We start from the raw sequence: 124,278 nt of genomic DNA on the forward strand, positions 1-124,278 counted from the left end.
GACTCAAGATTCCTTCCAAATAGATAACCGGTGCAGAATGCACTTTCTTCCTTGTAATGGTCTATTTTTGGGTCTAAACAAGCATCTCAGACATATGCTCTTTTAAAAACTAATTGGATGTTGGTGCTCGTAAAGGAGCAATTTTCAGCACACTGTTCAGGAGAATAACATCGGGGCGGGGGGGGGGTTTAAACAACAACAAAAAAACACTTGAAGATAAAAAAAAACATCTTCCTGAGCATCCGTCCAAGTACCGTAAAACATTATCCTCTAATGAACTGCATGATAAATCCCAAGTAAATGTAACCAGACTGGTCAGTACAGTTCCAACATTGTTTATCAAAAGGGTCAACCCTGACGGTGCCTTGATTTCTTCCAAAGTGGCTCCTGTTCAATGCCAATTCTCTTTTTTAAAATAACAAATAAACAAAGGAACCACGCCGACTGAATGCATGTGTAGTTTGATGGAGCCTACAGGAGATGATTGGTTCAGTAATTCTTCAACAGAAGCACATTGACACTTCATAAGTCCCTGAACATTCAAGGTCTTCACTGCTGAAACTCTACATTAGTCCTTTTGCACCAGCTAGGATAGCGAAATAGCTCCACTGAACCATTGGGTTATTCAAACATCAAATTAAATAGCTGGCCTTGCGATTCTCAGCAGTAAGAATAACTTTAAAAATGAATGGAAATTGCATTTAACAAAACATAATGACACTTGTATGGGCTATTGAGTTTGATATTTGAATGTCTGGGCAGTGGCTTATTTTCAACAATGAGGCAGGATAAAGTGTTTTCTAAAAGGATGTTTTAACACTGCCCAAACTGAATAATAGAAGAACTTGGCAAGGATTAATAATCAGTTTCTGTAATTGACCGTGAATGAAAAAAGTAATTAAAATTCATCCATGCTGAATTTTGGCACATATCTGTTTCAAGTTAACATGCAGAGTTGATGTAGTTTTTTCCATTTAATATCTGAATAGAGAGAATTTTGTCTAGTTGGATGTACAGATTACTGCAATAACCAACCTCTGCTTTGACAAAAAGAAATAATAATAATAAAAAAGGCCCAAAGAAATCAAAGAAAAGAAATCAAAAGCCCAAATTTTAAATTTAAAAGCTCAAAAAGTCCTGCCATATGAAATGTTTTCTATAGTTTTTGAGAAGCAAATTTAAAGAACTTGGACATAGAGGACTTTTAAAGGATTAGTTCACTTCAGAATTAAAAACTTCCCGATAATTTACTCAGCTCTTTCTTCAGGTTTTGAAAAACATCTCATTTTCTCCTCCAACTTCTAAATCATCCGTCATCGTCTTGCCTTTTTTTGTAAAGGGCGTTTGACTTAGTCTTTGCACGTTCCCTTTGTAGACAATGGAACGGTACTTTCGCCTACGTCACCTTTACGTCACCTGACCTTTCCAACATGATTATGTAATGCGTGGCGCAGAGCAGTGCAAGATGAGCATTTTTTGGTTAAAAAGTATATAATTTTTTATTTTTTTTTAGAAAATGTCTGATCGTTTCACTAGATAAGACCCTTATTCCTCATCTGGGATCGTGTAGAGCCCTTTGAAGCTGCACTGAAACTGCAGTTTTGACCTTCAACCTGTTGTTCCCCAGTGAAGTCCACTATATGGAGAAAAATCCTGGAATGTTTTCCTCAAAAACCTTAATTTCTTTTCGACTGAAGAAAAAAAAAGACATAAACATCTTGGATGACATGGGGCTTGAAAAAATTATCAGGAAATTTTAATCCTTTAAGGGTTGTGTTTCGTCTGTGTGCATGTTTCTTCTTTTTTTATATACAAATTTCAGCATAATGTACATCATATTTAGAATTCAATATAGCGGAAATATAATTTACTGGCCAAGGGCCTGTTTAACAATGTGACCTGTGAGAGTCATGAAGAGCGTGTCTAAAGCAAAGCTTTATGGAAGGGATGACTGAATGGAGACAGTGTGTGTGGATCTGTATCTACTGACACTCTAATGGCACTGGGAGCCAAATTCACAGCTGACGCTGTGGTGTGAAGAGTTGATCCAGTCAGCGTGGATTTCCACATTTCCTCCCCAGTTTGGGTCACCACTTCATCACTGCCCAAAAGCAGCAACAGTTGTGTCACACGCTTCTACTTAGACGACTGCAATTCATCCTAAAAACATTATTTGTATGAATTTGTTTGTCCCTGGATATCATAATCATTAAATATACTTGGTAGTTTAATACATGCTCCGAACCACTGATTTGAAACAAAAGATTCATAAAGCTTCAAAGCTTCATGAAGCAGTGTTTTGAAATTGCCCATCACTAGATATTGTTGAATAAAGTCACAAAAAGTATTCTCGTCGCTTCATAACATTAAGGTTGAACCACTGCAGTCACATGAACTGTTTTAAATATGTCTTTAGTACCTTTCTGAGCTGAACAAAGGTGCAACACTCACTCTTTAAAGTTCAAGCTTTATTAATTTAAACAACATGATGTTTTAATTAATAAAGCTCAAAGAAAAAAAATTAAATTTTTTTTCCAAAAAACAAAACAAACAAAAAAGCTCAATGAAACAAACTTGTCATTTTTCAAAAAAAAAAAAAAAAAACTTAAGATAATAGTTAATTATCTTGCTGGCAATAGAAGCCTCACTGAGCCATCGGATTTCATCAAAAATATCTTAATTTGTGTTCTGAAGATGAACGAAGGTCTTACGAGTGTGGAATGACATGAGAGTGAGTAATAAATGACAGAACTGTCATTTTTGGGTGAACTAACCCTAATAAGACCAATTTGGTCTTATTAAAGGATTAGTGCACTTTTAAATACACTTTTCCTGATAAATTTACTCACCCCCATGTCATCCAAGATGTTAATGTCTTTCTTTCGTCAGTCGAAAAGAAATGAAGGTTTTTGAGGCAAACATTCCAGGATTTTTCTTCTTACAGTGGATTTCAATGGCTACCAACAGATTGAAGGTCAAAATTACAGTTTCAGTGCAGCTTCAAGGGCTTTAAACGATATCAGATGAGTAATGAGGGTCTTATCTAGCGAATCGATCGGTCATTTTCGAAAAAAATACAACCGTTTATGCTTTATAAACAAAATATCGCCTTCAACGTACTTTCCGCTTCCGCATTCTTCATAACGCTTACGCTGAATGTTCTACGCCTTCCCTATTCAAGTTACGGAAAAAAACGAAACTGGCGCCGCGTTCGTTCCGTAAGTAGAATAGGGAAGGCGTAGAACATTCAGCGTAAGCGTTATGAAGAATGCGGAAGCGTAAACGCTTGTATTTTTTTCGAAAATGACCGATCGATTCGCTAGATAAGACCCTTATTACTCATCTGGTATCGTTTAAAGCCCTTGAAGCTGCACTGAAACTGTAATTTTGACCTTCAATCTGTTGGTAGCCATTGAAATCCACTGTAAGAAGAAAAATCCTGGAATGTTTGCCTCAAAAACCTTCATTTCTTTTCGACTGACGAAAGAAAGACATGAACATCTTGGATGACATGGGGGTGAATAAATTTATCAGGAAAAGTCTATTTAAAAGTGGACTAATCCTTTAACTCTTGTTCCGGAGCAAATCGAATTGGACTAGCTTATGTTGAATTTAAAATTTTAATAGGGACTTTTTAAATGATACTGTTGTAAACAAAAAAATTAGTTTTAGCACTGGTATGGAAAATTACCTTAACTGTAAAAAAGACAAATACAAAGATCGCTTTCCTTAGCGTACATTCAAACGGATTTTTATAATGAATAAAAAATTATGGACATCGACCTGAGGAATGAATGTTATATCAGACACAGGTAAAGCTCATTCAGGTGATCTCTCTCTCTCAGTAATACTGTACAAAATACAATGAGTTTCAATGGAGGGACTCAACATTCCTTTGTTACTAATTAAAGTGACGTTTTAAGACCTTTACACACTGAGTCCGAAATTTTCGCATGCGTTTTTTCGTATTCGTAATCCTAAAAATTCGTCACGCACAGAGACCTTGCACACTGAGCCCGATGCGTATTAATGAATGCATTGCGAAAAAAAATCGCAAAACAATACTAAATGAACTCTTCAAGCAGTGAGCACGATTTAGTTGTCCTCTCTCTCCTTAAAAAGAGGAAATATTGGGTCCATCCAATTTCGAGATTGCATAGAGAGAAAGGAGAGTTCACCTCATCAAGCTGTGTGATTATCCTGAGCGTTTCAGAGTTTACTTCAGGATGTCAGTGCCTCAGTTTGATGCTTTGGCAATCTGTGTTTATATTTGGTCTCTTTGTATTCCTCACGTTGCTGCTGTTTTGTGCTGTAGGCAACGTGGATCAACTTGTCAGATGGCATTCTGGATTTTTGCGTTCGCGTACGGTGGCTCTGAATTGTCAAAACCTCTCTCAAAATGCGTGCCACGGATGCGAAAAACGCAGAAAATCGAACCTGATTTCGGAGGCAGTGTGCAAACGTGATTGACATAACGTGAGGTCGAATTTATTTTTTAACGTGCGAAAATTTCGCATGCGAATTTCTCAAACTGTCAGTTGGTCAAACTGTCAACTTGAGATTCGAGTCCATGGCGGAAGGAAGTAGTTCTGCACAAAAGAGGGTTTTAAAGACACTTTGTTGTTATTTCTTATTTATTTACACACTTGTGCAGTCAAACTGTTGTATAAATGCAATATCTCACACGTAGCCGTGCGATATGGCTGTATATTAGCACGCCGTGATCAGGGACGGACTGGGACTAAAAAACGGCCCTGGACTTTGACTAGGCCCGGCCCAAAGCAGTCGGCACGCGGAAGCTCAACCTGAATAAACAAATGATGGAATGGATATAAAAAAAAAAAAACAGGTTTTATTCCAAGATAGCATGGAATAGATTATATAATATGTATATATATATTATACAATATGTATATATATTATGCAATCTATTCCATGCTGTTTTAAAATGAATTTATTACTTAATAATCTTAATTAATTTATGCAGTAATTAATCTTAGTGCACAAATAATAATACCACATCTAAATAAAAATACACCATTACAAATGTAGCTTCTGTATTCAAAATGTTCAATATTTCTTAATATTAGCTACTGCATGTGGTCAGTTATTTTGCGACATTTAGCGGCTTCAGTATCTAAATTCCGCAATTTTTTTCTCTCACCTTCTCAGCCCCACCCTTTTCTTTCCGTTTTTTACCCGCGGCCGCGTTATGCATATTGTTTGTTTGTTTCTATGCTTCTTCTATCTAACGTCTTTGCTGTTGGTTTCTTCCTACTCTTCCACTTCTTCTTCTCCTTACTTGGCGGCCACGGCCAGTGCAGCTGACATCCAACCAACTTAAAGGTGCATTTCTGCCACCTACAGTACTGGAGTGTGAAACAGATTAGTGGGGGGAAAAAACATGTGATGACTGCGTGCGTGGCGGGTGGTGGTCCGGCTCGCCGGCCGTCCTGGAGTACCGGCCGTTCTGTGATTCTCCAGATCACACAGATGGCCAGTCCGCCCCTGGCCGTGATTACCCACAGCATATATTTATAATTTTCATGATAATTGCAATATATTTGAACAATGTCTTATAGTGTCAAAGTATAGGCTATATAATTTATACTTTTAATTTTAGTTAATAAATACAATATATAATTTTGTAGCAAACAATTGTTAGCTGTCTTTTATCCAAAATGTCATCTGCAATTTATAAAGAAAATATCGTAAGTTCCTAATATCACCTGCAATTTCTAAATCTGACCTTTGACCCCACAACAACCATTAAACAGTAAAACAACAAGTTCTGGTGGTCTCCATGAGGGATCTAAAGCCCATCAATGGACTGAAATGGTTTGTCCATACGTCGTCCTCTCTCTGCGGCTGGGACAGGTGCCACTACAGCTCTCCTAAAACAGACACTCTCTGTTTCGTGTTCCACAGCAGACCCCCCTCTTCCCTCAACAGTTGCTGTGGTCACATTGAGTGCAGTGGTTCACTTCCATGTCACAAACCCACAATTCACCAGGGCTTCTGTTGCCACATCAGCAACACATGGAGCTCAACTGTTCGCCTGACCACAGTCCAACTAAAATCACGTCTGTCTTGACATGGTTGTGGACACTTTTTTTTTTTTAAGTAAGTCCAAAATGAAAATTCTGTCATCATTTACTCACCCTCATGTCGTTCCAAATGACTTTCATTTAACATTTTTGCGTCAAGCATGAACAAGACATTCACTGAATCAATAAATGTGCTTATGGAGTGCAATCCCATGAGGGCTTAACATTTCACTGTGTGTCACTATTTTGTTAAAACATTTCTACATCCTTTAGTCAAGTACATGTTTACATTCCATTCTCTCTTCAACTTGCCTTGACAATGTCTTTGCGCTCTCTTTCTCTCATCTCCTACCCCCCTTCTCCCTCGTTTTTGAACGCACCCAGGCAGATTACCTGCAAATGGATGACTGGGGGCCAAGAGTCCCCTCTGTCAGCAGAGGCACAAAGCCAGGAGGCTCCTTTATTCTCACATATTAGAGAAAAGAGCCCATGTTGAAAACTGTGGGCCGGTTAAAGCTGTAAGTGATGTGCCCTGATCTTCCCTGATTCATTAGATGTGTTGAATGCACTGCTGTTTCAGCAGGTTAGGTCCTATTAGCTGGGTGTTAGCACTCAACATTTCCTTGTCCTTAAGCTATTTGGGTAGAAATAGAAACCTTGTCAGGTTACACAGTCTAAAACCCCCATTGTTTGAGAGCTGTCACATCAGAAATGGAGAGTTATTGCACGCTGTAACTCTATCTGTGAACAGGTGTGAAAGCGCTAAACTTGAAGCGGGAACAATGAATTTGAGTTGAATGAGAAGCAATTAGTATCTTTTTATCGCCAATTTGCCATATTTAATTCCATATTCAACCTGAAATAAAACGTATAAAAAAGAATTTATTGAAAAATATATTTTATTAAAAATTATTTTATAATAAAATATTTATTTTAAAATTTATTTTTAATTTATTATTATTTTATTTTAAAATTATTATTTCTTACAAATTAAAAACAATGCTTTTTTCCACACTGTATTTTCTGTTGATTGTATGCACAAAAAAATAGTATTAGCATTTGTGTATATTTTAGCTGTTCAAACTTAGCCTTTTTTAAAGATTTTAGCTGTGTTGTAGTTCTTACATTAAAAATTGTATATGTAATTTAATAATAATGCTGTATTTTAAAGTATTTGCATAATTTTTGTGATAATTGCAATATATATAATATATAAATATATTGTAAAATATATGTATATAATATATAATAATATATAAATAATTATTTATAAATTATTATACATTATAAATTATATATATATATATATATATATATATGTCACACACATGCACATTTCAATTTTTTTTTTTTTTTTTTTTTTTGCTTTGATGCCATTGCACATGCCATTTCATTGTGGAATTATTGTCATTTGACAATGTATTTTGTATGTGGACAAGATGTTGATTGCACAAAAAAAAAAAAAAAAAAAATTCTTCATATCAATGAATCAAGGATTTCCTTGGTTATGTTTGTACAACAGCCAACATGACAAGCGTAGTACATAGATGTACTATTCTCTATTCATAGATGTCTCTATTCATTTTTACAGGCTCATGTGAGTGTTTTGTTGTTGAATAGAAAACCATTTGTCTCATTGTTTGGGCCCTTAGAAAATATATGCGAATGCCTAGTACAAGAATGTACAAATCCTGAGAAACTCCATCTATAGTAAATACAGAAGTTAAAACCGTAAGGATCACTTTGCATCTCAGATGCTGGTATTAGTGTTTGCTGAGAAATAACCAGAATATTTCACCTCCAGCACTCTGGACAGCGCTAGTTTACCTTAATTTGTGAAAGACTCCATGAAGTGGGTTATATAGTGCCGGAATACCAAACATTCCTGTGAAATTCCCAGTAAAATGACGATGAGCTTTAATCACCACTTCAGCTGCTCTTCTGAAGTGTATTGGTTACTACAGCAGCAGTGTCTTTGTCTCAGACTGACCAGTGTATCAGTGTTTTCTCAGTTGCAGCATATTGTTGATTTTAAGGGTCCCAATGACAGAAAAATGCCCCTTGACCCCATGCACCAATTGCGCGAAAACTATTTGCCCTTCGACCTGGAAATCTAAAGAGCCCAGGGCAACTGGGCACAGAAAACCATGGCATTTTAAATAAACTGATGGCACTTATTTAACAATAATTTATCTCTTTAGTTTGTACAAGCGATCAGACTGTAAAATGACACTTTTTCTATTCAACAGCAAAACATGTAGGCCTATTCAAATCCAAAATTATATACAGGCCTGTAATAGCAGAACATGTTGATGGTAAAAGGGAATTAAGCTACCTGTAAGGACGATTCATAAGGGAGCTATTGATCTCTGGTGTAAAGATACGTCAAAACGCATCGTCTCATGGAAGTCCGATTCGCGGAGGAGTCGTTTATTTGAACCGATTCACGAAACGATTCGCAGTGTTTCTAATCACGCGAACTTTCAACACGATGAGGTAACATACACTTTTAATCAAAATATCAAACAAGACAGCATTGTACTACAGAGGTTATGTTTATTGCCACGTTTAATATCTCAGAATGACGTCGTGAAACTGGAAGACATCTAAAATTAGTAAAAAACTGACTAAATTTACAACTCTTGTTATTTAACGTTAGTAACATGGTCGCTTGTCTAGCTAATAACCAGGCTAACATGTTACAAAACACATTTTACTGCAAGCAAGAACCTGCATAGGCTACAGTGCACAAGGACTTCTGGAAACACTTTGAGCGATGATTCAGACGAGTCGACTCATTAAACCATTCATAATTTGAATGAACCGAATCTCTTAAATGAATCAGACTCGTGCGTAAAGACAGAGTACAGAACATAAAAGGTGCTCAGTGCGCTTCAGCCGCAATCGACGCGGAGCTTCATTTTCTGTCTGTAGACACTGAACCAGCGCTTTATTTCAAATGAAGCGTCCTCTCATTCCACTAATAAGTTTTTATACGTGATATAACAGCTGTCTTCGCCATGAGCTGCTTGGATGTCATGTATCAAGTTTATGGTCCACCTCAGCCTTATTTTGCCGCAGCATACACACCTTATCACCATCAGGTATGTTCATATAGAAGTTCAGTTTGTTATTATTATTTTATGTGAAAAGAAAACTTATTTTAATTTTATTTTAAAGCAGTTAGATTTGTGAGTAAAACTTTCTCTCCTCGACTTGTTGCGCCTCCATTTGATTTGTCTACAAAATAGTTTTAAAATGAGTCACGTTGTTAGATGTTGATGAGGGTAAATGTAACTTGATTGATAGAATTTTAAGCGTTATTTAAAATTATTAAAAACAAAACGTACGAACATATTTCTGTTTCCTGACAATGTTGTGGTATATCACTTGTATATGATATGACAAAGGCTATTTTATAAATTTATATATATTAATTTCTTTTTTTTTTAAAAAAGCTTATAGGAAATAGGAGATGGAATTGGAAACAGATTTTTCTGTATTTTACGGATATGTTATCTTAAATGCATATTTAGCTTAGGCTAAATTTATATACAGCAATATATATACAGGTTTATTTACAGCTTTGTATGTGTGTGTGTATATATATATATATATATATATAACACAAATTGTGCAACAAAACAAATTGTGCAACACTGGTGGAATACACAACTATATTGTTTCTCCCTATATCTCACACACACTCTATATGAATAGAGTGTGTGTGAGTGTATTTCTATATCATGTAAAGACCAGAGTTGAATGTAAACTGACTTTTCTTCATGTTTTCAGAAATTGGCATTTTATTCGAAAATGCAAGAATCACCAGAAACAGTCAGTGGAAGCAGCTCTTCCTTTTCCAACCTCTCCGGGCCACCCATAAAAGAGGAGGACTGCACCCGAGAGAAAGATCACCCACCGGAGGCGGAGTACATCAGCTCCAGATGTGTTCTTTTCACGTATTTCCAAGGGGACATCAGTTCGGTGGTGGATGAACATTTCAGTCGAGCTTTGAGTCAGTCTAATAGTTACGCACCTGGATCCACCAACAGCAAGACCGCGAGAGGTACATCGTCCTGGAGAGGTGGGAGTCTGATGCAATCTGCATTTTGAATTGAATTAAAACAACTTTATTGGCCAAGTTTGCCTGAGTGTACATTTACACATACATGCAATCCATTATAGTAATTACAGTTACCAAATATAGTGCTTGACAAATTAACATATTAAAGTACAACTAATAACAGGACACATTACCATGCCTAACATACCCAATTTGAGTAACTCTGCATACAATAGCAAAGAAATTTTAATTGATTTAATTAATTTAATTTCAATTTTAAGCAATGATAATCCTGTTACTTAAATAAGTATTGCAGTTAAATATGATATTACACAAAAAGAAAAGGAAACAGATTTAAATAGGAATACATTTTCATTTATACTACAAGTAATATGTCTTTTAATTGCATACTTTATGATTGTACATCTATTAATCATGACAATAGGTAAAATTTCAAGGTCAGATTTTTAAAAGCTAATGTAAATTAATTAAATTAGTACAAATAATTAGGACATGATTTATTTTATAATCAGTTTAATTAATGTATATTTTCTTTGCATCCTCTATATGATTGCACAGGCATGATTTTATTTTATTTATTGCATTGTTTTTAGATTTTTCTAAAGCTAATGCAAAATAATTCAATTAGAATGTGGAGATAATTAACACAATTTTTTTTACAACCAGTTGCATTTGTTTTGTTAATCCAAATGTGTGAGCATCCATTTTAAATCTCAAACAGAATATTAAAGGTTCATTTTTAATTGTTGTATATTTGAATTATCACACTTTTGTGCATATTAACATGCAAAACATCTAAATGTGTTCCTCCCCAGAAGGCTCATTCCCTATGAGCCAGAGAAGCTTCCCTCCCTCGTTCTGGAACAGCGCGTATCAGCCGTCGGTCTCAGCATCTCTCAGCAGCGCCCTGGGTTCCTCCCACACAGACCTCCCCTTCTCAGCGGACCCTTATTCCACCGCGTCTCTACACAGCCACCTCCACCAAGCCACCCCGGAGCCCTGGCACCCCTCTCACCACCATCACCCTTACTCACTCAGCGGAGCCATCGGCACCCAGGGATCCGCTTACCCCCGGCCCTCCATGCACGACATGTACGGAACGCACTTTGACCCCCGTTACAGCTCTCTGCTTGTCCCCTCGGTCCGGCCGCATAGACTTCCCCCAGCCACGGTGCCCGCACCTGGAGCCTCGCCGTGCGATATCAGCAAGAGCGAGCCGGGCAGCTCGGCGTGGACCGGAGCTTTCACGGCGGCGAGCTCTGATATGAGTCTGAACATGGATACAGGTGTGAACATTCAATTCGCATACAGCAGCCCCGCTATGTATTTATGCACATAAGCAAACATATGGATGTCATTGCATTTGAAAACAAAACAAAAAGAAGCAAGCAAAACATTTCATTAAAAAGAAGTTTGGTTTGAAATGATAAAAAATGGACACTTTCTAGTTGTTTCAGGTCATTCAAAGGCTTTTTTTTTTAATGTTTTTGAAAGAAGTCTCTTCTGCTCACCAAGGCTGCATGTGTTTGAACAAAAATACAGTAATATTGAATACAGAATTATTATTAGAATTTAAAATGACTGATTTCTATTTGAATATATTGTAAAATGTAATTTATTCCTGTGATGCAAAGCTGAATTTTCAGCATCGTTACTCCAGTCTTCAGTGTCACATGATCCTTCAGAAATCATTCTAATATGCTAAATATTTTTTGTGACAACCGTGATGCATTTTTTCATGAATCTTTGATGGATAGAAAGTTATAAGAACAGCATTTATTTGCAATAGAAATTTGTAACATGGTAAATGTCTTTACTGTTGCTGAATAAAAGTATTAATTTTGATCAAAAGGAGGGAAAAACAAACCTTACTGAACCTAAATTTTGAATGGTAGTGTAGTTAATGTGAGAAACTACACCTGTGGTTACTCTGCTTGGGTGCCCGTGTGAATTTGAGGGGAATTGACATCATACATATAAAGGAAAAGAAAAAAAATTCACCTTGACATCAGTTTATTAAGACTGAGTGCGTAAATTGTGCACGGAATTGAAGTGAGTTCTGAGAAAAGCTCTAGCATGATTTGTCTGCAAACGGCACTTAATTTTTTGTTATCTAATGCAATGACATTTAGACTTCTTTTCAAAAAGTGTGAATTAAAGTGTACTTTTTTAGGTTTCAAGTAAGGGCCACCAAGGGTTAAACTCACATAATAAAAGTCAGAGAAAAAAATGCAGTCATACTGTATTAATGTAAAAATAATACTAATAGCTTCTTGAAGTACTGTATATGATCAATTTGTGAATTCATCCTGAGTTTAAGATCTAGTTATCTTCAAGGTTTTTGACTTTGACCATTGCTCTGCTGACAGTTTTTCTCATCTTTAAGACTTTGATGCTTTCTTGTCTTCATTTTACTTCTCATTCTGTATTTGCTTCTTATTTTCCCTCTCTTCATATCTTTATCCTTTTTTTCTTTTTCCTTCTTCCTCTCAGGTCTACAGAGCCAGGATAAGAGCAAGGACTTGTACTGGTTTTAGTGCCCTGCGGCCACTTCTTTCTCCACTGGCTTGTCTTTCTCTGGCTTTTCTGTAACAGATTCTCATCTCACTTGCAGCTCGGCGCTACACCCTCTGCAGCGGGACCATCCTAAGCTGAAAGTGGATAAGAACCCTTCGGATGAGTGCAAAAATCTCTCGGTAAAGTGGAGCAAACATACTGTAGTGGTGTGACTAGCAGCTGCTCTCGCCCCTTCCCTCCCCCGACCCTGAACGCTCTCGGCAGAACGGACCCAAAATGAGATTTAAAAAAAGACAAATGTTACTTTAAGGGGACATTTGAGAGCCAAACTTGGAGAAAAGACGGACTGGCTACGTGAAGACTTTTCTTTTGACCAGAAATGAGAGTTTCTGATGAGAGAGAGCAGCATTCCCTATCATCGCTGAAGACAGAGAAGGGCTATTTGAAGCCACTTGACTCTATCTATATTGCTTTCAGCACCTGTCATCGACAACTGTTGTGGAACTTAGCAGACGCACAGACAACGGCGCTATGTGTCGTTTGACCGAGCGAGCGCCCTGGATTTCATAAAAGAGGCGTTTTGTTGAATCTGGACACACGGCGGAAGGGAACAACTGGTTTGGCTTTTCATTTTTTTTGAGGCGTGGTGTGGGTTCGGCTGGAAGTAGATACAAACACTATTAAGCCGTACTGTATATACTTTATGTGTCTTAGTGTGTCCAGTGCTACATGTAGGATCAAACAGCATGATGATATGCATCAGAAATATTGATTCTTTCATTTGTACTTTTTTAAGAACCACTTTTAGTCGCCGTCAGCTTTGGTTGACGTCTCACCACGATGTATTTGAATGTATAACATGTAATATATTACCTTTGAAAGTATTTTTCCAGTGCATTGAGGAAAATGAGGTATTATGTTTTTATCAGTTGTGTATCTTCATCCTTTGAAGCAAAAATGGAAATAAAACCGGGTGATACACTTTTTTTGTTTGCCCTTAAAGGGATAGTTCACCCAAAAATTTAAATTCTGTCATCATTTACTCACCCTCATGTCGTTCTAAACCCGTAAGACTTTAGTTCATCTTCGAAAATCAAATGAAGATCTTTTTAATGGAATTTGAGAGCTTTCTGTCCCTCTGTTAACAGCTACAACACTTTGATGCTTCAAAAAGAGATCGTAAAATTATTCCATATGAATTGAGAGGTTTAGTCCAAATTTTCTGAAGAGACTCGATCGCTTTATATGATGAACAGATTGAATTTAGGCTTTTATTCACATAAACATTCATCAAAACCAGTGGCGGCTACTGGTCTGTCAGAGAGGGGAAGCTCATTTTCGGCCTACATCATAAAATTGTCTATTTATTTAAAAGTAAATTCTGCCCTACGTTCCTTTTCAAGAAAATGGTCTGTGACCCTGTCGTACCAACTAGGAGTCTTTTCAAGTGACTTGACCAGTGTCCTCTCAATGGCCAGCAGAGCTAGGCTGCTTAAACGGCCTTGGCCCATTGTGTTTCGGGTGTAGGACTTGAGTCGCTTTAAACAGGAGAAGCTCCTTTCTACACCTGCAGATGAAGCTCCAATTGTTGCCACTAATGAGAACAGTTTGGATGACTTCCATTAAACAGACTTTGTCATACCAGGAGAGCTGAAAAGACCTGTTATTTTTCCCTATCTTTTGCACTAAATCAATCTTAGGTGTTGATCTGCCCTGCTGTTTAATTCTAAGTTTTTCCTCGTAAGGAACACTTTCAAATGGCTTCGCCAAAATCAGGTCGACAATATTAGCACCGTCTGCCATCGTGCGCAGTTTCACCCACGACGCTAGCCTAGCCTACTAACGTTATATGAATGAATGAATGAATGAAGGAATGAATGAATGAACGATCTAAAAAAAATATTAAACTCTGTAAAACTGAAACAAGGAATGTGGTGTATAATTGTGTGAAATGTATGATGAAAATCAAGCAATTTCGCCAAGCAAATATCAAAGAAATAGGTTGCAGCAGTTTTTATTTCGACTGAACTTGAGAAATCCGCGATGGGACTGAGCGCGAATAGCTTCAGTGATTCCTTAAGCCGAGTTCAGACTGCACGATTTTAGCCCCGATTTTGGCTCGCCGACAGGTTTTGAGAAATCGCCGACAAATGCACGAAATCACAGGCAAATCGGTGCTCGTTCACGCGAGTGACAATCACGCAGTGTGAATGAGCAAAGACGCGATCTGAGAGAATCGCCGACGAGTCGCCGACGCCCGTGAGATATTTGGCATGCTAAATATCTGGACCTGTCGGCGATTCAAAATCCTGCTGTGTGAAAAGTGTTCTGACTGAAAACTACATCGGCGATGACCGACAGCCAATGAGAGAGCAAGATACAGAGCAGCGGGGAGTTCGGGGAGGAGTTATAGACCACAATATCAGCAAGCATGGCTTCGTTTCAGATAAACATTACAATTATACAAAACAAAAACAAAGCACAAACATTTGCTTGACCATCCGCAACAGCAGCACATTGAAAAGTTATGTATTTAGTTCCAACTCTCGTTGCAGAACACACAATCCACAGTCTCCCCAACCATATCCTCCTCCATATTTTTCTGTTATTTATGTTGTTTTCGCTGCAAATCAGCGCACAGGCAATTCATATTTCAAGCTTCTTGCGGACTACTATTTTTAATAATAATCCCACCGTGTGTCTCAATCAGCTCCCTAGTTCAGCAGTCAGGGCACTGATCAGGGTATCAGCCGCATTCACTTTCATGATATACTGATTCACGACCTAGGGAGCTAGGGAGCTGATTGAAACGCAGGACCAGTCTCACGTGAGAACTCCGGTCTTGAACGCGTGATATCGCGTTGTTTCCTTGTCATGTCTCGCGTGTGTTTGGTTGTGAAACGTAGTTTGCGTGCCAGACAGAGTTGTCGGCGATTCTTCCTATTGTAAAGTCATGCAGTTTGAAACCCTCTGTCGCCGATCCATCGTGCAATTTGAACACAGCAGCGACTGAATGCTGGCCAAGATAGTCATGCAGTGTGAAAAGAACAGTGACCCGACTACTTTGAAAATCGTGCAGTCTGAACTCGGCTTTATAGTACTACAGAATCGCTGTCAGTCAAAAGGAGATGCAGTCTTTCGACAGACCCTCCAATCATCACGCAGAAGCTCGGAGTCCGGGCCAGCCCACTCCCCATTCACCCCCAGAGACGCTGAGCGTCCGTGGGCGGGACATAATCGCAGCGTTTATCCAATGACCGTCTAGTTTCGAAGCGCTGAAAAAAAACCACTGATCAAAACACCCATCAGTTATGGTAAACGGAAGCTCAAGCATGTTCACTTGACAATGAGGTTCATTTTCGTGTGTTATGCAGCACTTTTGAGATTCTGCAAGAGTCTCGCGCGTCAAGCAGTTTCGGTTGAGCTCCTATGTTTGCTGATCAATGTTTATATGTGAATTAAAGTCCAAATTCAATCTGTTTGTTATATAAATTGATAGTGTCTCTTCAGAAAATTTGGACTAAACCACTCAATTCATATGGATTACGATTACGTTTTACGATCTCAAATTTACTTTTTGAAGCGTCAAAGTGGTAGTTGCGCAGCTGTCAATGGAGGGACAGAAATATCTTCATTTGTGTTCCGAAAAGTCTTACGGATTTGGAACGACATGAGGGTGAATAAATGACAGAATTTTCATTTTTGGGTGAACTATCACTTTAAGTGTTTTAGAGGCAACTTGCGAATGCAATCGATTATACAAACTTGAGTATAGTGACATCTTTTTATACCAAACACATCTACATCTTGACATTTATTCAAGCTTGCTTTGGGCTCTTAAGAAGGAAACAAAAGACTATTATAAACTTGCTGCAACCTTCAAAACCTCAAAATCGACACCATCAGAGATCAAATTGATTTATTTCAGCATGTAGGATCAAACAGCATGACTAAATGCATCAAAAACATTGATTCTTTTATATGTACTGTTTTAAGAACCACTTTTAGTCATTGTCAGTTTAGGTTGACATCACACCACGATGTATGTGAATGTATCACATGTAATATATTACCTTTGAAAGTATTTTTCCAGTGCATTGAGGAAAATGAGGTGTTATCTGTTTTTATCAGTTGTGTATCTTCATCCTATGAAGCAAAAATGGAAATAAAACCAGGCGATACACATTTTTTGTTGCCCTTAAGTGTTTTAGAGGCTGCTTGTGAATTGCGATTGATTATACAAACTTGAGTATAGTGACATCTTTTTATACCAAACACATCTTGACATTTATTCAAGCTTGCTTTGGGCTCTTAAGACGGAAACAATTATAAACTTGCTGCAAACTTTGAAACCTCAAAAGTGCCACCATCAGAGTTTAAATTATTTATTTCAATATAAATGTTTTTTTTCTGTCAGTATGTTCGACATGTTAAAGAAAGAATGTAAACATGGTCTACTTTTAATCAGTGTGATGTTATGTCCACTCAGACATAGATTCAGACAATGAAAAGGAAATGGGAAGCGAGAAAGAAAGCGGGAGACTGAATATTATCACGCTGACATGTGATCCTTTGCCTTTTGGTTGTGTTCACAGTGAATACCAGACAGCTGTTGATTAATATTGGCTTATGACAACAGCAATGATGGACAAGAGATGTGTGGCCAGGAGTTTCTCTTGCTTAAGTGGGTAAAACAAAGGCCTCTTTTTAAAAGTAGCTCCATCCTAAAGTGCTGGGGGGTGCATGAGAAACTAATGTAGTTCATGTGGCAGATTAAACAGTCACATTTCAAAATGTATAAGCTAGGCCAACTTGTGTTTTTTTGTGACTACAGTTCTGCAAAGTATGTGTATTTTATAAATAATGACTATTGAAACTCTTTACTCCGGTTGTAGCCTGTTTGTCTCCCTTGAATTCAAAGTTGAGTTAATTTTATTTGTCATATACAACAGCATATTTGCTAGCTGACAATGAAATGTGTCAGTCAAGCTTGCTATTTTGAACTAAAATAGAAATAAATTATATAGAAAAAACAAAGTAACACAGGTAGAAGTGCAGAGGAGAGCGGGGCTTGATGTCACACATCTCAAGAGTTTATTTTTGAATGTCAGTTTCAGTATAAACATTTCTGTATCGACATTAGTTTCTACATAGATGTTGAACTTTAGCAGAGCATGTTGTCATTCAGTGGGCTCTGCCAGTTATAGACTTTAAAGGGTTAGATCACCCAAAAATGAAAATTCTGTCATTTATTACTTACCCTCATGCCGTTCCACACCCGTAAGACCTTCGTTAATCTTCAGAACACAAATTAAGATATTTTAGTTGAAATCCGATGGCTCCGTGAGGCACCATAGGGAGCAATGACACTTCCTCTCTCAAGATACATAAAGGTACTAAAAACATATTTAAATCGGTTCATGTGAGTACAGTGGTTCAATATTAATATTATAAAGTGACGAGAAGCGCCCAAAAAAAACTAAATAAAAACTTATTTAGTGATGGCCGATTTCAAAACAATGCTTCAGGAAGCATCGGAGCACAGATTAATCAGTGTATCGAATCTGCTGTTCGGAGCGCCAAAGTCACGTGATTTCAGCCGTTGGCAGTTTGACACGCGATCTGAATCATGATTCGATCAATAAGTCGTTATTTTGTTTTTTGGCGCTCCAAAAATATTCTCGTCACTTTATAAAATTAATATTGAACCACTGTACTCACATGAACTGATTTAAATATGTTTTTGGTACCTTTATTGATCTTGAGAGAGGAAATATCCATTATTGCTCCCTATGGAGGTCTCACGGAGCTATCGGATTTCAACTAAAATATCTTAATTTGTGTTCTGAAGATTAACGAAGATCATACGGGTGTGGAACGGCATGAGGGTAACAGTTAAGTGATAAATAACATAATTTTTGGGTGAACTAACCCTTTAAATGAAACTGCTTCTCAAATAAAACAATTAGAAAAATTATAGCCTACAAGATTTTTACTCACACATTTTTACTCAAAACATTGTACACATCCCAGCGTGACAGAGTAGGCTACATCAGTAGCATTAATAAATAGCGATAGGAAAATACAACAATAGACCTACAATAAATTAGGTATAGCCAATACAACCGCTAATGTGCTCATAAATCTATAAACATATGATTACGCAAAGCTGTCACATTATCCCTGCCCAGTAACTCCGTGCCAATATTAGCATGACTGGACTATTTAGAGCCGACCAGCACTGGCTGCGCGCGCAATTACTCGCAGAGCGACACTCGATATCCGCCATTTCAGTGACTGGAGGATTTGTGATGTTGAGGCATAATCTCGCAGCAGTAGCTCATAAATTGCCGAGCACTAATTAGGGGCAAGAGGCCGAGCTGTCAGTCACATTATCCCAAAAATTCAAACACACTCCCATGTACTTTTTTGGAGTGGCGTCGAGGAATCCGCAGCCAGTTGTCACTTTGCCCACCGTTTGCCGAAAGGACAGACATCAGCCATGTGAAAGGTCAGCTCCCCACACTTTAAAAAGCAGATCAACAGTCCGCTGGCATTTTAATCAGCTTGAGTATAATGTTCTCTATCAATCAAGGAGTTAAGTTAAACGACCATGTGATAACTGTTATGCTTTGCCTGGTAAAATTATTATGGGCGCTGGGTTTTTAATACATTTACAATGGGCTACAAACCTGAATTGTGCTAAAAAGAAATGTATCCTTCTCAGTCACCCCCAAAATCATTTAAAAATGCATTAGATAAACCGTGCCTAAATGCATTGAGTTGCTGCCATATGATTGGCTGATTAGATATTTGTGTTGACAAGCAGTTGAAGAGGTGTACCTAATAAAGTGGCCAGTGAGTGTAGGCATATATAAGATTAATTTTTCTTTGGAAAATACATTTAAAATCCACTTGGCTCAAACATCTGAGAAGGCAAATGTAGTCTGAATGAGCATGAAACTTCTGAATGCTGTCATGCTCTCCTTTATTTGTCCGAATGAATGCGCTCAACTACAAAGCATTACATCTTCCAGCTATCATTTATTCTATAATAAGCAACCATGTCATGAGAATTCTGCCACACATAATCTCTGTGTATCGCCTGTGGCGATCCAACCTCAATAATCAAGATGCTAATGTAAACATGTGTTGGCCAAATCACAGTGGGAATCGATTTTTATTTAGCCTCTGAATAAACTCACACACTTTGAGCTGCACAAACACAAGACTGAATATCCGACAAGCTTGACTATACAGGCATTGCGCCACAACTCGGCGTACTGTTAATAAAAGAACTTGCTTCTAATGGTAATTTATTATTGAGAGATCAGTGAGTATAGTAAAAGACATCTTGTAGTTTTGCTAACTTTGGCCACCTTTGGTTCCGATTTTCTCAAAAAATAACTTTTTTTTTCTTGCATAGTTCAGAAAAGAGTTAGACAGTATGTTAATGCTGCTCTTTTGTATATAATGAGTGAATGATGATCAGGTCCGTCAATCTCCAAAAATGACAAACAAAAAGCACCATAAAAGTACAGGCCATATTTTAAGTTATATTCTTCCTCTCGAGCATAGTTTTTTAAATCTCATGCTCAAAAATTTAGGGTCGATAAGGTTTTGTAATGTTTATGAAAGAAGTCTCTTATACTCATCAAGGATGCATTTATTTGATCAAAATACAGTAAAAACAGTAATACTGTGAAATATTATTACAATTTAAAATAACTTTTCTATTTGAATATATTTTAAAATGTAATTTAAAAATATATATAATTTAAGCTGCTACTCAGTCTTCAGTGTCACATGATCCTACAGAAATCATTCTAATATGCTTATTTGCTGTTCAAGAAACATTTCTTATTATCATTGTTAAAATAATGAGAATATTTTTAAATATTTTTGATGAAACTGTAACACATTTTAAGGATTCTTTGATTGAATAGAAAGTTCAAAAGAACAACATTTGTTTGAAACAATGTTTTTTGTAACATTATAAATGTCTTTACTGTCACTTTAGATCCATTTAATGCATCCTTGCTTAATAAAACTGTTAATTTCATTTTAAAAAATATCTCTGACCTCAGACTTTTGAATGGTAGCATATGCTATTTAAATATGTGCATAACTAAAATTGTATCAGTTATAAGACACACAATAACAAATGGTGTAAGACTTATGCCCTGTTTACACCTGGTATGTATTTTGGTTGATTGGATCACAAGTGGACGACGGTAGGTGTAAATGGGTCTAAAATGCTTTGAGCTTGTCCACTTTAGACTAATTCCAGAGGAAGTCGAAAACGCATTTGACGGGATTGCTTTCATAGTATAAACGCTCATGTGGTTGAATGTGTTCAAACAGCCACTAAAGACCGCCTACTGACGTGTCCTAATGTGTAAAGATTATGGGAAGCGCACTACCCAGATGGGATATAAACTTTGCCGGCTGAAGATCCAAGTTTGATTTGAAGACAAAAAATGTACCAAGCACAATGTTCTCTCACTGTTCCTGATTTCTAACACACACTCACAGCATTTGGCGTGGTCTTGCGGCTATCAGAGCAGAAACAAAAGCTGCTGCGCTCCATATATTTTTACGTTGTTTTTCCTTTCGCGTTCATATGTAAATGGCGCAAGCTTATTTTGTCCATTAGATCGAAAGGTCTGAAAAAACCCAAAGTCGACAAAAAAGACAGATTAAAACACCAGGTGTAAACGGATATCTGCCTTGTCAACTTGTGATCCGATGGACCAAAACACATCTCAATACCAGGTGTAAACAGGGCCTATATGTAAATATATTTGAAGATGAATTAGATTTGAACACTTACATTTTGTCTCTTCCTCATACAAAGCTATAATATAGCTTTAGAAGTCTTTGAATATTGTGCCTGAGTCATGTTATAGGACTTTTATAGTGCTTTTGGTCATTTTTTTGATCCTGACACTTTCAATATATGATGAAAATTCCACAGAAAGAAATTCATTGGATTTGAATGACATAAGGGTGAATAAATGATGACAGAAGTTTCATTTTTAGTTGAACTGTTCCTTTAAAATCTCATGTTGTACCCTGATGACAACCAATTGAGCATGTCACCTCTTTCTTGTGTGGTCTTTTTTGAAACCGTTACAAACACAAGTAAGTGATCAGGGTTGTGGTTTTCGTCTCTCAGAAGTGTTCTGAGAGAACTCTCTCTTTGCGGGCGGAAGAGGCAGATGTGTGATAACATCTCGTCCTAGTGGATGAGGAATGTGAACCTCGCTAATGCCAGAGCTGAAGGCCAAGCTCTATATGACATGACATTCAGAACATCCACAAGTGCCACATGGCTGTCAATTTTCACACCAATCCTGGCAGTATTATTAACATTAGTCACCATAAGCAGTAAGTATTTGAATACGGACATCTGGAAACATATTGTTAATTTGACATTTTTATTAGGCAGGCTAAACTCAAATCCGTGTCCTGTATCAAGGGCACTACCACTGCACAACAGCACCATGATGTAATATTGTTTATCTAGCTAAACAGCACAAAACCATGCTGAAACCATTTTGAGCATGTCACAGGATTGATATTACAATTTTAATTACGAGGGTAATGACTTCTTTAAGGATGGAGAGCTGCAGAGATGCTTTAATGGATGGAGAATGTTGCTGATCCCACATCTAAGAGCAGCAGGTTTGTGAAACCTTTATCTTTGGCTCATATCCCAAAGCCTGGAGCTGTCACTCATCAGCAGAGGGCGGCCAACACAATGCTCCTGAACAAACATCACACCTTCGGCTTTAAACACAGGTCTTTTGTAAGGTTAAATGTTGCCCTGTTTAATGTCACATAAATGGTGAAGCAGTCATTCTTTACTTTGATTTCCTGGATTTTTTTTAAAATGCTAAAATATATTTTATATTATATTATAAAATATTTTATTAATATACTTAATATTATATACTAAATAAAGTATCATTGATATACCAACAAAAATAAATCAGAATAAAGCAATTCAATTTAATTGTGTGACCTTTAATATGATCTATACAAAGTGGTTTAAAAAACTAACTTATTTCACATATAAATTCATAAATTAAAGTTTTTTAAAAAATAGAAAATGATATTATATAACACAATTTAGTATAACTACAGAAATAATTAAATAAGCTAATATTGAATTTTGAGGCTATGTTACATGAAATGCTTTCCACAAAATATGTATAAGTTTTAAAGAAATAAAAGAAAAAACAAATGAAGGAATCATTCTTTACTTCGAATTCCAATTTAAATTATATTATCATATTTTAGATGATTTTATCTTCTATATATCCTAATTATTGTTAATATGTAACTTATTATTTCCAGGAGCTCATTACTTCTACCTTCAATTAAACTGCTAACAGTGATTGTAAATTAAATTGCCTAAATTATTACATTATTAGCTAACTGCATTCTCTAAATTTTAATGTTGACATGCATTCTCTGTAAAGCTGCTTTGAAACGATATGTATCGTGAAAAGCGCTATACAAATAAATGTGAATTGAATTATAAATACATTAAAGGTAGGGTAGGCAATTTTGGAGAGTCCAGCAATAGCAAGCTAGTTTTGAAAGCATGAGATCCCACCCTCCCTTCAGAGTGTCTCCAAAGCCACGCCTCCTCCAAAACACATGAACGTGCACAGCAGAGTCTGCAAAGCGTCACGAAACAAGAGACGCCGTTAAATTACCTCATGTTTCAAAGCACATAACATTACAATAATAATGGATGTAAAGAGCGTACAGAGCTTGGACTACTTGACTGCTGCTGATTGATTTCGGCATTGATAGCGTTTATATAGAAATGCATAAATCTGAGTCTGAGGATGTGAACAGCTCCGGGTAGAACATCACAGATTGTAATTATGGTTACGGCATGACGTGAACGCAGCATAAGCTTGTTGTTTCGGTTCAGGAGGAAGTGTAAAACGTGGCGCTCGGTGCGCGAGCAGGGTGCACGGAGGTATGAAAATACACGTTGACAGGCAGGTAGGACATCGGACCGAATGCAATGATTGGACGAACATTTATTTTTCCTGAGACTTCCACAGAAGATTTATGTACATGTTTTAATATTTAGACCATTTCTATTATTATTGCTATCAGGATGTGAAGAGAGTTTCAACCTGTATAACAAAAAGTGTTTAGAAAAAAAAATGGCCTACCCTACCTTTAAATTACCACAGAAATAATCAGAATTTTGTGGCCTTAATGTGCTTTCAACAAAATTAACTTGTATATAAAATGATACATGAATGTATAAATTCAAGTTTTTTTTTAAAGTACAGTATAAACATTTTTATGAAAACACTTTTACTTGCAAAACATTTTCAAGTTTTGGTTCAGTGGTAAAATTTCCTTATAATACCATAAAAATACTATAGTATGGTAGGGACATTTTTTTTAGTACCATTGTATATATCAGGAGTGGCGAATGTCAGTCCTGGAGAGCCACAGTCCTGCAGTGTTTTGCTTCAACCCTAATCAAATACCTGAACTTGATATCAAATGCATTAATTTCTGCACTATGTTCGAACAATACCTAGGCTAAAGGGTTTTAGTCAAATTCCACTCAACCGGCATTTAATGTGCAGAGATGAAGCGTCACTTTTACTTTTAAGCATCGTGCCGATCTGGGAGATGATGTTGTGTCTGAAGTGTTAAGCCTAGATATCACATTTCACTCCAGTGAGCAGTGTTTGGCTTTTCACTGAAGCTGAACACACCTTACAGCAGCAAATGAATCCAAAGGTCTTGAGCTGGGAATTCCTCACATAACTCTTGCTTACTACAGTGTTTCTGATGAAGGACACAAAGCCTTCGGATTCAAAAAAGGACTTTGTTCTGTTAATGGCAGGTGTTTGTTAAAGGGCATATAAAGGATTTTAAAAGCATGGTAAATGGGACAAATAATCATAATCTGGCTTGAAAATGGTCAGTCTGTGATTTCAGCTGTTTATAGGTTTGCTAACATTTCCTGCTCCATAAATTCACGTCATCCCCTGGCAGTGCGTGCGCCGCAATAGACTTTAAATGAATGTGAGAACACATGTAAACACAGGACATTTGGTCAGACCCAAAGCTCAGTGCTGAAATACAAGCATCAACAAATCCATTGCCAGCTTACATTAACTAATTCGAGAATGTGCGATTGTTTTGTCACTTCTACAGCTACTGATTGGAAATATGGACCTTTTTAGCGAAACGGTCAAGTTTCTGCTGCCAAAACCATCTACCACCGCATGAAAGCAAAACATACAGTAGATTGACTTTTACTGAGTGTTGTTTATGGCTCTCTGGGGCTAATTCAATGTCATGTCATTTAAACAGTGGAAATGTTAACAAAGCACAGAATGATATGCCTATTTACAGTTAACGTTTTTCACCATACCAGGATCACACGTATCAAATAACCTCGAGTCCCAAATACCCGCTTTTACCTGCAGATGACGACAGGCAAATGGACAGAACATGTCTGTGTGTGAATGAAGAGTCAATCATTGAACAATTACTTCCCATCAGCGAGACATTTTCTCATAAAATAAGCAAAATAGTTTGTGTGAATCACCTCATATATTCGCACTAATATGTTGCACTAATCTAAAGTAGTGTGTTGCACACAGATTAAAGGAACAAAACATTCCAGAACATTAAAAAATAGATGCGTAAATAGTGCTCATGTGGTTATTCCTATTTCAGGATCACCCCCTGTGTGTTCATACACAGATCCTTGGGTCTTTTTACGGATCAAGGCTGCTCATATCACGGTTGGGCAGTTGCCATCTCACACGTCAGGTTCTCTGTGTTAATTGCAGTGACTTCATGGAGTAGCTAAAGTTGGGGGAAGCGATGCTGTTACCGACTGCCATGAAGCAGGCCGGACACTTGGCTTCTGGAGGAACATGCTGCACTTTTAGTGGTAGGCTATATATCAAGAGGTTGTTGATTGTGTTCCTATAAGACTGAAAAAAACAATATAAAATCATTGAAAAATTAATTTGTCTTTCAAAACATGCTTTGGCAATCATGTTGACATCATGTTTCAGGTTTGAAGATTATTGCGAAATATATTTCCAGCAAAATATTAAGCAGCGCAACTGTTTTCAACATTGATAATAATAAGAAATGATTACTGAGCAGCAAATCAGCATATTAGGATCATTTCTGAAGGATCATGTGACACTGAAGACTGGAGAAATGATGCTGAAAATTCAGCTTTGCTATCACAGGAATAAATTACATTTTAAAATATATTAAAATAGAAAAGTTATTTTTCATTGTAATAATATTTGTTACGGAAGAGGATTAGTGCCAAGCAATAATAAAAAAATAAAACCATCTCGAGATTAAAGTTGTTCAATTTCGAGAAAAAATGTGTTAAATTTCGAGAAAAAAGTTGAAATAAAATGTTGAGAATAAAGTTGTTAAATTTCGAGAAAAAACTCGTTAAATTTCGAGAAAAAGGTTGAGATAAAATGTTGAGAATAAACTCATTAAATTACGAGAAAAAACTCGTTAAATTTCGAGAAAAAAGTCAAGATAAAATGTTGAGAATAAACTCACTAAATTTTGAGAAAAAAGTCATTAAATTACGAGAAAAAACTTGTTAAATTTCGAGAAAAAAGTCGAGATAAAATGTTGAGAATAAAGTCATTAAATTACAAGAAAAAACTCGTTAAATTTCAAGAAAAAAGTCGAGATAAAATGTTGAGAATAAACTCGTTAAATTACGAGAAAAAAGGCGTTAAATTTCGAGAAAAAAAGTTGAATTTGTTCTCATAATTTAACGACTTTTTTCTCATAATTTATTGACTTTATTCTCAACATTTTATCTCGACTTTTTTCTCGAAATTTAACAACTTTAATCTCGAGATGGTTTTATTTTTTTATTACTGCTTGGCCCTAATCCTCTTCCGTAATTTGACAATATTACTCTTTATACTGTATTTTTTATGGTAATCTACAGTATGTATTGCACTATATGTACATATTTGTGTTTTGTAAAATTGTTAGCAAAAGTCATATGTACTAAATATATGATGATCCACTTCAGCTTCCCACCATTGTGACCGGTATCCTGATGATTAATGAAAAAGAAAAACAGAGTGTCTTTCAACATCTTCATGGTCCTCATTCACTTTTGTTCAGAGAATTATCACCTTTGGTTTGCCATCACAGACATACATGTTTGTTTAGGTTGTGAGAAGATCAGAGGATCTAATATATAGCTGCACAGCCCATGCAGAACCACTGTCAGTCCAGATATATGACTGCTTTCGGAAATGTGTTTGCCTCAGTGTCCTAAACTCTGGATCTCAGGATTGAGTGTCAGTCTTTTCAACATCAACAAGCCTCCACCTTCTAACGCTTCAGCATGTCTTCATGTCCCATGACCTCCGGACTTGAAGTGATAAAAGTAAACAAACATCGTCTTACCTGGCCAGGTAACATGAGAGCCGCTGACTTCCTGCCGTGGATCTGTTAAGAGCTCACTTCCAACCACCCCTGCCATTAGGGCTGTGCCTTAAGGGTGCAGGGGCTTTACGGGATGGGAAAGGTGGAGAGGTCTGGGGGGCTACTAATGGACCTCAGATACATTAAGTTGAAAGCAGCAAATGAAGGGGAAAGGGATGGGGGAAAGAGATCTAAGATGAGGGGTGATTTGTAGAGTGTGAAACCGGTTCATCAACACAGATTGTGAATCGATAACTTTTGACTACATGTGAATTATAGGATTTTGATTATAAATTATTATTGAATATATTTGGTTATATGATTTTGACACCTGTTTAATGGTGTGTTTCACTCATTATTATTATTGTTAACTAAACCTAAAATTATTAAAAACATTTCTGTAAACTGAAACAAAACTGAAATAAAATAAAATATAAATACTGTTGAAAAACAAACAAAACAAAAATTACAAATTTTGCCTTAATAAAATGAAATGAGTTTAAGCTGAAGCACTAAAATAACTGACTGGAACTAAATAAAAACTTAAATTAACTAAAACTGAAATAAAAATAAATGAAACCTAAATAGCTATATTTACAGAGCCCCAAAAGGGACATGGTGATGGAAAAAAGCATGAGATGGGAGGAAAAAATATATTTGAACAATGCTTTTTGCATTCCCTCGCAAAACTTCTGCATTCCCGATAAACTTTGCGTTCCCCCAATAAACTGTTCCCACACAAAATTTTTCCATTCCACAGATAAACATTGTGCTCCCCCGATAAACTTTGCGTCCCCTCACAAAACTTTTGTGTTTCCTTGATAAACATTGCAATCCCTTGCAAAATTTTTGCATTCCTCCGATAAACATTGCATTCCCTCACAAAACTTTTGCGTTCCCCGATAACCTTTTCGATCCCTCACAAAACTTTTGCATTCCCCCAATAAACTCTGTTCCCACATGAAATTTTTGTGTTCAACCGATTAATTTTATGTTCCCTCGCAAAACGTTTGCGTTCCCCCCGGTAAACTTTGCGTTCCCTATGCAAAACTTTTGTGTTCCCCCAATAAACTCTGTTCTCACACAAAATTATTGCGTTCCACCGATTAATTTTGCATTCCCCATGCAAAAATTTGCGTTCCTCCGATAAACTTTGCGTTCCCCACGCAAAACGTTTGCGATCCCCCGATAAACTTTGCGTTCCCCACACAAAACGCTTGTGTTCCCCCCATAAACTTTGCATACCCTATGCAAAACATTTGCGTTCCCCCGATAGACTTTGTTCCCCATGCAAAACTTTTGCATTCCCCCAATAAACTTTGCATTCCCCATGCAAAACCTTTGCTTTCCCCCGATAAACTTTGTGTTCCCCACACAAAACGTTTGCGTTCCCCCGATAAACTTTGCGTTCCCCACGCAAAACGTTTGCGTTCCCCCGATAAACTTTGTGTTCCCCACGCAAAACGTTTGCGTTCCCCCGATAAACTTTGTGTTCCCCACACACAAAAGGTTTGCGTTCCCCCGATAAACTTTGCGTTCCCCACTCAAAACCTTTGCGTTCCCCCGATAAACTTTGTGTTCCCCACGCAAAACGTTTGCGTTCCCCCGATAAACTTTGTGTTCCCCACACACAAAAGGTTTGCGTTCCCCCGATAAACTTTGCGTTCCCCACTCAAAACCTTTGCGTTCCCCCGATAAACTTTGTGTTCCCCACGCAAAACGTTTGCGTTCCCCCGATAAACTTTGCATTCCCCATGCAAAACGTTTGCGTTCCCCCAATAAACTTTGTGTTCCCCACACAAAACTTTTGCGTTCCATCGATAAACGTTGCTTTCCCCACACAAAACGTTTGCGTTAATGTTAATGTTTGCGTTTTGAATAAAACCATTTTTTGTCATGATTCAAGCTTTTAGAAACAAAATTTATGAGACAGTTGTTGTCAGATTTCATTGGTGATTTCAAATATGAAATTTAATTGAAAGCTTGGCAAACAGCTTTGGAGAATTTGATGTTTCCCCATTCAAAAAGATAGAAGCTGCACTTGCATGCCCGAGAGGCGTTTCAAAGATGGCCACCGAGTGAAATGACTTGTCTTAAAGGGATTTTGTGTTCACCAAGGCTGCATTTATCTGGTCAAAAATACAGCAAAAAAAAAGAAATATTATTACAATTTAAATAACTGTTTTCTATTTGAAAATATTTTAAAAAGTCATTTATTCCAGTGATGTAAAGCTGAATTTTCAGCATCGTTACTCCAGTCTTCAGTGTCACATGATCCTTCAGAAATATTCAATTCTGTATTCCAAGATTATATAATATTTATATATTTCTAGCCTACCTTACATCATATAGAGCATAATGACAATAAACACAATTTAATTGAGTATAGCAGTTTAACGAACTGTTTAACTGTTGACTGTGAATATATTGAGGCAAGTCTGTATTGTTGATTGCATGTCAACTAAGGGTGTTTTCACACCTATGGATCGCTTGTTTTGTTCCGAAACAGGGACTAAATTTGTTACAATGTTGCATTTTCTTCTTGGTTCGGTTCGCTTTCACATGGCAACATTTCAAAGCGTACCAAAATGCATTCAGGCAAGTCACATGAGAGTACAACTGTCCTCTTATTGGTCAGAGTTTTCGCTGCGTCATCCATCAAAATAATGATTGACAAGCTAGCTCCATGAGCTTATTGTGGCTTTATTTGTAACTGTCGAGACACACACAAACACTTTATAAATGTAGCCGTCTCTCCCGCAGTTAATTCATATTTGCTGCGGCAAATTCAAACCAGCGCTCTTTCTCTCTCTCTCCATCTCTGGATTTCCCAGCGCTGTCTAGTAGGCGACCTGTTGTCCGTGTGTCTGTCGAGAGAGACCATTTGAATTTTATAATGAAGCAGAGCGGGAACTGAGACTTCGTCGGGACAGCATTCTCGCACGGAGAAGTGTAATTACACACCAGAGGCGCTCGTTGGCTTTCAGATATTGTAAATAATGTGCTCACTCACAGAATCAGACATTACTGATTTGTATATCATATTTTCCGTTATGAAAATGATATTATTTGGTTCGTTGGTCCGTTAACTGGGTCGATTGCTTTCACATCTCAAGCGAACCGCTCCAGAGTTCGTTTGAAAGCGTACCGAGACCACCTCTTCAAGCAGGTCTCGGTACGCTTGTTTGGTCTGCTTTTGGTGCGCACCCGAGTGCGATTGCTGCTTTCACACCTGCCCAAACGAACCGCACCAAAGGGGCAAACGAACTCTGGTACGATTCAACCGAACTAAATGAGGCAGGTGTGAAAGCACCCTTTGTTCATGATCAGGTCAGGGTGACAAAGTGCGTGCGATCTGTCAGACTGATCCCAGTCATGCAGACGATCACACTTCCACAGCAGTTGTTGCATGCTTTATTTATACGTCCAGTCTTGATGACTAATATTACTATATTAGCATAGAATTCAAAGATATTTCATCAGATCTGTGCTGAATGCGCATTAAAATCTGATTTGTTGGGGTGATTATGAAGAGATGATGCAAGTAAATCAAATGATTTAGCTTAAAACCCATCATACTAAGTGATGCAAGATCTATTTCACATCTTGATTATGTGTACTTTGCATTCAGTGAGATAATAAAACATGCATGTCAGAAAGTAAAATACAGTCAATAATTTTATCTATTAAATCTCATCTTTGATAATTAAAATGACATATTTTAACATTTTTTCCTGTGAAACTAATTTCATCATGCCTTAAAACAGCTTGAATGTAACTCTTCCTTCATTTAGTATATGTTTATCAATGAATATGCAAATTAGCCCCGCCTCCACTCATTCACAGCAGCTCAGAATACCTGTTCCGCTCGGTCAGCTGTAGTAAAAGCTGTACAATGGCAAGAGGAAATATTGGTTTAATTCAGATTCAGAAGTGGAAGAGTGAATTATACAGGCTCGTCTACAAGTTGATGTATCAGAATGGTCATGTTTTTATGTATTGCTCTCTAGAATATTGGATATTAAATATAAAAGATTGTGACATAAACAGTAGCATATGTCATAAAAGTGTACATACATAATCTGAGGCTTGAAAGCACAAGCAGCCAGACCACTGACTGTCACACACGTAGCCCCAAGCTGTGGCCAGGAAAGTAGTGCCCATGAACAGGTGGGCATAGCTCCTGTCAAACGGGCAGAGATTGATGTGACGGGTTACAGTGCTGCTGGGTATTCTCTTTCCGCGCAGACAGCTGTGCTGCACTGGAGGGAGATGTGTTGTCTCTTTCAGGGACGGGACACACTGGTGCTCTCCAAATTCTCTAGTCAATTTGAGTCCAAGAATGGTCATTCTATAGGCCATCATTTTCACCTTAAAGGGATAGTTCACCCAGAAATTACACTATCTATCTATCTATCTATCTATCTATCTATCTATCTATCTATCTATCTATCTATCTATCTATCTATCTATCTATCTATCTATCTACACTGTAAAACCGAACAGTGAAATTAATTAAATTAAATGAGTTTGTTTCACTCAAATAATAATGAAAGTTCATTGTACTTAATAGAAAAAAGTTGCATGAACTCAAAATTTCATTATAGTAAGCTGAACTTAATATGATTGAGTTGAGCTGCAGCAGATTTCTAATTCCCAGCATGCTTTGCGTCAGACCATATAAATAACTGTTGAAATGAAGTGTTATTTTGTGTCTTTTTGCACAAGATTAACATATGGAGATATAAGTTAATGTTTAATGTTGTGTTATGTTGGGATTCAGGGGGGTTCTGTTATGTTAGTTTTGTAGGGTTACCACTGTGGTGAAGAGTAGAGCCTGTGGTTAGGTTGAGGATGAGCTGCAAACCATTTAAGACCACATATGTTGTTTGATTACATATATTCAAGTATGTAATGACAGTATCTCTGATAGTTATAATATATAGTTATATCTATCTATCTATCTATCTATCTATCTATCTATCTATCAAGACTGCACTTTGTCTGTATGGTATATAACAATTTTAACACTACAAATGGACACATTACTGTATATGGGAGATTGATTGCAAAAGACTGGACAGGATTCACAGGATACACACCTAAAATAGGTCCAGGTGAAATTGCAAGCACAACAAACCTCACAAGTATCGAAAATGGGATACTTTCCCATAGACTGGAGTGAGACCATAGACGTCTCGCGAGCTGTCGCGATCATTCGTGGCTCTCTGTGGCTTGTAGCGCTAAGCGCTTCAGTTCATGCAGAGCGGGCGTGAACGGACCAACTCTTCCACATGTAATAAACATGAATGAACATCCAAAGGTATGTTGAAAGATATAGTAGAACTTACCAAAATCCGTATCATGTCATCTTTCATGTTCATGTTTCAACTGTGGAAAGGTGTCATTAAAACATATTGTAATAATGTCAAATTTACCGTCACATTTACCTCAGAAAAGCCCTTCAATGTCCAAAAACGCATCAGTCAGCTACAAAAATGAACTTCGAGAGGAGCATTTTGCTAAATATATGCACTATTGCATATTCATTGTATTTGTGCTTAACATGTACTTCAATATTGAATGTATAAATCTGTTTTATGACAGCCACCATTTAAATTTTTAGGTCTATATAAAAATGAGTAGAAATAGCCTATAATTGTCATAATTTTTTTTATTATAACGTTATTATAAAAACTGTGTAATTTATATGTAAGTAGCTTACAAATAAATTAATTTTTAATATTATAGTGATGTAGGCTACCAGCTGTGGTTCCCTGTATAGTTTACAGTGTTGAGAGAGATTTTTTTCTTTGAGGAAATTTGCTGTACCTGACGGGCACTTCGGTAAAGTTGGTTTTATATTCGCACATTCGGACTTCTGGTAAATTCAGACTTTCCAATAAATGTGCAATAAATTAATGTTTGCGAATTTTAAGCAGCGACATGATATTGACAACCAACGATTGTCAACTTACAACATTTTTCACATTCGATCAAAATAGGCAAGTATTGTTTTAATGGCATATTTACTTGTGAATGTCCACTGAATGTCCAATGTAGTTTGATTAACAAGGCTATTGAATACGGATGTCCGAATGTGCGAATATAAAACCAACTTTACCCTGACGGGCCCCAAATTAGTCAATAATGAATCAAGGAAATCAAATCGAAATCAAACCACAAGCTTCAGAATCAAAATCAAATCCAATGGTGAAATTTGTGTCAGTGCCCAGCCGTCAATCATTTTTTTGTTTGTTTTGTTTTTATTTAAAGCAAATGTTGTTTTTTCCAATTATTTTCTTGTCAGAGTGCACCAGAATGCGTCGTTAAAATCCCGAAAATGGGGGAGGATGCTCCCAGACCCCCCTACAACAATTTCAATTACAATATTTTGTCCGGTTGCACATTAATCGGACAATAAATATGGCACACCCAGTTTTTCTGATGCACACCCAGAGTCACTTTTCTGGCTACGCTGCTTATTCACAGTTTTGTATTTACTGTTGGTCTGTCAACAAATCACTGTAAAATGTCCTTGTGTAAAAAAGACAAGACTATATACATACACTGTATATATGTATTCATGTGTATAGTATGTATAAAGTTAATTTAGCCTACTATACTCTAAGTGTAAAGCAAGTGTAATATGCTACTATAAGCGTAAAAATGCTACTGTAATATTAAGATTATAGCATGCATACCATATTAGAGTGCAGTGCACATTGCTGAAATACATACCTGATATGTCTATGAAATGCTTGAATGACTGAGGAAAAGGTTTTTCTCCAAACGTTCAGCTGCACCTTTAGACCCGCATAAGCATTGTAAGGTCATGATTGAGAACATTGTTTACAATAGTGGTCCTTATTTCACTAGAAACGTGTAGGGCTGTCAAACGATTAATCGCAATTAATCACATACAAAATAAAAGTTTGAGTTTGCCTAATATATGTGGGTGTACTGTGTGTAATTATTACGTATATATAAATGCAAACACATTCATGTATATATTTGAGAAATATTTACAAGTATTTATATTTATATATATTTTATATAATTTATATTATATATAAATAAAAATATTTTGTACATAAATAGCATATTTCTCTTACAGTTTTTCTCAGTCGCTTTGGTGCATTTCTCACATCACTATTCACATTTGCACAACAGTTAATGCAGTTCTCAAAACAATTAGTACAAACTGCAAAATCTAGTTGATAACCTGCAAAAGCGTGTCACTTGCTCAAAATGGATAAGTCATTCCTCAAAAGCAAGTATTTATGTCAATGAAAGTGTCAGTGTCATCAAGATGAAAAGTCCAGACACCATTGTTTATGAACAAGATAGTCAAATGGCTTTGTCATGTTTTCATTATGACAGTTTACTCTGTCAATGTTTTCCAATGCAAAAAAGTCAGATCTTGGTAACACTACCTGAAAATGCTCAAGACAGCACTATATACTATTTGCACAGCCATTTGAAAAATACAGTAAAGTTACACATTACTGTATTTAGTGAGGTAACTGAGTACAAGACACTGAATATGTATGTTTCACATTTTTACTGCATATGCTCTTTTGCTGCAATTCTAATTTGTTCACAGCATTGTGCAAAAGAAAAAATACACCCTTATTTTCAACAAACATAAACTCCCTTTGGGTAGAGCTGTGCACAACTGTAAACAATATTGCAGTACATATGGCAAATCTTTACTGTAACACTACTGTACACTACAATACACTACAGTTTTTCTCAGTCGCTTTGGTGCATTTCTCACATCACTATTTACATTTGCACAACAGTTAGTTCAATCTCCACAACATTTAGTCATTTGTGCACATCATAGTAGCAGTTTCTCATTCCTTCGAACAAATTGCAAATGCTTTTGGACATGCATCAATTGCTTTCATACAACTCTCTGCTGTTTTATAACATTATCATTTGCTTATGTCATGTCAGTCAAAATTAACTATACTTGTGAATGCTGAATAGTCATTCCATATAAAACTAATAGTCCTCATTTCATTGCTTGAGTCATTACATACAAAAATGTTGAACTAGTTGTCAAAATCTGTCAAGCAAATTTTACACATTTTTTTTTTTAAATCTTTTTTTTCCTGAAAATGTCTCCTAAATTGAACAATTTCTCTCAAGTGAATCTCAACTTTCACTGATGAGAAGGTGTGTGTGAAGCATTAGTTGCAACCAATGATAAGCCACTTCTCCACAATCACTGTCAGAGGTGAATCCCATAAACCCCCATTTTACAAGCATATACGAACCAAGCAGGACATAGTGTGTACCATTTCTACAATACTGTGACACAGAAGTGGAAGGTCAGCCTCATGGAAGAGGGGTAAGGGTGCGGGGAGGAAGGGGAAGGGGACAGAACAGGGGAAGAGGATGAAGAGGCCAATAGGCAGATCCCTGATGAAATCAGGGCTACAATTGTGGATCATGTTGTCAATCACGGCCTCACAATGGCTGAGGCTGGTCGAAGGGTGCAGCCAAATGTTGGGAGAACCACTGTAAATTCAGTTATTCAAACATTTCGTCATGAGAACAGGTGTGTATAAATGGACAGTAATTCAGCACTAAACAATCTGCACTGCACTACTGTCATCGTGTCATACATGAAGCTTGCAGTGGGACAAGAACTTACAGTTTACATTTAGACGTACAGCTTTACTGCATCACACATTTAGTGTATTGTAGTGTACAGTAGTGTTACAGTAAAGATTTGCCATATGTACTGCAATATTGTTTACAGTTGTGCACAGCTCTACCCAAAGGGAGTTTATGTTTGTTGCAAATAAGGGTGTATTTTTTCTATTGCACAATGCTGTGAACAAATTAGAATTGCAAAGAGCATATGCAGTAAAAATGTGAAACATACATATTCAGTGTCTTGTACTCAGTTACCTCACTAAATACAGTAATGTGTAACTTTACTGTATTTTTCAAATGGCTGTGCAAATAGTATATAGTGCTGTCTTGAGCATTTTCAGGTAGTGTCACCAAGATCTGACTTTTTTGCATTGGAAAACATTGACATTGAGTAAACTGTCATAATGAAAACATGATAAAGCCATTTGACTATCTTGTTCATAAACAATGGCGTCAGGACTTTCATCTTGATGACACTGACACTTTCATTGACATGAATACTTGCTTTTGAGGAATGACCTATCCATTTTGAGCAAGTGACACGCTTTTGCAGGTTATCAACTAGGTTTTGCAGTTTGTACTAATTGTTTTGAGAACTGCATTAACTGTTGTGCAAATGTAAATATTGATGTGAGAAATGCACCAAAGCAACTGAGAAAAACTGTAATGTGTGATGCAGTAAAGCTGTACATCTAAATGTAAATTGTACAGTGACAAGTTCTTGTCCCACTGCAAGCTTCATGTATGACACGATGACAGTAGTGCAGTGCAGATTGTTTAGTGCTGAATTACTGTCCATTTATACACACATGTTCTTCCAACGAAATGTTTGAATAATTGAATTTACAGTGGTTCTCCCAACATTTGGCTGCACCCTTCGACCAGCCTCAGCCATTGTGAGGCCGTGATTGACAACATGATCCACAATTGTAGCCCTGATTTCATCAGGGATCTGCCTATTGGCCTCTTCTTCCTCTTCCCCTGTTTTGTCCCCTTCCCCTTCTTCCCCGCACCCTTACCCCTCTTCCACGAGGCTGACCTTCCACTTCTGTGTCACAGTATTGTAGAAATGGTACACACTATGTCCTGCTTGGTTCGTATATGCTTGTAAAGTGGGGGTTTATGGGATTCAGCTCTGACAGTGATTGTAGAGAAGTGGCTTATCATTGGTTGCAACTAATGCTTCACACACCCCTTCTCATCAGTGAAAGTTGAGATTCACTTGAGAGAAATTGTTCAATTTAGGAGACATTTTCAGGAAAAAAAGATTTAAAAAAAATGTGTAAAATTTGCTTGACAGATTTTGACAACTAGTTCAACATTTTTGTATGTAATGACTCAAGCAATGAAATGAGGACTATTAGTTTTATATGGAATGACTATTCAGCATTCACAAGTATAGTTAATTTTGACTGACATGACATAAGCAAATGATAATGTTGTAAATAGCAGAGAGTTGTATGAAAGCAATTGATGCATGTCCAAAAGCATTTGCAATTTGTTCGAAGGAATGAGAAACTGCTACTATGATGTGCACAAATGACTAAATGTTGTGGAGATTCAACTAACTGTTGTGCAAATGTAAAGAGTGATGTGAGAAATGCACCAAAGCGACTGAGAAAAACTGTAAATATATACATTAATTTGTATTTATATATACATAATAATTACACAAAGTACACCCACATATATTAGGCAAACCCAAACTTTTATTTTGTATGCGATTAATCGCGATTAATTGTCCTAGAAACATGAATACGCCCTTTGCCTTATCTACCGCTTCCTCTGTTTTGCCTCCCTACCCTTCTACTACACACATCCTTACTCCTCTTCTTCTTCCCAGCTTGACCTTGTTTGTTTCCATGATGTTCTTCCATTATCAAAAATTGTAACTCTTGTGTTGTGCTCTATATATATACGCTTTCCAATTGAAGATTCATGACATGCATCTTTGAGCTGTTTTAGAGAACTGGTTGGGTCATTGGTTGATCTAATGCTTTACATTCCCCTGAATACATTAGTGAAATTCAGGATTCACCTGCAAAATTCATAAATTCAGGACACATTTACAAAAGTTTAATAGAAATGTGTAGATAATATACTTGAGACATTATGATAACAACCATTTTGCATTTAATGACTTGTGTGATGAACTAATGACTAGATGTTTTGAGGAGTAAGACTATTCAATAGAGAACCATATAATACATTTTGAGCAACATGACATTAGCAATTGATAATGTAGGAAATAGCAGACAATTGTACATAATCAATTGCCTGAATCAACTAAAGCATTTGTTCAAAAGAATGAGAAACTGCTTTTATGATGTGCACAAGTGACTAGATGATGTGGAGGTTGAACAAGTAGTTTTGAGAATTTCAGTTCTGATCTGAGAAATGTGCCAAAGCGGCTGAGAAAAACTGTAATTAAAGCTTCTGTGAGTTAAATAAAAGTTCCATCCAGCTCAAATCAAAGTTAAAAAGAAAAAGTGCAGAGTTTTATCGCTGTAATTGAAAATCACCTTTGGCTTTACCTTCACAATGACAGGTCAATATCAGAAAGCAACAGCAATATATCAACAGGTATAAACAGCAGTGTATAAAACAGCAATGTATCAAACATAGACTCTGCATATTTGGAATTACACATATTTGTAGAGCATAAAGAAGGCACAGTAGAAACAAATTAAAACGCTTGATGTATTGATGTTTTTAAAACCAAAGCACCTTGAAAGCAACAAAAACCTACACGTTGCTCAATCTACATTTACTTTTATTCAATGTATTTTTTCAATTAATTATTCGTTTGAACTTATTTATCACTGAGCTGAAATTAAACTGGTTCTTTAAACAACCACTTCCTTGATTTGTCAAAGTCAAAAAAAGGCAAAGTATGTTTTTGTTCCTAATGCTACCTAAGGATTTATAAGAATTACAAGGATATTAAGAGATGTCAGAACAGAAGTGTATGCACAGTATCCTTGGAATTCCTTCTCACATTCATCCTTTCAGTCCAGTGTTGGAGTCTAACATTGTCAACCTAAACCAGTTTCGGCTCAGACACGATTTATACGTACATGTTCATTGCCTTTGTTGGCTTAGAATAGCTATTATCCCTCAGAAACCTTGAACCAGATGAAGGTATAGTGATTTTTACAAAGCGCCACAGCATGTGCTTGGTTTCAGAAAATGGAGTTTATAGGTTTTAGAAAGCATGAAAGCCAGTTCCATCACCTCAAATTCTTTTTCAAAAGTGTTTCTGATGTCTTTGAAGCCTCATCTCAAAGTCCATTATGAAGCAACAAAGTTGAAAGACAATTAATAGAGTAAAGGGACCCTATAAATGCTCACTCCCCTATATTATTTGAAACAGTTGGTCACGAATCTGTTATCTTCCTTCAATAAAACACACACAAAAGACCTTATATAAGGAGGAATGGGGCTAGGTTTTTAGGATTTTGCCTTGGTGCTTAATGTTATTTTTTAATTAATGATTAAAATACATTTTTGAAAATATCTTTATTTGCAGAGTCTGTACAGAGAACACAATGCAAGCATATTCAAAAAGATGAAGCTTTGCATGGCAAAAGGCCTTGGTATATTTTGTTAATATTCATTATGAAGTGACAGAAAGTGACAAAATGTTCCATAAAATCAATTCACATTAGAGAAAGTGTTGCCTGTGTACGTTAAAAATAGTCTATCAAAGCTTAAAAAAATGAAAACGTGCATGTGAATAAACCAAAACGGTCAAAGAGCTATGAAGGATTTTATTTCATCCTGAAACATGGAAGTCAAATACAAGGTCACTTCAATTGATCAACCTATACTGCGGCTTGTTTTGTCTAAAAATTTGGTACACTTAAAAAAATTGCCATCTCCAAACGATTTGAATGACACTCCATAAACAAAAAAGCGTGTGTTGAAAAGCGGTTTTGTTGAATAAGGAAATGTAACCTTGCCTTTCTTCAGTAAAATCTGCCTCATTCTTCTAAATTGCTCTTTTACAAAAAAGGAAGAGTGTTTTTTGGCCCATCGTCAAACACTTAACATCACTTAACAACTCCTATAAACTGAATCGCAATATGGCAACATGTTCTCAAAAGCAGAAAACCCCGACATAGGTTTAAAAGTTTAGTCAATAGCCTATCCTTCATGTAAAAATGGGCTACCAAGGTCTCACACCATTGTTTCTTTGTTATCTAGTGATGAAATCTCTCAGCTATTCCAGCAATCCTCTTATTAATTAAAGGAAAAATGCATATCAAATACTCCAGTGGCAAATAACCGCATCCAGTTTCCTTCACTTTTTACTTTTCTGCCTCTGTGTTTTGCATTTTTCCTTCGGTTCTGACTTGAAAAGACTCTTTCTTGCATTGCCACATTATAGCATATACATTATACAATTTAAAATCTATACAGTAAGATGTCCATCCCAGTAATATTCCATTTACATTTGGTATTAAGAAGCATTTTTCAATCCGATCACAAGTAGACAACACTAAGCCTACAGGTGTAAACGGAGTGTAAAACGTTTTGAGCTTGTCCACTTTCGACCACTTCCAGAGGTAGTCAAAAACGCATTCAACTGGATTGCTTTCATAGTGTAAACGCTTATGTGGTCGAATGCGTTCAAACAGCCACTAAATAAAGACCACCTTCCCTCCGCCTGCTGACCAAATGTGTAAACATTATGGGAGGCGTGCTAGTCAGGATTAAAATATTTTTTGGCTGAAGACCTAAGTTTGGTTTGAAGACAAAAAATGTACCAAGCACAATGTTCTCTCACCATTACTGATTTCTAAAGGCAGGAACACACCAAGTCGACGCCAACGTCTGGGTCCAAAGTTGCCCTGCATGACACACCAAACTAGGGTTGCCACCTGTCCCGTGAAATACGGAATCGTCCCGTATTTACAGCCAAAATGACGCGTCCCGTATCAAATCAATACGGGACGCGATTTGTCCCGTATTTTACATAGGTCCATGTTATGCAGCATCCCATGCAAATCACCCCACCCGCATTGTGTGAAGACACATCCTATTCTGCCCCTGATTGGGTAATACTCGCTGCCATCATGGTTTGATTGGTTTGTTTCAGGTTCACGGGCCGTGAATCACGGCCAATCAGAGTCAGAGGAGGGCGGGACGCCGCCTCGCCGGTTCTCTCCTGAGGCAGATCGTGTAATGTTTTATTTTTTTTATCACCTCAAGTTTTTGATTGATAACGTTAGATTTCATATTCTGCCTATTAAGAAATAATGTTAATAATGTACATTAATCATATTATGGTATGATTTGTTTATTAAGGTTAAGTTGTACAGTCAGACACATAAGCATTACTTTAATAAGAGATGAGATATATATTTAATACATATTTAATCAAAATATCGTACCTATGTGAATAAAATAAACAACTATTTATGCTTAACCAATTTAAATAATTGCATCATTCAATACTATAGAATTAACAATAGACTATATAAAAATGGAATAAATAAATACAAAAATATATTTATTTGCCAATAATAAAAATGTTAAATGTTTTACTTAAATAAGAAATGTTTGTAGATATTATGTCATTTACTGTTATTTAGGTGTGATTTCACTGTTTGGATGGTGTTACTGCAAACAATGACAAATATTTTAGCCAAAATCTTTGTTCACAACAAATGACAATTTGCAATTTGTTTAAATTATAATTACTAAGTTATGGATCTGTTAATTTAATAAGTTATTAAAATATGGTTCACATCTCACAAGTTCCTCCAAAAGCTTATTTTTTGTGGTCTCAGTCACACTTTTATGTTTATTATTGTCATAGCTGTGTATTCAATATGAAGCAGAATGCATGGCAGGAGAGCCTGATGACAACATCGATTGTCCTCCATTTGTTTTTCTTCTCAAGTCACGTTTGATCTTGTGAGTCTCTGAGTTCTCGTGTCACTGTGAAATCATTCATTCCTGCAATCAACAGTTGTGTGGTCTCACAGTCCAGTCGAATCATCTAGTGTGTGTGTTCAGAGGATTATAATGCAAAAAAAAATATTGAAACTGTCATTATGTCTGTGGTCTCCCACAGTTTTTAAAATCGGTTAAGATTTTAAAATCGTCTAGTGTGTCCCAGGTCTAAGTCTCCAGTGCATTAGAAATCTGCCTGAAATGCTAGAGTTCAATGCACAGTACACATCCCTTTCAAAATAGATCAAAACCATGAATATACTCCAAATGGTTCAAGAACAGCATCCAGTTTACTTTCGGTATTCCTTTTTTAGGCAAATTTCACAGGAATGCTAAGGGGCTAAAATTATAATAATTTCATAAAATTATGCAATTGTTGTGTACATACATTTATGCCACATTTGAGCAGCATTAAACAGTCTGTGTAAATTAACAAATGCCATTTCAGATGTTGCTTCTGTTTCACCTTTGCACTGCTTATATTTTTTTGGTAACAGCCCATTGTATCTCATTATTCTGATTTTTTTAAATTTATTGATTAGATTGAAGTATATGACCAAAAAGGTAACACAGATACATTGAATGCGGTAATTATAAAAATTGTCCTTATAAAAAATGCCCCTGAAAATAAATATAGGATTGTTTAGATATTCTATCATGCCGTACAGAGAGCTAAATTGTAACATTCTGACAAAAAAACTCCCATTATGAGTCTGTCTACTTTATCTAGAAATAAAGGCGTTAGATGACATGAAAATTCAGTCAAAAGTCTATTATAAATGCAAAAACCCTCAGCATCGTGTGCGCTCTGTGGACTACTTTTAAGTCCCCACCAATGTCATAATCAATCCTACGCCCTTGACTAGGGGTAAACAAGCCAGCTGATTGTGTTAAACTAACTGTATGTGAGGAATGTGGTGACAATAATTGGAATACCCACGCAAAGTTAAGATAAAATGTCATCTTTGAAGTAGTATGTGAGGTGAAACACTAACCTGTGGAGACCCTCAGTGTGCTGTGGTATTTCTGATATGATTTGTTGTCATTGATAAATAAATCTACATCTGCAGCATTTGTTCACGATGTCATCCTCAAGAGCGGGGGTCCACAACGATTCATCTGCACAAATGAAAGAAATGTAAAAAGTCAGACAGTGGTTAAGCTGTGCAGGAGCGTATTGAAATAAACAGGTTTGGTGTTATTGGTATGTTACTTGCGGAGTGTGTTAGCAGGGAAACAGCAACCCTCTGTTATCATTAAAGGGTGCAAGATTATTTAATTTGAACTTTTAAAATGAAATATTGATAATGAACAAAGCTTTCTACTGGGCCAACCTTCTTTAGTGTGAGAAAATATGTGCTTGGTCCTAAATGCATTTTTTTCCCAAGCTCAATCACTACATTTTTAATCATTCACAGTAACATATATCTGCTCTGTTAACATTTTTTTGGCAGTTCAAACAGCTGTAGTAACCCAAGTGTGAATGAAGCATAATGTTGTACAGCCTCTGTATTACATTACAGGTCTTCATTCAAACCATCTGTCTCAGATGATTCAATTATGACCTGCACTTGTGCTTATGGCCATACAGGTGCCAAAATGATGTGAGCCATTGTTACTCAAATTTTTACAGCACATCATTTAGTAATTGTATGTATTTCTATGATCTTCCCAGGTACAATTGCATTCATCTGTAGGCTAAATAACAACAATAATAATAATAATGATAAATCATATTTTGCACAGTTATGTACTTTTTATTACAGTCAGACAGTCAAGCTTCACTAATGCACTGTTTACAATTACTTTCGAGCATATAATATTCTGCTTTTGAGCCATTAAATGATTTCAGAAGATTGTTTAGTTGTCAAATAAATATAACCAACAGCACCATCTAGCGTTTCACAATAGATCTCACTTGGTGGAAAAATGCATGCAAACTATGGTCATCAATGTTTCAGTGAAATCCATTATATAACAACATTTCTGGTCAGTTTAGAAATCAAACTGTGATTTTTTTTTAGGTGCCATAGGTGCCTTTTTAATTTAAAAAAAAAAAAAATGCTTTAGAATTAAAAGATAGAGGATTCTCATTTCCATCGTTACCAATGAACCTTTTTAGAAAAACTCATTATTCTCTAAAAAGAAACATGCAGTATTGGGTGCTGTGACTATTTGTTATTAAAAAAATTACAAACACAAACAATAGAAATTAATTCACATGATGATATTTTTTATTAAAAGATGACCCTTACATACATACACATAAACTGGCACTGAAACGAAAATATTGCTGCATTGAAGCGGTGTAATTGAGACTCTCTCCAGCAGAGAGCGCAATAGCTTTACATATAATAATATCATAAGAGCAGATATCAGCCTATCAGACGCAAAAGTAGTAGCATGCAAAAGATCAACCTTTTTACTGCATTATCATCTGATCTTTGCACGGTGACTGTCTGCAGGGTTTTTCATAATGACAGCAATAAAACTTTATGGCTCAGGAAGTTAAAGACAGGCCTGTGCTCTCCTGGCACAGATGATGTGTCATATGCTGTGGAGTTTATCAATGGCCATATGTTACTGGAAATCCACCGGTCACTGCCTGGCATTACAGCAACATAGTTTTATTCAGATTACTTTTTAGAAACTTTCCTAAAATAGTGTCTCAATAGTTTATTTGTCCACTAACAATAAGTGTATACACTCATCACAAGAGAACACTGTCATTGTAGGTATTTTATATATATATATATTTATTTATTTATTTTTTGAAAATAATGAACCATATCTCAATCCATTATATCTTAAATTATCATTAATTCTGACATAAAAAAATAATAATAATAATAATAAAATGGCTGTTTTATATTGCTAAGGCTAATTTCATTATGTATCCTAAATACACACAATTAATATTTTCACACTTATTTGACAAAATGTGCATTATTTGTCCAAATTAAATCATGATTTGGGGGTGATGCCTGATAATAATAAAATATTTACCTTGCTTTTTATTTGATTTCTCCACAAGATATCTCATATCTTCTTAGCATACTAACTTTTGAAAAACCTTATTAGGGTGTTGTGGCAGAAATGACGCCAAAGAGTGAGAAACTGAGGGGAAAAATATTACTCATTTTGACATAAGACATACTGTTGATATATGTTGTGTACTCTATACAAAATTGTATATCATTATTGTCATCATGTGTAATGTTTGCAATCATACAAAACAACCTAAGTTGGGTTAAATATGGACAAACCCAGCAGGTTGGGTTAAAGGGCACCTATTATGCCCTCTTTCACAAGATGTAATATAAGTCTCTGGTCTGGTCAAGTTTCAGCTTAAAGGGTTAGTTCACCCAAAAATGAAAATTCTGTCATTTATTACTTACCCTCATGCCGTTCCACACTCGTAAGACCTTCGTTAATCTTCGGAACACAAATTAAGATATTTTAGATGAAATCCGATAGCTCCGTTAGGCCTCCATAGGGAGCAATGACACTTCCTCTCTCAAGATCCATAAAGGTACTAAAAACATATTTAAATCGGTTCATGTGAGTACAGTGGTTCAATATTAATATTATAAAGCGACGAGAATATTTTTGGAGTGCCAAAAAAACAAAATAACGACTTATTTAGTGATGGCCGATTTCAAAACAATGCTTCATGAAGCATCGGAGCATAAATGAATCAGTGTGTCGAATTATGATTCAGATCGCGTGTCAAACTGCCAACGGCTGAAATCACGTGACGTTGGCGCTCCGAACAGCAGATTCGACACACTGATTCATTTTTGCTCTGATGCTTCCTGAGGCATTGTTTTGAAATCGGCCATCACTAAATAAGTCGTTATTTCATTTTTTTTCTCGTCGCTTTATAATATTAATATTGAACCACTGTTTTATATATATATATATATATATATATATATATATATATATATATATATATATATATATATATATATATAATTCGTATATAATTATAATATAGGCTAATTGTTATATCCGATATTATTAAATAATATTTAATATTATTATAATTTATTTAATAATATTATTTATTAATTATAAAAATATTTAAAAAATTGACTTCTCAAAATTAATCGCTTGTTGTTGTAGCCTACTTACATTTGACTTACAAGTCGCTTACAAATCGCCTGCTACAAATAAATGAATGTAGCCTACATGAAAATAAAGGAAATTTTAATGTCACATAAAAAAAAAAATATTTGAAATCTAATAGTTTAATAAAAGTCGAATCTTGAGACATAAAATTGCCTGAAGTTGAAAAAATGCCGTTTATACATATATCTCCATTCAGTATCACTTTGTATCCATACTCAGTATCTATACTAGGCTACCATACTAACAGCCTGACACAAGACAGACCCGTCAGACTGGTCTAGTAACCGCTTGGTGCCGCCTGTGGGAAAAACACGGAAGAGTTCATTCAAGGCGTTTGGGATCGGCACGGACACACGTACACACGTACACGAGTTTCCCCCGGTAAACATGCTACCGTGAAGCTTCTCCAATGCGCCCTCGCGTTTTACTTTCATTCACAGAGGTTTCAAGTGGAGATGTCTGGACACACAGTACTGCATGGACTGATACTCTTATATTCAATTCACCCGCTCGTGCTCGCAGAGAAACCGGGTAAGTGAACAAAAACACGGCAGATGATCGGAAACAAAAGGGTCTGTTTGCTGAGGCGTCGGAGGTTACTGGTGGAGGATTTTGAGTTGTTTACATGTAACATGCATTGATGGTTGTATATCATTGTAAGTACACGTACTGCTGCTCCTGGGAGTTATAATGTCTCAAACTTTGTTACATGAGCTTCAGATCCTGTGAACTCTTGAGCGCAATGCGCTTCGTTCTGAGTTCAGATCATTAAATACTATGGGATTCAAATCTAAAACAGGATGTATGTTTGTATTTTTGCTTTTCTACATGGATATACAACATGCTATTTTTCAATGTATGTGTTTATGATTAGTTTCATGTTGCATGTGTTTCTCCTAGAAACTGTAGTACATTTAAAAGTTATAATTGATATCTTTAAACTTTAGATATGGTGGATAAGATTTTTGACTTATTAGAAAATGTGCTGAGTGTATTGTAGTACAGCCCTGACACAACATGCTGGCGTGTCTGTCCATGAGGACAACTTTCCCTCGAATCACTCTCACAGCAGGACTGTGTGTGTTACAGTCAAAGTGTCTCTGGATGGTCAAGCAGCATCTGATCTGTATTGTGTAAAAACATGTATCTTTTGTCTAAGATTTCAGTTCTGGTCTTTTTACTGCTGGGATGTTCCTTTTAGGATTATTTTTTTTTTAATTCTGCAGATCCAAAGTAGCCTACAGTGCACACATTACAGAGACAATAACACTGGAGTGGTGCAAAAACATTTGGTTATTAAAGGAACAGTTCATTCAAAAATGAAAATTGTCAGAAATATTATTACTTTCTTCCATGGAACACAAATCGAGATATTTTGAAGGATTTTACTGGTTGCATTTTGCATATATTTACTAAAAGTAGGGACTGAGGTTTTCAAGCTTTGAAAAAGTATGTGAAAATGACATAAAAAAAAAAAACATCCATATGACCTGTGCACTATAATTTCCACATCTTTTAAGCCAAACGATAACTTTGTGTGATGAACAGATCAAAATTTAAATCATTGTTCACTGAAAATCTTGACACCTGCACTTAGCTTTTCTTTCTGGGTTCATGAGAGAAGTAGATTTGGGAATATATCATTCTGAGTCTGATCTTACATTTATATTTATACATTTGCCAGATGCTCTTTTCCTAGGGAATAGGATCGAACCCATGACATTGGCGTTGCTAGCGCCTGGTATACTGTTTGAGCTACAGGAATGCTTAGTGATTTAGTTCCCAAAACTGCTTTAAGTTGTTCACTCACTTTTAATAAGTTTCCTTTTGAATTTAGTTGCATGGAAAAGAGCATAGTATTCTCATTTTGTTTTTCATGGAAGAAATAAAGTCACATGGGTTTGGAACAAATGGGAGTGACTAAATAATGACCAAATCTTTATTTTGGGTGAACTATTCCTGTAAGTGTTACAATCAAGGGTAAAATACTTCAATATTTATCCAAGAGTTATTACTTTGTGGCAATATTCTTGCTAAGCACAGTGTTTTTAATTGTGCGCTCTTAAATTATGGTTCTTTTTTGGCTTTAATGGTTCCATGAAGAACATCCATGGAATCTTTCCATTGCGCAAAAGGTTCTTTAGAGTGAAAAAAGGTTCTTCAGATTAATAAAATGCTCTTTATACTAAGAAAAAATATAGTTATTTTAAGAACTGTTCACTGAATTGTAATTTGGGGAACCTAAAATGGTTCTTCTATGGCATTGTTTTGAAAACCCCCTTTTACAAGCTTTATTTTTAAGAGTTTATCACAGACAAAATTGAATATCCTCTACTGTGAACCTATATTTGGTGCATGTTAGGAGAGAGTCGGATTGTCTGTACATGTAGAACTCTCTCTGTTGTGAATATTTGTACTCCACCCTGGGGCAGACCATGGCCAGGTGTTCCTCAACTTGCTCTTGCTGAAAGGACTGGTTTAAGAAGCTCCATCGTGTTTTTCCCTGTTGGAATGAATGAAAAAAATGAGCTACAACTGCTTTTGGTCATTTTGAATAAATGTTATTTTTGATCTACTTCTTTATGCTGAAGTTCTTAATAAATAACCTAAAATGTTCTTTGAACGTGTAGTCGTTGTAGCTTAGTTTGTTTGCGTGGCCATGATTAACATGTGATGTCATTCCTCTACACCTGCCCTGAGGTTTCCGTCAATCAGTTTTTTTGGGGTTTTTTTGCACGACCCAGCCCTACATCTGGATGGAGTTCAGACGCCACCACAAAGGCCGCTGTGTGTCCTCTAGTATTTAGCACTGACGTAATACCAGCTAAGGTCAAAGAAAGCATTTTTGGTTAGTGTGGGCGAATGTTCACTTAGAAACACACCAATGCTATTTATAGCATTAGTCCCTTTTCATTCCTTGTGTCATTTAAGAATGCCTTCAATGTCACAAAACCCTGGGGTCTCTGAGTTTGTTATGTGCATACATCAGCGCCAAGTTCCTGAGTGGCTGCTGGAGACTCAGCTGTCTGGAAGGAAAAAAGGAGTTGGTGGTGCCATCACAGGTGTGAGTGCCTTTACCATGGGAGACAGTGATATAACGGAGCCATAACATATCAGTGAACAGTAGTCTTGACAATACATGCACAAATGCGCGTATACATGCGCTAACCCCCCAGCGTGGGAGCTCTTCACCCTGGGATCATCCACAAGACTTGTGTCCGGCAGCTGATGGTTTCTAACACAACTTTTGTCACTGATCTATGGAAGCATGTCTTTGCCATGGAATAAAAAAAAAGTTATTGCGACTTTTTATCTCACAATGCTGACTTGTTCTCACGATTCTTAGTTTATATCTCAAAATTCAGACTTTTTTTTTATAAACTCAGAATTGTGAGATGAGTGAAAAATCTAAATTCTGAGGTAAATTCAGTATTCTGAGGTAAAAAGTCAGAATTGCGAGATGTAAGCTGAGAATTCTGAGGTAGAAAGTCAGAATTGTGAGATGTGAACTGAGAATTCTGAGGTAAAAAGTCAGAATTGTGAGATGTGAACTGAGAATTCTGAGGTAAAAAGTTAGAATTGCTAGATGTGAACTGAGAATTCTGAGGTAAAAAGTTAGAACTGTAATTGCTAGATGTAAATTCAGAATTCAGAGGTAAAAAGTCAGAATTGCAAGATGTGAACTGAGAATTCTGAGGTAAAAAGTTAGAATTGCTAGATGTGAACTGAGAATTCTGAGGTAAAAAGTCAGAATTGTTAGATGTAAGATGAGAATTCTGAGGTAAAAAGTCAGAATTGCAAGATGTAAGATGAGAATTCTGAGGTAAAAAGTTAGAACTGTAATTGCTAGATATAAATTCAGAATTCTGAGGTAAAAAAGTCGGAATTGCGAGATGTGAACTTAGAATTCTGAGGTAAAAAGTTAGAATTGCTAGATGTGAACTGAGAATTTTGAGGTAAAAAGTCAGAATTGTGAGATGTGAACTGAGAATTATGATGTAAAAAGACAGAATTGTGAGATGTAAATTCAGAATTCTGAGGTAAAAAGTCAGAATTGCAAGATGTAAGCTGAGAATTCTGAGGTAAAAAGTCAGAATTGCGAGATGTAAGCTGAGAATTCTGAGGTAAAAAGACAGAATTGTGAGATGTAAATTCAAAATTCTGAGGTAAAAAGTCAGAATTGTTAGATGTAAATTCAGAATTCTGAGGTAAAAGTCAGAATTGCAAGATGTGAACTGAGAATTCTGAGGTAAAAAGTCAGAATTGCGAGATGTGAACTGAGAATTCTGAGGTAAAAAGTCAGAATTGCAAGATGTGAACTGAGAATTCTGAGGTAAAAAGTCAGAATTGCGAGATGTGAACTGAGAATTCTGAGGTAAAAAGTCAGAATTGCAAGATGTGAACTGAGAATTCTGAGGTAAAAAGTCAGAATTGCAAGATGTGAACTGAGAATTCTGAGGTAAAAAGTTAGAATTGCTAGATGTGAACTGAGAATTCTGAGGTAAAAAGTCAGAATTGCGAGATGTAAGCTGAGAATTCTGAGGTAAAAAGTTAGAACTGTAATTGCTAGATGTGAACTGAGAATTCTGAGGTAAAAAGTCAGAATTGCGAGATGTAAGCTGAGAATTCTGAGGTAAAAAGTCAGAATTGTGAGATGTGAACTGAGAATTATGAGGTAAAAAGACAGAATTGTGAGATGTAAATTCAGAATTCTGAGGTAAAAAGTCAGAATTGTTAGATGTAAATTCAGAATTCTGAGGTAAAAGTCAGAATTGCAAGATGTGAACTGAGAATTCTGAGGTAAAAAGTCAGAATTGCGAGATGTGAACTGAGAATTCTGAGGTAAAAAGTCAGAATTGTGACATGTGAACTGAGAATTCTGAGGTAAAAAGTCAGAACTGTGAGATGCGAACTGAGAATTCTGAGGTAAAAAGACAATTGCGAGATGTGAACTGAGAATTCTGAGAAAAAGTCAGAATTGCAAGATGAAAACTGAGAATTCTGAGGTAAAAAGTCAGAATTGCGAGATATAAACTGAGAATTCTGAGGTAAAAAGTCAGAATTGCGAGATGTAAGATCAGTTTATAACTTGCAATTGTGAGATTTACACTCACAATTGAGAGAGTCAGAATTGTGGGATAAAAAGGTGAAATTGCCTTTTTGTTTTTGTTTTTTTATTCAGTGGCAGAAACAATCTTCCATACTGATCAGTGAGAAGAATGTGTGGGGAAAAATCGTATTTCCTCTCTAATAAGGGTGCTGTATCGTCTTTTGCTTCTAATTACAAAAGGTATAGTAGTAGAGGCTTCTTCTGGTGTTTTGACTTGTCTTAGAGGTATGTACATGTTGAAACACTGAGTTAATTAAACTCTGCTCGCTGATCAAATATTATTTGGTTTATGTTAGCTTGACGGGCATTGGCTTGTTGGGTTCATGCAATCTTTTGCAACAGAATGAGACATTTATGTGCACTTGGAGTCCTACTGGCCGTTACATAACAGGTTGGATTGCTGTTTTGATATCTACAAGAGAGGATGGGTCTGAGGCTTGTATCAGTATAATATTCTTTTCTAAAATTTTGTAACACTTACATGTAAAGTGATTTCTTTGCCATTACTGATAACAAACTGAATTAGTGAGCATAGGAGACTTAAAAGTGCTAAACAATTGTTAGTCATGTTCTTCTTGGGTCTGAATTTACCATGCTTTATTACAACAAATTCTCATATTACTTTTTACAGATGATGGATGTGGTCATTATGTCCTGGGCCAAGAGAGTGGTGTCCTGTCCTCCAAGAACTACCCAGGAACTTACCCCAACAACTCCTGGTGTGAATGGCAGATCCGTGTACCCATCGGCCACACCATCGTCCTCAAGTTTGGAGACCTGAACATGGAGGAGAAGCACTGCGAGTCAGACTATTTAAAGGTTCTAAAAGGATCATATGGCGCGGAAAATGGTGAGCTATTTCAATCATTTATGCGATGATTGCTTACATAATGTTGTTTTCTCAGCCATTATCTACTGATTTCCCAGTGGTCACTAGATCCTGTGTCTGGGTCAAACAAAAACCATATGTTCTCAGTGGCGACTGATGGCACAGCTTCTTGTGTTTTGATGTCTTCATTTTTTCTCATAGTGCATCAGGGCTTCCTTGTTTGATTAATGGAAATTATGATGAATTAAGTTGTTTCTGTTGACTTAGTCAATTTCCTTTCTTGAGCAGAATTAGAGCAGAATTAGAAGGACATTTTGGCAGCTATTTTTGAATTTAAAGGTGAAGTTTGGCACCAAACATAATGATTATTTTCAAACAGTTTCCCAAACCTCTATTGGTTGGATAAACGCATCTAGTCCTGCTCCAAACTGACCCCACTGGTTGAGACAATATTGGGCTGAAACAGAATCCTGTAGGAAACGTTTAGAAATCTAATCTAAGTCTAGTTGTAATATCTTGTGCAATCATATTGTGATATAGTTTATCATATGCTCTTTAGTCATTTTAAACTCCTCTAGATCACATTACTGTGAGTAAACCTGAGTAAAGTGCTTTAAATCTGAGCTTTTTCATGAGTCGGCACCAGTCACACATTGATAAATGTACTGTAAAGCAAGAGGAAACCACAGAGGTCAGTGTGTCAGAGGATGTTTTGGAGATTATGGTGAAATGTTGGCAATTCTGCCTGTTTCCTAAAGGTTATTGTCACTTGTTATCTCCCATTTCTGATATCTATCTTTTTGAATTAGCTTGCTGTTTTTGCAATTTATTGGCATAAGTGTAATGGCTTTTGAATAGAAATAGTGCACAGATTTGGTATTTATGCACTATTCTTATTCAAAAAGAAATGTATAGCTGTGCAAGTGTTTTGAGTACAAATGCATTTCAATTAATAAGGTAATGAATATTCTTGTCAGTAATTTTACATATTTAAATGAAACATTTTCCTTAATTAGATTAGGTAAATATCTAAATGGTTGCTCCTTTGCAAGGAAGAACTGATTCAAAATGGCTCATGGTCAAACATTGTACATTTTGATCCAATTAAAGTGTATTAATGGACACCGCAGCAGCTAAAATATGGTTGAGTTAAATTGAGCAAAAATGTTCCAGAATGGAATTTTGAAATTTTTCCGTTCCAACATTCTGAATTCCTTTTATAGTTTAAAAATGTTTAAAGTTCTTTTACATTAAGCATTATGCTTCTGTCTAGTCATTGGCAGACACTGGTAGAAATGAGAAATTCACCTAGAGCAACACTGTTCTCTCCAAAATCCCAATATAACCCCAGGTTACATCTGTACCACTATGTTTTGTCAGTTATGTATGGGGAGGGAAAAGGATATTGCAGTGCTTCACTCGAGGTGAATGGGCTGTTCTGTTTTATTAGGCTATCATCTTTCAGCCCTGAACCTGAGGCTTTCTTGGTCATCCTGCCTAGAAAAGATGAATTGCCTTCATTTTTGTGCACCCATAGATTATGAACATTGGTGAAATTATTTAGACCTACATTGAAAGGTTGTTCTGATAAAACAAGAGCGTTAGGTGTTTTTATTGAAGCTAGAGTCATTGAATTAATGATCTGGGTATAGAATGAACATCATCAGAAGAAGAGCCTGAAGGACATGAATCTTCCCACACTATGTCTGGTTCCTCCCCTGCCAACCCTTTAACCACAACCGCTGTCATGGTCATCAGCCACATCCACTGATCAAAGCGTCCTGCTGCGGAACGACTGGAATTCCTCTCAGAGCGATTCTTAAACAGCGGTTGAGAGACATGGGATGACTAAAGCTTTGTGTTGGTGCAGAGTTTGACACTTGTGTCATTCACACTTCTTAGTGTGTTGACCCTTTGGTGTGTTCGGCCACAATGTTTTATAGATTAAAGTGTTTTGATTTTCATTAGAACTTATCAGAAACTCATCAGTGTTGGACGTGTCATCCTTCAGTCAGCAGATGTGTCATATACTTTCCAAAAAAACACCATCTCTGCCTTCTAGGTTTCATAAATGACTTCTACACCTTTCTTTTATGCAGACTAGAAACTGTTGATTGAGAACACATTCAGAGTTAACTTAAGAACTTATTTATTTTATTTTATTCATTTATTTATACTATTAACTTTTTGCCAAAAAATGTTTGCTTTAATTTAAAAATGTATTTTTTTATTTATTTAATATTTTTTATATATTTTATATGAAATTTAAGTTATCAGCTAACTGGCCAGTAGCATGTTTTTTTTTTTTTTTTTTTTTTTACTCATCTTACTTTTTTTTAAATTACATTTTTTGCAGTTGACTGATGTTAATTTTGGTTTAACTTGTACCTCACTGCTAATACCTCAATATGATTCTAATTCCTAATCTTTAATTAATACTTTTCTTTTAACCTAGTGTACTGGGAGTACTGCGGCGGTCCGATGCCCAAACCTACTCAGATTCACACGGACTCCAGTGAACTGACTGTCCGCTTTCGTAGCAGCCAACACATTTCTGGAAGAGGGTTCCTGCTGTCATACTCCACAGAAAACCACAAAGGTATCTTTACTTTAAAAGGAAAAGTGTGTATCTTCGTAACAAAACTTTGTACATGTGTAGCTTCAGCTCTCAGGAATCCACTATTCTTCTTGTCTTTTGGCTGACCCCCATGTTAACAGCAGTGAGGTGGCCCCATGCCGTGGCTTGCCCCCTTCACTTCTCTGGATGATTACAGATCCTTTACGGATGTTTCTTTAAACGACAAGTTTGAACAAAGCAAAGCAATATTAAAAGGATAGTTGATCCAGAAATGAAAGTTTTGTCATAATTTACTCACTTTCATGGTGTGTCAAACCTGTATGACTTTCTTTCTTCCATAAAATGCAAAATGAGATGTTAGGAAAAATGTCCAGGCTGCTCTTTTCCATACACTGAAAGCATACAGCAACCAGCGGCAATCAAACTCCAAAAGGGATAAAAAAAAAAATCACCATAAAAGTAGGAATACACTAGAATTTAATAAAACAAAATTGTCATCTTTATTTACTAAAACACTTACTTTTGCACATTCAAACTTGGCATGAAAACATATGTATATATAATTTGTTCTTTTTTTTTAGAGCTTGACAGTCTGTGGTCAATGTCTGTGACTTTGTCATGTGAGCATGAGTGAGGTTTATGTCTAATTATGTATATGTTTCCATCCCAGACATGAAGATGCAGGAAGTAGGTCTGTCATCCTGTTGTGATGTCCTGTTGTTCTTGTTTTTGTTGAGTCGGAGGGCCTGTTTCCTTTGTGGAGACACTTATCATCTGCTCCATTTTTACCCTCATTGTGTGGCCTCCTCTGCTTTCCTCCTCAGAGCTGCTGACATGCTTGGACAGAGGCAGTCATTTCCCAGCATCAAAGTACAGGTGAGAGTGTGTGTTGGTCTTGGTTGGGATATAGAATCTGCCTGATACAGCTCTATTTTTTTTCTATATTTTTATATATATAGAGAATATAGAAAAAATATAGAAAAAAATAAAGTAAAAATACATCATAACAAAGAATCCATTCATAAATTTCAATCATTTTTTTAACAAATTTGAACTGATTCACACAAAATCAATCGAATGACTTGTGAGGCAAGAAAGGAATATGAAAGAAGTAAATAAAAATTTAAATTGCATTTAAATAATCAGAATAGCATTGTGAATATATATAGTGAATATTCCATATATATTGCCCAGACATATCTACAAATACTCATTTGAAATATATCCAAGCCTCAAGACATTACAAAATAAAAAATAACCCTGAGCAATAGTCACAGTTTTCCATACTGTATCTCATTGCATTGCTGCTCATAATATTAGTTCCTCACTCAGCTATAATCAACACACCATCCATTGCTTTATCTATAGCCGTCAACTATAATTAACTGACATGCTGTAAGCAGATATTTCTCTTTGTTCTCACCCTGTGTAGGAAGTACTGTCCGGCCGGATGTGCAGCGGTGGCGGGAGACTTGTCTGGGGACATTTCCCTGGGCTATAGACATGTGAGTAGCGTCTCATTGTTTTCCTCAGGTGTGGCTGGCGTGCCGCAGCTTATTTCGCATCTGCGGAAGAACATAAGCCAAGCTGCAGGGTTATTTACAAGGCCGACTTGCATCCAAGCAGATGCTCGGCGGGGGGCTTCCCAAACAGGTTTCAGATGCAACAACTCAGCCAGGAAAAGCAGCTTCTCTAAGCAGATTTTCCCACAGGTGCTCAGGCCTCTAGGGCCTTCACGGGGAATGTTAAGCGGGTCGGCAGTCGGGGGTGGAATGCACTAATGGCTCGTCCCATTGTCTGTCAGGCATTTGTTGTGACAGGGCTTGTGTGTATGAATGTGTGGACACCCTGAGGATACGCGGTGACAGATCATTTGTGCTGGCTCCATTGTTCTCCCTGGTCACTTAGTGGGCAGTGAACTCTGAATGAAAGGAGTTTATGTAATTGTGCATACCTCTCCAGCGAATCGGGGTCAGAGCTTTGGGTCTCTTGAGGGATTGGCCGAGCAGCAATGGATAGTTTGATGTGGAATGAATCATGTGCTTGGGCTTTGAGCTATAACTCAAGAAGTTAAAGGCCTTTTTGAAGGATTTTCATTGTGGTAAAATCTCTTCCTGTTTGTGAAAGCTAAGCTGGCCGAGCTTTATGTGTCACTGCAAGTTCTGGTTGCATTGATTTTATGAGGGTAATTGAAAAGCCCTTTTCATTTAAATTAGATGTTTGTTGCATTGTGCATAGCTTAACCTCTTAAAAACCAAAAGTAGAGTAGAGCAAACGTTGCTGATCACCATGAAAAGGGAAACTGTTGTGTTGCAGTAGCAAAAATGCTGTCAGGTATGAAAGTCTGAGACCGCTAGTGAAAATGCTTCTATTTTGCATTTTTTCCTAATTTGATGCACTTTTTTTTGTTGTTGCTCTGAATAGGACTGGGTGGTTTGAGAAAGTTCCAAAGAGAATTGTGTGCTTAAAGGTGCCGTAGAACGTCTTTTTAAAAGATGTAATATAAGTCTAAGGTGTCCCCTGAATGTGCCTGTGAAGTTTCAGCTCAAAATACCCCATAGATTTTTTTTTTATTAATTTTGTTTAACTGCCTATTTTTGGGGCATCATTAAATATGTGCCGATTCAGGCTGCGCGGCCCCTTTAAATTCTCGTGCTCCCCGCCCGCGGAGCTCGCGCTTGCCTTAAACAGCATAAACAAAAATCACACAGCTAATATAACCCTCAAAATGGATCTTTACAAAGTGTTCGTCATGCAACATGCCTAATCGCGTAAGTATGGTATTTATTTGGATGTTTACATTTGATTCTGAATGAGTTTGAGGCTGTTCTCCGTAGCTAAAGCTAACATTACACACTGTTGGAGAGATTTATAAAGAATGAAGTTGTGTTTATGAATTATACAGACTGCGTGTTTAAAAAATGAAAATAAACGACAGTCTTGTCTCCGTGAATATAGTAATAAATGATAGTAACTTTAACCACATTTAACAGTACATTAGCAACATGCTAACGAAACATTTATAAAGACAATTTACAAATATCACTAAAAATATCATATTATCATGGATCATGTCAGTTATTATTGCTCCATCTGCCATTTTTCGCTGTTGTTCTTGCTTGCTTACCTAGTCTGATGATTCAGCTGTGCACAGATCCAGACGTTAATACTGGCTGCCCTTGTGTAATGCCTTGAACATGAGCTGGCATATGCAAATATTGGGGGTGTACATATTAATGATCCCGACTGTTAAGTAACAGTCGGTGTTATGTTGAGATTCGCCTGTTCGTCTGAGGTCTTTTAAACAAATGAGATTTATATAAGGAGGAGGAAACAATGGTGTTTGAGACTCACTGTATGTCATTTCCATGTACTGACCTCTTGTTATTTAACTATGCCAAGGTAAACTCAATTTTTAATTCTAGGGCACCTTTAATGTAAGAAAATATAGGTATTTGCAAAATATAGGTGTCTCAGGTGGTCTCAGAATTTGGGACCCCAACAATCATGTAGAAATAAGGAACAAATATGATTATAAAGTAGTTATGATCTGAAAAATACATGTTTGATATATAGTAATGGTTTATAGTAATTAAAAGGTTTAATACTTTTACTATATACTACCGTTCAAAAGTTTGAGGTATTGTAAAAGAAATTCATACTTTTATTCAGCAAGGACATGTTAAATTGATCAAAAGTGACAGTAAGACTTTTATACTGTTTATTAAAAAATTATATTTCAAATAAATGCTGTTCTTTTGAACTTTCTGTTCATCAAAGGATCCTAAAAATATAGATCACGGTTTCCTTAAAATCAGCATATTAAAACGATTTCTGAAGGATCATGTGACATTGAAGACTGGAGTAATGATGCTGAAAATGATAATAAATTAATGTGTTAAATTACATTTTTTAAATTTCATTTAAAAAAAAAAAGTGGAAAAAAAAAAAGTTTTTACTGTATTTTTGATCAAATAAATGCAGCCTTGAAGAGAGTAATAGAAATCTGAATGGTTGTGTGTGTGTGTGTGTATATAATATATAGGAAGCTAATAGAACAAAAGTAGACTAAAAGATGTAAAACGGAAAGAAACCACAAAGTGCACATTCTGGTTGTGGGAAAAGTCCAGTGTATCAGAGCGTGACTATCTCTCTGTATTGTATTTTACTAATGATACATTTCCACAGACTAAAGTGATGGTAGGAGGAACGCTTTCTGCTTTAAGTTGCCCTAACCCCCATCACGGATCACAGATTTTCAAGAAAGACAACAGACACACGGCTGTAGGCTCAATACTCACACAACAGGGTCTTAACCGTCAATGGAAGACAAGGGCGCGCATTTCCACCCTGTTGCCATCTGCTTTGATATGCGAGTGTGGAGGGCTTTAGAAAGAGCCAGAGCGATTGATTACTTCACATTGGCTTTTGTGTAGATCGGGTGGAGCAGTGGACTCTGGGATTACAGGCAGATAATGCCACCACAGTGAGGGTGTGGATCTGCCCACCAAAGCCTTTCAGCAGTCACTTCAACACACATTTATTCATTATTTTGCCACCTTAATCTCAGTCTAGGTTTATCAATACTTTGAAAGACTGAATGAATCATCTGAATGAAATGTGTTTGCACAGATAGCGCCACCCTCCTCGACATGAAAATAAGTGAAACTGAATTCCCATAATGAAGAAATTTTAGTTTAAGATGGAAAACAATATGATTTAAATTGTAATAATATTTCACAATATTACAGTTTTACTGTATTTTTGATTAAACAAATGCAGCCTTGCTGAGCATAAGAGACTTCTTTCAAAAACATTACCAAAAAGTTACCGACCCTAAACTTTTGAATGGTAGTGTGCGAGTTTGTTGTCAGCAGGAAGTGTCATTGATTCTTGTGTAAAAACTGGAAGGCTTCATGGCTTCATGCTGTGGCCCGTCCTGCAGTGAGGAGATTTGACTCAAGCTCATGTTCTTTCACTGAATAAGTCGGTATACAAAGGTCTTTCTAAGGACGGTTAAAAATGAGGACTTTGTATTTGCATAAAGAAGCTACATATGAATGGCAGCACCGTAAAGTCAGTTAATAAGCAAATAAGCATGCAAATAAACAAATCAAATCAATGAATAAAATGTGTGCTTGATCAGTTGCTAAGGCAAGCATCACTACTATTGCGCTTACTTAAAGGTGCCCTAGAATGAAAAATTGAATTTACCTTGGCATAGTTGAATAACAAGAGTTCAGTACATGGAAATGACATACAGTGAGCCTCAAACACCGTTGTTTCCTCCTCCTTATATAAATCTCATTTGTTTAAAAGACCTCCGAAGAACAGTCGAATCTCAACATAACACCGTCTGTTACGTAACAGTCGGGATCATTAATATGTATGACCCCAATATTTGCATATGCCAGCTCATGTTCAAGGCATTAGACAAGGCAGGCAGTATTACATGATTACATGATATTTTTAGTGATTTTTGTAAATTGTCTTTATAAATGTTTCGTTAGCATGTTGCTAATGTATTGTTAAATGTGGTTAAAGTTACCATCGTTTCTTACTGTATTCACGGAGACGAGAGCCGTCGTTATTTTCATTTTTAAACACTTGCAGTCTGTATAATTCATAAACAACTTCATTCTTTATAAATCTCTCCAACAGTGTGTAATGTTAGCTTTAGCCACGAAGCACTATCAAACTCATTCAGAATCAAATGTAAACATCCAAATAAATACTATACTCGCATGATCATACGCATGCATGCAGCATGCATGACGAACATCTTGTAAAGATCCATTTTGAGGGTTTATTAGCTGTGTGAACTTTGTTTATGCAATGATAGTGTTGAGAGCTCGGGAGGGGGCGGAGAGCGCAAGCAATTAAAGGGGCCGCAGCCTGAATTGGCGCATTTCTAATTATGCTCCAAAATAGGCAGTTAAAAAAATTAATTTAAAAAAAGCTATGGGGTATTTTGAGCTGAAACTTCACAGACACATTCAGGGGACACCTTAGACTTATATTACATCTTGTAAAAAAACGTTCGATGGCACCTTTAAATATTTGAACTTTTGTGGCTAGACCATATGTGACTACATGACTGGATGTGATTATAGTTTAATCAAAACTAAGCGCTAAGTGAGAATTACGAGTATTTTTCCACTAAAACATCGTTCTTTAAAAAGTATTTCTGTAAAATGGGTGGTTATGCAAATAATTTTACATTGATTAGCCCTAGAAAGTCAAAAATATGTCTTTTAGACATTTTGGCAGTCATTTGTTTTGTGTGGATATGTTCATATATTCATCATTAGGATAAAGGCTTCTTCATGACACGTGACTGCTAATTTTTTTGTTTGTTTGTTTGTTTGTTTGTTTTTTGCTTTGCCAGTGTTAAAATGATAGTTTAGGCTCATTTTGAAAGGTGGAATCGACTTGGGTTTTTTTTTTTTTTTTTTTTTTAATGTAGTAAGAAACCACCCACAGTACTGTAGCATTGCGGTAGTGAGTTTTGCATGGGACAGCACAACTTTTATGTGTCATAAATCAAAGGTAATGACTGCAGCAGTTAGAAAGGGCTCTATTTATGGCCCTGACTGGAGGAGACATGTTCAGGTTAATGAAGCATCTCAGTCTGAATGCAGAGCAGCTGTTTCAGCTGATAACTCACAATACGTCTTCTGTTACCTCATCACGGTAATGATTTGCAAGTAGCTAATGGGCTCAACCAGACCACCTTAGAGACTGTACACTCTTCTCGCATTCATTCTGCAGTAGTCTGTCATTTTGCTCAAGCTTTTTTTTTTTAAGCGGCCTTCCTTGCTTCCTGAAGTATTTTTGTAATTAATTTTATCTACAGCTCCAGGATAAAATAAGAGGTTACAGCAATGAATTCAAAGCGAAGAAGTATTTTGAACATTGCTGGAACTGTGTGGTTAATGTTTATTATGAGGCAATGAACTATGCACATGGTATTTGGAGTGCTCAATATGTGTTTTGGTTGTTAAAGATGGATTGATGAATTGGTCGTTATTTTAAATGACAATCAGTGATCGTTTCTGAAAAAAATAAATCTGAGCAGATTGACACATTCTCAACAATAAACATCACAAAAATCTGCTTAATGTGGTTCTTATATTGAACACGGGAAGTTTTTGTCATATTGCAGATGTGCAATTGAAAAATTACCTATTCCAGATATACATATTCCAATATATCTGCAGTGATTACACCACATGCCCATGCTGTCAGATTCAAATCTTAATGTTACTCATCAACCCATATTCAAATTGTCATAACATGATTTAAATCAGAAAACCAGTGTTGAAAGATCTTTTATTCCATTGTGGCTGTTACCTGTCCTAGCTGTTAAATAAAGGAGACATTAGAAAAGTTATTCATGCATAGGCATTTACTGTGACAAAGTGCTAGCATTAGCCGCAGTAGCTGAGGAATGCTAAGCATTTCCACTGGCTGCTACAATTACTGTAATTGTTGCCTCAGAATGAAATTATAAAGCCCTACTCAGTCAGAAATTTTAAATTAGTCTATGTTGTGACTAAAAACATGCATGCTTAATGTTCAGTGGCGGTCTGTCTTAATAATTATGAAATTCCAGAGCAAATTGAATTGAAATGCCTGTGCTAGTAGTATTCATAATGGTGTTTTATGGTAGCTGAGACTGTTCACAACATCAATGCAGTGTTAATGTTTAGCGCGCGCGTGTGTGTGTGTGTGTGTGTGTGTGTGTGTGTGTGTGTGTGTGTGTGTGTGTGTGTGTTTTTATGGATGCAAAATAAATCAGTACCAAAAATATTTAACGCAATTAATGCAGCAGCATCTGTTTTTCATCATTCTTTAGCTAGCGTTATATTATATGATTGCGTTATCATTCATTCCAGTGCTATTAAGCCATTCAAGCTTGATAAGACGCAAAAAAAAGGACTTAAATCTGTAATGTCTGAATGTACTGTCTGTGAATCTCCTGTCTTTGACACCCACATGACTCATGCGCACAGAAAGCTGCTTTGGACTGCGCCGGCCGCATTGCGTTTTCTTTCACACTTGAATGGACAAAAACGCAAAATTATGGCAAAATGCCCACTTTGTCAAGTATCCTCGTAAGCACAGTCTTAAATAAGTCACGAAAGGTCTTAAATGACCGTAAAGAGTTGTGAGGACATTGCATGTGCGTCAGATCCACGCCATGTGCATCAGTTCTTAAAGTGACAGCAGCCTAATAAACTTGCTGCTGTCTGTCATTAATGTTAATCAACAAACAAAAGAAAATGAGAAAATAACTCACTGCTCTTGACTGCATAACTTTTGTAGCTTTAATAATGATTAATCTATATTTATTTCATAATTTATACAATGAAGACTGTGAAGTGTTTGATAACTTTATTCAAATTCCTACCTGTTTAGATCAAATATTTCAAATACACTTTGTTGTTTCTACATTAATTTGGAGATTAAATGTGAAATTATTACAGTACAATAATATATTAAACTATACTTTAATGTTAATTATAATTAATTGCAATTAATTACAGAAAATTTTGGAATTTAATTAGATTTTTTTTTTTTAATCTATTAACAGCACTGAGACTGGACAAAATATTAACATTGAAATCTAATATCAGCCAGGCAATAATGTTCATATAACTAATGGCTTATCGGTATTGTTCTAATATTATTTTCGTCAGCTAAATTTGTATGCCATTTCAGTCTAAATTTAATGAACAAAATAAAGATTATTTTTTAAAAGACAGTTTTGAGAGAAAAAAATTTGTGACCAAAAACAAAAGTTGTGTAGTCTTGCAGGCCAATCTCTGTCTGTCCCTTCATTATTGTGTCTGAGTGCTGTCTGTACTTTCCATTTCAGACATCAGTTTTGTGTAAAGCTGCGGTGCATGCTGGGGTCATCATGGACCAGTTTGGAGGACCAATCACAGTGGAGGAGCGCCGAGGGCTCAGTCACTACCCTGCGGTCAGGGCCAACGGCATCCAGTCAAAAGAGTGAGTTACTGCAGTGGTTTCTGTGGTCTTTCTTTTTGACAGAAGCTTGAAGCCTCAGATTTTATCATGAATGCCTTGATATTCTTAGGTGGGTTAGACATCAGCATGTGGGCTTTCCTTGTACATGAAAAGATAAAAAAGTTGACATTTATGCATTTACAATGGGGCAAATACGCAACTGTTGCCTCAGCCATCATAAGTGCATTTCTGTCAACATGTTTGTTTGTTGCCAAGTTTGCCAGGGAAAACGGTTAGATTACAGTTTTTTTACAGTCTTAAAAATTCCCCTGACAAGTCACAACATGTATTATTCCGGTGCTTCCACTAACGGCTGTGGCTGAATGTGACCTTGGTATGTTCTCTAGCCGTACAGCAGTTATTATTAAGTGGTGATTCCTGCCTTCTTTAGCGTGATGGACGGTTTAGGTACTACCTAATGTCAGGGACACTCTGTCTGGACTGTCTTTCACAGATGTGTCACTGGGGAATTGGGGGGCAGGTTGAGAAAGAAATTGAGATTGCCTCTCGTTATAGTCTCTGAGGAGTGTTTGAAGTGTCCATTGAGGAGTGATTTATTAAGAGGACAACAGGCAGCTCTCTAGAGCTAAAGATACTTCCTATGATCCATTCGAAACCTAAACAGAACAAATCCTCGCTATCCAGATACATTTTTTTTTTTTCATTTTTTTTTTTTTTGAGATCGGTTAGGCACTTTTATTAATAGGAAAAGTAGACGAAAATGAGAAGAATGCGAAAACAGGAAATAAAGAAAAGGGGGACCAGGAAACGATGCAGGTCAGACTCAAACGGAGTGTTTTGAATAGATTTTAGAGCATTGCTATACTGTTGCTAGGGTGTTCTGGGTGTTTACTTTGCTGTTACTGTGTGTTCTGAATGGAATTTAGAGCATTGCTGTACTATTGCTAGGGTGTTCTGGGTGTTTACTAGGGTGTTACTGTGTGTTCTGAATGGATTAGAGCATTGCTGTACTATTGCTAGGGTGTTCTGGGTGTTTACTAGGGTGTTACTGTGTGTTCTGAATGGAATTTAGAGCATTGCTGTACTATTGCTAGGGTGTTCTGGGTGTTTACTAGGGTGTTACTATGGTGTTAGTGGGTGTTCTGAATGGATTAGAGCATTGCTGTACTATTGCTAGGGTGTTCTGGGTGTTTACTAGGGTGTTACTATGGTGTTAGTGGGTGTTCTGAATGGAATTTAGAGCATTGCTATACTGTTGCTAGGGTGTTCTGGGTGTTTACTAGGGTGTTACTATGGTGTTAGTGGGTGTACTTTGCTGTTACTGTGTGTTCTGAATGTAATTTAGAGCATTGCTACACCGTTGCTAGGGTGTTCTGGGTGTTTACTATGCTGTTACTGTGTGTTCTGAATGGAATTTAGAGCATTGCTGTACTATTGCTAGGGTGTTCTGGGTGTTTACTAGGGTGTTACTATGGTGTTAGTGGGTGTTCTGAATGGATTAGAGCATTGCTGTACTATTGCTAGGGTGTTCTGGGTGTTTACTAGGGTGTTACTATGGTGTTATTGGGTGTTCTGAATGGAATTTAGAGCATTGCTATAGACCTACTGTTGCTAGTGTGTTCTAGGTGTTTACCAGGGTGTTACTATGTGGTTACTGTGTGTTCTGAATGGATTTTACTGCATTGCTATACTGTTGCTAGGGTGTTCTGGGTGTTTACTAGGGTGTTGCTATGGTGTTACTGGGTGTTCTGACTGGATTTAGAGAATTGCTATCCTGTTGCTAGGGTGTTCTGGGTGTTTACTAGGGTTTTACTATGCCTTCACTGGGTGTTCTGAATGGATTTTAGTGCATTGCTATATTGTTACTAGGTTGTTCTGTGCAGTTACTGGTGTGTTCTGAGCGGTTTTCATTGTGTTACTATGCTGTTTCTAGGGTGTCTCTGGGTGGATTTAGTGCGTTGCTATCTGATTTCTTGGGTGCTGTTGCTCAAGTGTTACTGGGATGTTCCAAATGGTTTTTAGTGTATTTTTAGTGGTTGCAATGTGGTTGGTAGGTTGAATTAGCCATTAATTTCTCAAATCAATTGATTAGTCAAACTAAATCCATCATCTGCACTCTAAGGAGATTATGTTGATGATGTAACAGTTTTCAGGGTCCACTTTATCCTAACTAAATAACGACAATCAATATCAGGTCCCGTAATTGCGTTGCTATGGTTTTGATCTCAGGCCTTCCATATGTTTTATTGACTGCGCTTAAACATTAATTCCAGTCTGGCAACTCTGATCAACAGTTGATTCATTTTGCCGTTGATTTTATTAGATTATATTTCTGTCACCAGCAAGTTTATTGCTTGTATTTCCAGCCTTCAGACTTTTTTTGTTGTTGTTGTCGTTGGCACACCATCCACTATATATCCTATTTGAGTTCATTCACGTTGTCGTAAACCACTTTGTATCTTGAACTCTGAAACGGTTTGCTCAACTGCCATAAAAGTAATGAAAAAGTAATCACATCCAGGAAGCCTGTGAAAATGACAGGTTTTTAAGTAATGGCTGACAGAGATGCAATTTCCCAGCCTGTTCCTCTCTAATTACCACCACACTGCTCTTTTCACGGCCCAGCTGTACCCCAGTTCTCCTGTCAGAGGGGGAGATGCGGGATGCAGTGAGGGAGATCCTCTGAATTTGGCAGCACAACAGGGTTGACAATGGGAATCTCCCTTTTGGCCTCTGTAGGCGTTACTTTCACATGACAAGGCCTTAATTAATCACTGTAATAATGATCTTTTGTGTCTAAAATGCTCAGTGCTCACTGATATCTTTGTTTTTTCATGTCTTTCAGTGGCTCGCTGTCTGAAACCCTCTTCACGTTTGTGACAAACGGTAAGCACTTTTGTTTTATGGTTCAATGGTGATGTGAATTGAGTACACATATTGGTGTGGGATTAATCCTATTATTTCCTGGAGCGTGGTGACATTGATTGGTTTTTGCCACCTGCTGTTATTCCTGCTGCCGCTGTGTGTTACAGTTTTGTTTGACTGGTATATTTGCACCTCTGCAAAAAAGGAAGTAGCTTAATCACCTTGTGGCAGACTAACAGGTTTTTTTTTTTTTTTTTTTACCGGATATGGGAAGCCCTGTTTGCACTGTATCAGGGTGAATGGAAGGCGTGGGAACATCTTATCATCCGAGTTTGTTTTTCTCTGGCTGTTTGAGTCCGGCACAGACCGGTTGTGATTTACCTGTGCGGACGCGCTGATGAATCAAATTCACATGCCGGATGCCAAGTGTTTGCATGTACCAGCGCTTGCTCCAAATGTTCATTTTGCACGATTGTGCAGGGTGTTGAATTAAGAATGGTTTGCAAATTCCTGACTTGAATTGCTGAATTGCAGTAGCAAATAAAACATTTGAATTTGAGAATATATTATTAAATAGGATTAAATCATAAATTAATTTTTTTAATTAAATTTTGCTATTTAATTTATATTTATTTCATTACATTTAAATAATTTCCTTTTTTTTGGTAAAAAAAAAACACTTAATTTTACAAAATGCACAGATTTACATAATATATAATGAACTTGCAGATTCAAATTTTTATGTCAGTGTTTATTTTTATAAAGTTATGCAAAACAATTTAGTTAATTTTGACACCATTTAACTTAAAGGGTTAGTTCACCTAAAAAAATTAATTCTGTCATCATTTACTCACCCTCATGTCGTTCCAAACCCATAAGACTTTCGTTCATCTTCGGAACACAATTGAAGATCTTTTTAATGAAATCTGATAGCTTTTTGTCCCTCCATTGACAGCCTGCGCAACTACCACTTTCAAGCCCCAGAAAAGTAGCAAAGACTTCATTAAAGTAATCCATGTGACTCCAGTGGTTTAACCTCAATTTTATGAAGCAACGTGAGTGCTTTTTTTTTTGCGCAAAAAAGCATAATTTACCACTTTATTATAAAAATCTCCAATGAGTTCATGAGTACCACGATGCATGCATGTTGTGTTAACGTGAGAGCAGATGTTGCGTAAACGCGCATTGGAGATTAATATTTTGTTCTCGTCACTTCATAATATTAAGGTTGAACCACTGTAGTCACGTTTACTATTTTAACGATGTTTTTACTACTTTTCTGGATCTTGAATGACGTTTATTATGTTGCATGGAAGATAAAAATCCTCTCGGATTTCATCAAAAATAACTTAATTTGTGTTCTGAAGATGAACGAAGGTCTTGCGGGTTTGGAACGACATGAGGTCGAGTAATTAATGACAGAAAAATAATAGCAGCAAATTCTAAATTGTTACCATTTAAAAGCTTAAATTCTGTATTTTGTCCAATCCATTAACATTATCTCTTCATTACTACAGTGGGTGTACAAGGATAGTCCCTTTCACACTGACAACCTGGATACATTGACTGGTTATTGTTTGCTTTAGTGATACACACACAAGCTTTAGTCAGTAGTTATTATAGATTTATGGAAGTACCTTTTCTGATCAATGTGACCTTAATCTCTTCTGGTCAGAAGTGGACTTGGGTTCAGTGTGCATTGTTGATGCATTGCATGAGTTCCTGGTGACAGGAGTTGATAGATGTGTGGACACCAGTCAATGCCTGCCAATTGATTCCCATTAATCCAATTAGCTTAAAGCAAAGCCGTGCACCCAGCAATGACTGCTACCATCAAGACAGCACCCTACCCTCACCAACCCCCTAGCTAAATGCTAACTCACAAATAGTTTTATAAACAGAAACATTATGATGTGAAATGAAGAAATATTTAAGATTCCTCACAATTTCTAGGTCATATTGGAAAAAATAATGAAAATATTCGAAAAATAAAAACAGAAGCATTTTCTCTAGCATTCATAGACGTTTGGATCTCACTGTACTTATTATGAGTATGCAGAAACTTCAATCGGAGGATCTTTTCTGACCTCCTGCTGGGATTCTCCTTGTCTTCTTCCTGAGTTTCCTCTGCTCACATATGCTAAATGTGTGGAATGTGATAGTGTTAGCCAAATCAGGGTTAAGCAACAGGATGTATTGGCCCTGTTTTTCTCTTTAAAGGAAGTGAGAGCCTTCCCTCCTTTTTTATTGTAATATTGTTGTGTTCATAGCACATACGTCTCCATTTAACTATACACATGGTGGGTATTTTAAGAGCTCAGGGCTTCCTGTTGAGTCAATGTACACGTAACTGAGTTTTTGCTCCACATGTGTGTTTTATTATGTCAAAAGCAAGCACTAGATACGACTAGAACTAACAGTACTCTTTTTATGTTAATGTTTTGTTTTTTTGAATGAAACGTTTTTTGGTTTGGATTTTATTAATATGTTACCATCACCAAGATATCTGACACTTAAACTACCATTTAAAAGTTTGGGGTTGGTACATTTTTTTTTTTTTATGTTTTTGAAAGAAGTCCCACCATTTTTGATGCATTTATTTGATCAAAAATACAGTAAAATTGTTAAATTGTAGCTTTCTATCTGAATATATTTTAAAATGTAATTTATTCCTGTGAGGTAAAGCTGAATTTTCAGCATCATTACATTATACATTATCATTACACAATGTGAAAAACAGTTGTGCTGCTCAATATTTTTTTCTGGAAACTGTAATACATAATTTTATGTGATTCTTTGATGTTCAAACAGCATTCATTTGAAATTGAAAATGTTTGTAACATTATAAATGTCTTTACTGTCACTTTTGATTCATTTAATGCATCTTTGATGAATACAATTTTTAATTTCTTTCAAAAATCTTACAGGCCCCAAACTTTTGAAAAGGAGTGTAAATGCTTCATTTTAAATGTGTTCTTGACCACAATGCTCTCTCCTACAGATTGCAGCCAACAGACTGTTCTTCAACCGGTGGGCACAACTACAAGCTTGTCATCACACAATATCTCCTCTGATGGGTCTGAAGTTGACTGGTTCCCTAACAGCACCCAACCGGGTATCTCCGATGACCTCAACCATAACCATCCACAGTGGCTACAGATTGATCTTGGGGAAAAGAGGAGGATCACAGGTAATACTTGTAGCCTTCATAACCTGATCTCATCATGTTTTTCATCCAGATTGTTCATCTTTGGGTCACCTGACTGTGCCAGTTTCCTCTTTGACAGGTTTGGGTTTCTTGCATGATGGGAATCCCATTCCAGTGCACATATTTTTAGTAGTTGTTCTGTACTTCAGAGTGAAATGCAATGGTATAATGATGTGTTCACTATATTATATTACTATAATTATGAAATGACAGCCCGTGATGTTCTATTCAGAGCTGTCCTCGGACTCGGAATTATGCATTTCTATGGCAACACTATCAACGGCAAAGTGAATCTGCAGTGGTCATGTGGTACAATTTGGAACTCTCAGAAAATTCAATTTACATGTTGTAATTAACTTTTTACTCACAAGCGTTAACTAAAAAAAGCTGCCAGCATTTTTGATCATGTTCACAAATGGTCCCCAGAATATTTTGTTGTATGAATATGTAAACAGTCAATCTATCAAAAGAAAGAACAGAGCTTCTGCTTTAAAACAAACAAAAAAATTATTCTAGCTTCAAGCATTATGGGTAAGTTTCATAAAAAAAACATTTCAAACAAAAAGCTGCGAAAATTGAGTCTTTGTCCAGATTGGATTCAGAATGATGATCAAAACACAGAGTAAATTGAGTTCATCAAAACCCCCAAAGCTTGCACAGTCATATACCTCTTTGTGTGTTTTTCTCTGTAACATTAGGCAGTTTTTATTTATATGCTGGTGAATGTTAGCTTACTTGTGCATTAGCAGATTCTGTCTGCTCCTTCTGGTTTACGCAGATCATTCTCTTTGATTGTCTTTGGATCTGGAGATGCTGTACTATTTCAAAAGAACTTTAACAGCACCCCCTGCCATATAACAGTGAAAACACAGATTGCCGGAAAAACACCTGAATGACGGGGGAAAGAGTTAAGAGTTCAATGAGAATGTGAGCGCTTTTTACAAGTCGGAATCTCGTAATTTCCATAATTCCGACATGGTTTGAACACATCTTCAGATCCCTAACACACACAGACACAAACATTTCCCAAAGACCCAAGGTTTCCAGAGTGTTAAGTGGGGTAATTGTCCACACAAAAAGTCTTTCTCATGATCGGCTCTGGAGTGCCGAGGAGCATTACACACCCAGAGCACATGATCATCCACCCCCACAACTAACTGGCATCTGCATCTTTTTAACAGTTCCTGGTATTGCATAAAAGCACAGAAAGGCCCTCTCTGTGTCCATTCATCACACATACAACCCTCTTACAAAAGCACATTTAAATTTAGGAACACTCCGGACATGCGTTTATTTTGAGCATGACTGTTTGTAGACAGCACAACCAAGTTAATTTCATAGAGCTCAAGGAGCGAGAGAATGCTCACTTTGTCTCCTGTAGGGAATCTGTGCTTTTGGACATGATGACCCTGAGTGAAACCGGCCCGTCTCAAAGAGGAAGCTCTGTTATCGTTGTGGCGATGGCGTACATTTGTGAGGCTAAATAAAACTAGAGAAAAAGCATCTCTTTATCTGTGGGGTCACCATTCTGCATTCACTTGATGCTTTCTAAGAGAGCTTTTGTCAACAAGCATGAAAAATTCATGTTTATTTTTCCTCAAGAAAAATGCATCGCTGTAGACTAGAGAGCATAGGCGTAATTTGCGGGTGGGACGGGTGGGACATGTCCCCACCACTTTTTTCCACGGGCGATTTTGTCCCCGCTACTTTTTCTCGCGGCACGGATGTATCTAATATAAAAGAAACATCTCAAGTTGATTAGCAATTTGTTTGTTTGTGTTAAATAATAGGCGATATGGTGCTACAATGTTGAGTGCTCGTTGCTGCTGTTATCAGTGGCGCAACAGTGTTCTCTTGCGCTAGTCTTCACACGGACGAGCGCTTCAATCTATCGCTTGGCACTGTTGTGGAGACACTATTCGTTCAGGTAAAATCACAGAACAAAATACACATAAATGTGTCCCTACTCTTGATATACAATCACTGATGAACATCTTTGATTTTAATGAGAAAAAAATAAAATAAATGATACGAGGGCGGATTAGAACCCAGAGCCTCTGGTACGCCGAACAAAAATTCTACCGTTAGTCCATCAGGACAATCTAACATTGCCCATGAATCCACGTATTTATTGACTAAAATAAATACTCTTGAGACTAACAATATATTGTATTATAGATGTAAGGATGAAACTATCATATTAAACATGAGGTCTAGGTCAATAAATGTTGTGCTTTTATTATTGTAATAACACAATTACAACACACACACACCCCCAACACACACATTCCTGTCCCACCCACTTTTTAAAACCAAGTTACGCCACTGCTAGAGAGTATAGTAAATGAAAGCAATGAGCCACAAAAAGCCATTTAACCATGGTTAATTAAGACCACCCTTAAACATGGTAAAATCACTGTAATGCACAGTGTCATTCAAAAGTTTGGGATTAGATTTTTTTTTTTTTCTTTTGAAATAAATTATTACTTTTATTCAGCAAGGATGAATTGATCAAAAGTGACAGTAAAGGCATTTAAAATGTCACAAAAGATTTCTATTTCAAATAAATGCTGCTCTGTTGAACTTTCTAATCATCAAAGAATCCTGAAAAAAAAATAATAAATGTATCACGGGTTCCCAAAAAATATAGATAATAATAAGAAATATTTCTTGAATGCCAAATTTCTGAAGGATCATGTGACACTGAAGACTGGAGTAATGATGCTGAAATTCAGCTCTGCCAGCTCAAGAATAAATTACATTCTAAAATATATTCAAATAGAAAACACTTATTTTAAATCACAATGTTATTTAAAGACTCAAAAACTTTAAAAATCTGAATGACCCCAAACTTTGTGAACAGTAGTGTGTATCGTTTAATGTGCAAGTTGGAATTACTGTACGTATTATAGTTGTCAGTTGAAGTTAATTAGTCTTGCAGTGATATTGAAGATTACTAAATCTTAGGTTTTTGGTGGGAATACTGGTATTAGGAATGGGAGTACTGAAATATCCCAATTCTGACCACAAAATGCTCCAGTCATGCTTCCAGACATCTTGTAATTCTCCCAAAACAACCAATGGAATGTTTCTTTAGTCTGTGCCATTTTAGAAATGACATCAAATGATTACCAGCGTCGGATGTCTGATCTTGATTGGGTTTTTTTCATGTAGGAGGTGGGAAAATTACAGGTTACGTCATCCAGTCAAAATTTAGAACCGCAATTATACATTTTATACTCTGCTTGTTTACTTTTCAGTATATTCATCTTTGACCACACAAAGGGACATCACTGTCTTTAAAAATGGTGCTTTGATTTTATTTCTTTGATTCTTCAGCTTTGCTTCCTGACTTTCTTTATATAGTGGCATCTCTTTGAACTCTTCAAGCTTTTCTCTAATGATGACTAGCTTCCTTTCACAACTTTCAAGTCATCACACTTCAATCTCACAGCTTCACACTTTGAATTGCTCTTATTATCACGGTGGTGTCCCCAAGTCTGTGATGTAGTTAATGTTAGGAAGTAATAACAGACCTCGGGTCTCCAGTTGGTGTTTCCATGTCTGATGGGAACATGCCACTTGAGTGTTTCCCTCAGGAATGTGTTTTGTAGCCGAAAGAGGCCGGCCGCAGGTTTCCACTGTGATGGAGATGATGGGCCGCACTCTGAAGTGAAGTCTTTAGCCTACATGCTGTCACATTCCTCAGCTGGCTGAGCGCTTGCATCACTGTCCTCAGGAGAATGACCTCAGGAGCATTTAAGGCAAAATGCTGTATGACTAAACTAAACGGTAGTTTTCTGTGCTTTTCAAATGAAATAATTCTGAGTCATGTTTTTGTTTCATAGGTATTCTGACCACAGGCTTGACCATCACAAACTTTGAATATTTTGTGAAAAACTACAAGATCGAGTACAAGGAGAGGAATCGCTGGCGGACATTTGTCCAGTATAATAACTCTAATGATATGGTAAGATTTTGTCTTTATATCACTCCATCATCATACATTCAATAATACAACCATAAAAGGCATTTTAACTTCTGCTGTAGAAATTGGGAATAGTTGGAAATAATTATATATACGTATAGTATGGTTGGTTGGTTGGTTGGTTGGATGGATGGATTTGTTTTTTGGATGGATTTGTTTTTTGGTTGGTTGGTTGGCTAGCTGGATGGATGGATGGCTTTTTGGTTGGTTGGATGGATAAATGGATGATTGGTTGGCTGGTTTGTTGGATGGATGGTTGGCTGGTTTGTTGGTTTGTTGGATGGATGGTTGGCTGGTTTGTTGGATGGATGGTTGGCTGGTTTGTTGGTTTGTTGGATGGATGGTTGGCTGGTTTGTTAGATGGATGGTTGGCTGGTTTGTTGGTTTGTTGGATGGATGGTTGGCTGGTTTGTTGGATGGATGGTTGGCTGGTTTGTTGGATGGATGGATGGAGGGATGGCTTTTTGGATGGGATGGATGGATGGATGGATGGATTGGTGGCTTTTTGGCTGGCTGGCTCGTTGGTTGGTTGGTTGATTGGATGGATGGATTTTTGGTTGGATGGATGGATGGATGGATGGATTGGTGGCTTTTTGGCTGGCTGGCTCGTTGGTTGATTGGTAGGTTGGATGGATGGATGGCTTGTTGGTTGGTTGGTTGGATGGATGGATGGATGGATGGATGGATGGTTTGTTGGATGGATGGATGGAGGGATGGCTTTTTCGATGGGATGGATGGATGGATTGGTGGCTTTTTGGATGGCTGGCTCGCTGGTTGGTTGGTTGATTGGATGGATGGATGGATGGATGGATTTTTGGTTGGTTGGTTGGTTGGTTGGATGGATGGATGGATGGATGGATGGTTTGTTGGATGGATGGATGGAGGGATGGCTTTTTCGATGGGATGGATGGATGGATTGGTGGCTTTTTGGATGGCAGGCTCGCTGGTTGGTTGGATGGATGGATGGATGGATGGATGGATTGATTTTTGGTTGGATGGATGGATGGATGGATTAGTGGCTTTTTGGCTGGCTGGCTCGCTGGTTGGTTGGTTGAATGGATGGATGGATGGATGGATGGATGGATGGATGGATTTTTGGATGGATGGATGGATGGATGGATGGATGGATGGATGGATGGATGGATGGATGGATGGATGGATGGATGGATTGATTGGTGGCTTTTTGGCTGGCTGGCTCGCTGGTTGGTTGGTTGATTGGATGGATGGATGGATGGATGGATTTTTGGTTGGATGGATGGATGGATGGATGGATTGGTGGCTTTTTGGCTGGCTGGCTCGTTGGTTGATTGGTAGGTTGGATGGATGGATGGCTTGTTGGTTGGTTGGTTGGATGGATGGATGGATGGATGGATGGATGGATGGTTTGTTGGATGGATGGATGGAGGGATGGCTTTTTCGATGGGATGGATGGATGGATTGGTGGCTTTTTGGATGGCTGGCTCGCTGGTTGGTTGGTTGATTGGATGGATGGATGGATGGATGGATTTTTGGTTGGATGGATGGATGGATGGATGGATTAGTGGCTTTTTGGCTGGCTGGCTCGCTGGTTGGTTGGTTGAATGGATGGATGGATGGATGGATGGATGGATGGATGGATTTTTGGTTGGATGGATGGATGGATGGATGGATGGATGGATGGATGGATTGGTGGCTTTTTGGCTGGCTGGCTCGTTGGTTGATTGGTAGGTTGGATGGATGGATGGATGGCTTGTTGGATGGATGGATGGATGGATGGCTGGTTTGTTGGATGGATGGATGGATGGATGGATGGCTGGTTTGTTGGATGGATGGATGGAGGGATGGCTTTTTGGATGGATGGATGGATGGATGGATGGATGGATTGGTGGCTTTTTGGCTGGCTGGCTCGCTGGTTGGTTGGTTGGTTGGTTGGTTGATTGGATGGATGGATGGATGGATGGATGGATTTTTGGATGGATGGATTTTTGGATGGATGGCTTGTTGGTTGGTTGGATGGATGGATGGATGGAATTTATCCCTGGCCAAACTGCATCAGAACTATTATTTCAGCTGTGAAAAATGTATGAATTTTCTTTTGAATAAAAAGTGCTAATGAATCAAACACAGTGAGACCAGCAGAGACATTTATTAAGGGTCAATAATATAAATTTAGATTTCTTGAGATTTCTTAACTGTGTATCATTCATGTTTTTAATGTTGTATTTTACCCTTAGATTTTTGAAGGAAATACTGACAGCCTCCACCAAACACGCAACACCTTCCATCCCTCCATCGTAGCACGAAGCATTCGTGTCATACCTCAACAGTGGCACCGGATAATTGCCATGAAAATGCAGTTGCTGGGCTGTCCTTATGTTAAACCCATCCCAGGTGCGTGTCTGACACATAAAGGCTTTACAATTTCATTTTTCTCATTAAATGTCTACTAAACCTCAGTTTTTCTCTATGTAGTGAATTCATCGTCTCAGGTGACACAGGAGGCTCAGCCTACTCAGCCAATTCACAATGACATGACGAAACCAGTGCCCTCTCAAGCTGATCTTGGTATGGTTTTAAGAACTTACACTAATCATTCAGTAATTAAGATTATGTTACAGATGTACTGGACAAATGTCTGAGAATTTGCAAATATTTCCTCCCTACCTTTATTCAGATTTCACCTAAAATCTTTTTTCTCAGTATATTGGTTCTCCTTGTCTACCTCAGGGTTATTATTGTCATCTAAAACTAAAACCATAAAACACATTTTGATTACTTAAAATAAAATAAACATAAACTGAAATTAAATTAAATATTATACAATTTTGTTTCAGCTAGATGTCAAGGCAAAGTTTCTTATTTTTGTTTAGTTGAAGTACTAAATTAACAAACAAAAAATTAACGATCTTACTAAACGAATTACTAAAATTACCTAAAATTAAAATGTAAACCGAAAATATAAATTCTAATTCAAAATATTAACAAAAGCTATAATAGAATACCTTAATTGTTATATTTGTACTATTTTGTTGTAGCTTTCGTTCTAATGTTTCTTTCTATTATATTTTATACAAAGGGTGTTTTTTCTTTGTTTTTCTTTCTCATCTCAGACATTTACATCTCATATTTTCTTCTCTTTTCAGTTAATCTGGTTGTAATAATTGTGCCTACCATTCTTCTTGTGATCCTGCTCCTGGTGGGAATCTGCCTGGTTAAAATGCTATACAAGTAAGTAAATTTTATTACATTTTTTTTAGTTGCCATATTTGTTATTATTTTCCCTGAAGTCTTTTATGCTACCATACCTTTTAAGGCTTTCAAGATGTAAATGACCTCTGTTATGATTTACCTGCGTCAACAAGTTGTTTACAAAACAACTTGTGCATAATAAGACTAGAAATGTGCATTAAAAAAAGTAAATAGGTCAGTTTTGATTTCAGATTGACTTTAAAGAAGAAAGGATGAAAGTTAGGAATATTTTGTCTGTATTCTCCATGTTGTGTCTGGCTTGAGAGGGTGGTAGGGTCAGATATGTTAACATTCATTGGAGCACAGCGGGCTTATCTCAGTTCAGTTACTGTCTGTTACTAGTCCTGTTATCAAACACAACAGACATATTCTCAGCATTACGTATGTGCACACACCAGTGATTCCCAGCCTGCCCTAATAGATACCACAGCCACTGGTGTCAATAAAAGAGCGAGTGTAAGCTGATATGAGTGAGTCCCGTGTGGATGTTGTGATTCGACTGCAACATATTGCAGCGATATTTAGATTTGTAAAGAATGGGGAGACTGAGGGCTGTGGGGGATAAAAGGAGAGTTGAGGGTCAAAGGTCAGTGTCAGGAGATGTGCCAGCTGCATTAGTCCCCCTGAGAGAGAGAGAGTTCAGGGATAGGGGGATTGTGGAGAAATGAGGATGAATGAATGGAAACCTCTTATGGACATGTTTCAAGGGAATAGTAAGGCATCTTCTCTTGTTTAAGAGTGATGAAGGTGGTGAGAGACCCTAGAATCTGCCACCTGTGTCTCTGACACTGATGTTTTTCATTGTCCCACAGTAAGAAGACAAAGGAAAACACGTACGGCTCTGCGGAGACACAGCATACAGGTAAAACATTCGCTTTAACTGAACTGGCTGGAACACTTAAAGGAATATTTTGAAAAATTAAATGTTTTGAAGAGCATTTTAAACTGCTGTTTTCCATACAGTTCTGTGCTTCTAAAGCTGTATGATAGCTTTGTAGATCAAACAGATTTTTTTGTTGTTGTTGTTGTGATCATTTATGAATAGTTTGGTTTGTTTTCAAATAAAGCTGTCAGACAACTTCAGAAGACTTGGAATATGGCATATGGGCTGCTTTTATGGTGCTTTTGTTTTTGGAGCCACTGGTCTCCATCTATTTTTTAGTTGTATGAAAAAGAGCAGCGAGAACATTTTTGTAAATATCTCATTTTGGGTTCCACTTAAGAAATAGTTGTACTGGTTTATAACAGCTTGAAGGTGAGTAAATAATGTCAAAATTTTAATTTTGGGATGAACTTTTCCTGGTTTCAGAAGAACTTAAAATGCAGAAAATCATGTAATGCACACATTTGCATGAATAAAATGTGACTGCACCATTTTTTTTTTACCTATATCATTCTCCAAGTCTTCACAAAATGTTCTTAGTCATCATGACGTATCTCTTCCAAATATCTAAGTTGTGTTCTGCCCTTTCAGACATATATAATTTAAGGCTTATCTGCTTGACTCGCACAGAGATAAAACCAACTTTCAGAGACTGGCTGACAGATGAATGATTCTTGTCTACAGGCTGTTGGAGACAGATAAAACAGCCGTTTGCCAGACACCAGTCCACAGAGTTCACTATCAAATACAGCTCTGAGAAAGACCCCATCCAGAAGCTGGACCTGGTAACCAGTGCAATGGCAGGTAAAGATTGACAGTGTTTCTTACACTGTGTCCCATCCATTATCAAGCATGTTTTCTGTCCTCACTGATATCGAAAATGCTACCCTGTGTTGAGGAAGCTGCTGGAAGACTGTTGCACATTAAAGAAATTCATACTTTTATTTAGCAAGGATGCATTAAATTTTGACAGTGAAGACATTTATAATATTACAAAATTATAATTTCAAATAAATGCTGTTCTTTTGGTCTTTTTATTCATCAAAGAATCCTGAAAAACAGTATCACAGTTTACACAAAATATTAAGCAGCACAACTGTTTTCAACATTGATAATAATAAAGAAATGTTTCTTAAGCAGCAAATCAGCATATTAGTATGATTTCTGAAGGATCATGTGACACTGAAGACTGGAGTAATGATGCTGAAAATTCAGCTTTGCATCACAGGAATAAATTACTTTGTCAAATATATTTAAATAGTACACAGTTATTTTAAATTGTAATAATATTTCACAATATTACTGTTTTTACTGTATTTTGATCACATAAATGCAGCCTTGGTTAGACTTTTTTTCAAAAACATTAAAAAAGCTTACTGACCTCAAACTTTCAATATAATAATAACTTATAATAATCCAAAGCGGTAAAACAGCTGAGTTGCTAGCATGCTACTGAAAATGTAGTTTATGTTAGTTTAATGTTAAATACTCCCAACACTGAAGCTTCCATCTGAGATGGGACGGTAATGGAGCCAACAAAATGTCTCATAGCACATAAAAACATTTAACATAGAAGAGATGTAATTTATTGATTTGTTTTATTGCTTGTCATGCTCTGTTAGGACATTGTGTTTAAGTGGAAATGTGGACTCAAAGAGCGTTTCATATTTCCGAAGCAGACTGCACACGTTCTTATGGTGAATTTTTTATTGTCTGATAAAGGAGGTCAACTTATGAGCCAGTTTTTCATCCTCCAATGTGCCAAGAAAGTAAAAAACCTCATTGAAATAGTTGTAACAGTCTGAATGCTTGCCAGATGGAAACGCTTGCTGATATTTAATTGGCAGTTTTCCCCTTACTCTCCTCCAGGGCTGTAATTATTGATGATTCAAGGTTTGTGCAAGCCGTCAGACAGATTACAGGCGCTCCGTTTTCAAGCCCGGCGCTTAACTTGGAGTCCCTTTGAGCAAATATTGAAATGTTTCGTTGATTTCCTTTTTGCTATAACATTTTCTTTCATGTTTGATGCCATTAGAGTTTATGGTCCCATATTTTATGATCATGGCTTATTATTGGTTAGCCAGGCATGTTTCAGGATAGCTAGACATAAACCAAAGAACAGCAAAACCTGGTTTATACCGGCATGGAGCAAGTTTAAAGGAATAGGTCACTCAAAAATTAAAGTTCATATTCTCACCCTCATATTGTTCCAAACCTGTACGACTTTCTTTCATCTAAAAAATATATATTTTAAAGAACTGTTTTCATCTATACAGTGGGGTCCAAAACAACATTGAGTGATTTTAAACTGAAACCAGTGTTACTTTTAGTATCATTAATATACTGTTATAGTTAATATTTTGAATTAGATTTTATTTTTTGTATTTTCTGCTTTCATTTTCATTTGAGTTAAATCTTAGTTTTAGTCATTTTTAATGTCTATATAGTTTTTAAGTTTTAGTTATTTTAATACTTAAACTTTAATACTTAAAATGATATTTCAGCTGGTGGCCAATGCAACATTTCTCATTTTCTTTATTTTATTTTAGTTCATGTTTATTTCAAATAATGCATTTTTTCACAGATATTTTTTTTTTTTTAGATTTTGGATTTAGTTAACGATAATAACCCTGACTAAAACTAGTACAATTTTTTTTCTGAATTTGGAATCAAATCAAATAAAAATATTATGAAAAACTAATGAAAATAAAAACGAGAAATGTTGCCTTGGAAACTAGCTGAAATAAATGTTTGTTGAAAGTTGAAGTACTAAAATTTCAAAAGCTGAAAAAAATAAAGCTATATAAAAATTATGAAAGAAAACTAATAGAAATGACAAAGGCACGTACAATTTCTAAAAACTAAAATTAAAATGCAAACTGGAAATATAAAAATAAAAGCTAATTCAAAATACTAAAATAGTATATTAAAGGTGCTCTAAGCGATCCTGAGCGGAGTAACTTCCTGTTGACGTTCGAAGTGTTTTCAAACAAAACAGAAGCTAGCTAGACCCTCCCTCCTCCTCCTCCTCCCCCTCCCATCCGTGCTTCCTGAAACAGTCATGAACGCGCATTTAAAATCATTCTTGTCGGCTATTGGCTGGAGCTTGTTTGTTATGATTCGTGGTCCAGGCTGCACCAGTTTGTTTTTATTGCCATTTTTGGAGCTTGTGGCGACTACAGAGACTGCGTTTTTTTTTTTTACAGTGTGTTCAGGGGACAGGCAGCTAGCAGATAGTGAGGAGATGTTTGCTGTATGTGACAAAAAAATGTTTTGGCCTAAAAACGCGTGACATCACTTAGAGGACCTTTAATAATACTAAAATAACACAGCCAGTAAACCCTGAGGCATTTTTAGGACCTAACTATTTCTCTTCTTTTTCTGAAGCCGAATACCAGCAGCCGCTCATGCTCGGAACAGACACCGTCTCTCGAAAAGGCTCGACGTTCAGGCCCATGGACACCGAGGCCAAAGACAAGGACAACGAGGCTACTTCTCACTACGACCACCTTCAGACGGGCATCCAGTACGCTTTGCCACTGACCAATCAGGAGCCAGAGTACGCCACGCCCATCATCGAGCGCCACGCCTTCCGCAAAGATCCCTTCCTTCCTGATCCCAGCTACAGCGTCCCAGGGGTGGTACTAAACAAAAGCCCGTCGTTTCGAGCAGTAGAGGGCAGTAACTGCAGGAAAGTGATCGGAGGACTGGCTGGGGGCTACCAGACACCCCAGATCAAAATAGACAGGGGGAATTACCCAGAGGACATCTACGACAGCCCTAAAATCGCGAAGCCCGTCGTGAAGAACGGGAGTTGCTTGGCGTACCAAAAACCCCAGATTAAGTCCCCGGCGCAGGAGTGCTATTCCACTCCCAGAGACTGCGTCAGACTGCCCTTCTCTGGACTCAGACCAGACCCGGAGGGCAGTAGGTCCGACCCAGAAGGCAGCAGCTCAGAGGGAAGCTGAGAAGAACCATACTGTGATGTTCCAGATTTACCTGACTCAACAAAATCACCTCCAGACTCTTCTTAACTTATTTGTGTATGAGGGACTCCTTGTTTTTGTATTTCTGCAGTTGTAAAGGACAGCGGAGGCCGTGATCAGTTTGTGTAATTTAACGTTTGTTTGTATATATGAGATACTTTGTCTTGACCAATCAAGATTTTTATTTTTTAAATGATCCTGTTTGTGCCAGTTTTATTTTCAATCAAATGCAATATGCAGAGATTTGCAGGGATAACCGCGATGATGCATTTGTTCCCTGCTCGGACACAAACTGTGAATGTGAGCCAGATTTTCATGTATTTTACAATGTGACCATCATCTCTTCTCTGAACATCCTTAAAGAGTTAGTTCACCCAAAAATTACACTCATGTCGTTGCAAACCCATAAAACCTTCGTCCATCTTCGGAACACAAATTAAGATATTTTTGATGAAATTTGAGAGCTCTTTGACTCCTCTATAGACAGCATTTTTCAATGTCCAGAAAAGTAGTAAAGACGACGTTAAAACAGTCTACGTGACTGCAGTGGTTCAACCTTAATGTTATGAAGCGACGAGAATACTTTTTGTGTACAAAAACAAAACAAAACAAATCTATCAAACAAATTCGTCTCTTCCCTATCGTTCTCCTATGCTGTTGACGTTCAGAATCCTGACTCAGTATTGGCCGGCTCCTGCGTCAGCATCACATGCATGCGTCGTGCTGCTCACGTGTGCAGTGTTGGCCAATACCGAGTCGGTGTTCTGACGTAGAACCTGGAAGTGCTGAACGTAAACAGCGTAGGAGAATAACAGGGGAGAATCAAATTTGTTGAATAAAGTAGTTACTTTTGTGTTGTTTTTGTGCACAAAAAGTATTCTTGTCGCTTCATAACATTAAGATTGAACCACTGCAGTCATGTTGACTATTTTAACTATGTCTTTACTACTTTTCTGTACCTTAAATTGCTGTTTATGGAGTCAGAGAGCTCTCGAATTTCATCAAAAATATCCTAATTTGTGTTCCAAAGGTGAACGAAGGTCTTACGGGTGTGGAACGACATGAAGGTAATTAAAATGTTCATTTTTGGGTGAACTAACCCTTTAAAGGACAACTTTGATATTCAATCAGCTTTGTATTATGACAATGTCGGTAATATATGTAAATGAACAAGCTGTGCTCTTTCTCCTTGTGTCCTACACCATGATAGCCCTGTTTATTTGTCAGCAAAAGACATTTTTTGCGTTATCTGGTGGGCTTTTGGCGACAAACAAACGGGAAGATCTGGATGCAGGTAACATGGTGAAAGAGTATACATTGTTCACTTACATATACTGTACTACCAACATTGTTGTAACAATACAGAGCTGTTTGAAAATCCGCAAAGGTCTACAGGCAGATAACAACAAGATATTACAGCAAGAAGATCTCCTGGTGCAAGTAGGAGATCTTTGGGAGCTTTGTGGCTGGAGGAACGCAAGTTCCTGGACAGTTACTTTGGTCGTTCTCATAAAAGTTGAACTAAAGGCTATCTCTATACCAATAAAAACACATGAAATAAGGTGAAAATGTCGATCTACGCAATCTAAAATGGAAGCAAACTGTGTTGATACAATAAAAATGCAAGCAAAATGATCTGAAAGTGATCTGATTTTGACATGCCACTCATTTCCAATGTATATTGGGTGTAAGGGTTGTTAATATCAGCCATTTTGGATGATTTTTCATCTCATTCTGTTGTATGCAATTGCATTGTTGAATCTCAAATGTTCTGATCTTTGCTGAATATTGATGTTGATTTGTGTTGTTTTGGACGCCCCTGGTTTCCATATGCAAATTGAGCAATAACAGACTAAAATTTCTTATCTGATGCTGTTTTTATTTGGATTGTCTATAGGAGTATAAAGTATGTATGTACAGTTTTGAAATGTATATTTAGTTAAAAAGCAAAAATGAGATGTTACTTTGTTCTGTCAATGATTTAGTTCACCCAAAAACTGTTTAATTCATTCTCATTCCATTCCAAACCCATATGAATTTATTCTTCTGTGTGTATTTCCAATAAAATTAAAGTCAGAGGCTGTCATTTTTGAAGCTTCTGATAGAAATTTTGAAGAGATAGAGTCTAGTTTGGAGTAAATGATGACAGTATTTTCATTTTTGGGTGAACTTTCCTTTTAAGCATCCAGAAGATCTGGGAGTTGCTGCTGTTTAAAGGACAATCCTTGTTAAAGATTACTGACAGGTCTTAATTTCTGTGAAATGTTTTGGCGGATGTGCTCGATGGTTAATGTTTGATATGCCATGCTGGTGTGTTGAAGTGCTGTGCCACTGAGAATCTCAGTGCTGTTTGTGCCTGTCTAAACCCTGATTAAAAGCACCAGCAGTTCAGCATATCCTGTGATAGCCTCTTGCTTTAAAATATGTGAACGTCTTTTAATCAGCAGGATCATCTAAGTATGATTGGTGAAAGCAGGATGTCACACAAGAGGTGTCCCAGTGGGAGAGTGATCAGGAATGTAACTGTGGGGTGTTAGTTATGGGGCAGCAGCTGATGGTGACCCTGCTGTTTAAATCTACCAGTCAGGCGCCCTGTATCACATTTCCCATCCTAAGTGTGTAACAATCACTGGCCTGACCGTTAAAGGGTTAGTTCACCCAAAAAAGAAAATAATGTAATTTATTACTTACCCTCATGCCGTTCCACAACCGTAAGACCTTCGTTAATCTTCGGAACACAAATTAAGATATTTTTGTTGAAATCCGATGGCTCCGTGAGGCCTTCATAGGGAGCAATGGCACTTCCTCTCTCAAGATCCATAAAGGTACTAAAAACATATTTAAATCGGTTCATGTGAGTACAGTGGTTCAATATTAATATTATAAAGTGACGAGAATATTTTTGGTGCGCCAGAAAACAAAACAAAATAACGACTTATTTAGTGATGGCCGATTTCAAAACAATGCTTCAGGAAGATTCGGAGCACAAATGAATCAGTGTGTCGAATCATGATTCAGATCGCGTGTCAAACTGCCAACGGCTGAAATCACGTGACTTTGGCGCTCCGAACAGCAGATTCGATACACTGATTCATTTATGATCCAATGCTTCCTGAAGCAGTGTTTTGAAATCGGCCATCACTATATAAGTCGTTATTTTTTTTTTTTTTTTTGGCGCACCAAAAATATTCTCATCGCTTTATAATATTAATATTGAACCACTGTACTCACATGAACTGATTTAAATCTGTTTTTAGTACATTAATGGATCTTGAGAGAGGAAATGTCATTGCTGGTTATGCAGGCCTCACTGAGCCTTACGGTCTTACGGGTGTGGAACGGCATGAGGGTGCGTAATAAATGACAGAATTTTCATTTTTGGGTGAACTAACCCTTTAATGTTAACATGAGTCTTCATCTATTCGATTCTGGTGGTGCATATGCAATCAAACGGGTAGAAAGAGCAGCATTTGTTACGTTTGGTAACAGCCATTTAATAACTAGCAGACATTGTTACATTATAAAATGCTATTCATGTGTATGATTACTTAAGTGTTATCAAATAGTAGTCATAAACTTAAACAGCTTTGTGTGTGTGGGAGGTCTTTGTGGGAAGCGGAACTTTGTGTGGGCTGATAGTTCACGCCAGGGCGCGTAATCCGTTAACACCTGCGCGTTAAAACCTTACAGTCTATGGTTAAAACCCTGCCAGGTTATTATGAATATGAATAAGGTCGATATCACGTTGCTTTATTACCTTGCCGAAGCGCCCAGTCATATGTTAACATTAATGAGGTGAGTGAGACATTTGCCTTAGCCTGACATGAAATAATAGTATGATTTTTTTTTTTTTTAAATGGAACGTTTTAGAGAAATTCTAAAAAAAAAAAATTTCATATGTTTTTGTTGAGAATCATTTGCTATATCAAAATTGTATGATCTGAAGCTCAGAATCTGTGCAATTTGGTGCAGTTGTTTATAAGTTAATGAGATCTTAATTACAGAGGACTTACATAAAATGCCACATATATACATAGCTGTCAATATCTCCCAGTAATATATCTTAGTAAGATATTTAAATGCTTAGTTTTATGAAAACATAATGCAAATGAACACGATGATTGAGATATGTAAGCTACTAATAAACGTTCCTCAAAAGCCCGATGTATCATATTTGATACATTTTAATTTGATTTTCTAAAAATGATGTATGAATAATCAAGTAAACACAAGTTGTTTCAGTCCAGTAAGTGTTCATCTTAAAATATTACTAACAATATAAAAGTTATTACTTTTGTTTACTTAATACACATCAGTAAAGATTCCACAGTAAAAAGACAGGTATACTAAAGGCTGAAGTTTTTAGTTATACTAAAAGGACTTTTACTTGCTAAAAAAGTATAAAATGTAAATCAGACGACAAAAGGCATGTAGTAGATTGTTTTATTTTAAGTTTTGCGTATCAAATATGATACTTTATACTGTGAATTTGTTCTGTCAAGCCGTACTGCTCCCTCATGTTTAAATGAGGTACTGCAACTCAATTGTAATAAAGCCGTTATCAACACCTCAACAAAACACAATGCTCTTGGCAAATAAATTTAAGTTTATTGAAACATGTAATGTCATACATTAACTACATGTGGAACATTTATCCCAATCCCCTGTGTTTCTGAAGAACATTTCCTATGACACTGGAAAAATAGAAACAGAAAAATAAATCACAAACCAGAAGGGCTAAAAAAAAAAAAAGAAAAAGAAAAAAAAAAAAAAGAGGGGAAATATTCCTCAAGGTTAAAGATGCATCTGTACTGTTCCACGCACTGGCAGTGTGGGAAGCATTTGGTGCCCGCGGACACGCATCATTTCTCAGATGAACTAATCAGTAACAAGAAAATAAAGGTAACATGAGTCCACTGAACCAGCCCACATACTGATAAAAGACCATCCGGCGCTGATTGTCCTGACTGCCCTCATCTTCATTAAATACAAACACCTGTGATGATTACAGTGGGGTGATAAATACCAGACTATGTGTGTGATAAGCAAATACCATATGAATATTTAATATTTATCACTCAAGCTATGCTTCCTTGCTGAAAACCAGCCTAGACCATCTAACCACCTTGTTACAGGGATAAATCACCCAAAAATGAAATTTCTGTCATCATTTTCATCATGAGTTTCTTTCTTCTGTTGAACACAAAAGAAGATATTTTGAAGAATGTTGGTAACCAGACAGTTGATGGTAGCCATTGACTTCAATAGTAATTTTTTTTCCCTACTATGGAAGTCAATGGCTACCATCAACTGTCTGGTTACCAACATTCTTCAAAATGGAACAACATGAGGGTGAGTAAATGATGACAGAAATGTCATTTTTGGGTGAACTATCCCTTTAAAGTGTCTTTTTCTTTTTCTTTCAGCAGGGTAAAACGTGTTTAGGGAACGTTTTATTGGTTACGTTATGTTTCAGTTAAATATATAGTAATCAGTGTACAGACATTTAGACTGGAGCATTAGATGGTTGAAGCTGAAGATGCTATTGGGATACCGGCATGAGAGAAAAGTGATATGTTAAATAACTTAATGTTAGGAAAGCAACACTGATGATTATAGGAAACTCTTCTAGTGATCTATACAGTAATGATCTTACAATTCACAGATTTGAGGCACTAAAGCCAACTCTAAGACTGAATAGGGCAAGATAGTTGTCCTTGATTTCTGTACCCTTTTATGTTTTGCACAGAATATAAAGGTTGGCTTGGATTAAATAACGCTATGCTACATTTCTGTGTAAAATGCAAGTACACTTCCCTAACCAGATAATATCAGTATCTTTCCTAAAGACACAGTTAATACAGTAGGTTCAATGGCACTATCAGCTCAAGATAGAGATTGTTTAGCAAAGATGCTCAAAAACACTTCTGCAGATCGGTATCTCATATTAAAAAAAATAAAACAATTAAAAAAACCTGTTAAGAAATGTCCGGGTCATATTTCACTCTAAAATAAAAAGAAAATAAGATCGGTAATAATTTTTTAAGTAAAGAAGTTGTTTGATTTTAGAGCCATTAATATTTATTGTTATAATTTTGCATTATATATATATGAATATATATATATAAATTACCATATTAATTATTATTGGAATTATTTGACATTATTTTACGAGAAATAAGCACATCCAGAAAATAAAAAAAATAAAGACTATTAGAAAATTAAGAATACAATTTTTGCATCAATATACTGTGTGTGTGTGTGTGTGTGTGTGTGTGTGTGTGTGTGTGTGTGTGTGTGTGTGTGTATATATATATATATATGTATGTATGTGTGTGTGTATTATACATAATATAATATATTATAATATATATATATATATATATATATGTATGTATATATGTATGTATGTGTGTGTGTATTATACATAATATAATATATATATATATATATATATATATATATATATATATATATATATATATATATATATATATATATATACACACTTCTTATTATTTGGGGTAAAATATGACCTGGATTATCTCTTCTATGAAACTGAAAATGGCACATTTAAACTTACGTGTGGAAAGCAAAGAAACGTAATCTAATCACATGTGGATGTGCACTGTTATTACAACACCCTGTGTTGTTTCTCTTCCGTCACCCACTGACCACCCTGTGCACAAAACAGGAAGTGACATTATCCTGTTTGCCTTTGCTTTAGAACAGGATCGGCTCACACTAGGCTAAAACCGCGAGGTTAAAAACGATGTTTTATATGAACGTACACTTTGAGCAAACAGTAACTCATTGCTATATCCATCTACTTCAGTACGAGAGAAGAAGTGTGAATCGTTAAAGTACATCTGAGCTCAGATTCAGCTCACCTATGGAGGGTCATTAAATGCACGGTGAGGTTACACAAAAGAGGAAGTCAAGAAACTCTTATACCATATAATTCCATCCAATCACTTTAGTCATCTATGCAGATCGTCATTTTGTCCCCTCAAGTGTTTCTTTACAACTATAGACCAAGATGGTGACGTATATTTGCAAACAATCCTTTGTGGCCACTGAGTAACATTATGTCCTCTTCTCTCAGTGTTTCTCAGTGGTTCATCCATCTCCAGTGGACGTTGAAGCAGTCTGTTCTCCATACGGCATAAAACGAATAATCTCGTATGTTACATATTATACATGTGCAGTCTTAATCTCTTTCTGCTCTCCGTCTCTGCGCCTGACGCTCCTCTCTCATCTTCAGGATCATTCTCGTAGGCTGGAGATCTAAGAGGAGCTCTCTGCAGACTCTGCTGTCTTGGAGGTCTTGTCGTCTGAAGGGCTTTCGCTGGACAAGCCGGTATCTCCGTTCTCTGTTCTGTTGTTTGCTAAGTGCTTCCCTACAGCTGTAAGGATAAAGAAAATGGATGGCCAGTTTAGATAAAATGCACTGTTTTCTTTAAACCATTAACTAAACCTTTGGTTTTAATGATTAACTGCTGCGCAGATTGTAACAATATGATTACATACACTACTGTTCAAAAAGGGTTTTTTTATTGAAAGAAATTCATACTTTTATTCAGCAAGGATGCTTTAAATTGATCAAAAGTAACAGTGAAGACATTTATAATGTTACAAAAGATTTCTATTCCAAATAAATGCTGTTGAACTTTGAACTTTCTATTCATCAAAGAATCCTGGTGATTTCTGAATGATTTCCCAATGATTTCTGAAGGATCATGTGACACTGAAGACTGGAGTAATGATGGAGTAATGATGCTGAAAATTCAGCTTTGCATCACAGGAATTAACTGTAAAATTTTAAAACATATTACAAAATAAAAATCAGTTAAAATATGACTGATTTTACTGCATTTTTGATCAAATAAATGCAGCTTTGCTGAGCAGAAGAGACTAATGTCAAATCTCACCAACCCCAACAGTAGTGTATATTTTTTATATAATAATTTGATATAATTTATGTTAATCTATGTTAATATCAAGTTGTATTTTAAATTACCTTTATTATTATAGCATTATTTATTCATTAATTCATATTAATTACTTATTGTCTTAGCATCAAATATAAAAATATTTTAAAATAATAATAAAATTTTAATATATTATGAACAAACAAACATGAACTGACAATAAACAATAGTATAAGTTGAAATAGGACAAAAGTATACTAATAAATTGACAGATTAATAATAGCCTAATATTATTTTAGCATTATTTATTCATTTACTTTTAATTGCCTTATCAGCATCAAAGATTAAAAACAATTATGAAAAAATATTAATGTATTACAAACAAACATGAATTGACAATGAATAATAGTATATTTATAAATGTAAATGGTTTAATAAATGCTGTAGAAAATGATTTTCAGTTTTGGGTCATTTGCCATGAAGAAAATCAATTCATTTCAATGGACTTGCCTTGTAGAGAGGCGGGGTCAGCAGTGCCATTGTTGTGATTGGCTCCCGATGCCTCTTCCAGCTCGTCCAGGTACAGACGGTAGCGGTGTCCGCTGTCATCTTCATACTCCACGTTCTCGTCATCAGAGTCCACTTCTGGAGCCACATAAACCACTTCAAACTCGATTTCCCCCCTCTGTAGAGAAAAAAAAAAAAGTTAGTGTCTTGAAGTGTGGGTGTCTGTATGCATGTTTCTTATGTGAGGTAAATATAACCTTTGATTGCTCACACAAACCTATCATATGACTTCAGAAGACTTGAGTCATATAAATGGTGCACTTTTGTTGTTACTTTAGAGCTTGACACACTATGTCCACTCCTCACTTCCTTTCATTTAATTAAAAAGAGTGGCCACCTTTTGTGTTCAACAGAAAAAAGAAAGTCAAATGTGTTTGGAACAACATGAGGGTGAGAAAATGATGAAAGAATTTTCATTTTTGGGTGAACTATCTCTTTAAAGCAGTACGTTCTCTTCAAATCCGTCATAATTACACCTCACAAGCCCAATTAAAGAGCATCTTAACCTTTGGGAGGTTCTCTGCAGGTGTGAGGATGGGATTGAATCATGATTCTAATAATAAGTCATAGGTCACATGCTAAGCCTGATCTGACAGCCCCCTCGTCGAGCTGAAAACTGAACCGAAAGAGAGTCTGTGTGCGCGTCTCACCTGCTGTGAGAGGATAGTGACGGCCTCTTTGTGCTTTGCATCTCTCAGGTTGATGTTGTTGACAGCTAAGATGGCATCTCCCACATGCAGTCCTCCGCAGCGCTCTGCAGGCTGGGTGGGGTGGATTTCGGAGATGAGGATGGGGACTCCATGCTCTTTCCCACCCTGTATTAGTTCCATGAATGCAAACATCAAATCAGACTTTGATTTTGGAACAAACATTAAATAAAATCATGCCTAGTTCACAATCATAAAAAATGAATGGAGCAGCCTATATATTAAAGCAAATGTTGAACTCACAGTAATAGAGATGCCAAGTCCTTCATGATCTTCTTTGGCCAGAACCACTTTGCGTATAGGGCCGACTCCTTGAGTCTTCTTCAGAGAATCTGTGTCCTGGAGAGGTAAATTAATATATACATATTAATATATTAATATAAATATAATATATAGGACACACTCAAGAGTGAATCACATGAAAATAGTCATAGTTCATCAAAAAATAAAAAAATAAATAAATAAAATATGCAAATCAGCATATTAGAATGATTTCTGAAGGATCATGTGACACTGAAGACTGGAGTAACGATGCTGAAAATTCAGCTTTGCATCACAGGAATAAATTACTTTGTCAAATACTTTGTCATTCTCGTTACTGGGAGTATATAGTATATTTAATATTTAAAATCTATTTCATTTAAATAATTTTATAGACTAATAATTAAGTCAATATTAATATTTAAATACGAAAAATCTTACATTTTATATTTACTATATTTAAAAAATATTTTATTTAAATATATTAATACATATATTCTATAATATATTGCATTATATAATATATAAAGATTTAAAGACTACAGTTTAATTCAATATTAATATTAAATATATTTTTAAAAATTATTTTTAAAATTGCAAATTTGAAAAGTAAAATTTTATGTATGCAGGGGCAGCATGATTGCCATTTCTTAAATTTCACAATGCAAAAAAAAAAAAAATGCTTAAAATAGGCTTATTAATTATTAATAATTATTGCAAATTATTAATTTAAATCATTTTTTTAAATAAAAAATGTATTTATTATTTAAAAAAGTATATAAGAAATATAATAAAATATAAGAAATTACATTTTTAATTTCTGATTTTGATTTTGGGTTGAAATACACTATAGGCACATTATTCTCTTGACTATTCAAAGTTCAGTCTGATATAACTAGTTCGCCTTCTGTATGCAATATTGGCAAATGAACTCAATGTGCTGTCTTACATGCCCCACAGGTGATGGCAAGGGCTTCTTGGGATCATTGCGCCCCCTGCAGGCTCGGATCACCGTTTTGTGGCGGTGCAGGTGAATCTCCGCTTCAAGCTGGTTCCACAGTTTGTCATGAGCTGGTCCTTTCATGTCTCGCCCGAGCAACTGGATCTGCTGCACCCTAAATAAAAAGAGCATTCCCGTTACCAACCACTTCGGCTCTGTGCGCAAGAAATCGCCACATGAAACCCACACAGCGGTCAATCAGAACAGAAGAACAATGCCGTCTCTTACCTCCCAGCCAGCTCCTTGTCCAAGTACTTGGCTGCCAGTCTGGCACCATACACCTCAGCCTGTAGTACCGCAATGTGCCTGCGGAGGGCCTCGTTCTCCTTCTTCAGCAACTTCACCTCTGCCTCCAACTTGGCCTCCTTCACTTTTTCTTTCTTACTGGCCTCCAGTTCCTTCTCCTGTGAAATGTAATCAAACAAAGACAAGAGGTGAGCAGCTGAGCGCAAAAAATCTGTGGTGTGCTGGAGGTCTGACCATGTATGTATACTGAGGTAAGTCGTCCCAGCAGAGTAACATCAAAACACTGTTATTAACAGCTCTTCCAACGTGCTGCCCAAGAGGACAAGAAGCAGAAGACCTACGTCACCACAATGACCGCAAAAACTACAACACCACAACAGTACAAATGACACAGGTGAGGTGAGATCACCAGACAAACACTCTAGTTAAAAGGATAGTTCACATATAAATGAAAATTATTCCATAATTTACTCACCCTCAAGCCCTTCTTTCAGACGAACACAATTGGAGTTATATTAAATAATACCCTGGCTCTTCCCAGCTTTGTAATGGCATTGAATAAGCCGTTACAGTTTATAAAGTTTTAAATATGGATATTTTTCTTAGAAAAACCCATCGCTTCAGAAGGTATTTATTAACCCCCTGGAGTCGTATGGATTACTTTTATGAAGGATGGATGTGCTTTTTGGAAACTCAGATACTACTCAATGCCATTACAGAGCTGGGAAGAGCCAGGATATTATTTAATATAACTTGTTTGTGATTGTTTTTGGCTGAAAAAAGAAAGCACCTAGGATACACCTAGGATGGCTTGAGGGTGAGTAAATAAAAGTTTACATTTTTGGGTGAACTATTCCTTTAAAACATACCACTAAATGTGTGCACATACTATAGACTCAGAATTGTAACAAATGTAGATAGTTATTACAAATTAGCCAATAGTGTGACATGAATCCAGCCAATCAGGAAAGCTAATAGAACATGACTTGCATATGATGGCACCTCTTCATTTGTTACAACCCCTGGAGTAAAACAGAAACATCTAGCAGTAGCTATGCACCTATACTGAAGTTTATGGCTGATAATGATCAGCTTGTACCAATAATTAAAGGCACGGTCACATTAGTGTTAATTTGGTGAAATTTTGCGGGTGAAAAAGGTCCACTGTTAATGTTGTAGCGCTGCATGAAGCACAGCTCACACAGAATTCACTTTCAAACCAATCACCTTTTTGTTGGTCAATGTGAAATTCCCTCGTGAAATTCCTGATTGTGTGGATTCCTATTTAAATTCCTATTTAAATGACTGGATATCACCCGCAAAATTTTGCCAACACCGGTAAATGACCACACCTTAAAAGTTTGATGTGACCAATACCAATTATTTTATTTTTTCATTGTAACCCCATCAGCCGATCAAAATAATTAACTAATAGGGCTGCACGATTAATCAAATCACTAAGGCAATGATTTAATAAAATAAATATTCATTGTGTTCTTACACCCGAGCAGCTCATTATCTTATTAGTGTTTCAGCATTTTAGAGCGCTTCAGTTCGCAGTAGATGCAAAAACTGCATTGGTGCGTCTGAATCACATACTGAGTAGGTACTACATTTCAATTTCGCGACCATTAAAAAAAAAGTATCTGGGTGGTATGAATGAAGTTCGTATGTATAGTAGGTCATCCGGGTACTTTTCCCCTACTGTTTTTCGAACACTATGACTTCGCTTTTAGACACACACTCGCAAACTTCCTTAAGCACTTCCCACAACTACAGGGGAATCCCTGCCGCCATTTTAAAGTGTGTTCCATTTCGTGAAGTGGACGAGTGAAGTTTATATGGAAAGACCCTCGACCCCTTGATTTTGACCGAGGGAGCGAGTCTACTTCATATGTACACTTCAGACAGCTCCATATACCACAATGCAACACGATTGTGACGTCACCGCAGATCGTGTTTAATTTACCCCCACCACAAACAACTCTATGATATATTAATTATTTTTTAAACATTTAAAACAACCTAAACACATCTATACAGTGGCAAGAAAAAGTATGTGAACCACTTGCAGAATCTGTGAAAATGTGAATGATTTTAATAAAATAAGAGGGATCATACACAATGCATGTTATTTTACATTTAGTACTCTCCTGAGTAAGATATTTTACATAAAAGATGTTTGCATTTAGTTCACAAGACAAAACAATAGCTGAATTTATTAAAATAACCCCATTCATAAGTATGTGAACCATTGATTCTCAATACTGTGTGTGGTTACCTGATGATCCACGACTGTTTTTGTGTTTTGTGATGGTTGTTCATGAGTCTCTTGTTTGTCCTGAGCAGTTAAACTGAGCTCTGTTCTTCAGAAAAATCCTCCAGGTCCTGCAGATTCATCAGTTTTCAAGCATTTTTGCATATTTGAACCCTTTCCAGCAGTGACTGAATGATTTTGAGATCTGTGTTTTCACACTGAGGACAATTGAGGGACTCAAACTCAACTATTAAAAAGGTTCAAACATTCACTGATGCTCCAGAAGGAAACACGATGCATTAAGAGGCGAGGGGTGAAAACTTTTGAACAGGATGAAGACGTCACAATTTTTCTTATTTTGTTTAAATATCATTGTTTTTCATTTAGTACTGCCCTTCGGAAGCAACAGAAGATACTTGCATGTTTCCCGGAAAAAAAAAAGAAGTACAATTTACCTTGATATTTGAATTCAAAAGTTTTCACCCCTCGACTCTTAATGTGTCGTGTTTCCTTCTGGAGCATCAGTGAATGTTTGAACCTTTTTTAATAGTTGAGTTTGAGTCCCTCAGTTCTCCTCAGTGTGAAAAGATGGATCTCAAAATCATACAGTCACTGCTGGAAAGGGTTCAAATATGCAAAAAAATGCTTGAAAACTGATGAATCTGCAGGACCTGGAGGATTTTTCTGATGAACAGAGCTCAGTTTAACTGCTCAGAACAAACAAGAGACTCATGAACAACCATCACAAAACAAACAAACAGTCGTGGATCATCAGGTAACCACACACGGTATTGAGAATCAATGGTTCACAAACTTTTGAATGGGGTTATTTCAATAAATTCAGCTATTTTTTTGTCTTGTGAACTAAATGCAAACATCTTTCATATAAAATATCTTACTCAGGACAGTACTAAATAAAAAATAACATGCATTTTGTATGATCTCTCTTATTTTATTAAAATTATTCACATTTTCACAGATTCTGCAAGTGGTTCACATACTTTTTCTTGCCACTGTATACATATGGAATGCTGCATTAAACAATTTAAATAAAAAATTAAATAATAAATCAACTCCATAGTGGATTCCAAGTGATCAAGGGCTTAGGATGTTCCAATGCAAAGGTTCCGCCAGTAGTGGGCACTCGTGCAACGTAAGCAATGACATACATCCGAGTCAACGAGACTGAGGGAAGTTAGCGAGGGAAGGGCATAAAAAAAAATGAACTGGAACGCAGCCTATTCAAACATGCTACTCTGTTGGCATACTATCTAGTAGGGAAGTATTCGATTTCAGATGCAGCGCATCTCTGAATCTTCTCTGAGTTTGGGTTGCTTAACTTGCTTTAACATGAATTTGGGAACGTAACATGCACAAATCATCATCTAAACTTGGGAAGCATTTATCAACAAAAGAGAAGCTCCCTGTGGTTTCAGTCAAAATAAATGTTTGATGGTTTAACATTTAAAAATGAAAAAAAATAAATAAAGACAGCCATAAATATTAGTATAGTACTTTTACAGTTGTTATGTAAAATAAATGAAATTATTATTTATTAATTTTTAATTTTTAAGTGAAATATTACAATAGTAATATTTCTTCTTTAGTCATTTTTATTTAGTACTATTAATATTGATATATAAATCACAAAAATTTGCCCAAATTGTACAGCAAACCTGGAATTTGTTTAATCACAATTTTTATCAGAAAAATTACATTTTTTCCACAAATCGTGCAGCCCTAGCCCAAACACAATACAATAACAATAACATACATAGGACTTATGTCCGCAATACAAATCATGTCTTAAGAAACCATACTATAATACATTATCCGTTAAAATTTTTGGCTGTAATTCTACTAGTTCTCAGTGAATAATGTATCAGCCTCCAATATACTGTGCAGCTCTAGCAGTTAATCTACTAGTACACAAAAGCCGCATTTACATTACATGGTTCAAGTGACCTAATTCCGTTTTTTTTTTTTTTTCTCCCCTGACCCACGAATGAGTAAGCAGGAAAAAAGTACACAGATTCTGATATTCTCAGACTGGTTTTATACCTCATTTATATGTGGAAATAAATCTGATATGAATTGAATATGTGCATTTGCGTCTGCCATGTAAGAGGACAGATCGGATATTCGGATATATTTGAGTCACGTCACTGAAAAAGCAACAGAGGTAAATGACGTCAACTCAGGTGGACACCAACCTCTATCACATGACACTTTCAATGCCCAGGCTGCAACAAGGGCTTTTTTCTCCATCTTAAGAGATGGTGCGAAAAGCAAAAGCTTGTGTTATCATTTCATCTGCGTCCATTGCAAATCACACCGTTTTTCGGACTAAGCTTTTCCGGGTCAGTACGTCTACCTTGGGTTGTTTCACCAAGTGTACAGTGTAAATGCGGATACTGGATATGGGTCACTTTTAAAAGAAGATGTAAGCTGGATATAGTCAACAAAACGGAATTGGGCATCAAGACCTGCAGTGTAAATGCGGCCAAAGAGAACATGGTTGAAACAGAAAGCAGAAGCATTAACTGGCAAAAAGAGTGGAGTTAGATGGGACACACACAGACTCGAAACAATGCAAAACTTACCTTGTCCTCCACTGAGGGAACAGGCTTAAGATTGAGGAGAAAAACAGAGGGTCAGAAGTTAGAGATGCAGGGTTAAACAGGAAGGCTGGTTAAAGAAGCTTCATCAGTCATCCTTACATCAGCAGGGTTAAATCAGGAAGACACAGAGCAGAGTGCCAACCCAACCAGAGCCTGTTAGTGTTCATTACAGCTGATCATATAAAGACACTGCAATTACATCATCAAATGTCACAGCTACAAAAGTATGAGGACACGTGCTAATTAGTGGACTCGGCTATTCCAGTCAATCTTGTAAAGCCATGTAATCTCTACAGACATACAAGTCGTTTTCTCCGATTTCTGCCCTTGGCTACTCTAAGTGATGCTACTGTGAAGTGAAAAAGTCTGGGAACAATGACAGGTCAGCTACAGAAGCTCACAGAACAGGACAGACGAGTGTTGAAGCATGAAGTGCACAAACACTGTCTGCAGCTTCAACACTCACTGTCCACTTACAAACTGCCATCGAAAGCTTGACGTAGAAGGTTTATAAAATAGTGATTTTTTTTTTATGTAATGGTATCAGTCCAAATTGGATATTTATTTTATTCTGCAAGGATGCATTAAATTGATCAAAAGAGACAGTAAAATACAGTGTTACAAACAATTCTATTTTAAATAAATGCTGTTGTTTTGACCTTTTTATTTATCAAGGAATCCTGAAAAAAATGTATCACGGTTTCCGTGATAAATATATATTTATGAATATTTAATTGTGCAGTTTTCCATCACTCAACACTCTTATATAACACTGTTAAAGGGTTAGTTCACCCAAAAATGGAAATTCTGTCATTAATTATTCACCCTCACCAAACACTTAAGACCTTCGTTCATCTTCGGAACACAAATTAAGATATAATAAAGTACTTATTTAGTTTTTTTTGGCACACAAAAAGTATTACCGTCGCCTCATAACATTAAAGTTGAACCACTGCAGTCACATGAACTGTTTTAAATATGTCTTTAGTAGCTTTCTGGGCATCTGAATGTGTTAATTGTCTTGCTGGCAATGGAGGCTTCACTGAGCCATTGGATTTTATCAAAAATATCTTAATTTGTGCTAAAGATGAACAAAGGTCTTATGTGTTTGGAGCGACATGATGATGAGTAATTAATGAGAGAATTTTCATTTTTGGGTGAACTAACCCTTTAACTGTAATCTTTAGAAAATGAATACATGCATCTTTCATTCAGTTAGGGTTAGTTTTTAGTGATTAATGTTTCATTTATTTTAATAAAATATTACAGAATATATCAACTCTTGGTCAAAACTTGTAAATAACTATCATCTTATCTGCTATTTGCATACTGTGTAGCTTGGAAATACATCTAGGCACCATAGTTCCAATGAATGGAAAACTAAACCTACAGCACACATTCGTAGTCGGTGGTTTGACGACAGTTTGACAACAGTTCTGTACACAAAATAGCCTGCAGGTTCATCTAGTAATACTTTTTTGAGACATGTCTGGAAGAACTCGACTGGCATGTTCTTAACCCCACTCAACTAGTTAGTCTTAATTACCAAACATCACTGACACCCCAATGGATGCAAATTCCTCCATCAGTCATTGTCACATCTTCCCAAAAGAGTGGAGGCCATTATAATAGTTCCAATTCCACATTAATGCCCATAGTTTTGGAATGAGATGTTCAGTGATCAGGTGTCCACATACTTTTGTGAACATCCAGGTGGCCTTAAAGGAATAGTTCACCCAAAAATGAAATTCTCTCATCATTTACTCAACCTCAAGTTGTTCCAAACCTGTATGAATTTCATTTTTCTGCTGAACACAAAAGAAGTTATGGTGAAGAATATGGGTAACTTGTTTGGTTACCCATATTCTTCAAAATATCTTCTTTTGTGTTCAGCAGAAGAAAGAAATTCATACAGGTTTGGAGTAAATGATGACAGAATTTTTATTTCTGGGTGAACTGTCCCTTTAATGCTAACATATTATATATCGTGTCCTACAGGGCACTTTTTTAGTAACACATCTGGATATAAAACCTAGTCAGTTCTGCTACATTTGTAGTAATGTGAAGCTGTGCCCACCATCCTGTCCTTGATAGAGTCAGAGTCGACTGCCTGGCCGCCTTTGGCTTGGAGTTTGAGCTGCATGGCGTGGAGTTGCAGAAGCTGTTCGTGAACATCCTTCTCCACCACGACCTTCTCTGCCTGAACATCTGTCAGCTCTGACCGCAAGTCCACCAGCTGAGCCTAAAAAGCACACATACACAGAGTATTATTAACTTGCCGTCCAAAAACCATGAATCATGCTGAGACTTGCGCTGACTCAAATAGTGTCTGCGTTGCACCATACTTCCCAGAACAGATCACCGAAAATGAAAAAACAAACAACATGATAACGAAGACAAATGTTTATCCTAACAGACTCTAATTCAAAGGAAAACTGACAATTTAAAATTATGCAACCAAAGACCACGTGACATTTTGTTCATCCTATGTTCATCCGAAACATAAACAAGCATTTTTTTTTAAATGGTTAATTAATTTATCTTCCTCTTCCCTTCAGAAGAGCATATTCTCATCCGAGAACTCATTAACAACCACAGCCGCAATGAATAATGTGATCCTGTTCTCCATCTGAAGGCACTGCCATTAGAAAGCAGCTCAATCCTCCAGCATTTCAGCCTCTTTAGTAGCGAAGCTGCGTCAAGTACAAAAATAAAAGTCCTCTCGAAGAAAGTCCACTAATTTATTTATGCGCCCAGCTGCCGCTGGATAGCCAGTGTTAGCTGAGGGACTCTCATATTTAGCAGTAACGCATCAGAGAAAGTTCATTTATCTGTCAGTATATTGTTCTCAAAACAAGAGAAGCGAGAGTGATGAATCTGAACACAATGGCTCTTCGAAATACTTCAGAATCCCACCACTCCCCATTCCAATCTATAAGTAAAAAGTAAATCTATATTCTCTGTAACAACATTTCTACTGGCAAAACTGAATATCTTCCCTTGAATTAAAAATGTAACTGACTCTGACTCGAAACTAAGGCACCAAAAGAGTTTGGTGTTTGTGATGCAGCATAGAGGGAAAAAAAGGGTGTTTGGGAAAGATATTTGGGTGGGTCCTTTGGAAAATGACATCACAGGAGTAGTAGCATGAAATCAAAATGGACCCCATTTACTGAATTCTGAACATTTCTAAATGCATGTTATTGTGAACAATTCATCCATGTATATATTTTCTTCTTTTTTTTTGACCTCATAATTTTTAATCAAATTGTCATAACTTGATCTTCCTGTGAAACAACAGACTTCTCTTTGGTGACAGTCTTTCTAGACATTTCCAGGAAGATTTTAGCTGTGCAAACTTTCTAGTAGCTAATTCACTGCATTCTAATTAAAACACAGCCACTAAAACAACAATAAATTTAAGAAAAATTGTAATCAGTTGGATGACATCCTGTTTCTTTCAGCAATGCATCACATTACGCAAGTAACATTTCATGAGTCATAATGTTGGTGTATCAACTAACAAAAATGTACTACAGTATTAAGGCCCGTTTACACCAAGGATGATAACTATTAAAGATAACGATAAAGATATTTTTCTAAAAATGTTTTAAAATAAAAGAATAGCAGGGTCCACACCACAACTATAATGATAACAGCACAGTTGATGAATGATAAAAACAATGACAGCCAATCAGAATCCACCAGACTTTAAAGGTGCCCTAGAATTAAAAATTGAATTTATCTTGGCATAGTTGAATAACAAGAGTTCAGTACATGGAAATGACATACAGTGAGTCTCAAACTCCATTGTTTCCTCCTTCTTGTGTAAATCTCATTTGTTTAAAAGACCTCCGAAGAACAGGCGAATGTCAACATAACACTGACTGTTACGTAACAGTCGGGATCATTAATATGTACGACCCAATATTTGCATATGCCAGCTCATGTTCAAGGCATTAGACAAGGGCAGCCAGTATTAACATCTGGATCTGTGCACAGCCGAAACATCAGACTAGGTAAGCAAGCAAGAACAATAGCGAAAAATGGCAGATGGAGCAATAATAACTGACATGATCCATGATAACATGATATTTTTAGTGATATTTGTAAACTGTCTTTCTAAATGTTTTGTTAGCATGTTGCTAATGTACTGTTAAATGTGGTTAAAGTTACCATCGGTTATTACTGTATTCACGGAGACAAGAGCCGTCGCTATTTTCATTATTAAACACTTGCAGTCTGTATAATTCATAAACACATCTTCATTCTTTATAAATCTCTCCAACAGTGTGTAATGTTAGCTTTAGCCACGGAGCACTATCAAACTCATTCAGAATGAAATGTAAACATCCAAATACAATACTCACATAATCTGATGTATGCATGCAGCATGCATGACGAACACTTTGTAAAGATCCATTTTGAGGATCAAGCGTGAGCTCCGGGGGAGGGGAGCGTGAGCATTTAAAGGGGCCGCAGCCTAAATCGGCTCATATTTAATGATGCCCCAAAATAGGCAGTTAAAAAAATTAATTAAAAAAAATCTATGGGGTATTTTGAGCTGAAACTTCACAGACACATTCAGGGGACACCTTAGACTTATATTACATCTTGTAAAAAAATGTTCGAAGGCACCTTTAAAGAGCTCAAGCATTTAAAGCAGCAGATGACAAAACTGCAGCACGCGTTTAGAATAAACCGAACGATATATAGTGTGTTGGTGTGGACGCTAATATAGTTATCTTTATGGTTATCATTCTTGATGTAAATGGGCCTTTACTATGTTTTCTTTTTGGACACCAATGCTGAGGGTTTTGGATAAGTACCATGTATGTTTATAATTGGGAAAAATAATCAATACATTAATCGATTGAAAAAATAATCATTAGTTCCAGCCCTAATACCATGGAATGATACCATCACTTTGCCATATAGTCTCACCACAGTGTTTTTTTAAGGACAGGAAGCTGTAATCTTCACTGTCACATCCAACTCTCCTCATGTACAGCAGGGAGTTTTTAATCAAGCTGTGTGTTAATCTGCTCTGCGCTGCTGCGCCGGTGAAGACGTGGGTGTATGTGCAACCTCTTCACCTGCTAAACTACCTTCTCTGAAAGAAATTCAGTCTCCCACACAAATACCAGTGAGTCACTACTGTTAAGCACATGTTGTTTTGAATTTTATATCCTGGACTCAAGTGATTCCTCCATGGCAAAGACGATTCATTTCCCCCGTGGAAGGTAATACTCTTTGATAAAGAGCCATTAAAAGATTTGAAAAGTGGTGGGAGAAGTCTGAAACTGTCAACACACAGACAGGACAAGAATTATCTAGATTAGGGGTGGGGGCGATATATGGGTAGACACAATTAATAAGTAGAAATTTGTCAACTGGTAAAGATTTTGGACTATTGTCTCTATCACAGTTACGCATGATAGCTTATTATTTTAATGCATTTTTACAGTTAAAAAACAAGTGATTTTAAACCTTATGCGATGCAATAAGCAGCAAAAGAGAACTCATTTCGCTATATGCGTGCGCTGTCTGAGAGAGTTACTCCAAACCTGTATGAGTTTCTTTCTTCTGCTGAACACAAAAGAAGATATTCTGAAGAATGTTGGTAACCAGACAGTTGACGGTAGCCATTGACTTCCATAGTATTTTTTTCCTACTATGGAAGTCAAATGGCTACCGTCAACTGTCTGGTTACCAACATTCTTCAAAATATTTTCTTTTGTGAAAAAGCATGTGTAACAGTATATTGGATCTGTGAATATATTGGATCATTAGCTCTTAAAGTGACAGCAGCCTGCTGCTGTCTGTCATTAATGTTAATCAAACTACAAAAGAGAGAAAATCTCTCAGAGTTCTTGACTGAATCACTTTTGTAACTTTAATGAGAGTAAATGTATATTTAATTTACATGGCGATGGCAGTGTTTGTTTTTTTTTACAAAATTGATTACTATATACAATTTATGTAGTATTTCTTATTTCTTGGGCTTTAAAGGTGCCCTAGAACGTCTTTTTAAAAGATGTAATATAAGTCTAAGGTGTCCCCTGAATGTGTCTGTGAAGTTTCAGCTCAAAATACCCCCTAGATTTTTTTTTATTCATTTTTTTAACTGCCTATTTTGGGGCATCATTAACTATGCACCGATATATAGGTTGCGGCCCCTTTAATTCTCGTGCTCCCCCTCCCCTGGAGCTCGCGCTTGCCTTGAACAGCATAAACAAAGTTCACACAGCTAATATAACCCTCAAAATGGATCTTTACAAAGTGTTCGTCATGCAGCATGCCTAATTGCGTAAGTATGGTATTTATTTGGATGTTTACATTTGATTCTGAATGAGTTTGATAGTATGCTCCGTGGCTAAAGCTAACATTACACACTGTTGGAGAGATTTATAAAGAATGAAGTTGTGTTTATGAATTATACAGACTGCAAGTGTTTAAAAAATGAAAATAACGACAGTCTTGTCTCCGTGAATACTGTAAGAAACGATGGTAACTTTAACCACATTTAACAGTACATTAGCAACATGCTAATGAAACATTTAGAAAGACAATTTACAAATATCACTAAAAATATCATAATATCATGGATCATGTCAGTTATTATTGCTCCATCTGCCATTTTTCGCTGTTGTCCTTGCTTGCTTACCTAGTCTGATGATTCAGCTGTGCACATCCAGACGTTCTGCCCTTGTCTAATGGCTTGAACATGAGCTGGCATATGCAAATGTTGGGGGCGTACACCCCGGCTGTTACGTAACAGTCGGTGTTATGTTGAGATTCGCCTGTTCTTCGGAGGTCTTTTAAACAAATGAGATTTATATAAGAAGGAGGAAACAATGGAGTTTGAAACTCAGTGTATGTCTTTTCCATGTACTGAACTCTTGTTATTCAACTATGCCAAGGTAAATTCAATATTTAATTCTAGGGCACCTTAAAGTTTTTTCAAATAGGTCTATTTGTTCTATTGTAGTTTGTTATCCTATTGCTTGTAAATAGTTCCTTTGTTCTTATTTAATTACGGACTGTTTAATATTGTCTTCAATAAGCTTGAGAGTTTTTTTTACTTAGTTAGGCTAGTATTAAATTGTGATATTGACAAGAATAATGAAATTTCAATGGTATCAAAAATTTTGATATCATAAAAAAAATGTTTAAAGCAAAAATAACTATATTGTGATATATATATCATTATCGTGAAATAAAATTACTCATATTATGAAATAAGATTTTGGTTATATTGCCCACCCCTAATCTAGACCAGTGGTTCCCAACCACGTTCCTGGAGGCCTCCCAGAACTGCACATTTTGCATGTTTCCTCAATTAAACACACCTGATTCAGGTCATCAGCTCATTATACTTATTATACCACTGATCTAGACTGTGTAACAGAAAAATCACATGTCAGCAGAGCTCAACATCAACAACACTTATTACAAACATGAGATGGCATATAAGTGCATGTTATGCTGCAGTTAATGTTGAGGTATCTTTTATGTGATGCAATGCAGTCAATGTCTGGCACTGAGCTAAGCAGGTTCAACAGGTTTTTATATCCCATCCTCATAGTTTTGTGGCTACACAAGCATGGTTTTCACCATATGCAAAGCACTTCTGGTGATAAATAAATCTGCTACCAAACTGGCAGCTTTTTATATTTGTTTATGTAACTGACATACAAAATACAGCCATCTGTGTGCACACACAGAGCCTAGAGACAAAATACATTAAGACATGAAAATGAATGGATATGTGCATTCATTTTTACCTCTTAGAAGAATCATCATTCTCAGTGCATAAGGTTTTTGACAATACATAGAAACTAATTTCCTAGATTTTACCTATTCAACTTTAAAACGTTCACTCTAAATATGTACAAGATGTTTTGTACATCTTGCTTTGCGCCAGGGTCTTGATCAGTCTGTCAGGTTTATTGTGCATTAACTTGGTATATAAATAATACACACACACACACTATGGAATTGTGAATGCTATGCCATGGTATTTACATTGTAATTTTCGTTACTGTATATTGGTGGAAGTTTGAAATCCATCTTAAATATGTAGCTACACTTTTTGAGAACATTCATAATTATATTCTAGATCTAATTTTTGTGAAATAAAATAAAAACCATGTATTAAAGACTTACAGCCATAATGTATAAATTATCTATTTCAAATCCAAAAAGAAGTCATAGTTAGTCAATCCTAAACACTCATATTGAAACATTCAAAACGGAATACACACAGGGAGATCTTTGTCAGCCAATAAATGAACAACTTTGCCTACAATAATTTAAAAGATAACATTCATCTCTTTTCCTCACCTCTAGTTTGTGGTTGAGCTGGAAGATGGTTTGGGCTTTATGACACAGCTGAGCAAAACATGAGCTGAGACTGGTCATCTTCTGACGGCCCTCATATGTGATATCAGCCTGATCCGGGTCGATCTCTCCCAGTAACAGATCCACATCCACAAACGCCTTGTCAAACTCCTTCTCCAGCACCTCCAGCCATCGGAACATAGACATGCCGGAGCCGGGAGCCGAAGCCGGGCCGGGGGAGAGGGCCGAGCCCGGAGATCCAGCACCGCCAGCGGACGCAGACATATTCAACACGGATACAGGAAGAACACACAGATAATTTGAATTTAGTCCTTTACTCGGCGAGATAAGTTGGCCGTTTGAGTTATATTAATAACAGACTTCTGAACTGAGAGACAGTGAGAGTGACGTTTTGTTGAGGTGTTTCCCGTGCTCTCATCTGACCAGGAAATCCAAGATCGAGCAAGTCAACAACGTGGATCGATTAGTTTGGTCTGCCACACGATGAGGTCCGTCAATGAGGAAAGCAGTCGATAGACGAGCGAATCGATCTGCATTGCTTCATGGGAATTTACAGCAGATAGACCGTTCGTGCCATAATATAAATATAGTTATTATAATTTTATTGTTTGGTGAACTGTAAAATATATTTGCAAATGTTAACTTTGCCTGTTTGGCTATATGATTGGTTGTTCTGTTAACGTTTTATTATTTTTAATATTTGTTTACAAACTGTAGCCTACATGATCGTTACCTATAGGCCCTACGCCTGATTTAGAGAAAATTATGATTAAATAATGAAAATGAATAATTAACAGTATTGTCATTAAATAGCATTTAGAAAAAGCATTCAAACTAACTGTTAATATAATAGATTACGGTACAGTTTTGTAAGGTTTTCACACAAATAAACAGACTTAAAACTTATAGCTGGCACATCTCAAGAAAGATGTGCAATAATTACTATTTGCAGCTCAAACCATGCTTTATTTATTAATTTTTATTATTATTATTATTATTATTTATATTTTAGCTTATTTGAAGACAGACATTGTATGCCTAATATACATGTTTCCAGGGCTTTAAGATCCTGAAGACAAATTAAAGAATTAAGTTTCAAAAATGCTTAATTAATAGTTTAGACCAATAGTTCAAAATATAACAGAATGTTAGGTTTTAAAGCTTCGTCAACAGATGTATACAGAATAAATGCATGTTTAACAGAACAGGTTGTAAATAGTTTATCAGCAAGTTTCTTGCATTTGCAAACAGGCAATTGCTGATATGTCAGTTCCTTGCAGGTTTTGAATTTTGTTTTCTAAGCAAGATAATGATCTCAGTCATTGTTCTAGATAAAGCAGAGTTGTCTAATTCTCACAAGCATGAATCTGGCTCGGCTATTTAATCCTTGGACACTCAAAACGCTGCATCAGCACAGAGGTTTGTGAAGCTGTTTTCACATAATGATGACATTCTGCATTATTCTGTGTGTGTCTTACTCTACAATCAACATTTGTTTCATTGGTTTCATGCTTTTTTTTACATGTTGTGCTATGTGATTTTTCTCTAATTAAAATGTTTTGTTGTTGTTGTTTATTCATTTTCAAAGCCTGTAATATTGGTTGATTTTAAACACATTATTTTATTTATAGGTCAGAGATTAGTCTGGTTTGCAGGCCTTGAAGATGTAGTTCTGTTGTCTGGTGGGGTCAAGCAGATTGCCACCAATGTCTTCAGATTTCACATGTTGTTAAGAACTAAACATTCCAAAAAACAAAAAAAAAGTTGAGGCAGCTTCCCTGTGGCCTGCCCTCTGGCCTGGAGATCCTCTATTTGGGCCACAACAGGATACACAGCCTGCAAGAGTCGTTCCTGGAGGGCCTCAAGAAGCTGCGGGTCCTGAACCTCCAGAATAACCGTGCATGCAAACAATGAAAAGCTTGAGTGTCTTGATGAAAATAAAATTCGGAAACAACAGGATCTCCTAAATTTCAACATTCTTCTCCTCACTGCAGCTTCTAAAACATTAGATTTGTCTTCAAACCACCTATCCAGTCCCTCATGATCTTCCTCAGTCTCTGATTCATCTGAACTTTGACAGGAATCGGATCAGCTTAGGAATCGTGACATGTCTCAGCTGCACAACCTCATAACCCTTTCTGTCAGCTCTAACAGACTAGTATCTATGGACGGGGGTCTTCGCCTGCCTAATCTGTCTGTGTGCAAATTGGCTGGAAACCAGCTACGCATACTGCCTAGTCAATTGGCCTCTAAACATGAGAAGCTAGACTGCAGGCAGAACAATATCCACACTGTAAAAAATCAAAAGTTGAGAAAACGTAAAAGTTTAAGGCAAACTTCAGCAGATTTTTGTGTTTTCTCAACTTGTTTTTGTAGGAGATTTTTGAGTTTTCTCAACTTTTCGTTGTATAAACTGAATACAACAAGTTGAGAAAACAAAAAAACCTGCTGAAGTTTGTTGCCTTGAACATTTAAGTTTTCTCAACTTTTGATTTTTGAAGTCACTTTTCAGCAGAGGATGAAACAGCATAAACATCTCTTTTTGGAAAACAACACCTTGAAGGTAATGCCCTGTTGCCTTGCCAATTAGATGAAATAAAACAAGTTTAAGTTTTTGATTATATTATTTTATTTTAGTTAATGTTCTTTTTTTTCAAGTAATTAATGTTTTTATGGTTATGGCTTTAGTTGTAGTTAAAGGATTAGCTCACTTTCAAATTAAAATTTCCTGATAATTCACTCACCCCCATGTCATCTAAGATGTCCATGTCCTTCTTTCTTCAGTCGAAAAGAAATTAAGGTTTTTGATGAAAACATTCCAGGATTTTTTTCCATATAGTGGACTTCAACTTCAAATGGTTAAAGGTCAAAATTACAGTTTCAGTGCAGCTTCAAAGCATTCTACATGATCCCTAAATTGTCATATACAATATGCTAGTTCAAGTATATAACAGTTAGTTCAAACTTTGACCTGTGGAGGGCAGTAATACACTTAGCAGCGTCTACACTGCCGGAATTCTAATAGAGAAGAAGAAGAGAGCTAGTTCAAGATGAGCATTTATGGTTAAAACGTATATAATTTTTAATTTTTTTTAGAAAATGAGCTATGGTTTCTCTAAATAAGACCCTTATTCCTCGTCTGGGATCATGTAGAGCTCTTTAAATTGCACTGAAACTGTAATTTTGACCTTCAACCGTTTGGAGGCCATTGAAGTCCACTATATGGAGAACAATCTGGGAATGTTTTCATCAAAAACCTTAATTTTTTTCGACTGAAGAGAGAAAGACATGGACATCTTGGATGACATGGGGGTGAGTAAATTATCAGGAAATTTTAACTTGAAAGTGAATTAATCCTTTAACTATACCATAATATCCCTGATGGCAAATAATCTCATGTATTTATAACAAATATTTATTTATTCATCTATGCATGTACTGTATTTACGCATGCATGCATTATGCATTTATTTGTTTATTTATGCATTTATTTATTAGACTGAATATGATCTAATACTATGATCTATTGGTCATGTCAAATGCCTCAGGAATCTCTTAATAATTGTTTTTATTAATCAATTTCTTTTATATTCTTATGATACCAGGCTTCCTGAGACACTGGTCCATTAGGATCAGGGGCCGGTTGCATAAACCACTTAGACTAGTCTTAAAAGATAATAAAACATAACATAAAAACATAACACTAATGTTTTTCATGAAGACTGGTCATAATTTTTTAAAGTCTGTTACATAAAAAGGTAGATTGGTATAATTTGAATTGGAAAAATAACATTGATTACCCCTTGGTTAACTGCAATTTGGTCAAACTAGTTCTTAAGACACAGTCTTAATATAGTGACTAAGTTTATGCAACTGGCCTCCTGAAGGGGAACAACACTGACACAACACATGAATGTGAACTGAGACCTCACAGGTGACTACAGCCAGGTGTTAAATCTGCGCAACAACAAACTCTCCACCCTGCCTGCATTGAACCTACCAAAACTAAAACTGGAAACCCATGGCAGTGCAGCTGCAAGCCTGTCTATGCAGCTCTAGACAATGAGGAATATGGTGATTATGATTTGTAAAAGTAATCATGTGAAGACAAGACATAACTGCAATATGTAAACTTAAAGTACAGCGTTGCATTTCTGCCTGTTTTATTTCTGGCATCCCTTATAGAACCAACAATAAACAATCAAATTTAAACTGTTTTGATCAATATTGGTCACTGTCAGTGAAATGGACACACATTACGATAAAATCAACTGTATTTGGATTGGAAAATATGATTTTCATCTCTTTCATTTCATTAGCATCCAGATTTGCTTGAAAGAAACAGACCCATAAAATCTATTTTTGTGACAGTAAATCTTATAATATATAAATAATAATACTGAAAGTATTAATTTAAGATATACATGTTAATACGCATACTAGGTTATTTTAAATCCTATTAAAATATAATAGGATTTACTCATATTCGATTTACTGCTACGGCAGCCAATCACATTGCACCATCTCGCGCAAGGCAAAATCAGTGTTGATTTTTTGTGTGTGTTGATCTGAAATCAGCCGTCAAGAGTTCTTCTCTCGCCTCAACACTTACCAGGCACGCATCATAGCTGTTCCCAGAGCAGCTGATAGAATGACGCGCAAACGCTCTGTCAGCCGTCCAATCAGAGAGCTCCATGTCACACAGCAGCAGGTTCAGAGTGGAAAGGTTGGCAGGATGAAGAAATGGCAGCCGGCGCGCTGTGGTGTTGGCAGTGACCAAAATGGCTAATTTATCGATAGGCCACCGCTCACACGTACACATATTTCTTTAATATGAGGAGTATACCTTAAAATCGGATAGATATTTAACTAGGAACGCGTTTAAAGACTTATACGCATGGCTTTACTGTATGAGATGGTGTGGCGGTTTTTACACGCGCTGCTCTACGTACAGCGCGCGCTGGTCGCCTGGTTCCGACTCCACATCTGGAGATGGAAACGGGCAGTGATGGGCTTATTACTGCCCCTTGCCCTCGGCTTTCATAATCAGAAAAAGGCTGGACCCATAGGCAAACGGACCAGCCGCCGGGTTCGCTGGGGATCCGAAGGCAGGACGTTAGAGAAGCTTCCCCTACATGTGGGGTTATTGATCACTGAGGAGGAGATACATTACACCGACATTGCCAATCTAGTGGTCTGGTGCATGGCAGTGGGCATCTCATATGTCAGTGTTTATGATAATCAAGGTAAGACCCATAGAGATTCTGCACTGAATAAAGGGAAGTGAATTGCTGTCACATGCATTCAGTCACCTGAATCATTCATGACACATTTAAAGTCTTAGTGATGAACTTTGTTCAGATATGATTGCATTAATGTTGGAGTCAAATAGTATGGTTATTGTTGAATAGTTCAGTTTATATGAGATGCTTAAAGAGTTTATAATATAAACTAACTAATGATATTTTATAGCCAGAATCTATCTATCTCTTGTGACATGCACCAAAACCTCTTATTCCTTGATATTGAGTATGAAACTAGACTTTATAATATACGTATAATAATATGTTTCTTTGAAACCTTTTAGGAGGTTTTGAAATAACTATTACTCAAACTTTTATTCTCATCTCATAATGTTAGTGTCTATTTCAAAACAGTCTCTTTCAGCTCAGTATATTTCTCAATGAAGCTGTGATTTGATTTATTGCGTATAACCTTAGACATATATTTTATGACTGCCAAAATGTGTGGTAAGGGTGAACGGAGATATGAATCACATTGATAATAGTGATTCTTAAGTGTTTTTTTTTTTTTTTTTTCATTTATGCCACTATGGAACAAGAAATATTAACAAAAAACCGAGTGGTTCTCAACTAGTTTTTCTTCAAGATCCCACTCATGTGACATTCCTCAATTAGCCTCAAATGTCGAGTCTAAATTTGTCTTCTGAAAGTGTGAAGTTGCAGACAACATATTTAGTAAGACTCCAGCATCTGTTGTATCAGTGACTTCACAGCAAGTTTTTATTTTTTATTTTTATTTATAGTAGTTTCTAACTTTCATGGATGAAGAACATGGAGAGTTTCATTCTGAAACTGTAATGTTTAATGGGTGTGGACATCTTTAGGTCATCATCTCTTTGTCACTGTTGTTTCATAGGTGTCTTCAAGAGGAATAACTCCAGACTCATGGAGGAGATCCTGAAAAAACAGCAGGAGTTTTTGGGAATGGACAGCTCCAAATACTCAGTGGAGTTTTTGAAGAATGGTACAGATAAACAAGAGCATCAAGGTGAGGCTCAAAACCTGAGAAAATGACTTGCTTTTATTTGCGACACCCACTGTGGGTGGACGGCTGTACAAACTGGTTGGATCAGAAGATTTTGTTTAGGATGACTGCCGGTTTTGTTGCTTTATGTTCCTCTGTGATGGAGCATAATGATTAGTTGTTTTGTCTGTATTCATGACTTTGGTCAGGAAACGCAGGTTAATTCACTTCAGGCTTTGTGTGAAAATGCAGAACTGTTTATGCGGTTTTAATCTGGAAGTATTCATTGTTGCCAAACTCTGTAGGTCAGGAAAATTGTTTTGCTTTTACAAATGTGCCTTGAGCAAGTCATCTCTTAAAGACCATGTGAAACCTAATCCAGTGTGACACAGTGATACATGGGAAAACCCACTTTGCTTATTGTTTTACACCTAATATATTTTTAGGGCTCAAGAATAAGGACTTTTTTCTGCAAATCCAGTTGGACTAGTAGTTCGGATTTTGCCCTGAAAACATATTTATACAGTTTAAAAGTTTGGGTCAGTAAGATTTACTGAGTAATACTGAGTAATTTAGCAAAGATACATTAAATTGTTTAAATGTTACTATAAATTATTACAGCTACCTTACTTTCTATTCATCAAATAATCCTGAAAATTAAAGGGGTGGTTGATTATGATTTCACTTTTTTAACTTTAGTTAGTGTGTAATGTTGCTGTTAGAGCATAAACAACATCTGCAAAGTTACGATGCTCAACGTCCAAAGCAAAGCGAGATATTTTCTTTTAAAGAATTCTCTGTTTAAGGGCTACAACAAACGGCTGGTAGGGACTACAACGAGCTTCTTCCCAGGTTTGTGACATCACTAACCCTAAAATTTACATAAACCCTGTCCCCAAGAACACGCAACAAAGGGGGTGAGGCCATGTTATTGCAATACAGTACGCAACACAAATGCAATAGCATGTCATAAAAGCAAGTTATAACCGTAATTAAACTAAACTATACCTGTTCTATCTTCATGCTGCATATATTCTCCAGCTCTAGGCATCATACAAAAGTTCCCACATGAGCAATTTACAGATTATCGTGACAGAATATGCTAATCAATGACTTTAAGATAGTTAAAAGTGCTAAAGAGGATGTTTTGTTTTATGCATTTTTCCAATATTACTTGAAACTGTCTTTACTAACTGATAAAAGACTATTTATTAGGTGCACTGAAAGGAATAATATTAATATCTGTGCACGAGGTAGGGCCTTAAAAAATCAGCCAATCGTGTACGCGATCATCGCGTAAACGATTGGCCCTCTGGCTTGTCAATCACTGCCGTGACGTTCCTTGTGCGAGACGAGCGCGGCTGCGTGCTCCAGTAACTGTCCACAGGCGCTGCATGCAATGTTTTTGTCAGGTGTAACAACTGCAGATTATGAGTTACCTGCGGTGAGTCCGACATAATGAATCCACTAACACGACACAGAGAATGCCGGTGGTAAACAAACACTCGTGTTCCAATACTCGTGCACGAGTTTTGGGAGGCGTTCCCTCGAAATGAGCTGTGAAGGAGGGGAGGAGGGGGGTTGTTCTTACGCATGCGCTCATTTCAAAAACTCACTAACAGTCTTTGGTTTCTCAGTCGACGAAAAGATCCTCTTTAGCACCTTTAACTCCACATCAGCTACATAAATTCATCAACTAACCATTCAGAAACTTCCTGTTGTATTCTACATGTTGTCACTTCTTCTTGAGTCTCTCCATCATTGTCTGACTCGGGTTTGAACATAAAAGGCTGAACAGTTTCTGACATTTTCAGTGAGTCTGCATGAGGTAATCGGAGCTGCTAACGCGAGCTCTTGAGACTCCGCCCTCTTCTTGGGAGCAGCAGCTCATTTGCATTTAAAGGGACACACACACAAACTGAGCTTTTTTTGCTCACCCTCAAAAAGTGGCAAATTTAACATTCTATAAAAATTATCTGTGAGGTATTTTGAGCTAAACCTACATATACACACTCAGGAGACATCAGAGACTTATTTTACGTAAAAGTAGCATTATATGACCCCTTTAAGCAGCACAACACTGATACTATTATTATTATTATTATTATTATTATTAATGTTTCTTGAGCACCAAATCAGCATATTAGAATGATTTCTGAAGGATCATGTGACACTGAAGACTGTAATGAGAGTAACATAACTCTTAGTGACCCCAAGCTTTTTTAAAATTATATTGTATTTTGTATTCTTTTTTACTTAGTATTTACCTTTTTAGCTTTTTTCGAACCTCTTTCACTACTGTTGTGACTCTAGATCTAAATCTGTGACTGATAATTGTATCCCTCACTTTTCCATCTTCAATAACATATTAAAATATCTTTGTAACTTTGTATGGGCTTGCTCGCAAGATGTGAAATGATTGCTGTTTTTAGCTCAAGTCTGTTCGCACGTCTGTCTTAAACGGGTAGACTGTGACTTCATGTTGAGTCACTTGTTCTGATTTTCTCAATTTCTAAATGAAATATAGACCTATGTCCAATTGCCCATGCATCGCCTGGGTCTTATTTAGTCTTTTTTAATGTTTTGTCCACACATTACTTAATAAACTTTTTTTTTTTTTTTCTGTCTTTCTATTATAGTGTTATCTTGTCAGTCAGTGGTGAAGGTCTTATCTCCAGACGATGGGCGGCTCAGTATCGTCCAGGCAGCCCAGCAGCTCTGTAGGGCCGTCGAGCAGAAGGAAAGGACGTCCAAAGACATTGATGTCACTGTGCTGGACTCATTACTCAGAGGTGAGGTGTCTGTCAGCTGACCATCAGCGCAGTCCTGTAATTTGATTCCAGTCAAAAAACAACAATCCACATTGAGTCTTATGTATATAGGGATGCACCAATAAAATGATTTTTAATGGTGGATTCCGTTTGCCAATTTAATTATTATTAATTGTTTTTTTTGTTTTTTTTTGTTTTTTTACAAGCAAATGGGCCGATTTTGATAATGGCTGCCATTTTTCTTAAAGCAAATTTATTTGTTGTTTATTTGCTCTATTACAGGCCAAACTGGCCTTAAAAAATATTTACTTATTTAAATTTAGAGGCAACATTTTAATCATGATCTAAACAAAGATGATACACACATGTAGCATGAGCAGTTGTTTTTGATTTTAAAATAGATTGTGTCATTTCACAATTTTAAAGCAAAAACAGAATGATCTGATTGTAGCTTTGTGAAATTATGCTACATAAAACATACCCACACAAAACAAAATCAGCAGATGGACTGAATAAAAAAAAAAAAAAGAAGCAAATTCACTCTCCGACAGTAGGTGGTGCTTGTGGAACAGCAGTGATAAAGCGATTCTTGGCTCCTGTTGTACACAAAGCAGTGCTGTGCTTATAAACACTACTAAATAGGCATTATAGGGAGGTAAGAGGAAAAGAAAAACTTCAAAACTTCTCTTTATCTCTCTCTCTCAAACATAAGTTAGATAATTAAATAAAGTTAGTCTGAGTGCTGGTGCTGAGTGCTATCAGAAACATTGATGCATAATTGAAAATGCTCTGTTATTTTGACACATAAATAAAATACAGTATCTGGTCAATTACTTTTCCCTTCTTCAGTAAAGAATGCTGATAAGGATTAGAAGAAAAGGGGACAAAGTAAAGTTTTCAAAATGCCTTGAGAGATTGTGAGGCCAGTGAAATAATTCATGGGATATTGTTTAGGCTGCCGTGTCTTTTTTTTTTTCTTTTCTTTTTTTTTTTCACACTACAAGAGCAGAATAAAAAGAAAAACCTGCAGTGCAGCTCTTGCTAAGACTATAACCTGATATCAAACACTGAAAATACTAAATGTTACAATATTTTACTGACCAATTACACTGTAATTTGACATCTCTTTATAGATGCAATAATTTAATCTTGACTCTTCAAATAAATCATTTTTGTGACTGAATCAATGAAATATAACTCATTCTTGTCACTGAATTGACATTTTAATATGTAAATATTGGACAATAATATTTAATTTAATATAAATTATATGACTAATATTAAATATCATTACTACAGGGAGTGCAGAATTATTAGGCAAGTTGATTTTCTGATCATATTTTTTTCCCAAGCACATTTTACCAATTCCAATCCACATCAATCTTAATAACTACTATTAATATTGTTTTTAATCATTTATAAGTGATATATAATTGTTCATGAAGGCTGGAAATGAAAAATGCCTTATATTCAGGTGTGCAGAATTATTAGGCAAGTTTTCTTTTACAGGCAAAATGAGCCAAAAAAGAGATTTAACTCAGACTGAAAAGTCAAAAATTATTAAATACTCATGAGAAGGACGCAATACTAATGCAATACTAGAAATTGCAAAGTTAAAGCATGACCAAGGGACAGCAAAATGCTCATTGGGTCAGCGGGGTCAGACAAAAACAGGTGGAAAAGAAAAGACACATGTTAACTGCAAAATAATTAAGAATTAAGGTAAAGAATTAAGTGTGAAACCATCAGGAACCCTTTAGTCTCCAGCGCCACCGTTTTCCAGAGCTGCAACCTACCTGGAGTCTCCAGAAGTGCAAGGTCTCAGGATCTCAGAGACTTAGGTTAGCTAAAGAATCCTAAAAAATGACCCGCACTTGATAAGAATCACAAGCTGAAGTGTTATAAAATACATGAAGACTGGGTTTTAATAGGGCTTATAGACAGACAGCTTGAGAATGACTCCTGATGGACCAGCACCACATCCTCTTGTACCACTGTTTGAAGAATTTATCCAGAATCTGGCAGTAAGGTGTTTGAGTTCACTTTTAGTCCATCTCTTATCCTGAAATGTCTGTCTTGCAGAGATGGACTAAAAATGATCTTCCAAAACTTACTGCCAGATTCTGGATAAATTCTTCAAACAGTGGTACAAGAGGATGTGGTGCTGGTCCTTCAGGAGTCACTCTCAAGCTGTCTGTTTATAAGGCCTATAAAAACCCAGTCTTCATGTATTTTATAACACTTCAGCTTGTGATTCTTATCAAGTGCGGGTCATTTTTTAGGATTCTTTAGCTAACCTAAGTCTCTGAGATCCTGAGACCTTGCACTTTTTTTTTGCACTCATTTTGCTGTCCCTTGGTCATGCTTTAACTTTGCAATTTCTAGTATTGCATTAGTATTGCGTCCTTCTCATGAGTATTTAATAATTTTTGACTTTTCAGTCTGAGTTAAATCTCTTTTTTGGCTCATTTTGCCTGTAAAAGAAAACTTGCCTAATAATTCTGCACACCTGAATATAAGGCATTTTTCATTTCCAGCCTTCATGAACAATTATATATCACTTATAAATGATTAAAAACAATATTAATAGTAGTTATTAAGATTGATGTGGATTGGAATTGGTAAAATGTGCTTGGGAAAAAAATATGATCAGAAAATCAACTTGCCTAATAATTCTGCACTCCCTGTAGATATTTATATGAATATAATATTTATATTATTATTTAATATTATTTATTATAATAGCAATAATATTGGATGTATCAAACCAAAATCTGCTTACAGAAATGGAAAAAAATATCTGGAACGTGATAATGTCAAATTACAAGGGACAAAATGGAAAATTATCAACTCTGGCCATCAGATTTACTCTTAATTGTAACAGAGAAACATGCATTTTCTGCAAAGCTGCTTTGAAACTGTATGCATTGTGAAAAGCGCTATAGAAATAAACTTGAGTTCAGTTGAATCAGAGTGAAGGTGAATATTTATAGCACAACCTCTGATTGCAACAAAATTTGCATCATTGCTGCTCTGTTATTGAAGCTCGTTGAGCTCACTCATCCTTAGTGGTGGGAATCTTTAGGCACCTCATGATCCGATTCCGATTCTGGGAGTCATGATCCGGTCTTACTGAAGGTTTGATCAGAACCTTTGTCTGCTGTTTCTATGCTCTCTAAGATAATTTGTTACAAGAAGAGTCTGTAGTGTTCTCAGTATTTATCTTCAGAAGCCCCTCAGACTCAAAGAGCTGTTTTTCCATTCCACTGATGACTCTTTTTTTTTTTTTTTTTTTTTTTTTTTTTTTTTTTTCCCTCCCTTGCAGAGTCAAAGAACATACCTGACCCAGACCTGGTGCTGAAGTTCGGCCCTGTGGAAAGCACACTTGGTTTTCTTCCCTGGCACATCAGACTAACAGAGATTATGTGAGTATGTTTATATATGGATGGATTTCAGCACAAACTTGAGTCCACATTGAAATTTAATTTAAACCTAGAAATAAATAGTCAATTTAAGATTTCGGAAAAATGTACAACAAAGAGATATTTTTCTTTTTTTGTGAGAGGGATATTGAGGGATTGGTAGCATAGAGTGTGTGCTTGGACTTAATTGAGTTCAAATGTTTATGTGTGAGTGCGTACGGTGGCGTTTTGCCTGGAGAGTTCACTTGAATCCTTTTGAGAGATTATCAGCACAGATTAACAACTAAACCTGTCTACGCTGGCACACTTATCACTGGAAGCTTTCCAAGCGTGCGTGATGACGTGAGATCACTGCACACATATGGACTTGCACCGCATTGCATCATGCAACCATCGTCACTGTACTGCCCTGAAGTCTGACATGCTCTATTTTTAAACTGTTTTAAATGGCAGTTTCTGTCTAATTGTCCAATGAAGAATGCACTTTGTTTTCATTTTTCAATTTTGAGTTGAGTTCAGAAAATGTTGTGTAAAATAAGTGTTTTATTTAATTTCGGTAGGTCTGTATACTCATTTGTTTTTAGTAACTTTTAATGCAGGTCAGTCTACTAGCAATTAAAACAGGTGAAAAAAAAAAAAATCAAGGAATTGGTGAAGTTTAAATTGAATTTTAAAAGTAAAAGAATATAAATATCTTTTTTCCCCACTCAACTTCAATGTGAGAAACATAATTTGAATGAATTTTCCTTTTTAGTAATATTTGCATAATCTTATCTTATATTATATTATATTATATTATATTATATTATATTAAGCTAACCATGAATTTGCATTTTTCAACACTGTTATTTGTTTGTGTTTCACTAGAGGGCAGTGTGGCACTGTGCTGTTTCACTGCATTATTAGCAAACTTGATCATCTGTTTAGTTTCTCTTCTATGTGTCATGACTGATTCTGTCTTATAAGCCTTGAACGGTGTTTATTTGGTGCCTGATATTACATCTCTGGACTGTTAATCAGGGCTGTTGCACTAAAAAAATTATATTTTGATTTTATCAAAATCAAAATATAAGTGATTACACACAATTGATTTATAATTATGCATCTACATTTCATTTATGTAATTGGCTAGCTTCTGATTATCTGCTCAGCTACCCTGAAGAAACTAATATAGTCCAACCACATCTAATCATGTTCATTCCACTAAAATTAAATGCACACGTTTGGAAATTACAGACATTATGTAATTCACTTATGTATATGCTAACATACAAAAATAGTACTTTTATTCAGCGAGTAAAAAAAAAAAAAAATAATGTTTTCCTTTTTTTTTTTTTTCAAATACACTTTTTAAATGTTTAAAAAAATATTTTAAAAAAAAATTTTTTTACTGGTGTGTTGCTAAAGTATTTATTCTCTCTCCATTTTTCTGTCCTCTCCACCTGTAGCTCAATGCCGTCCCACATAGACGTCTCTTACGATGACCTGTTCGGTGCTCTGCAGTGCTATGCGGTGTGTGAGCAGCGGCTAGGCAAGTGAGGAACAGTCTGCAGAGAGCGAGACTGGGTCCGCACAGAGAAGGAACTGATCGAGCGAGAGGGGATGGAGGGGGTCCATCCCTCTCTTCATGTTTACGGTACAAGCACTGGAGCCTCAGCGCCAGCAACACGCTGCTGCTGCTCTTCTCCGCCCGGATCATCTCTGCTCCTCTCCGCCAAGGCCTGCTGGGTGTCTCTCTGTGTGTATGTGTGTGTGTGATTATGCTTGTATGTTTGTTTGTGTATGTGTGAGTCTCCAGTGAGTAGCTACACTCAGAAAAGGACACGAGCGCTGCCCTAAGTAACGCCCACCAGCAAGCCGGTTGCGAAGAACATGAAAGGAAACGTGGTTAGCCATATGGTGTAATTTTTACCGTCACTCTTTTCCTTTGCCATATCTCTGGACACATTCAAACGATGGCAGTCTGTGCCAGTGCGCTGAACTCTACAGAAGTTGCACACGGTCATCCGTCTTTCATACCGTGACTTTTGAGCCGTTGGAGAGGGAAGCAGAATAACGTACTCTTGGTGAACTATCCGATTGAATGTGCTTCTAGTTGCACAGCTGCTTTCAGATGGTGCAATCTTGCGATGAATCTTCTGCATGCCCATTCTGTCTTATTGCGACTTCATGCTCCCATGAAGGCTTTCCAAGCGCGCTGTAAATGGTTGTTTGTAATTGTGTTGTTTGAATGTGCGCGTGCATGCCACAAATGACACTAATTAACATTAAACCCTGAAGTTTGTAATTCTAAGTGCGTAAAATGATTGCTCTACATTGTCACCCCTCCGAAAGCTCTCGCTGTTAGTAATGGCTCGTGGCGCTAATTATGTTTTTATTTGATTTTTATTTGTCATCAGTAAATATTGTTTCATTCATAAGTCTGTTGTTTTTCTCAGTCGATATCTCTATGGATCAGAAATGTTGCATATTAATATTTCGCGAGATCCGTGATTTCTCTTTCACAAAATGCCACAGGCTTTTCATCGTTCAAGGCCCCAATGAAGAAGTCTTAAATGTGTAATTCACTGGTTGCCATTGGAAGGGTTTGTTTGCTAGTGTCCAGCGTGAATGTATAATAAACGTTACTGAAATCCTTTAACAGTAGTCATACTGAGAGTGGCATTGATTCTTCTGCAGTGGAGTCGACATGAAAAGAGGAATGATTTTCTCTTGCAACTTCGTTCTGACACTTCCTGCTTCTGACTGATGTGCGTATTTTTCTTTTAACTTGAATTTCATCTGACAGTTCTTCATCTGGTTGGCACTTTTATCTAAAGTGACTTGATTTCAGGCTATATATTTTATCACACTGCTCCCTGGGAATTGAACTCATGAAACTGGCATTTCGAACCACATGCTCTAGCAGTCACAGGAACTGTACTGCAGTATTGGTTACTCTTTAAATATTTCTTCTTCAGTAATTCAGCTTTTTGTTCATATTGTACATACAATTCTGTTCAAATGTTTGATAAGATAAGATTGATAAGATAATGATAAGATTTAAAAAAATATTTTTGAAAGTCTCTTATGCTCACCAAGGCTACATTCATTGATCAATAATACAGTAAAAACAATTGTATTGTTTAATAATATTGCAATTTAAAATAACTATTTTCTCTATGTTTTAAAATGTATTTTATTCTTGTGATGCAAAGCTGAATTTTCAGCATCATTACTCCAGTCTTCAGTGTCACATGATCCTTCAGAAATCATTCTAATATGCTGATTTGCTGCTCAAGAAACATTTCTTATTATTATCAACGTTGGAAACAGTTGTGTTGCTTAATATTTTTGTGGAAACCATGATACTTGTTTTTTTGTGTACAGGATGCTTCACAAAAAACAGCATTTATTTGAAATGGAAATTTTTTCATAACATTGTAAATGTCTATACTGTCACTTTTGATTTAACGCATCCTTGATGAATAGAAATATTAAAAGTAAAACAATTTTACTTACCCCAAGCTTTTAAACAGTAGTTTTACTAGGGATGCATGATATATCGCAACCATATCAGTTTTTTTTTTTTTAAACCAGTATCAACCGATACTGGATATAGAATTGTGTGTACTCATTTCCACTATTACAAATATTAGATTTGTGTCATATGCACACCAAAAATTAATCTTTAAAAGCACTAATAATTCAATAACACTGTTAAATATAATCTTTAACTAATCTCAAAATGAAAATTACTTTTTCCATATAAAGGTATGCGTAAATTCACTTAAAGCATTTAAAATGGTTGAATTTTAATGTTTTGTGTTGAATTTTATTTAAACAAAATATTATAGTATTTTTATACCACTTATCGACCCTAAAAAGAAAAGAATTACAGCCAGAACTCGTCCCAATATGTTAACCAAGTTGGCTACTGTTAAAAAAATCTAAAGTCAGGGGTGACAACCAAAGGCAACATTGTTTTTTTTTGTTGGGGAAAAAAAAAACTTTTGGTTTATTTAAAAAATATTGTAATTTACTCGCTCTTATGTTGTTCCAAACTTGTATGACTGTCTTCCGTAAAACACAAAAGGAGAAGTTGACCAGACTGCTTTTGTCAATACAATGGAAATGGATGTTGACCGGGGGGCGTTTCCCAAAGCCAACTACGGTCGCAAATTTCGTCATTATCAACAGAGATCATTGGAACTTGCGACCATAGTTGGCTAACGCTGCTTTTGGGAAACGGGCAAAAAAATATACCTGTAGTCTATGACCCCAGCACTATATATTCCAATTCGCCTAAAGCCATACAAAAGCTTGTGCGAGGAACACAAATTGTTTTTCATAATGGGAAATCCTGTGGTCACCATCCACTTCCATTACATGCAAAAGAGACGCTTAAACTTCATACAATAAATAACTCATTGCTGTTCTGCGGAACAAAGTAAGTTATGTGGATTTCAAAATTATGGGAGTGAGTATATGCATTTAAATTTTTGGGTGAACTGTCACTTTAAATTCCTATTCATGAGTGGTTGATGAAACATCAGAGCTGAAGCATGGGGGTCATAAATTCCTCCTGTTCTTATTAAACACCTCCATGTCCAAAAATGCCACTTCTGAAGTAGTTCACACATTTAGGTCAGGGAGGACAGGAGGCGTTATGAACATCTGAGCCTCCCATTACATCCCGAGACTTATTCATGGCTTCTGTCGGGTGTCATTTACTCCTCTTTTTGAGGTAAAAGACTGTGAAAATGGCTATTTTGAGAAGAAAACTGCCATAACTGGACTTCATTTTTTTTGTTCAATATCTATTACTCGAATCTACAGCCAACTATAGTGCAGAGTTACTAAAATCTTTTTATATTCCTATGTTCTCATAGGAGGATAAGTTTCATTATGGATTGTTGCTGGGAGTGAAAATACCTCGAGCTGCATTTTTAAAAGCATGTCCGCCTCAGGAGGACGCAATAACGCTGTAAATTAGCATAGATTTGGCTCCAAGGCTTTAGATTGTCGATGCAGTTTGAAATGTACAAACTAATTCAGTCTTACACGTCCCTCATCATCTTTAATGTATTACAAGTTTTATTTGGAAAAGCTTTTCCATATTTATTTATTGCAAATTTTCATATCACTGATCTCTTTTAATATATTTATTTTAATATGTGGATTCACAATCGGTGCATGTGGTTCACAAACTGCAATTGCAAGCAAGATGGGTTCATTGCCTTAAGCCTCTTAGAATCTAGTTTCTCTCCACCTTTTGTGTCTCTAAAGAGTAAATAAAAGTGAGTTTCATTTGAATAATTTAATACGAGTTGCTGAACGTGAAAAAAAACATGACAACTTTTAACTAATGATAGCTGCATCGAGGGAATCTTCAGAGAATGAGTTTGTGAAGATGTTTGCGAGTATCTGAAGAACAAATTGTTGTGACCTACCTGCGAATGTCATTCTGATGGTAAATTTGAGGTGTGGCATGGAATTATGTATTGCCTACTCAAAGGTATACTCACCCTCATGTCGTTCCACACCCGTAAGACCTTCGTTCATCTTCAGAACACAAATTAAGATATTTTTGATGAAATCCGAGAGTTTTTTTTTTTTTTTATCCCCCATAGAAAGCAACGTAACTACCACATTCAAGGTCCAGAAAAGTAGTAAAGACATAGTTAAAATAATCAACATGACTACAGTGGGTCAACCTTAATGTTATGAAGCGACGAGAATACTTTGTGCGCAAAACAAAACAAAAACGATGACTATTCTCTCCACTACCATTCTCCTACGCTGCTTACGCTTAGTGCTTCCATAGTGGATTACGATCTTATCTGTGTCTGTCAGAGTGACCTTTATTGTGTGTTATATGGAGCTTTTTGTTAAAAATCCTTTGTTGTATTTATTGTACGTGTTTCCAATAAAGCAAAAGTCCGTGCGGACCTTCAGTCAGTCAGAGAAAAGCATCGACCGCAGCTCTAGGTGATCCGCCCCCTGTGGCTAATAAGATAAATATTGCAGCAGCACGCAACACCTTGAATAGAAACAAATCGATTGATCACTGGAGCACATTGAACTGAAGTGCTTAGAAAGAATAATTCAGACCTGCCTACAAAAAAAATAACGTCTCGTTGTGGATTAGCCAAAATCTAAATTATTATTAGGTTGTTTTAAGGAACACACCACAGTCGGGACGCATTAGCGGATGCATAAATCTACTCAAGGACCTGCTTTATGAGCTCTGCAGTTCCCTTGTTTTTATTGATTTGAATTTGTGCCTATTTATAGGCTAGTACAGACA

General features: G+C 36.5%; 4 protein-coding genes and 1 pseudogene across 10 annotated transcripts; 4 read left to right on the forward strand and 1 right to left on the reverse strand.

The window, feature by feature from the left end:
- Window positions 1–8,813: 8,813 nt before the first annotated feature.
- Window positions 8,814–13,716, forward strand: vgll2a (vestigial-like family member 2a). Of its 6 annotated transcripts, none has more exons than XM_048207557.1 (4): window positions 8,819–9,151; window positions 9,843–10,116; window positions 10,950–11,420; window positions 12,628–13,716. In XM_048207557.1, the coding sequence occupies exons 1-4, from the start codon at window positions 9,068–9,070 to the stop codon at window positions 12,669–12,671; spliced, it is 873 nt and encodes a 290-aa protein (XP_048063514.1). In that variant the 5' UTR covers window positions 8,819–9,067; the 3' UTR covers window positions 12,672–13,716. The 6 variants fall into 6 exon arrangements, with proteins under 6 accessions (XP_048063510.1, XP_048063513.1, XP_048063514.1 ...); XM_048207555.1 differs by having other exon boundaries at window positions 8,822–9,151; window positions 9,843–10,134; window positions 12,749–13,716; XM_048207554.1 differs by having other exon boundaries at window positions 8,826–9,151; window positions 9,843–10,134.
- A 32,437-nt stretch (window positions 13,717–46,153) lies between these two features.
- Window positions 46,154–83,969, forward strand: dcbld1 (discoidin, CUB and LCCL domain containing 1). The gene is made up of 15 exons (XM_048207558.1): window positions 46,154–46,437; window positions 51,648–51,866; window positions 54,301–54,444; window positions 55,248–55,299; window positions 55,856–55,928; window positions 63,305–63,438; window positions 66,263–66,303; window positions 69,284–69,472; window positions 73,339–73,460; window positions 75,692–75,848; window positions 75,930–76,022; window positions 76,601–76,685; window positions 77,519–77,568; window positions 78,274–78,393; window positions 80,977–83,969. Exons 1-15 carry the CDS (start codon window positions 46,362–46,364, stop codon window positions 81,555–81,557), a joined length of 2,136 nt encoding a protein of 711 aa, XP_048063515.1. The 5' UTR covers window positions 46,154–46,361; the 3' UTR covers window positions 81,558–83,969.
- A 4,549-nt stretch (window positions 83,970–88,518) lies between these two features.
- gopc (golgi-associated PDZ and coiled-coil motif containing) lies at window positions 88,519–105,974 on the reverse strand. 2 transcript variants are annotated; one of them, XM_048207559.1, is made up of 9 exons: window positions 105,512–105,974; window positions 99,243–99,407; window positions 97,148–97,171; window positions 92,270–92,445; window positions 91,991–92,156; window positions 91,024–91,119; window positions 90,724–90,888; window positions 90,017–90,191; window positions 88,519–88,981 (listed from the first exon to the last, which is right to left on the reverse strand). In XM_048207559.1, the coding sequence occupies exons 1-9, from the start codon at window positions 105,791–105,793 to the stop codon at window positions 88,863–88,865; spliced, it is 1,368 nt and encodes a 455-aa protein (XP_048063516.1). In that variant the 5' UTR covers window positions 105,794–105,974; the 3' UTR covers window positions 88,519–88,862. The 2 variants fall into 2 exon arrangements, with proteins under 2 accessions (XP_048063516.1, XP_048063517.1); XM_048207560.1 differs by lacking the exon at window positions 97,148–97,171.
- Window positions 105,975–106,067: 93 nt separating this feature from the next.
- LOC125278804 lies at window positions 106,068–110,104 on the forward strand (annotated as a pseudogene).
- Window positions 110,105–110,247: 143 nt separating this feature from the next.
- On the forward strand, window positions 110,248–120,635 carry nus1 (NUS1 dehydrodolichyl diphosphate synthase subunit). Its single transcript, XM_048207561.1, has 5 exons — window positions 110,248–110,775; window positions 111,689–111,820; window positions 114,436–114,588; window positions 117,893–117,992; window positions 119,438–120,635. The coding sequence occupies exons 1-5, from the start codon at window positions 110,427–110,429 to the stop codon at window positions 119,526–119,528; spliced, it is 825 nt and encodes a 274-aa protein (XP_048063518.1). The 5' UTR covers window positions 110,248–110,426; the 3' UTR covers window positions 119,529–120,635.
- Window positions 120,636–124,278: the final 3,643 nt, after the last annotated feature.

The sequence above is a fragment of the Megalobrama amblycephala genome, linkage group LG11, assembly GCF_018812025.1.
Source record: "Megalobrama amblycephala isolate DHTTF-2021 linkage group LG11, ASM1881202v1, whole genome shotgun sequence".
Lineage (NCBI taxonomy): Eukaryota > Metazoa > Chordata > Actinopteri > Cypriniformes > Xenocyprididae > Megalobrama > Megalobrama amblycephala.

Coding starts and splice junctions, on each gene's coding strand:
- nus1 (XM_048207561.1), top strand. CDS start 110,427: ATGGCTTTACTGTATGAGATGGTGTGGCGGTTTTTACACGCGCTGCTC. Junction 110,776..111,688: donor CAGTGTTTATGATAATCAAG/GTAAGACCCATA, acceptor GTTGTTTCATAG/GTGTCTTCAAGAGGAATAAC. Junction 117,993..119,437: donor ATCAGACTAACAGAGATTAT/GTGAGTATGTTT, acceptor CTCCACCTGTAG/CTCAATGCCGTCCCACATAG.
- dcbld1 (XM_048207558.1), top strand. CDS start 46,362: ATGTCTGGACACACAGTACTGCATGGACTGATACTCTTATATTCAATT. Junction 51,867..54,300: donor ATCATATGGCGCGGAAAATG/GTGAGCTATTTC, acceptor CTTTTAACCTAG/TGTACTGGGAGTACTGCGGC. Junction 75,849..75,929: donor TTATGTTAAACCCATCCCAG/GTGCGTGTCTGA, acceptor TTCTCTATGTAG/TGAATTCATCGTCTCAGGTG.
- vgll2a (XM_048207552.1), top strand. CDS start 9,068: ATGAGCTGCTTGGATGTCATGTATCAAGTTTATGGTCCACCTCAGCCT. Junction 9,152..9,842: donor ACACACCTTATCACCATCAG/GTATGTTCATAT, acceptor TCATGTTTTCAG/AAATTGGCATTTTATTCGAA. Junction 10,135..10,949: donor AGGTACATCGTCCTGGAGAG/GTGGGAGTCTGA, acceptor GTTCCTCCCCAG/AAGGCTCATTCCCTATGAGC.
- gopc (XM_048207559.1), bottom strand. CDS start 105,793: ATGTCTGCGTCCGCTGGCGGTGCTGGATCTCCGGGCTCGGCCCTCTCC. Junction 92,157..92,269: donor GACAAGGAGCTGGCTGGGAG/GTAAGAGACGGC, acceptor CTTTTTATTTAG/GGTGCAGCAGATCCAGTTGC. Junction 88,982..90,016: donor TGACCCCGCCTCTCTACAAG/GCAAGTCCATTG, acceptor TTATCCTTACAG/CTGTAGGGAAGCACTTAGCA.